Source organism: Podarcis pityusensis, assembly GCF_964106645.2.
Source record: "Podarcis pityusensis genome assembly, chromosome: 9".
Lineage (NCBI taxonomy): Eukaryota > Metazoa > Chordata > Lepidosauria > Squamata > Lacertidae > Podarcis > Podarcis pityusensis.
The window spans coordinates 74804106-74928393 of NC_138034.1; the positions used below are offsets into that span (position 1 = coordinate 74804106).

General features: G+C 42.8%; 2 protein-coding genes across 10 annotated transcripts; both read left to right on the forward strand.

Annotated features, from left to right (window-relative positions):
- The first annotated feature begins 34795 nt into the window (after positions 1-34795).
- On the forward strand, positions 34796-59052 carry LOC308485370 (CD209 antigen-like protein 2). Its single transcript, XM_081021212.1, has 9 exons — positions 34796-34925; positions 35403-35502; positions 36993-37121; positions 43505-43615; positions 44675-44773; positions 45469-45555; positions 51786-51937; positions 52976-53085; positions 58683-59052. Exons 3-9 carry the CDS (start codon positions 37022-37024, stop codon positions 58831-58833), a joined length of 810 nt encoding a protein of 269 aa, XP_080877338.1. The 5' UTR covers positions 34796-34925; positions 35403-35502; positions 36993-37021; the 3' UTR covers positions 58834-59052.
- A 4740-nt stretch (positions 59053-63792) lies between these two features.
- Positions 63793-116355, forward strand: LOC308485377 (uncharacterized protein). Of its 9 annotated transcripts, none has more exons than XM_081021226.1 (9): positions 63821-63896; positions 64561-64812; positions 65284-65383; positions 67491-67589; positions 68640-68717; positions 76656-76675; positions 77575-77662; positions 114006-114372; positions 116001-116355. In XM_081021226.1, the coding sequence occupies exons 4-9, from the start codon at positions 67526-67528 to the stop codon at positions 116149-116151; spliced, it is 768 nt and encodes a 255-aa protein (XP_080877352.1). In that variant the 5' UTR covers positions 63821-63896; positions 64561-64812; positions 65284-65383; positions 67491-67525; the 3' UTR covers positions 116152-116355. The 9 variants fall into 9 exon arrangements, with proteins under 9 accessions (XP_080877351.1, XP_080877359.1, XP_080877352.1 ...); XM_081021227.1 differs by having other exon boundaries at positions 64561-64718; XM_081021229.1 differs by having other exon boundaries at positions 64561-64706.
- Positions 116356-124288: the final 7933 nt, after the last annotated feature.

Genomic DNA, 124288 nt, shown 5'->3' on the forward strand with positions numbered 1-124288 from the left:
ACTTTCCACCGTCCTGATCCTGGAGCGGGGTGTCAGGATAGACGTTTGAAGCTCATTGACCAGAGACAAACGTTTTTGACAGATAGTTAAAAGAAGAGAAACATAGTGATTCCACTGTTTCCTTTCGCACTTTAAAGGAACAAATATTGACCAAATATCTCAAAAAGGATACTTTGTTGCAAGAACAAATAGAAGTTCTCCCCCTAGAGGGAGACTGTGAAATTGTAACTAATTATAGGGAGCTTGCAGCTGTCACAGATTACAATCGTGGGAATGGACTTGTGACCTTGTAGGACAATGTATTCAGAGGCTCTGTTGTGTGCTCTCTGTAAAATAAGTGCCCTACTGGAACAGTTAAGTGAGAAGACGGATTTGATGACTAATGCGGTCAGAATTTTTGAACAGGCAGTGGGAAACTATGTGGAGCCCACCCAGGAATCAGATCAGGAGTGCGTCCTGACAGAGCAAATGAGAGAAGAGGATGTTGCTGAATCTTGGGCGCCAGAGATGGAGGGAGCTGCGGCCTTGCAGGAACATGAGCTTTTGGATTTGACAAATGAACTTGGAAAAAGCCAGATTTGGAAAGATAAAGTTCGGATTGGTTTGGAAATGGGGGGTTGGATAGACCCCCCTATGCAGGGATGTTTGGACTTTCCGAGTCTGGCAATGGGCCATGAGATGTTTGGAGCTGTGGGGGCTCTCAATTTTGGAGGGATTCTGAAACATGTTTTTAAATACCACATGGAATTGAGTCTGGACTATGGAAAAGGGGCTGATTTGTTGAAAAGGGTCAAAAACATCACCAAGCTGGAGTTCCCACGAGTGAAAGGAGAATATGAAGAAGAGCTGCGGAAGGGACATGGAAGTGACTTAAGGGCCTCGGATATAAGGTTACCAGGTTAATGCGCTAGATCGATGGGAAAAAAGGACTGACAAAACCCGGGACCAGGAGGAAGGGACGCTGGATGAAGATTGGATTGTTTTTATTTATTTTTTCTTATTACCAGGATTGTTTTATAAAATGGATGAATGTTAGAAAAATGTTGGAATGAAATTACTTGGCTCTAGTAAAAATGTTTAAAGAATTAGGTAAGAATATTATGGTTGTGAGAAGTCGGTAAAAATAAGATTTAAGTTTTAAGGTTTTTTATAAGATAAGATGAAAATAGATTAAGGTAATGTAAAGACAGAATATTATGAAATATGGAAAGGATTTGCTGTGATAATTATTAACTAGGATACAAAAAAAAGGGAGGAGGAGGAGGTCAAAGAAAGAAGGTAATGAGAGTTGAGGATTTGGAGAATGATGGATTTAGTTTTGTCTGTTTGCGGTGTATTTTTGTTTTTTGAATTTGTATTGTTGGATGTGGTTTGTTTTTTCTTTGTTTTTTCTTTTTTCTTTTTCTGCTTTGTTTTTTCTCTGTAGTTCAAAATTTTTTCAATAAATATCATTAAAAAAAAAAAAAGACCTGCAGAAGGGACTTGGAAAAGAATTAAGAGCCTCGGACGACATAAGATCACCAGGTTGATGGACTTTATGGAACTGATGGAAAGGACTGACAGAATCCGAAACGTGGGAGAGGAGATGGTGGAAGAAGATTGGAAAATTTAAAGTTTTTATATAGACTTATGGTAAAACTAATGAGTGATAGAAAAATGGTGGAATGATTTTTTATTTTTTATTTTTTATGGGCTTAACAGAAATGTTATAAGGAGTTAAGCACATATAAGTAATTTTGTTTTAATGGAAAATAAGGTTAAAATAATACGTTATTTACAATATCACAGAAAATGAAGAAAGATGGAAAGGATTTGCTGAAACAATTAATATAAGTGGAATACAAAAAGGGAGGTGTGAGGAGGTCGAGGAAATAAGGGAACGAAAGATAGAGTATGGAAAAGAGAGGATGTATGTTTTTAAATTGTTTTTGTTTTGGGGAGTGGGGTTTGTTTAGTTTAGTTTAATGTGTTTAGTTTTGAGTTTAGGTTGTGTTTTGTATTGTTTATATATTGTATTGTATTGTGTGTGTTTTTTTCTTTGTTTGTTTTTTTTCTTTGCTTTTTCTTTTGTTTTTTCTCTTTTGCTTTTTCTCTCTCTCTTTTTGTAATCTATAGAAGTAATAAATATATATATTTTTTTTAAAAAAGAGACCGCCTCTCCCGGTATGCCCCAAGGAGAGCCTCAAGGTCCATAAATAGCAACACCCTAGTGGTCCCGGGCCCTAAGGAAGTTAGATTGGCTTCAACCAGAGCCAGGGCCTGGTCAACTCTGGCATCCTCTCCCAGCCTTGGCCACCAAAATTCCCGTATGACCAGTAGCATGGTCTTATGCTGTCCAAAATGCCCTGCCGTGCAGCTGTCATGGAGTTGCTTGAGAATTCTGCCCCGAAGGTTTTCTCCTGGAACATACAAGGCCACTTTATGGTACAGTAGCCCCCCCTTTCACTTCAAAACCCCCCTCGGCACCCCCTTTTTCTCTTAACTCCCCCATTTTTTGTCTGGCAAAGACATCGTCTCTGAGCAGTTGCATCAGTTCGTCGTCCTTGACTAACGTCCCCCCGCACATCCATTTGCTCTCAGGGAACATCAGTCTTGCCACTGGAGGACCTTCCACCATCATATACTCGGGTTTCCGGGAGAGCGCATCAGCCCTTGCATTCTGCTCTCCCGGCACATATTGGATCTTGAAGTTGAAGTTGGCAAAGAACTCTGCCCATCTTATCTGTCTCTGGCACAACACCTGTGCCGTATGCCAGTTCTCCAATTTTTTTGTGGTCAGTGCACACCAAAATTTGGTGCTTTGCCCCAACCAGGAAGTGCCTCCATTGTTTGGAAGCAGCCACGATCAAAAGCAATTCCTTATCATAGATAGTGTAGTTCTGCTCTGATTTGTTCAGTTTCCGCGAAAAAAAGGCACACGGTCGCCACTCCCCCTTTCGATCTGGCTGCAGCCGCACCGCCCCTATCGCCCGATCCGGCGCATCTGTCTCCACCAGTAGTGGTTGAGCAGGGTCGACGTGGATCAGTTGCTCCTCCGAAGCGAAAGCCCTCTTAAGCTTCTCAAACCCCTCTTGGGCCGTCTGCGTCCACTGAAACCTCTCCTTGACACTGAGACAGTCCGTTATGGGCGCCGTCAATTTTGCGAAATTTTTAATGAATTTCCTGTAGAAACTGCTGAAACCCAGGAAATGCTGAACATCTTTCCTCGTTTTGGGACTCTCCCATTCCACCACCGCTTTCACTTTCTCCAGATCCATGGCCAACCCCTGGTCTGACAGTCGGTACCCCAGGAATTCGACTTCCTTTGTGTGGAACTGACATTTCTCCAGCTTGACCCACAAGCGGTGCTCCTTGAGTTTGCTCAGTACCTGACATATGTCCTTCACGTGCTGTTGTTTGTCTTCTGAGTACACAAGCAAGTCGTCCAAAAAGCAAACACAGTTCTTGTAGAGCAAAGGTCCTAGTACGTGGTGCATGAAGGCTTGGAAACAGTGACTTCTGCACTGTAAACTGAAGGGCATGACTAAATACTCAAACGCCCCCATCGGGGTGAACATGGTGGTCTTCCACTCATCCCCCTCTCGTACTCGGATGAGGTTTTAAGCCCCCCGGAGGTCCAGTTTGGTGAAAATCTTCCCCTTCCGCACCCGTGCCAAAACGTCATCGATCCTCGGGATTGGGAAAGCCACCGGTTCCGTCAGGCTGTTCAGGGATCTAAAGTCCACCACAAGTCTCCGTTCTTTAGTCGACTTCTTGTCCACGACGAACACTGGGCTCCCCCCTGCCGCCTTGGACTCCCGGATGAACCCCCTTCTTAGGTTTTTCTCAATAAACTCCTTTAGGTCCTTGAGCTCTCCCTCTGACATGGAACGTGGACCCCGGGACCAGGTTGATCTGACAGTCATATGGTTGATGTGGTGGCAACGCATCCGACTCTTTCTCACTGAACACCTCCTGTAGATCCCTGTAACACGACGGGATCTCGGTCGTCCCTGCTCTGCATGCTGCTGCCCTCCTGCCCTCACTTTGCCGAGGTTGCCCTTGAGTCAGGCAGTTCTCCATGTAGTGCGTCGAACCGAACGTCAGGGACCGTTGGTGCCAGGAAACCACTGGATCATGCAATGCCAACCAGCTCGTGCCCAATATGATAGGCGGACCTGCCAGTGTGGCCACGTGAAAGGCGATGACCTCTGAGTGGGTAGCCACACGCATTCGCATTGGAGGTGTTCGATGCGTCACTTCACCTCCCAGCAGTTCTCTTCCATCAATTGTGGTCACTTGCAGCGGAAAATCCAAAGGCCTCAGGTTCAGTTGGTGCTGCGCAGCAAACTCCTTGCTAAAAAAGGACACTGAAGCACCAGAATCAACTAGCGCCAACTCTTCCACCGCCTGTCCATTTTGGAGTTCTAGGACCACCTTCAACACTATGCTTGCTTTGGGGTGCCCAAGCGGAGGACTTTCTGTGTTGCTCCCACCTGGCTGTTGCCCCAGTTCACCACCAGCCAGGCTTCTTCGTTTCCCGAAGGCTGGGGCTCCTCTGCCTCTGCCTGCTGGGTGGCCCCCACCATTCCCTGCCAGTTACGACGCTCTGGACACACTCTGGCAAAGTGCCCAGTCTTCTGACACACAAAACATCTTTTTGCCGCTTGCCAGTCTTTTTTCTCCTTCCCACCCGAACGTTGGCCTTTCAAACTCTCCTGCACACGGGCTGTGCCTCTCTCCATGGGCTCCTGCTCTTGTTGACGTTCTGAGGCAGCTGCAGGCATCTCAAGAATGCGGTCACCATGGAAACTCTGCTCTCTGCCTTGCTTCCTTTACCGCCATCTGGCTTCCTGTCTCAAACCCACCCCAAGAGCAGCCTTTGTTAATTCATCCATATTTTTAGGTCGTGGCCCCCTTGCAAGCTCGTCCTTAATTTCTGGGTTAATTCCATTTTTAAACAACGCTTGTACAGGTTCAGTCTCTAAATCCCAACCCAGTTTCTGCACGAGCATAGCAAATTCAGACCAGTAACTGTGTTGCGTGGATTTGCCTTGTTTCAAAGCAAGCAGCTCCTCCGGCATTTTGTCAATTAAACTTTGATCTGCATAGATAAAGTCCATAGCTTGCCAAAATTTGGCCTCATTTCTGAGGGCTTCATTCCCCGAGGCTATTAACGGTCTGATCCAGCTTCTAGCCCCTCCTGCCAGGTGTCTAATGATGTGAGCAACTCTCTGGGCATCGTTCCCAAACTTGGCTGATTCAAGCTCTTAAAAATATCGCATCTCGGTCTTGAAATCCAAGTAACTTTCCGGATCCCCATGGAACCGTTCCACCCACACTGGCTTACCTCCATCTGCCGATAGCCCACCTGGGGTTCCTCTCTGAGCAGCCCTGGCTTCCTCCAGACGGCTCTGCAGGTCGGCCGATCTTTGTTCCAGAGCGACATTTCGCTTTTTTAGCTCCAACACCTCCTTTTACATTCTGAGGCTTATACCTTATTCCACCAGCTTTCCAGCAGCAATTTGAGACGTGTGAAGCTGTCAGAGGCTTTATGCTGTCAAGCCGGCATAGATAAAACTCTGGGCTCATGGCCAGTTCCAATCTATTTGATTTATTGACAAAGTTCAAAAGTACATCTCCAGTGTTTCAAATCACGTCCGACCCTTCCGGCACAGTTGCCACGTCTGCGTCCGCTTTCTTTTTCCTTTTTTTTACCCAACATGCAAGTCTGCGGAAACCACGCCCCTGACTTTCTCTGTTTACAGAATGACTGGTTCCAGGCTCATCCTCCTCCCTCCCTGCCTCTGGCTCGCTGTCAGACGACAGACTGCTAATGATATCTTTCGGCTCTCTATAAGTGCTAGTTTCTCTCCTTAAATCTTTCCCCGTTTGCCTCTCCCTGACAATTTCTTCAGAACTTGGCAGGGGGCAAGACTGGGGCCGAAACCAGTCATGTGCTGCTGCTTTCATGGCACTCATGGCGGCAGGGGTGCCAAATTGAATAAAGTTTTGGGGGTGGAGCAGGTAAGCTCCCCCCTGCATAACTGATCACAAGACAGTGTACACACATCATTTGAATGGCAATGCCCATAAACTTGGGGGAGGCGGCCCCCTAAAATATTTTATTGGGGCCTCTACCTCTAGGGGTTGGCTCTGGCTATTCCTGGCCTCTCTCCATCTGTTTCTGAGCTAAGATTGGTATTTTGTGTATCTCTGCTCTGGCTCCCCCTTCCTTGGTCACTATGCTCAGGGATCAGATTACCATTGCTATCTGCTGCCTGCTCTCTATTCTCTGAAGCCATGCGCTAGGCTGCCCCTCCTCCCTCTCGCATTCCAGCTCACATTCCAGTGTCCTTATCTCTCTTTGTCTGTTCTCATTCTCAGCCTCTGTCAGCTCCAGAACGAAGCTGACATCACCCCCTCCTCTAAGCCCCCCTTCCTCCTCCTTGGCTTCGTTGCCTGTCTCAGAGGGCTCTTTCTGCTCTGGTGCCCACCATGTGCCACTCTCCTCAGCTTCTTCTTCACTAAGGTCATCCTCTTCCTCCTTGTGGAACCTTGTGGGCTTGTGGGGGAACCTAAAGTGGAACTGCCATTGCAGGTCTGGGGCGTGTAAATTCTGGCTTCCTACCCAGGAGTTTTCTTCAGGTCCATAACCTTTCCATGACACGAAATACTGTAACTGTCTTCTACACAGTCTCGAATCTAAAATCTGTTGGATCTCAAACTCCTCCTGATCCTCCACCATGACTGGGGGAGGAGCTGTCTGTTAAGGTTCCTGGTAGGGATGTGCAGGAATGGATGGTGACAGGAGAGCCCTGTGAAATACAGGGTGTATCTTCATTGAGGCATGCAATCTCAGTTTGAACGCTACAGGGTTTACCTGTTCTACCACTTCAAATGGTCCCAACTGCCTTGCCTCTAACTTCTTGCACCTCCCCTTTGTTGGTAAGTCCTTGGCCAACAACCACACCTTGTCCCCCACCTTGATCTCTTTTCTGTCTTGGTTGACCACAAACTTGACATGAGCCAACAGTGTGACGCGGCAGCTAAAAAAGCCAATGCAATTCTGGGCTGCATCAATAGGAGTATAGCATCTAGATCAAGGGAAGTAATAGTGCCACTGTATTCTGCTCTGGTCAGACCTCACCTGGAGTACTGTGTCCAGTTCTGGGCACCACAGTTCAAGAAGGACACTGACAAACTGGAACGTGTCCAGAGGAGGGCAACCAAAATGGTCAAAGGCCTGGAAACGATGCCTTATGAGGAACGGCTAAGGGAGCTGGGCATGTTTAGCCTGGAGAAGAGGAGGTTAAGGGGTGATATGATAGCCATGTTCAAATAGATAAAAGGATGTCACATAGAGGAGGGAGAAAGGTTGTTTTCTGCTGCTCCAGAGAAGCAGACACGGAGCAATGGATCCAAACTACAAGAAAGAAGATTCCACCTAAACATTAGGAAGAACTTCCTGACAGTAAGAGCTGTTCGACATTGGAATTTGCTGCCCAGGAGTGTGGTGGAGACTCCTTCTTTGGAGGTCTTTAAGCAGAGGCTTGACAACCATATGTCAGGAGTGCTCTGATGGTGTTTCCTGCTTGGCAGGGGGTTGGACTCTATGGCCCTTGTGGTCTCTTCCAACTCTATGATTCTATGATTCCCTGCTGTCTACGTTCATCAGCATTCCTCTTATATGCGTTTTTAGCTGCGTCCAGCTTTTCTCTCAGTAGTTCATGAAATGCCTGCATCTCCCCTATGAACTGTTCTGCTGCCAGCACCAACAAGGTGTCCTCTGGTTCTGGTAACGCCCTCGAATGTCATCCATAGTTGTCCAGAAACAGTGTTTGTTGGGTAGACACGTGTACCGCTTTGTTATACGCGAATTCTGCTAGTCCCAATTTGTCCACCAGTCCTCTTGCTGGTAGTTCATGTAGCTACGAAGGTATTGCTGGAATATAGCACTGGTCCTCTCTGACTCTCCGTTGGTTTGAGGGTGTCTCACTGATGTCAGACATACTTTGACTTCCAAAAGCTGCATCAGCTTCCTCCAAAACTGTGAGGTAAACTGTGTTCCTCTGACTGAAATCACTCGCGATGGCAGCCCATGCAGTTTGAACACGTGGTCTACAAACATCTGGGCCGTTTCCTGTGCCAACGGCAGCTTTGGGCATGGCAAGAAGTGTGCCATTTTCGTGAACAAGTCCACCATGACCCAGTTCATTGTCTGCTTTAGAGAAGATGGCAAGTCTGTGATAAAATCCATCGTGATCGCCTCCCAAGGTCCTTGTGGAGTCAGAAGCGGTTGCAGAAGACCCGCTGGTGCTGCTATAGGCGTTTTTGCTCATTGGCAAGTGTCACATGCTCTGACATACTCCTGGGGCTAGTTCAGGTGCCCCGGTACATATTGTAAGCGGAAAATGAAGCGAGCAAAGAACTGTGACCACCTGATCTGTCTCTTTTTCAGTTGTCTTGCAGTCTACGTGGTGCAGGTACTCCTCCACGGCAAACATATCCTTGAGCCTCTCAAACACGCACTGAGCCTCCTCCATCCAGACGAACAGCTTCTTGCCCCTCAAGCAGTCAGTGAGAGGTGGGGTGAGTTGTGAGTAGTTAGGCATGAACTTCCTGTAGTAGTTAGCGAAGCCCAAGAACCTCTACAAGTCTTTTTTTGTCTTAGGCTTCTGCCACTCCAACACCGCCTCACCTTCACTGGATCCATATGCACCCCACCAGGAGACACGTGATACCTCCAAAATTCCACCTCTGTCACGTGGAACTGGCACTTCTCCAACTTGGCGTAGAGTCTATGCACCCTCAGCCGTTGCAACACCTCCTTTACACATCACAAATGCTCTTCAGGACTTTCTGAGTATATCAAAAGATCATCGAGGTAAGATAGTACGTTCCTGTCTAGCAAGTCTGCCAAAACATGATTGATGAAGGCCTGGAAGATGGCTGTGCCCGATTGCAACCCAAACAGCATCAGTAGGTACTCAAAGGTCCCATATCTTGTATTAAAGGCCGTCTTCCACTCGTCACCTTCCCTCACATGTATCAGGTTGTAGCCCACCCTCAGGTCCAACTTGGTGAACATTTTCGCTGATCTCAACCTCTCTAGCAGAGCCCCAATACATGGCGAGGGGTATCGGCTGGGAATCATGAGCTTGTTGGTCTTCCTATAATCCACAACGAGCCTTTTTTTCTGGGGTGTCCCTCTTGCTTACAAAGAAAACTGGGGCTCCCCCTGGTGCCTTCGTTGGTCAGATAATAATAATAATAATAATAATAATAATAATAATAATAATAATTTTTATTTATACCCCGTCCTCCCCAGCCAAGGCCAGGCTCAGAGCAGCTTACAAGCAATAATAAAAACAAGTTGAATGATTACAACTTAAAAACAAAATTAAAATACAACATTAAAATACTGAAACATTAAAATATTAAAATGTAGCCTCATCGCAGGAGGAGAAGGAAAGGAAAAAAGAAAGAGAGGGAGGGAATCAAATTGGCTCCAAGCCAAAGGCCAGGCGGAACAACTCTGTCTTATAGGCCCTGCGGAAAGAAATCAGATCCTGCAGGGCCCTGGTCTCATGAGGCAGAGTGTTTCACCAGGCCGGAGCCAGAGTTGAAAAGGCCCTGGCTCTGGTTGAAGCCAATCTAACTTCCTTAGGGCCCGGGACCACTAGGGTGTTGCTATTTATGGACCTTGAGGCTCTCCGTGGGGCATACCGGGAGAGGCGGTCTCATAGGTACGAGGGTCCTAGGCCGTGAAGGGCTTTAAAGGTCAAAAGCAGCACCTTAAATCTGACCCTGTACTCTACCGGGAGCCAGTGCAGTTTGAAAAGCACTGGGTGAACATGCTCCCATGGCAGAGACCCCGTGAGGAGCCTCGCTGCAGCATTCTGCACCCTCTGGAGTTTCTGGGATAGCTTCAAGGGCAGCCCCGCGTAGAGCGAATTACAGTAGTCAAGCCTGGAGATGACCGTCACATGGATCACTGTGGCCAAATAAAACCCCTTGCCAAATTCCTCTGCAAGAACTCCCTCATCTCGGCTAGTTCTGTCTCTGACATGAAATAGAGGTGACTGGTGGGTATCTGGGCCCCTGGCACCAACTCTATCTTGCAGTCATAAGGGCAGTGGGGGGGGGAGAACTGCGCATGCATCAGCGTGGGTAGACGCACACCCATCTCGCTCTTGGAACTTTACTAATTAAAAGCCTGAAAAACCAATAACTCTCTGCAAACTGATAGCTGAGATAACTCACCGAAAACTGGGCTTAGGTCCAAGTCCTGGATTGGGGTGAGTTAGTGGTTAAAACGGTGGTTTATCTATTTATTTGGGAAAGACTTGAGAAGGACTTTACTTTTAAATCCTTTATTAGGCATAGCACACCACACAATAACAAACAAACATCATATACAGACTGTGTAAAATACGGGCTCAGCGAACACAATTTATCCCAGTCCTATTCTTAACTCCAAGAAATAAATCGATGTACATAGATAATATAATACAACAACACAGCAACATCACCTACCATTAAAAACCACTAAGTCTCTTTATCATGGCCCATTCTTTCTTCATGGACAGCACTTAAAAATTCAGCCACTATTATAGTGGTTTGATCATCCCTGTCCGCCAGCAGGTCCTGAACAGTTGGTGGAGTAAAAATCTGTCTATTAACTTTTAGGGCCTCAAATAATTGTTTTCTGGCATAACTACCAAAATCACAGGAAAAGAATATATGCTCTAGAGTGTCGGGTTCCTATTTTCTGCATTTGCAGAGACGCTCTGATTCTGGGATAGCTAAGTATCTTCCTCTCACTACCATCGAGGGAAACATGTTGAATCTGGCCAACATAAACAGCCTACACAATTCATGTTTCTTCAGATTTGTCATGTATCCCTTTTGGAAATCTCTACACAAAGGTAGATTTAAGTGGATAGGAGAGCAAGTGCTGTGCTTTGCAGCCTCAAGCATGGTGAGAACACTTTTTTCTGTAAGAGTCTTCCTGATAATTTCCCATATGTCTTTGGGATCAGAGGTTTCAAAATCAATTAGAGTGAGCCCTATCGAATCCAGTTTTCTCCTACAAATCAATGATAGATTGTAGATTGCACTATCATTTAAAAGATTGTAAAGTAGAGAATTAGGGGATAGGGCTCTATAATGGAGGAAGATCCAATATTTCAAGGTCCTCAACCATGCTCTTACTGATAAAGGCAATATTCCCAGCTCACAACATATTGTTTCATATTTTACAGAGTTTGCAAGTCCTAATAATGACCTCAGAAGGGATGCGTGGAATTTATCCAACCTCTTGAGGTCACCTGAAATCCACACTGGTGTGCCGTATAGAAGTTGGGCACAAAGTTTCATGTCAATCACTTGCAATACAGCTGGAATAAATCTGTTTCCTACTGGAGAAAAAAAGTAGGATTTAATATGGTGGGCTGTCACTTTGGCCTTTACTATTGCAGCACATATATGTGTATTCCAATTCATATTATTTTTAAATGTGATTCCCAGATAATTGAAGTGCTGAACTTCCTGTATTGAATGTCCATTGATTATACAGCCTTTTGGGTTCCCTCTCTTTCCAAATTGCATAATCTTTGTCTTATCGTAATTAATTTTGAGATTATTGAGAGAGCAGTAGTTTGAGAAACTCTTAAATAATTTTTTTAAACCCAAAACAGAGAGTGAAATAATTACAGCATCATCTGCATAAAGTAATAAAAAAAGTGGGCTATTGTTTAAATAAGGAGTATGAGTGGTTGCGTTTTGAAGAAATAATGGTAGGTCAGATAAAAATAAATTAAATAAGGTAGGGGCCAAGATACAGCCTTGCCTAACTCCTCGATTATTCAGAATAGGACCTGCAAGTCTACCATCTTTTGATACTTTAACATATATTTGGTTATTAGAATGTAAACTTTGGATCAGTGTAAGTAGATATGGGTCGATACCAAGGTGTCCTAGTTTAGTCCATAGTTTGTTACGGTCGACCGAATCGAAGGCACTTTTTAAATCCACAAATGCCACAAAGAGTTTTCGTTTATTTCTCATGACATATTTATCCACAAGATGACTTAACACTAGACACTGGTCAAGAGTTGACGCGCCTGCCTTAAAACCAGCCTGCTCTTTACCAGGAAGACCTTTTGTCAGCATCCATTCTTCTAATTTAATAAGCAGAGATTTGGCATAGATTTTACTTATGCATGGTAACAGACTTATAGGCCTGTAATTCTCTTGACAATTCCTATCACCTTTTTTAAAGATCGGTACCACTATTGAGTTGTTCCACGACTTAGGTACAAGGGCTGAGTGATAGATAGAATTAAAAAGCGGCACAAGTTTAATGGCCCACCATTCTACATCTAATCTCAACAGGTCTATTGGAATGCCATCCATACCAGGTGATTTCCCTTGCTTAAACGAAAAAATTATCCTTTTCATCTCCTCAACAGTAATTTGAAATTGTGTGGTTCTTGCCAAAGAAAGTTTAAAATTTTCCTTTTTACAAACTTGATGATCATAAAAAACATCAGTAAAATGTGAAATCCAAGCCTCATCGCTTATATTAGGGAAATCAGTGATATCTTTTATTGAGAGAAGTGACCAAAAGGTTTTGGTATCTTTGATTTCTAATGCAGTAACAATTTTAGACCATTTGGCTAGTGCAAACTCAGATTTTTTTTCCAGGAGCATGTTCGTAAAAGCATTTTTCATTTCAAAATAAGTCTTCCAAAGACCTTGAGAGTTGGTAGTATAGGCTTCTTTTAGACAAATTCTAAGTTCTTTCTTATAGTTAATACAATCTTTATCAAACCAGTTATACTTATTTAAAGGTTTGTTGCTGAACTGAAGGTCTAAAAAAGAAGAAAATAATTCCTGGATAGTCTTATAATAACAATCGTTGTCCTCCAGGGGCATCAAATTTTGGTTAGCCACAGGTTCGAGAATAACTGGGTTATTTTCAAATACAGCCAATAAATCCTCCCTATTTTTATCACTAATATAAATTCTTTTGGCATAAATAGTCTTATCAATACTAATAGGAGGACTAATATCATTATTTCTAGGATTCCTGTACATCTCTAAAACTATTGGGAAATGGTCACTCTCTGAGCGAGGTACAACTGTAAAAGAGGCAACTTCATTTAACACTTCAATGGAAACTAGAGAATAGTCAATTACGCTCCTACCCCTTTTGGAGCTGAAGGTAAAATTTCCTGGAATATCCGGCCGCATTGAGCCATTCAAAAATGAGAGGTTAAATTCTAAAACCAATTGTAAAAGTTTTCCTCCCGCTTTATTAATAATGATGTCCTTTGAATTCCTCCCTATTCTCAATGGAAGTGGGGCATCTTCAGCTAGATTTGAGACATAGCGTTTATAGAGAGCTATATTATCTGATCCAATTTGAGCATTGGTGTCTCCCATTACAATCAGGGGAATATTTGGAGATTTACTACGTATTAAATACAGCTCTTCAGAGACTATATTCCAACCATAATCTGGTCTAGTTTCCAACTCTATGGGAGGAAAATATATATTTAAAAGAAGGATTTCCCTGTAAACAATGGTAAATGATAACAATTGTGCATACTGTCCAATATTTCTGATATAATTAATTTTAAGGTTAGAAGACTGTTTAATACCACAGATCAGACCGGCTTTAGGGTGACCTTTTGTTGACATTTTAGTAGCGGGTAAATTGTAAGTAATAAAATTAGGAATATTTAAAGGTTTAAGAGACCAGGTTTCCTGCAAAAGTATTATATCATAAGATTCAAGAAAATTTATAAAATCAGAATCAGCTAATTTACATGAGAGTCCAGCTACGTTCCAGGACATAATAGAAAGAGTTTGGAGAGATCTTTGATTTAAGGGTGCTAGTGAGGTATGCGTGGAGCATTCCGTATGTCACACCAAGATTCTCTGGTTCTTACTATTAGCCCTTTCAGCGGGTTCAGATAGTTCAGATGCTAATTCAATGATGTTTAAAGATGTATTCAATATGCTCACATTTGAGGAGGGTGGAATGCTAGGGTTGCATCCTGGCGCACCCATGCTGGGCACTTTATTTGGGGAGCCCAATTCAGTCTCATCTAATTCTCTCATTTTATCCCATGCTAATGTAGTGACCAGGTTTGCCTCTGGGATGGATTGCATGCGAGCTGGATTATAGGAGGGGCGTTTTGGCTCCAAGATCTGAGAGGATGGATTCATCTCCGCAGTAACCAGTTGGCCTGGGGTAACGGAGGGTTTCCCGACCCATAAATCCAGCTCGTGACGATAGAAGCATGAAGCCTGATCTGGGACATAATCGGATATATTTTGGTTGTGTGGTCCCGGTTGGTCCTTCGTCAGGTTTGTCAGACAAGAGCGAAGGTTATTCAGTCTATAGAGTATTTTGTTCTGAGTTTCTTGAGGGAGAGTGCAATAGGAGTAAATTAAGTTATTTTCAAAACTTTCGAACCCGTTACCTTGACTCGTCTCATATAAAGTCCCGGGAGAGTCTGGTCTTTGAGAATCATTTGTAAGTAACTCTGGGTGGTGATTAGGTGAGTCCTCAGTGGCTTTTATATCAATTAAAGTGTGGTATTCAGCCTTTTGATGAGGTGCTGCAGTCGAAGTTGCAGAACTGGGGACTAGTGGGATAGGAGAGGCCTCATTTTTAAAGAACCTTGATATTTTTACACCACTTGTCTTTAGGTGCTCTCTGTGTTTATATATCAGTTTTGCCAGTCTCCGATCATGGAATGTAGCCACCGCTCTGGCAAGCAAGCCATCAAAATATAGATATTCCACTTGGTCCAACTCCGAGGGATTACTCAAAGTACCTGGCATGTATGCCTTAAGGAAGTTCAGTAGATGGACTTTGCGATCCTCTTGAGATAAAAATCCTGGAGGCTTAGGATAGCTTGAAAAAACAAGTTTGTTTTGAAGCAACACCAGCTTCCAGTTCTTATTTGTTGGAATGCTCTCCTTATTGGATTTGGAGTTATCTATGGTTAAAACGTAGGACCATGGATCTTGGGGCAGTAAATCTTGCTTAGAGCTTGGTGGTGGAGCAAGCGCTGAAGGTTTTAGACAATCAGGAGCTTTATCAGCACAGACGTTTGGGGGTGAATCCTGTTTAACTGACTTCTTGGCTAAAGACTTCACCGGGTTCCCTCTAGTGCCAGAGGCTGCTGTGCTCTCGAGTAGGTTAAAAAGCTTTTTAAAAGCCATTTTTTTATAATACACTGTCTTAAAAAAATTTATGTTTTTACTTTTTTAAACATTTTTTACAACTATGAATCTCCTTTTACAAGCATTCGCTCTACAGGCTTTCTTACCCTTCCTTGACGAGCCACTCCTACAAAGGGTGGAGGCGAAGCCATGATTACTTTCCAGTTCTGCAGGCATTCCGGGTTTTCTCCAGAGAGTTTTACAGGAGTCAGCCATGATGGTAAGAGTTTTTGTGTAAATGTCCAAGTAGGACTTTATGGATTCAATGTCCTCAGTAAGGAGCACTAGCCATTTGATGATTGAGAGACCCTCTTATTTTGTCTCGTGGGAATGAGAATAAGAGTCTTTCGAAGGTTTAATATTTCCCGAGGCCAATTCCGAAATTTGTTTTAACATTAGTTCCTCCATTTTTTGCTCTAGCGATGGCTCGAGAGGAACTTGGGATTTGGCTTTCAATTTCGGGGATGCTTCATCGGCTGTATCGAGGATATTTTGTGTTGCTTCCAATATATTCAGGCTTTTATCACTGCTTTTAGTACACTCCTTTCTTTGCATAGCCGGTCCTTCACTATAGCTGTAAGAGAGATTGGTAGGAGAGAGTAGAATTTCCCTTCCCTTCTTGTTCTTGTTCTCATTCATTTCAGTCGTTTCCTCATTTGCTCCACATTTTGCTCTGTTCATGTAGAAGCGAGTGATTTTTGTTTGCGCTTTCTTTAGAGTGGCTCTTTTAAAGGTGGGTCTTACAGCTTTCAGAGAAAAGCCTGAGGTTTTGCAGCCACTCCTGGTCGTCACCATTGTTTCTTTAAAGTTGTAAATTATTTCTTTATTGTTGTAATAAACACGCTACAATGCGTTGACTGAGATAAACAGATAAGAGGTAGTTGTAAAAGAGAAGAAAGACAACGTTGTGGAGAAGCAGGGGTGAGTTTACTTCTTCAATTGCTGCAAAGTGATTACCGCAGAGGCTCTGGTGCTCCCCCGGTAATAATCAAGATGCTTAAAAAGGATATATATATATATATATATATATATATATATATATATATGTCTTCTTTCAGGGCCTCAGTACCTTAAAACTTTGAATTAAAAACTTAATTAAACTAAACTAGAAGCATTAGCTCCGTCGCAGGGCTCTCCGCAAGTCAGTTTTGGGTAAAAGGGAGAGGTTCCAAGGCCTCCCCCGGCCCTTATCAGGTAAGCAATTTTTCTTTCCTCCCAAGGATTTCTCTCTAGTCACATTCTTTTCCTTTAGGGAGTTATACTCACTCGACTGCATTAAAAGTTCACAGCAGGTTTCCTTCAGTTTTTTAATGACCTCTCCCGCCTTTGGTTGCTGAAAAGGTCCGTCTTTTAAAATATTTTCTCCGGGAGCTCTCAGTTTCTGCTGCTTACTCCATCTGCAACCGGAACAGGAACTGTTGAGAAGGACTTAACAAGATGGCCAAGTCTTTGAAGGAGCTGGGTGAAATGATTCAGCGTTCGGAATCAAATGTCCGCGCTGATATGCAAGACTTGAAAGGAGAGATGAGAAGAATGACTGCTACAGTAGAAAAAGTTACAAAAATATCAGAACATGCAAAAGAGGTAGCTGATGCAAACATAAACAAAATAGAATCTCTGACAAAAAGAATTTCACAAATGAACGAACGACAGCACAAAGGAATTTAAAATTCTCTGGTATTTCTGAAGACATTGGGAATAAGGACCTGGAAAAGGAGACGTTAGAATGGCTCAAAGAACAAGGAATTGAAATTGAGCAGAATGAAATTGAGAGAGTGCACCGGGTGTTCACATCACAAGGAGGCTCTGGATTTCCCAGGGATGTAATTATGGCATTCACAAGAGAGAAGTTAAGAGATCAAATTTATAAATCACTCCAGCAGAAAGCAGACCTGCAGTTTAAACAGCAAAAGGTCATAGTGAGACTTTTCTCAGGAAACACTTCAAGACAGGAAACGTATGCAGCAGTTTGCAGAAGCTCTCTACAATCATAAAATCCTCTTTACCTAGGCCTACCCTGCTACACTGCTGGTTTTTAAAGACGACAGGAAATATTCAGCTAAGAACCCTGGTGAAGCATTTAGGAGTTGGACTACAAGGACAGACTGAGCAAGAACTCTCAAGTTCGGAAGAATTACAGGTAGACCAACAGGGAGAGTCGAGCGAAGAATCTCAAAAAGCTCCAGTGCAGAGACAAGAGAATAAAAGAAGACGGAAGTCGAGAGAGGAAGGAAACAGCAAGAAATAATATATACTAGAGACATCTAAAATAGGCTTTTGTAAATATATATATGTTGCTTTATTCTGATATAAACTTTCCAAGAGCGAAGGGAGAGGAGTGTGGTTCTCCAAGATACCATGAGACAGGGATCTTGGAGATCCCTAACTGAGTCTCAGGGAGGAAGGTGGAGGGGGGTTCAATGGGCCAGAATAAAAAATATAATATATGTACACAGAGGGATTCATTAAAATAAACAGTAGTCGGGATAATGGATAGATCTTTAAAGGTTTTATCTTTAAATGTTAACGGGCTGGCCTCAAACACCAAACACTACAGAGTACTGACACTGGCAAAGAAAATGAAAGTGGATATACTATGCCTTCAGGAGACACATAGAGCCAAAGCAAACAATAGACCTTTGTTATGCTCTCAGCAATGGGGCCTAATAACAGAATCAAAAGTGACGAGCAAGGCTAGAGGGGACGCTATACTATGTAATGCAAATCTTAATGTCAGGGAACTGCCATCAGTACTGGAGGGAGAGTGCAAAAGCCAGAGGGATTCCAGAGAGCGTCCAGGGATCGGGAGAAGCAGCCCATCTTCTGGGGAAGAGAATCAGCGTAGCACCAGTGGAGAAGGGGGGCAGGTGGGGGAAGTGGCGAGGCGGTCCCATGACTCCTTGCCTGGGATCAGCGGGGAGAGTAGGGGTCCTCCGTTGCCCACGCCCTCCCTGCGCAGAAGGCTTTCGCGCTGAGAGGGTAGGCGGAGACTAGGCGTCAAAGAGCTTCTTTGCTGGAAGAAGTTTAAGTAACGTCCACTCACGGATTCTGCCAGCGACTGAGTCAGCCACGGGTGAGTGGCGGTCTGGACAGATAAGGTTCACTTTGGCAGCCCAGCCAGGGGTTTGCACCCAGCCCGGGAGATAGGTGCCTGCTTATGCACGAGCAACCCCTTAGAAACCATTACAGCAATCCGTGAGTCCCTGACGTTGCTTGTGCACAGCCCGGGGGAGGCAGCACGATGAGCCGGACAGGACCAGCCGGAGAGACAGAGCAAGGAGCCATGGTGCGAGGTCTGGTCGAGAGGAATCGAGACCTGGAGGCACATGTCGCTAGCCTGTCGGCGCAGCTGGAGGAGAGGCGGGCTCAGGATGCACAGGTCAGAGCCACCCCGATAGGGAGGAAGGTCCCCGGGCTGGTAAATAAGTTTGGAGGAAAGCCCCAAGACTACAATGCTTTCCGAACGGAAATTCAATACGCTTTGGAATTGCAGAAAAATGACATTGCTGATGACAGGGAGAGGGTGACGTACATTACTGGACATCTGCAGGATGGGGTGCGGGAATGGATCAGGCCCTTGATGGTGACTGGGAATGATGCATTAAAAGATCTTAAATTTTTTTACCAGGCAATGGACGCAATGTTCTCCAGCGAGGTGGAGCAAAATGTGACACAGAGGGAGCTGCTGGGGTGCAAGCAGGGGAGCCTGTCCGTCAGAAGCTACTGGTCGTGTTTTGCAATGTTAGTGCACAAGCTCGGGTGGGACCTGGACTCTGAACCCGTGCAAATGCTGTTTGCGGCAGGTTTCAATCCTGAAGTGAAAGACGAGTTGTCCAGAGCGCCCCGCCCGCGGTCGATGGATGAGCTCACTAAGACTATGCTTGCGATTGGTGTACGCCAGGAAGTGCGGGCTCAGGAGAAGCGGGAGATAAGGGGGGAGCGTTTCCATGGCAACCAGATTCCTGAGATGCTGAGGGAGCCTTCCCAGGCGGCAGAGCCAATGGAAATTGATGGAGCGCGCGCGCGCGAAGTTTCAAATGCTAGTGAAGTCAAGAAAAAGGAGGGGAAGGAGTGGAAAACTACCAAGAAGTGTTTCCTCTGTCAGCGGCCATGACATTTTGCGAAGGTCCGTCCCCAACGAAAGGCCTGGCAAGGCATGATGGGGACAGCAGTTCACGAGGGGGAGGGGGAGGAGGGGCCGGTGCAGGGAAATGAGAAAGCCTGGTTGCTGACCAGCAGGGGCAGCAGCCAGGCCAGCCACCAATAGAAGTGCCCCGGCCTGACCCTCCCAAGGCAGCTATAGCCATTGAAGTGGTGCTAGAACTCCCAAATGGGCACCCAGTCAAGGTGAATGGTCTGCTGGATTCTGGCTCCTAATGTAATTTCTTCAGTAGAGATTTCGCCCTGGAGCACCAGCTCCACCTGTTGCCACTAGATTTCCCCTTGCAGGTGACCACCATTGATGGCAGGGAACTACTGGGAGGGGAAGTGACACACCAGACACCGCCAATGCGGATGAGTGTTTCCAGGCACACAGAAACCATGGCCTTTCACGTGGCCACACTGGCGGGACCCCCAATAATACTAGGAATGAGCTGGCTGGCACTACATGACCCAGTGGTGTCATGGCATCAGCAGTTGCTCACCTTTGGGTCAGCTTACTGCTTAGAACACTGCCTGGGAGGAAAGGAACCAAGAATGACTGTGGCCAGGGTGGCTGGGGTGGCCCTGGAGGAAAAGGGACGGGTGCCACCGCAATATGCAGATTTGAAGGAGGTCTTCAGCGAGAGAGAGGCGGATAGACTGCCCCCCCACAGACCATATGACTGCCAAATCAACTTGCTTCTGGGGGCCCAGTTACTGGTGGGTAAGCTGTACGCCATGTCCGACCGGGAGATTGAGGAGTTGAGGCAGTTTATTGACAAGAACTTGAAGAGGGGCTTCATAAGGGAATGGAAGGCGGTGGGTGGGAGTCCAGTGTTCTTTGTGGACAAAAAAATCAACCAATCAGCCCAGATTGGTGGTGGATTACTGCCGTTTGAATTTGGTGTCAGAATCGGTGACTTTCCCAATGCCCCGAAGCGACGATATTCTGACACGTGTGAGGCAGGGAAAGATTTTTACCAAGCTGGACCTAAGGGGGGCATACAATCTGATTAGAATACGGGAGGGGGACGAATGGAAAATGACCATGTTCACCCACCTGGGGGCTTTTGAGTATTTAGTTATGCCATTTGGATTACAATCGGGATCCGCCTGCTTTCAATCCTTCATGCACCATGTGTTGGGGCCCCTGCTGTACAAGAATTGCGTGGCCTTTTTGGATGACGTCTTAATCTATTCGAACAATGAAGCACAACAAGTCAAAGATGTCAGGGAGGTGCTACAGAGACTGAAGAAGCATCAGTTGTGGGTCAAGCTGGAAAAATGCCAATTCCACGCCCTGGAGGTCGAGTTCCTGGGATACAGGTTGTCAGATAAGGAACTGGCCATGGACCCAGGCAAGGTGGAGGCAGTGCTGGAATGGAAGGCCCCCAGAAACCGAAAGGATGTGCAGAGGTTCCTAGGCTTCAGCAACTTCTACAGGAAGTTCATAAAGAACTTCGCCCACTTGACAGCACCCATAACAGATTGTCTTAGAAGTTCGCATGGACAGAGGATGCGCAGCAATCCTTTGAGAAATTGAAGAAGGCGTTCGCCTCGGAAGAGCAGCTCCTGCACGTGGATCCAGAGAAGCAGTATTGGAGTAGTATTGTTGCAACCCGGGTCCAAGGAGACCTGGAGACCGTGTGCCTTTTTCTCTAGGAAGCTGAGCAAGTCAGAGCAAAACTACACGGTGTATGACTGAGAACTGCTTGCAATTTGCGCAGCATTTTGACAATGGAGACACCTTTTGATAGGGGCACGGCACAAGATCCAGGTCTGAACTGACCACAAGAACCTGGAATACTGGCGGACCGCGCGAGTGCTTAACCAGAGACAGATCAGATGGTCCCAGGAGTTCACCAAGTTTTTCTTCGAGATACAATACGTGCCGGGAGCGGAAAATGTTAGGGCCGATGCACTCTCCAGGAAACCGGAATACATGGAGGGGGAAGGGCCTCCGGAGGCCAGGCGCGTGTTCCCCGAGGACCGGTGTGTGTGTGGGGGGGAGCGTTGGTAGGTAAACAAGAGCTAGCAGGGCTCACCAGAGACGATGAGTTTGCTCAGACTAAAATCAGGGAGCTCAGAGGTGGAAATGAAGACAATGGGGGGTTTGAGGAAAAGGAAGGGCTACTGTACTACAAGGGGGCGCTGTATGTACCAGGAGAGACATTGAGGGGCAAGATACTTAGGCAGCTCCATGACAACAGCTGGGCACTTTGGACAGCACAAGACCATGCTACTAGTCGGGACTTCCGGGGGCGGCGCGAACGGCAATGGCGGTCCTCTTCTAACCGGGAGAGGAGGCTCCGCAGACACCGGGTCGTCCGCTACGGCGAAGCGGAGACCCACTCCGGAAAACCACAGGCGGCAAGAGCCTGTGGTCTCGAGGCTCGGTGGGCGCCTAAAGCGACCCTCCAAACGTCAAAGGAACCCCGTAAGGGGCTCCGGAGCGTGGAGGGGGGTTGCGGCGCTGTGAGCCGTTTCGCAATCTGCGGAGCGAAGCCGCGCTGCTGCTGCCGGTGAGCGCTGATCCCTTTTCCTGTGAAACTCGGATTCGGAACTAAAATCAACTTACTCGTGAGTAAAGACTGAATCACTTGAAATTAGAGACTTTAAACTAAAAGATTTGAACTTGGCTGATAGCGGAGAGACGTGGAAACAGGAAGTCCGTCTTCCGCTGCCATTGAACTTGAAAAAGCAAAGAGCTGGAGGAGTGGAGGCTGAAAAAAGAACTTTTAAACTTTACGGATCTGAGCATCCACTGAACCTGCAATCTAAAGTAAAGACTTTAAGTTAATGATTTGGAAATTATCATTTGTATTTGACTTTCCTCCTTTTATTGGATTACAATTAAAAGGTGAAACCCAGGGTCCGGAGCTGCCTGAGCTTTGAGAGACTGAGCTGTCAGTACTGCAGATTTGGATACTGTATATTGGAACTTGCAACAATCTGAGGGTACTTAGACCTTCTAATTTGAAACATTTTTTTTGGAGACAAGTAAGCACTGCTTGTAACAAAGTGATTATTAATATCAACTCTGCTAAATATTTGTACTTGAAGGTTCTTGGATATTAAATTAGACTCTGAAAGACATTTTAAGCTCCCTCTAGAGGATTGGATTAAAACAGTGACTTTACATTTACTTTCGATTCCCTGGCCGTTTGCTTTCTCTGGGCCTTTCTATTCCCATGGGAATAACTCAGTGTGACCTTGACTGATAGATAACGTTGGAATGAGTGGCACAAGAAGAAGAGGAAGAGTTAGACAAACAACTTTGACAACTCTAACCTCAGCCTCACAGACACGCAGATCATCTGTACCTACTTTGCCTTCAGAAGTAGAAGTAGAAGAAGTTGCCTCGTCACAGGCAAAAGAGGGAGAGGGAGAAATAGAGCAGTTACAATTGGAAGATATGGCCTCAGGAGCATCTGCTTCTATTTTAGACAAAATTTTTGAAAAATTGGAAGCTTTGGACAAGAAAGCAGATGAGCAAACAGCAAAGATTGATCAAAATACAGAATGCCTAAATAAATTAACTGTACAAGTGGCACAGAACACACAGGCAATTGGACAGTTAACGGAGGCCACAGCAGAAAATCGGAAATTGGCTGAGGACACTAGACAAAAATTAGAAAATTTAGAACAAGAGGTAAGACCACTCACCAAACAAGTTGGGGAACATCAGATTTATCTTTCTATGATAGAACTGAGAAATCGTGAGAATAATTTGAGGATTAGGTCGCTACAAGAGGCAGAAGAAGGAAATCTAGCTGAGTTTTTAACCAAAGAATTCTCCAAGTTCTGGAATTTGGAGGAAAAGGACTTTAAAATTGTGTCAGCTTTCAGACTTGGAAGATTTATAAAGAAGGAGAGGCCCAGAGATTGTTTGATAACATTGAGATCAAAGGAGGAAAGGGACAAGATTTTGGGCCTACACTACGGAAAGTCACTGGATGTTCTGGACAGAAGAATTGAAATTTACAAAGATATTCCAAGACAACTGTTGGACCTTAGAGCCGCCTATTCTGAACTTGCCAAACTACTAAGGAGCAACGCAATTCCATTTAGGTGGGAATTCCCCCAAGGAATATCCTTTACCTTTAGAGGGAGAAAGGTCAAAATCAGAACATCGGAAGAGAGAGACAAATTTCTGTCTACATACGGAGAGGACCTTCAAAAAGGAATTGAACTACCTTCTGGGCCTGGGGCAACGCCAGTACCAACACCAGCACCTGGGGAACCTGAAGATTCTGTGAATAAGATACCACCCCTGGAAAAATAACCAGATTAATTCAGGATGTCTCTGCAACTGTTGAGCTGGAATATTAATGGCTGTAACATTCCGGAAAAAAGGAAGAAAATATTTCATATATTAAAAAAAGAACAATTGGACATTATTTGCCTACAGGAAACACATGTGACAAGGCTCCACAGAAAAGTGTTAATAAATAAAAGATTGGGCCAGGAATTTATATCGTCGGACAAAGTCAAGAAGAGAGGTGTGGTGATATATGCGAAAGAGAGCCTGTCACCTAAATTCTTATTTAAAGATGAACATGGAAGAATTTTGGCAATTGAGATACAACATCAAGGAGAGAAACTGTTGATATTAGGAATCTATGCACCTAATGAAGGGAAATCGGAATTTTACAAGAAGCTGCAGGAGACAATGCTGGATTATCTGGACTACAACAACATCATAATGATGGGAGATATGAATGGGGTCGTATCAACTAACAAGGACAAGTCACAAAGTCAAAATGTTACAAAAGACGGCAGACTACCTAAAACCTTTTTTGAAATGACAGACAATATGGATTTGATTGACATCTGGAGGACAAAGAACCCACTAGGAAGAGAGGGAACATTCTTCTCTGAAGCCCAACTGACCTGGACAAGAATCGACCAAATATGGATATCTAGAGGCCTGGCACCTAAGGTCAGAAAAGTGGAAATCTGCCCAAAGACCTGCTCCGACCATAATGCAGTAAAGATGGATATGACACTACTACCAACCGGATCCTTTAGATGGAAGATGAATGACAATTTGTTCAGAGATCAGGAAATTACCAAGAAGGCCCAAAAAGTTTTGAAGGATTACTTTGAGATAAATATGAATACTACGGTGGAAAAAAGAATCGTCTGGGACGCAAGTAAAGCCGTAATGAGGGGATTCTTGATACAACAGAATGCCGTAAAGAAAAGGACACAAAATGAGAAAAAAGATAAGATTTTGGATAAAATAAAAGAATTAGAGAAGAAGTTAAGAGTGAATCCGAAGTCACAGCCAACTCTGAGAGAAATTAAACTTTATCAAACACAATATTCTAAATTGATAAATCAGGAAATTGAATGGAAGGTTAAACTAATGAAACAAAAAACGTTTGAGTCGGCGAATAAATGTGGAAAACTGCTAGCTTGGCAGTTGAAGAGAAGACAAAGATTAAATACGGTTACAAACTTAGAGGTTGAAGGAAAAAACATTCAGAATCCTGTGGACATTAGAAAGTGTTTCCAGAGATACTTCAAAAAACTATACACCCAAGGGCCGCAAGACGAAGTTGAGATTAAACAATTTTTGGCAAAAAATGGATTATCCAAATTGTCACAAGAAAATAGGACAATCCTGAATTCCAAAATAACACGACAGGAGATTGAACAAGCCATTCAGAACATGCAACTGGGCAAATCTCCAGGGCCAGATGGGCTGACCTCCAAGTACTATAAGACATTAAAAGACTATTTGATACAACCTTTGATGGAGGTCAGCAATGAAATTATGGAGGGGAAGAGGGCACCGGAGTCGTGGAAGGAAGCGTTTATCACATTAATACCAAAGTCGGAAGCTGAAAAGACACAACTTAAGAACTACCGTCCCATCTCCCTTTTAAATGTGGATTACAAAATATTTGCAGACATTTTGGCAAGTAGATTTAAAAAAGTTTTAAATGAAGTAATCCATAAGGACCAGGCAGGCTTTCTCCCAGGGAGACATTTGTTTGCTAATACAAGGAACATTATTGACATCTTGGAACTTTTGCAAACAGATATAAACACAAAAGCAGTTTTAATCTTTATAGATGCGGAGAAGGCCTTTGACAACATCTCCTGGAAATTTATGATGGGAAATTTAAAAGAGATGGGAGTGGGACGGGGTTTTGAGAATGGGATTGAGGCGATATATTCAGAACAGAAAGCTAAACTGATAGTTAATAATGTGGTTACAGAAGAGTTTAAAATTGAAAAAGGAACACGACAAGGTTGCCCTATCTCCCCTTTGTTATTCATTTCGGTTCTGGAAGTGCTATTGAATATGATTAGAGGGGATCGGTTGGTGGAAGGAATTCAGGTCGGACAGAAACAATATAAATTAAAAGCTTTTGCAGATGACCTGGTTTTGACCCTGCAGAAGCCAGAGTCTAGTACGAAAAGAGTATTACAACTGATTAATGACTTTGGTCGGGTGGCTGGATTTAAATTAAATAAACAGAAAACTAAGGTTTTGGGAAAAAATTTGACAGATACAGAGTCAGAACGGTTTCAGAAAGAGACAGAACTTAATGTGGTTAAAAAAGTAAAATACCTAGGGGTAAACATAACAGCAAAAAATCTAAGTCTATTTAAGGATAACTATGAAAAATGCTGGGTAGAAATTAAGAGAGACTTAGATAGTTGGTCAAAATTGAAACGTTCTTTGTTAGGCCGAATTGCTGCTATCAAGATGAATGTATTGCCAAGGATGTTGTTTTTATTTCAAACACTTCAGGTTTTGGACAAGACGGAGTGCTTTCAGAAGTGGCAGAGAGATATTTCTAAGTTTGTCTGGCAGGGCAAAAAGCCCAGAATTAAGTTTAAGATATTAACTGATGCGAAACAAAGAGGGGGCTTTGCCCTGCCAGATTTAAAGTTGTATTATGAAGCCGCAGCGTTCTGCTGGCTAAAAGACTGGCTACTTCTTGAAGACACTGATGTGTTGGATTTGGAAGGGTTTAACAATGCTTTTGGATGGCATGCATATTTATGGTATGACAAGGTTAAAGCAAATAAGGCCTTTAAGAACCATATTGTCAGAAAATCACTGTTTAATGTCTGGACAAAATATAAAGACTTGCTGGAAAATAAAACCCCAAGGTGGCTTTCACCTTTGGAAGCTAAGGCCCGAAAAAGACCCAATATGGAGGCTAAATGGCCAAAATATTGGGAAATTCTAGAAAAAGATGGAGACAATTGGAAACTGCAGAGTTTGGAGAAAATGAAGGATAAAGTGCGAGACTGGTTACATTACGCTCAGATTAAAGAAGTTTTTAAAAATGACAAGAAATTAGGGTTCCAGGTGGAGAAATCGAAAATAGAAACAGAATTGTTAGAACCTAAGAGTAAGGTACTTTCAAGGATGTATAACTTGCTGTTAAAATGGAACACACAAGATGAAATGGTTAAATCGGCTATGATAAGGTGGGCGCAGGACACTGGGCATAATATTATGTTTGAGGACTGGGAAAGGTTGTGGAGTACTGGATTGAAATTTACTGCATGTAACGCTTTGAAAGAAAATGTAATGAAAATGATATATAGATGGTATATGACCCCAGTCAAACTTGCAAAAATTTACCACCTGACTGACAATAAGTGTTGGAAATGTAAAGAGTGTGAAGGAACATTCTTCCACCTCTGGTGGACTTGCCCTAAAGTGAAGGCGTTCTGGGAAATGATTTATAATGAACTGAAAAAGGTATTTAAATATACCTTCACTAAGAAACCAGAGGCCTTTCTTTTGGGTATTGTCGGCCAAGGGGTGGTAAAGAAGGACCAGACATTTTTTATGTATGCAACAACAGCAGCAAGGATACTACTTGCAAAGCATTGGAAAGCTCAAGATCTACCCACACTGGAAGAATGGCAGATGCAACTGATAGACTACATGGAACTGGCTGAGATGACCGGCAGAATTCGCGACCTGGGAGAAGAGAGGACTGAGGAGAATTGGAAGAAATTTAAGAATTATTTACAAAAACATTGCAACTTGAGTGAATGTTAAACAGGATGCTAGATCAAAATAACTGAGCACCACTAATTAAGATGATTCTAAGAAAATAAGTGAGATTGAGAAAATATAACTCTTTTTGAGAACTAGAAGACTATGAAATATAGAAGGGATATAAGAATGCAAATAAGATAATAAATTGCTGACAAAATGTTATAACGATGAAAGTGGGAGCAGGAGATGTGAGGAAGTCCAAAGAAAATGTGAAATTATGTTAAGATATATGTCATATTGTTTATTATGTTTATTTCAACTGTAAAACCCAATAAATATTTATAAAAAAAAAAAAAAGACCATGCTACTAGTCACCAGGCAGTTCTGGTGGCCAAAGGTGAGGGAGGACATACGAGAATATGTACGAGGGTGTGACCAGTGCCAGAGGGCAAAGGGGGAAAGGACTGCCCCCGCAGGGTTACTGGAACCCTTACCAATACCAGAAAGGCCCTAGGAGGTGGTGTCCATTGATTTTATGACAGATCTGCCCAAGTCAAGGGGAAAGACAGCGGTCATGGTAGTGGTCGATCTGCTGACTAAAATGTACCATTTCGTAGCGTGTTCGCATGCAGTGTCATAGAATCATAGAGTTGGAAGAGACCACAAGGGCCATCGAGTCCAACCCCCTGCCAAGCAGGAAACACCATCAGAGCACTCCTGACATATGGTTGTCAAGCCTCTGCTTAAAGACCTCCAAAGAAGGAGACTCCACCACACTCCTTGGCAGCAAATTCCACTGTCGAACAGCTCTTACTGTCAGGAAGTTCTTCCTAATGTTTAGGTGGAATCTTCTTTCTTGTAGTTTGGATCCATTGCTCCGTGTCCTCAGAGGAGACAGCCAGGCTGTTTATGGACCACATTTTTAGGCTGCATGGCACCCCTTTGAGGGTAATCTCAGATCGCGGAAAACAATTTACTTCCCGGTTCTGGCGGAGGCTCATGAGCTTGCTGCAGGTTGAGGTGAGCTTCTCGACGGCGAGGCACCCAGAAACCAACGGACAGGCCGAAAGAGCGAACGGTATACTCCAGCAGTACCTACGCTGCTATGTCAGCGAGAGGCAGAATGATTGGGTAGAGAAATTATCACTGGCTGAATTTGCGTACAATAACGCTGAACATGTGTCCATGGGAATGAGCCCTTTCATGGCCAATTACGGGTGTCACCCCAGGGCCTTCCCAGGGAGGGGGGAGGAAGGATGGAGTGTACCTGTGGCTGAGCAATTTGCCAAAGAAATGGAGGCCTTATACCAGCAACTCAGGCTGAACTTGGAGAGGGCCAAGGAAGTTTACAAGAGGCAGGCAGACAGGCACCGTCAGGAGGGGAGGCCATACGGGTGGGAGACCGGGTGTGGTTGTCGTCCCAAGGGTTACCCCTAAAGGGAGGGTGCAAGAAGTTGCAGCCTAGGTGACTGGGGCCCTTTGAGGTAATACAGCAGGTCAACCCAGTGGCATTTAAACTCAAGTTGCCCGACAGCATGAAGATACATCCGGTGTTCCATAGGTCCCTACTTTCACATTACAGGGAGGGTCGGGAATTCCCGGGAAGGGAGGGAGGGGTTACCACCCACCCGCGGGTAGAGGAGAGGGAACTCTGTAACGAAGCTACGGCAATACTCGATTCGAGGTGGTGGAGTCACCAGGTAGAGTACTTGGTAGCCTGGGAGGGAGAACCCAGGTCAGAAAACACTTGGGTCCCTGCTGAATCAATCACTGACGGGTATCTGGTGGAAGAGTTTCATGGTTTGTTCCCGGATACGCCTAAACCATTAGCTAGATTCTGGGAGGAAGAATTTGGACCCACAGATGACGAAGGGGACTTTGTGGGGTTTCCTGCCTCCGAAGAGGAGGAAGGGGAGGTGTCCGAGGGAGAAGAATCAGACAGGGAGGTTCAACCAGCTGGAAGAGATCCGAGGGGATGGGAGGCCGGTTTTGAATCCTCAGAAGATGATGACAGTTCTTTCAGGGGGTTTCCCGCATCGTCGGTCGAAGAGAGAGAGGAGGAGGTATCGGAAGATCGCGCCGGGGGTGAGGGGGTTCCTGAGGAGGGGGTGGATGTCAGGGAACTGCCATCAGTACTGGAGGTAGAGCGCAAAAGCCAGAGGGATTCCAGAGAGCGTCCAGGGATTGGGAGAAGCAGCCCATCTTCTGGGGAAGAGAATCAGCATAGCACCAGTGGAGAAGGGGGGCAGGTGGGGGAGTGGCGAGGCGGTCCCATGACTCCTTGCCTGGGATCAGCGGGGAGAGTAGGGGTCCTCCGTTGCCCACACCCTCCCTGCGCAGAAGGCTTTCGCCCTGAGAGGGTAGGCGGAGAATAGGCGTCAAATAGCTTCTTTGCTGGAAGAAGTTTAAGAAACGTCCACTCACGGATTCTGCCAGCGACTGAGTCAGCCACTGGTGAGTGGCGGTCCGGACAGATAAGGTTCACTTTGGCAGCCCAGCCAGGTGTTTGCACCCAGCCAGGGAGATAGGTGCCTGCTTACGCACGAGCAACCCCTTAGAAACCATTACACTTAGGCTGGAGGTTCTGAGCCAGAAAAAAGATAATGAGGGTAGATTTATATTCTTAAAAATTAAAGTGTCACAAAAAATCTTTACAATAGCTAATATATACAGCCCTAACAAAAGACAGAAATTTTTTTATAAAGAAAACCTTGAATAGACTGCAGCTTTACGCTGAAGGGGAAGCTATCGTTACAGCAGACTTTAATTGGAATATAAAGAACGACAGTACTTTCAGATTATCTAAATGGGGATTAAAGGATGTTTTTGGAAGGGGAAACCCCAACACCAAACCTACCTTCTTCTCCAACAGACATAAGACTTTCTCTTATATTGACTGTGTGCTAATTAAATAAGGGAATGAAATCAGTGTTAGAACAGCAAAGACTATGGGAATATGGATTTCAGACCATGCTCCACTATTTGTGGAGCTGGGACTGGAAGAGGATGGAAAAAGCAGGAGATGGCAGTACAATAACCTAATAATGGGTTAATGGCAATAATAATGGCAAAAGAGATTGACAGGGAATCTATCAGAAAACTAATTGGTTGGTATTTTAAAGAGAACAATGGTTTGGCTGAGATCCTGGTAGTATGGGACACATTCAAAGCTGTTATAAGAGGACATTGTATACTGAAAGAGATTGTGATTAAGAAGGATTGATACTCGGGGAGACAGGAAAAGATTGAAGAGATTGAAATTTTGCAACAGCAAGAGGTTCAATTTCTTAGGAGCAGACAGGAGCAGTTAAGAAAGTTAAAACAGGAATTGGATGAGCTGGATATAGTTGCAGTGTGGAAGAGAGATAATATGATCAAAAATGATTTTCAGAGAACCTCAATAGGATCATATAAGAGACTGGCAAACTATTTAAAGAAAAGAAGGGATAAACAGAGGGTGAAGGCCATTAAGACCAGAAGGAAAATACTTACACAAAGCTCTAGAGAATTAAGGAGAAAATTTGCAGAATTCTATCAATCTTTATATAAAGAAGAAAATAAAAATATTAGCAGGGAAAGTTTAGGGTTTAAAATTGAAGAAAGTGATAGATTAAGACTGAAGGAGAAAATTTCTTTGGAAGAAATAGAGAAAGTAGTTAAATCATTTAAAAGTAAGAAATCCCCAGGATTAGATGGAATTATGGCAGACTTTTATAAAAAACAATTGATATCCTGGGCTCAGAACCCATGTTTAATTTAAACAGACTTCAATTTCTGTAGTTTACTTTGGGATTCATATTGTGTACGCAATAAATATAAATATATTCAATGAAACTCATCACCTGTCAGGCTGCAGAGATTCAGCTTCCTCCTCCTCTTAGCCATAGATTTGCAGGGCAAAAGCAAAAAGAGTCGCTTAGCATTTAAAGAGTCTTTAATGATCACAGCAAAAGAACAAAGCAGCCATTCTTGGAATGAAGGTGTTCCCAATTTAGGTTTCCACCCACTTCCCCCCTAGTCAATTCCATGTCTAGCAACCTGACCTGGCAACCTGCTTTTTGTGTTGCCACCTTATCGGCTCTACGTGACCTTGGACTGATAGGCTCAACCCTTTTGAGAGAGAGAGAGAGAGAGAGAGAGAGAGAGAGAGAGTTTGTTAGCTCTCTCTCTCTTCCAGTTCTTCTTCACCTTGTTGTTCACCCCAGTTATTCTCAACTTTTGTCTTCAGAACTATGCCCTTATGCAAACCACTGCTCCAAATCTATACTGCTCCACTGCTCCTGGGTAGGTTCAGATCCTGTTCAGGAGCATTGGAAGGTGGAGGCAGAGGCTCCCACCGTTACTCATCAGAGAAATTCCACAGCCTGGTCTCTGACATCACCCAACAGAGTGGCAGAATGAAGGGAGCGAGAAGAAAAGCAGATAGTTGTGATTTTCACATCTCCCCACTAGAAATGCTGTCTTCCCCAATCACACTGTAACTCACAATGTTTGTGCTACTACAAGATTTTAGCTGGCACAAGGGAACCTTGCCCCACCGCAATGCCATCACCAAAACTGCTCTCCAGGTTGTGGGAAAACTTCAGAACAGATTGCAGGGAAAGGGGCTGAAAATTGCATCGAACAAGGAGAAATTCCTGCACTGACATTATGTCCTACTTAGCTCTATGTGAAATGCAACCCAGAATTCATACAAAAAAGAGTTTGGGCGCCTCTATTTTATTAGCTCTCACTAAGCATAATTGAAAGCTGCAAAGTATTCTTTGTATATTTGGCTTTACTGTGTGACTCAGGGGGGAATTGGTTTTTGACCCTGGGATTCCCAGCAGAAAAGGAGAACATAGGAGGGGAACATAAGAGATACTTCATGAGCCAGTTTTAATATGAGAATAGGATAGAAGAAGAGTTTGGATTTGATATCCCGCTTTATCACTACCCGAAAGAGTCTCAAAGGGGCTAACATTCTCCTTTCCCTTCCTCCCCCACAACAAACACCCTGTGAGGTGAATGAGGCTGAGAGACTTCAGAGAAGTGTGACTAGCCCAAGGTCACCCAGCAGCTGCATGTGGAGGAGCGGAGACGCGAACCCAGTTCCCCAGATTACAAGTCTACCGCTCTTAACCACTACACCACACTGGCTGCATGTATTACATGGGTCTTTGGTCTGATCCAGCTGCAGGATTCTTCTGAGGCTTTTCATTGGTGAGCCAGGCTGATCGTTCACCTTGTCCCTGTGCTCTGGTGTGGTAGCAGTGGCTGGAGCTGGGGCATCAGCCAGGTGGCAGCGCATTTGGACCACATGCCGGTGGTGGACCTGAACTTCCAGTATGTTAGCCTTGTAGGAGACTGGCCCAGTCACCCTGGTAAGAGTGGCGGGAATCCAGGCAGGGCCATCCCCATAGTTCCAGATGTCCTGACCAATCCAAGCACCTTGTCCACATTCTTGAACCTTACCAACTGAAACACACCCAACACAATGGAAACAGACTCTGCTCTGGACACCCTTTGAGATTATCCCATTAAATTGCCTATCTTGTTTTCTTTTTCTATTCTTCCTCCATATCTGGCTTGACTCAAAGACCACCTTATTGGAAACTTGAATGATGGTTGGGTTATATATGAAAGGACATTCTATTTCTTTTCTCATGAGCAAAACTCATGGTGGATTAAAAAAAAAAGTGTGAGAGCCTTTAAAGAGCACGCCGCTCTTGGGAGCTTTTCCCCAAGGAGGGAGAAGGGACTGACTGGCCGAGTCAGTCCCTTCTCCCTCCTGTGGGCTTTTGCTGGAGATGGGGGAATTCCCCCACCTCCCGCAATAGCATAGAGAAGGTCTGGGAGAAGTGCTGGGGGGGGTGTCATATTTTTTTCCTTGATTCCCCCTCTGAAAACTAGGTGCGCCCCATGGTCAGGTGCACCCTATAGAGCGAAAAATACAGTAGTTTTGTTTTGTAGAGACAGAATGCTGCAAACATGCAGCTAGATTCTGTAGGTTTTCTTTTGTTTTTGTAAGCTTCTAAAAAAACAGTTGATAGAATAGACACACTGGTGTTGAGTTATTGAAGACACCATGTTGACACAGACAAAGCCATTTTATGCTGCGTATAAACTCTGCTAAAGTCTGACAACTGAGAAGAGAGTGCAGCGTGCAGTGGAAGCTTGTGGGCGCCATAAAAGTGTCAGAGTGCTCGTAAATGAGACTAATTACTGTGCCGAGGCAGCAGATTCCGTGGGTCAAAGGATTTACGACCCACAAACTTCAACAGCCAACCACTATGGAAGGAAGAAGCCTTGGCCAAAGAAGATAAAGAAGATTGGCAAAATAAATTACTGAACTATGCAGGACAAATTATTACAAAAAAAGGGCAACCGTTCAATGAATATTTTTAAAGCTTTGTGTATAGATTCTTACATGAGACAGAATAATTGCCACACACAGAAAGAACAAATATATAATTTGAGTTGCTCACTTGTCCTTTTATAAATCATTTACTGTGTCAACACAACTAGAAGTTATTAATATTGCAGTTGTTGTATAAGGGTCTATTATTATGACCAGAATGTAATGGATATTTAAAAGGTTTTGAAATGCAGAAATAAAACAAATAATCAATCCATCAATTCTGTCAAGATCTGGCAGACTGCCGGCTTAGAAGAGAAAAGTTTGGATTTGTTATCACTCAAATCAACAAACACTCTGTGAGGTGAGTGGGGCTGAGAGACTTCAGAGAAGTGTGACTAGCCCAAGGTCACCCAGCAGCTGCATGTGGAGGAGCAGAGACACGAACCTGGTTAACCAAATTAGGAGTCTACCGCTCTTAACCACTACACCACACTGGCTTAGGTAATCAGCATGTAGTGGTTGTAATTACAAGATTTATTGCATACAGTCATTAACCTTGGAGCCGCACACACTAGCGGCTGCTCCTCAGAGAGTTGACCTTCATCCAGCCCCCCCCCCCCGACTGCTCATCTTGACTGTGGGAAGTCCTGTCCATGACAAATTCTAGGACACGGGGGCCATTTTATCTAAATTATATAATTAGGTATTTGAGTGATTGGTATTAATAATTGCATTATAAATTGGTATTGTTAGAATGAGGCTATTATTGGATTGTAATCGCAAAGTAATAAAAATTATTATTAAAAGAAAAGAAATATCCCTGAACATATGAGAAAATAAAAACTGGGATACAGCAATGCTTGAGTTTCTCACCAAACACAGTAGGTCAATTAGAGGCATTAGAAAAAGACACACCTTCCAAAAATGGAATAAAACAAAGACCATTAGATGTACTTCTAGATAAGTTTTTAAAGGTTCAAAAATAAAACAGTAATAACTTTTGGAAAAAAATAAGTAGTATAACATATCTGAAATAAACATTTTTCTGGGTTTATGCTTTATGTGGCATGCTGATTGGCTATGATGAGCAGCCAATCAGGAAATGGTATAGCCTAAAGGGGAGGAGTTCTGGAATGCCTGACATCACAAGGGAGGTGGTTCTGAGCCAGTGGGAGGATGAAACAACCTTAAGAAGAAATTAAAGGAGAGAAAAGATTGTTCCATGACAACACCAAGGTATCCAAACAGAAATAAGTCTGATGGGTGGAATACTTTCCTTACAAGCTATGATATTTGCAGGGTCTCATTCCAGGGCCAAAAGGTCACTAAGAGGGAAAATGATAAGCAGGTTTATAAAACTTCAGATAGTATTTCTCTTTCGAATACTAGAATCCAGTGTCATCCAATGAAACTGAGTGGTGGTATATTCTAGGGCTGCGTCCAGGTGCCCTGCTCTGACTCATGGTCCCAGGTTGTAAATCCAGATCCAGATTATCATCCAGATCATGATCCAAAAAATACAATTCTTGAAAAAACTCATTTACTAGCATATCAAGGGCTGCTAGATCAGATGGCTTTGAAACGGGATTAGACAACAGCACTCTTTTTTCTTGAAGTCACAGCATCAGATGTCAGGCTGCGTCTTGGCAAGAAACACACAAAATGGCACACCTGGAGAACCTGGATAACAGCTTCCCCCTGCTTCTTTTTCAGGACCAACAGATGATCTCCAAAGTCTTGTTAGATTCAAGTGGATTTATATGCGTCCAACTGAGACCGGATCTAGTACTCCATCTTTTCTGATGACCAGGAGGTAGTTGTATAATTAAATGAATATATCTTCCATCAAGGGTGGGGAAGATGTGGCCCTGTGATGGAGGAAGTTGACACCCAGGAACATCTGAAGACCTCATAGGTCCCACACTATCTATTAAATGGTGAACATCTTACTGGAGTCCTGTAAACTAGATGTCCAGGAGTTAAGGGAGAGGAATAGGATGCAAAATGAGAATGTACTATATTACCTAAAACAATTTTTAAAAATGCCTTGGAATCCATATGGAACATCTCTTTTGGTTTAAAACTGAGATTGATCCAGCAAAAGAAAATGGAAGACATTTCAGTTATATTGGACTCAACAACATCTTTATGTTGGATTGTCTAATACTACTACTACTACTACTATTACTACTACTACTACTAATTTTTTATTTATACCCTGCCCTCCCCGGCCAGATCTGGGCTCAGGGCAGCTAACACCAGTAAAATTACAATAAAAACATAATGGGGGGGGGACACAAATTTAAAATCCAGGTTAAAATACCATCTAAAATGCAGCCTCATTTTAATAGTAGCCCATAGATCAAAACCATAAGGTGAGGGAAACATAAGGGTCAGACTGAGTCCAAACCATAGGCCACGTGGAACAGCTCTGTCTTGCAGGCCCTGTGGAAAGATCTCAAATCCCGCAGGGCCCTAGTCTCTTGTGACAGAGCATTCCAACAAGTCGGGGCCAGTACTGCAGCCCCGTGTAGAGTGAGTTACAATAATCAAGCCTGGAGGTTATTGTCGCATGGATCACTGTGGCCAGATCAGGGCGAGAAAGGTAAGGGACCAACTGCTTAATACGGCAGAGATAGAAAAATGCCACCTTTGCTGTGGCTGCAACCTGCGCCTCCATGGAAAGGGAGGCATCAAAGGTTACACCCAAGCTCTTGACAGAAGGCACTAGCACTAACTGAGCCCCTGCAAAAGATGGGAGTTGGCTCCCCAACCCCATGTCATCCCAACCCAGCCAGAGGACCTCTGTCTTGAAAGGATTTAACTTCAACCGGCTCCCACGCAGCCATTCAGCCGCAGCTTCCAAGCATCTGGTCAGTGTGTCCGGCGCCGAGTCAGGGCAGCTGTCCATCAAAAGATAAAGCTGGGTGTTATCAGCATATTGATGACAACCGAACCCAATGCTCCGGACAATCTAGGCAAGGGGGCACATAAAGATATTGAAAAGCATTGGGGAAAGGATTGTGCCCTGTGGGACTCCACACACCAAAGAGTGCCACGGCAACAACACCCTCCCTAGCGCCACCCTCTGTACCCGACCTGAGATAAAGTAACGTAGCCATTGTTGGACTGTGCCCTGAATCCCCACGTCAGCAAGGCGGTGGTTCAAAAGTTCATGATCAACCATGTTGAAGGCTGCTGACAGATCTAAGAGAATCAGCAGTCCCGACCCGACTGACCATCGCCGCTCTATACCTAACGTGCTCATAGTCTTAATCTCCATTTGTTGTTGTCTCATTCTAGCTTGTTGTTTCACAGACAAGACTGAGAGGATGGGGAAGCCAGCGCCCGCAAAGGCTGCAAAGCCCACAAAGGCTGCAGCGCCTGCAAAGGCTGCAGCTCCAGGAGGAGCAGAACAACCAGGAACTGGTGGTCTGTATACAGCACAGTCATATGGGATGAGGTGTCTCTTAAAGCAGAGGAATGCACGGGAAAGGGAAGTTGATGGGGAGACAGGTTGAAAGTGGAACCAGACATGTTGTGCCAGGGAAGAATCCAGGGAAAAGCCCACGCAGCTCTTTGGGTGCCAGAGATCCACTAAGCCCCATAGAAACCCCAGGATTCAGCCCACTCTTTGCTGCTGGCTGTTGTGTTCCTTTACTGTGTGCAGTCCAGAATGGCTCTACCATTAGGCAGAATGAGGCAGTTGCCTCAGGTAGCAGGTGCTGGGGTGGGTAGAGATGGGTAGACCACACAAGCTGCACTGCACCTCCTCAGTTAGCCTGCTGCCGCAGCAGCAGCATTGAGATAAGAGCCAATGGCCAGCCCAGCTCAGCTTGTGTATGTGGAATTATGTGTACGGAGGGAGTATCTTGTACAGGGGTGCTGGGTATAGGAAGTGCAAGGGGCTTCAGCCATGTAAATGTGTTGAGGCAAGGGTCTCAAGCCCTGCAATATTGAGGGGCTAACATCCCCAACCATCACTGGGCACCCTATGTGTGCCCCCACCCCTGCCTGGGAGAAGAGGAGCCAGGAGGGGGCTGGGACAAGCGAGGGGATCTTCACCTTCTCTCCCCCAAAACTCCCCCCGGCAGTCCAGGAGTCAAGAGGGGCCTGGGACAAGTGAGGATGATCTTTGCCTTCATTCCTCTCAGCCTCTGCCTGGTATCCTGGCAGCCGGAGGGGGCTGGGACGAGCGAGGGCGAAGATCGCCTTCTTTGCTCTGCCTCCTCCTCCCTGCCCTATGCCACACTTATACAATTTTCCACATTTACAAAAAGAAAACAGCCAAATACATTTATTCTTCAACTTCCTTTTCCCCCTTCCAGGGTTCCTTCTAATTATTATCCTCCTGCTACTGCATATTCTAATTACTCCATATAAATTATACGATATACAATAGACAATATCTTTATTCTCATTGTCCCATGCAGAACAATGAAATTGAAATACTACATAAAGCTACTACAAAACTACATAGAACTACATAACAACTACATAAAACTACATAAAAACTACATAAAACATTCAAAAACCTCTAAAAACTCTGAAACCCCATTTTAAAATACACTATACTATAGAGACCCCTTATGTTACTCCATTTAAGTATAACTTACTCCATATAAATTATTTCTCACTTTCTCCCAACTTAATTATATGCTGCTGAATTTACTTTAATTCTGCTAGCATTTTTATTTCTTAGTTATCAGAAAAGTTTCCTCCAGCACTTCCTGCTGGGTATGGATAATGGAGGATCACAGAGACTGCTTGCTCTGAGCAGCCTGATTGCTGTGAGGATCGAAGAATGGGGCTCAGGCAAAGCACCTTCTCAAAAAGAGCCTGAAGGAAAAGTTCAGGTTCTGAAGGGTCCAGTGGTGTCAAAATATGCTCTCTAGATTCTCCCAAAGCTCCATAGGGAGCTGAAAAGATCCCAGATTGAGCACAGACACATGGCACAATTGAAGACCCACAGAAAGCTGCCTCTTGTGCCTCCATTGAAGCAGTGACATCTCCAAACAAAGGAATTTGGACCAATTTGACAAGGCAAGAAAAAGAATTTAAGGTAGTGTCAATAAAACCATCGGATCCAGACTAAGGTGGCAAAGAGGAGCCCCCCCCCCCCGGATGCCGGTGTTGATCTGCATGGAAAAAATATGCAGGGACTGAATTAAGAATGAGAATGAGAAGAAGTACAGTCTAGTGATTATTTTTACAAGCATTCCAGGCGAAGAATTTTGATTAACTTGTGATTTCTCTAAAGCTCTGGATGCAGAATTTTGGTGACTTTATAAATATCTTCCAGCAAGCGGGTCAAATCACAAAGATCTTTAAATGTTGTGGAATGGAAGAGAGGAAAGTGGGACTTTGTGTTTTCCTTTCTTTTTCTTTTTTCCCTTTTAAAAATACATATTTTGTATATATATATTTTTCTTTGCCTCCTTTTGATAACCCAAAGGAGATGGACATTGTGAGACTGAATTTCATCTGAATTACTTTGTGGATTGCTGATTTTTTAATTATTATTTTTTGGGTAATACATAAACTAAGGGTTAATTTTTATTTTTATTCACTCTGCATTTTTACAATTTTTTATTGGGATCTGATGGGGTTAGATACTAACTGGTGACAAAGGGTGGAAATATAGTGATATAGTGACACAGTGCAGCCCAAAAACTAATTGCAGCGTCTTTTTTTTATTTCCTTTTTAAGTATTTCCCTATAATAAAGGAAAGATCACCATCTAGTGACATTATGATATGGCTATGGCTAAAGTCAGCAAGAAACCACCTCCAGGCCCATCACAACACCAAGTCAGAGAAAAGGTTTAATTGTAGAAGGAGACACAAATTTGACATTAGAATTTCAATAGAAATGAGAAAAGAGATGGGGGAGGGTATACAGAGACTAGGACAGAAGGCTGATTTTAATGCGCAGGCAGTCCAAAACTTATCAGCAGAAATTGCAGAACTGTCACATAAAACTTCAGAAATAGAGAAAACCGTACAGGATTTAAAGGTGAAAACATCCAGCTTGGAGGAATCATTTAAGAAAGTAGAAGGGGAGGTAAGAGAAACAAAGAGGAGCAAGAAAGAATGAGGGGGGATGCTGAAGCAATCAAATTGCTTTATGAACAGACTCTGGATGAGTTCACAGTTTTGGAAGTACATCTAAAAGTTTTGATTCTTAGTTTGAGATTTGCCAGAAGATACGGCAGTGGAATTAAGTGAAAAAATAATGAAAGAACTTGAGAATTTGATTGAAATGGGTGAAGAAACTGTTAAAGTGGCAGTGGATAGATCTTTTCATGTAAAATCAAGATATGCTAAAGCAAAAAGTCTGTCGGGTGATTGGTTTTTTAAAAATTCAAAGAGATTTAAAGACAGAATAATACAGAAGCACTATCAGAAAAATCTCAGGATGATGACCAGAGAATAATAATTTTGAAAGAAATCCTGATGGGACTACTTCAGAAAGGAGCAAATTACAAATATCTGATGGACACACCGTGATAAAACAAAATCGCTTTTCATTGGGAATACCCTGATGGAGTCTCCTTTATATTTAAAGGGTGAAAGTAGATATGTAGAGATCCCACAGAAGCAGATAAATTCTGGAGAAAATATGGAAAAGAATTAGCAGGAGAAAGAGCATTTGGTTTGGAGCCACAACATGAAGAAGAATCAACAGAGGGGGAGAAGAGAGATAAATGAATAAAGGACAAAATGGTATTGATAATCCTAATGTGGAATGTGAATGGACTCAATAATAAAACAAAAAGGGCAGGGATTGAACATGTGGTAAAAATAAATAATTTTGAACGTGATTTGCTCTCAGGAAATGCATATTGCGATGAAACACAGAAGAATTCTGATCAATAAAAGATTATTGAAAGATCTTTGTGACCTCTGACTATACAAACAAAAGAGGCATAGTAATGTATACAAAAACCAGAATTAGATCCAAAACAATTATTTAAAGATGAGTAAGGAAGAATACTGATAATACAGATAACATCACATGGAGAGAGAAAAAAAGAATATTAATAGATGTAGATGCACCAAATGACAAAAAATCTGACTTTTAAAAGAGACGAGGAAATCTTATTCGAATATACAAATGAAAAGATAATTTTGATGATAGACATGAATGGTGTAGCTTCGCTGGAATGGGACAGCACTATAAGAGGAAGCGATACAAAAGAAGGGAAGCTACCTAAGGGCTTTTTCAGATGACAGAAAATTGAAGTCTAATTGATATGCGGAGAGAGAAACACCCACTGGACAGACAATTTACATTTTACTTGTCTGAAAATAATTCAGCGAGTTGAACAAACTCTGTATGGACTTCTAGAAATTTGTACACTAAGGTAAAGAAGGTAGAAATTTTACCCAGGACATTATCAGATCACAACTCTATTATTATGGAATTAAGAACAGAGCAAAATTGCTGATTCAGACTAAATGAGAATTTATTAATCAAGAGATATTAGAAAAGGGGGGAATATTAAGAGATTGTTTTGAAATCAATCTGAATCAGGAGACAATTTGAAAGTGGTATGGGATGCAAGTAGAGGAGTCTAAAGACTTTTTTTTAAAGAAGTGGTTTAATAACTGCCTCTTTCAGTGGGTCTGAGAAGGCTCCCTCACAGAGAGAAGCATTCACCACCCCACGGAGCCCATTGCCCAGCCCTTCCCGGCTCACTTTTATGAGCCAGGATGGGCAAGGATCAAGGAGACAGGTGGTTGGTTTCACTCATCCAAGCAGCCTGTCCACATCCTCGGAGGTAACAGATTGGATGAGCAAGTAAACAGGATGAGCAAGTAAAATCCTCAGTGATACACTGGGCAACTGATATCAGTCATAATATAGACATGGAAGCATGGGAATGATTGTGGAGTATGGATATAAAATTCACAGCATGCTATGGTTTAAGAGAAAATTATATGAAAATGATATCTTGTTGGTATCTAACAGTGAGTAAACTGGTAAAAATATATAAATCTAAATCAAACAAGTGTTGGCAATGTAACGAGAAAGAAGGTTCTTATTATCATAAGTGGTGGTCTTGTAGTAAGGTTAAAGCTTACTGGGAAATGATCTACAATTAATTGAAAAGGATGTTCAAAATAACTTTTGTAAAAAAACAAACCCAGAAACTTTTCTTTCTTTCTTTCTTTCTTTCTTTCTTTCTTTCTTTCTTTCTTTCTTTCTTTCTTTCTTTCTTTCTTTCTAAATATATATTTTTAGTAAAGATTTCTTGGTTAACAAAAGTATGTGCAATGTCTCTTATTTTTCAAGTTACACTTTCTACAGATCCGTTTCATTTGTTGAGACATTAGTGTTGCATTAGGAAGAAAAGGGGGTAAGAGGTGGAGGGGGAAATGGTGAGTCGGGTGGGGTCAGGTGCCAATGTTTCACCTCAGATCATATAAATCTTTCACCTTTTGAAGCTTTTCTTTTGGGAATTATAAGGACAGAACTACCCAAATTGTATAGAAATTCATTTATGTATTGAAATATACTCAGAGTCGCAAAGTGATTTCATGCTCTTTATTCAGCTCATAGTGGTGAGGAGTAATGAGTGAAAGTCCCCTCAAAGTATCTGCTTTATATACATTATTTACACAATGGGCTGCACATGATTGGCTAATTCTGGAATTCTACTGTAAGCCAATCAGGTTGTGGATTCACTTATATCTGGAGCATGATTGGGTGGTTCCTGCCAACCAATCATACTGCTGCATTGTTCTAGGACCAATCAGACTGCTGCATTCTGAATCCTATTGTTCTAGGACCAATCAGACTGCTGCATTTTTGATCCTATTGTTCTAGGACCAATCAGACTGCTGCAGTTTGGATCCTATTCAACTCAGTACATAACATGTATGCTACTACAGCAGGAAGAATGCTACTTGCCCCAAAGTGGAAAGAAGCAGAAGTCTCAACAAAGGAGAAACGGCTACAAAAACTTATGGAATATGTGTGAGCATTAAATGCCCATTTGCAGATAGTAAATTCAGTCCTTTACAGCTGAATGCAGAAGAAGCAACTGTGGTTGGAATAGTAACACCAAAGGTTTTATTTGTACAGCAAATAACAAAACAACAAGAGGACACTCACATCCATCTTCTTCAGCAGAGGAGCAGAGAGAGAGAGCAGAGAGAGGGAGGAGACATTTAAATATTTCCCATACTCATACATCAATTAAGTAAATAAAGGCAACCTGCAACATTGTGCAATGTGAGAATGAGACATTACAATACTAACAATATGCATAAATGGCAAAAGTTATGGGAAGAATAAGAAATTGAGATAACAAACTTTTTATAAAGGAATGGAAATGGTTTATTGAATATTTACAGATAAGTTGAAAACAGCTGAAAACATTAGGATTATGATAATAACGTGCAGTTTCATAAGAATATATACAGGTATTTAAAGTAGATAATTAAATGAGCAAGTTAAATAAATTGGGATATGCAGAAGATATTAAAAAATAAATTTAAGGAACCACAGATAGAGGAGAAAGGAAGTCAAACTTTGAAATGTTAAAATGATTGTAAAACTAATGAAATCTATAAACTTGAAAAGTATAGATTAAAACTTTTAAAAAAAGAAAAAAGATGGAAAAGTTTCGTCACGCAGCAAGGCATCTTGCCTTGCTTCCTCCATCTCCTTAGCTTCCCAAGGACCCACCCCCTGAACCACTGAGTGTCTCTGGCTAATGGCTACCACAGTGTATGAAAATCCTTTTTTCTGGGGTGGCAATGATATGTTGGCTACTGATGGCTAAAGCAGAATTGTCTTTCTTCAAGCATCTGGTTTTCAGAAGTTTGTAACCTTCATGAAATCTCCCACGGGTGAATGCATTGTCGTATTTCTGATCATCCTCTTTACTTTGTTGACACTGCTGCTTTTCCTGCTATGTAAGTACATAATTGGCGTACTTTGCTACTACTGTGTTGGGCTTTGCTTGAATGCCAATAGCATTTCCAAAAAGAGATGGTAGGATCCAGTTTACATTTACCGTATTTACCCGCTCTCTTTGATATCAGGGAGGGAGTTACAGCTGTCACCCACTGAAAGCAATGACACTGTCTTGTTCTCCCTGAATAAGTGAGTTCCAGCATTTGGAACAGAAGCACAGGCTAACACAAGTCCCTGGGACACCCTGGGCAATTCCCTTTCCCAGTTGCCATTCTCTGCTCCTTTCCCAACTAATCCTCATTTGCTTTGGAAGAGCCCCCATTCCTGATCCTCGCCACCCTGCCCTCTGCTAGGGCTCCAGTCCCCTGAAGGAAAGTGCTTGGGGAAAACAGGCTGCAGAGGATAAGGCCATGGCCAAAGTGGGTGGGTCCAGAGCCTACCTAAATATTGAAATATATGCAGGGCTTTTTTTCAGCTGGAATTCATCAGGACTCAGTTCTGGCCCCTCTCAGGTGGGCGCCATTGCCATTTTAAGAGAAGAAGGGAGGCATTCATGCTGAGTTCCAGCACCTCTTTTTGTAGAAAAATAGCACTGGATAGATGAGCCCCTGACCTATTTGCACACCTAATTCATTTTCAAAGGGCACTCAAAAGTAAGCAAATCTCGAGTGGAAGGAATCAAATGATCCAAGAATTTGCATATTTAAAGCATGTGGCAGAGCATGAGGCAGCCTGGCAAATGCAAGACTGTAGGACAAAGAGGACATATGTATCTAGACAACCAAAAAGCTAAAGCTCTCAAAGGAAGGCCAAACCATCTGATGACAGAAGTAACAGGCCAAATTGAAACAGCGGCTGCCCTGCTGGTCTGAAGTCCTACCAAGAGCAGGAAATATTAATAGAAGTCATATTCATGGTTTTGTTGATTTGATTTCTTATCTGCGTTACAAGTCATCAATTTAAATTCAATATTAAAAGCAGTTTGAAACCAAGTATCCCCTCCCCCAGGTAGTCAGACATTTTAATCATTTCTTTTCTACCTACCTCCTCCTCCTTAGATCAAAAGGAAGTAAAAAAAAGAGATGAGTTTCAAATGGCAATGGATATGATTCGGACCTTTGTTGTTGGGCTTGATACAATCCATGAAGACAAGGATGGTAAGCATTTTTTTATCACAGTTTCATTGCTCAGCAGGAAGAAAAGCAGATGGTTGTAATTCTCACATCTCCCCACTAGAAATGCTGTCCTTCCCCATCAAATTGTAATTCACAATGTTTGTGCTACTGCAAGATTTTAGCACTAGCACAAAGGAACTTTGCCCCCACTTCTCCCTGCATGCCATCACCAAAGCTGCTCTCTAGGGTGGGGGAAATGTCCTCCTTAGAATTATGTGGAATGCAACCCAGTATTCATCAGAAAAAGAGATTTGGCGCCTTTATTTTCTTAGATCTCACAAAGCATAACAGAAAACTGCAAAGTATTCTTTGTATATTCGGCTTTACTGTGGGACTCGAGGTGGGAATTGTTTTGTGACCCAGTGATTCCCAGCAGAAAAGGAGGACATAGGAGAGGAAGATTAGAGATACTTCATGAGCCACTTTCAATATGAGAATAGGATAGTGGATTGCATGGGTCTTTGGTCTGATCCAGTTGCAGGATTCTTCTGAGGCTTTTCATTGGTGATTTCAGCCACAGAGAATCAAGTCTGTCCTCATATTCATAAGAACCTGATCCTTGAGCTCTACTTCTTGTTTCAGGCTAGAGTGTTTGAAAAGTTTGAAAATGGTTTCTTAATATTTGCAGATTGTTATTTCAGATACTCTTTTGCCTTGAACTATTTCAAATCTTTTAGACTTCGGAATACTTGCTGTAGCACAAAACAAATCAGAGGAAATGCGGTATCTTGCCAACAAAAATGATGAACTACAAAAAGTAATTGGTAAGCTACCCTATGATGCTGAAGAATTGTAGCGCATTGGGAACCTGCCCTGATTCTGCCCCAGCTGAAAGCCCCTCCTCTAGCTGAATACTCTTAGAGCCAGAGCAGAGTGCTGCCCTCCTTTGAATCCAGCCACCCTAGGGAAACATCAGAGATATTCCGTTCAGCTCTCCTGAACTTTTGAATTGACTTAGCCTCTATGGTTAGGAAAGAAAAGATTTTGCCATTCTTTGCTATAACAGAGACAATCAAAACAGGTCAGCTGAAAGACCTGTCCTTTATTATTTTCACTCATGAGAGCCCCGCCTCTGCAGAGACAATTAAAAGAGGTCAACTGAAAGAGAGAGATTCATGAGCAGCACTTAGAAGGCAACTTCCGCCAACTTGGTCAGAGAGACTGCTGGGCAGTGGGGTGGTTGGTGCAACAGTAAAATCTCTCTCCTGTTTCACAAGCCCATCATCACAAAGTGTAAAGTGATTATAAAATTGTCTATAAAGCTTTAGATGTGAAAGCAAAGAATGGGAATGAATGCATATTACATCACTTGTACATAAAAAGCAAGCTAAAGATGTTCAGCACCAAAACACACATTTTGTGAGAGTCGTATAATGCCATTTCCCCTCTTTCTCTTTGACCTTTGGAAATATGATTGCTTTTAAAGACATTGTTCCAAAACCAGGTCTAAATCCTGATTGACATGGATCTAGAAAAGTAGTTTTCTCCAAGAGCATCTGGATCTGGTCCACAACCACCCTCTCAAGAACCTTGCCCAGGAAGGGAGATTAGCAACCGGCAGGCAGTTACTTAGATTTTCTGAGCACAGGGAAGATTTCTTAAGGCCTGCCTTCAAGGAGGCTGGGACCAGCCCCTCTTGTAAAGAGGCATTAATCACCTTTCTAGTCCAGCCAGCTGTCCCTTCCCTACTAGTTTGTATCAGCCACAAAGGGCAGGGTCCAGTGTGCAAGTGGTTGTCCTGACCAATCCAAGGACCTTGTCTACATTCTTGAACCTTGTTGGATAACTGCCCGGGTCCGGCATGTTTCCCTGCGCCAGAAATCCCGGCCGGCAGCAGAGCAGCAGCGTGTGCTTGATGTGTGAGTGAAGAGAGAGTCATAGAATCATAGAATCATAGAGTTGGAAGAGACCACAAGGGCCATCGAGTCCAACCCCCTGCCAAGCAGGAAACACCATCAGAGCACTCCTGACATATGGTTGTCAAGCCTCTGCTTAAAGACCTCCAAAGAAGGAGACTCCACCACACTCCTTGGCAGCAAATTCCAATGTCGAACAGCTCTTACTGTCAGGAAGTTCTTCCTAATGTTTAGGTGGAATCTTCTTTCTTGTAGTTTGGATCCATAACTCTGTGTCCGCTTCTCTGGAGCAGCAGAAAACAACCTTTCTCCCTCCTCTATATGACATCCTTTTATCTATTTGAACATGGCTATCATATCACCCCTTAACCTCCTCTTCTCCAGGCTAAACATGCCCAGCTCCCTTAGCCGTTCCTCATAAGGCATCGTTTCCAGGCCTTTGACCATTTTGGTTGCTCTCCTCTGGACCCGTTCCAGTTTGTCAGTGTCCTTCTTGAACTGTGGTGCCCAGAACTGGACACAGTACTCCAGGTGAGGTCTGACCAGAGCAGAATACAGTGGCACTATTACTTCCCTTGATCTAGATGCTATACTCCTATTGATGCAGCCCAGAATTGCATTGGCTTTTTTAGCTGCCGCGTCACACTGTTGGCTCATGTCAAGTTTGTGGTCAACCAAGACTCCTAGATCCTTTTCACATGTACTGCTCTCAAGCCAGGTGTCACCCATCTTGTATTTGTGCCTCTCATTTTTTTTGCCCAAGTGAAATACTTTACATTTCTCCCTGTTAAAATTCATCTTGTTTGTTTTGGCCCAGTTCTCTAATCTGTCAAGGTCGTTTTGAAGTGTGATCCTGTTTGTGCCTAATCTAAACAGCTTCATTTACACAGACAGATAAAACAAACAATCCCGTCAGAGACTGGAGCCATAGCATTTATCTCTGACTCTTCTCTGGTGAGAAGTGAAAGTAACTTCACAGGCAAAGAGCTCCTGGATGTAGGAAGCTCCTCCCCAGATGCAGGACACATAGAGGTTAACCCTATAACTGTTGGGATTCAAGCCTTTATCAGGAGAAACTGGCCACTCTCCAGGCACCCGGCTTGATCTCCTGTTGACCTCCCTGTCTGCATTCCCCAGCAGGATCCAGGCAGAGGTCGCAATAGGTGATCCTTCTCAGCGTGAGAAGAACACGCCCCCTCTTTCCTGCCCCCCCTGGCAGGGGAAAGAGATAGACAGAAACGTATTTACATGCCTTTATTTCTGCCTTTGCAGGGTTACAAAAATCATGACTGCTCTCTTCAAACTCCTGCAGTCGAGAGACAAACTCCTCCTGTACTTCCTGTACAGCTCATATTACACTCTGAGCTAATTCCGGTGCCCTCTGCACTGTGAATTGACTGTCCCTCTGTTTCCCACGGAAGAGTCCCAACATTCCCATTATGCTTTGCTTTCAAGCTACCAGCTCGCAGCCGCATTGCTTCTATATCGTAACATACTCCCCCATATGAATCAATGTGCGCTGCGAGCAAAGCGTGATCCAGAGAAGAAAACAAACAGTTGTTATACATATAACACTCACCTGTTGTTTCAGTTCCACCCTTGGAACTACCCGCCACTGATTTCCCCAGTGTACCTCTCTGGTTGTCTGTCTTCCAAGGAATGAGTGCATCTGCATTACCTTGGCTAGGGAATGTAGTGTTACGCTTAGCAACTCTCTGTTGTGTCTTTGTCTCTGACTTAGACACAGCTTCAACCTGTCTTGAGTTGTCATCAATAGTAACACATGCTACAGCTGAGTTAGCAAACTCTTTTGAATACCTCTTGGGTGGTACACCCTTTGTAACTCTCTCGGACCTGCGTATGAGGTGCTGATCCTCTCTGCTCACTGGTTCAGTCTCAGGACTCTTTGGAGAACCAGTTCCAATAGTAAACAGTGGTTCATCCTTCACCTGTGAAGGTCTATCCATTGTGTGAGATTTCCTCTCAATGACTGTGTCAACTGAGCTCTTTGAGTTATCACTGTCATTCTCAGTACCACTGTAATCAGTAAAATCATCATCATCATCTGAATCATCCTCAGTGGGAAATGTGTGAACAATTACTCTCTCCTGTTCAGGAGCACTCTCTAGAAATTTTGTGAGAACCACCTGACCAGATTCAGACAAAATTACTCTGTAGAGACCCTTTTCATAACCCACAAAAATGCCTCTAGCATTCTTTACTCCACCTGGAGCTTCAGTCTTCACATGAGACCCAAAAACCTTAAAATGGTCAACAGAAGGTTTTCTGTGGAATAGCTTTTCAAAAGGAGAACTTCCTAAACCTTTTGAAACCTTTCTCATCCAACTGTAACAAAAACACAATATCGATTCCGCCCAGTACTCATGTGGCAAATGTGAACTCAGCAATTGTGCCTTCATGCCATTTTGCAATGCTTTGTTCACTTGCACACAGATACTTCTGTTCCATGCTTCTGCAGAAACAGCAGTCTTGTGCCTTATCCCATTCTTATCCAGGAAATCCTGAAAATCCTGCAAAAGAAAAACTGGCTGTTCACCTGTGAAAAGACAATCAATGTTAGCATCATGAACATTCTTAACCTTGTCACAAAACTCTTTAAACCTTTCTAAGGCTTCTTGTGGTTTCTGCAATATATATACCCACACATAATGAGAGAAATAATCCACACACACAAGATAATATCTTGCATTGCCTCTAGATAGTGCTAGAGGACCAATCACATCAGCATACACTCGCTGAAAAGCTTTGGTTACTTGCGTCGTCTTCTGGACGTTTTTCGACACACCTGCGAGAGAAATCATGTTAGACTCAGATGCATTACAACTTATGCAATCACTTTGATCAAAAGTCAACAAATACAGTCCATCTTTCTCTCTGGCAGAAAGATACAGCTCTCCATCTTTCAAGATTTTGCAGCTTTCTCTATCATAGGACAAAGTCAGTCCTTTCTTTGTGATCTGCGAAACACTCAGCAGATTGAACTTTAAATCAGGAACCAAATACACATTGTTTATAGTCAAGTTCAGACTCTCAAGATACACAGTTCCAAACCCGGTCGCTTCCAGCTCCTGACCGTTGGCTTGTTTCACAGTGAAGCTTTGCTTCTTAAACGTTGAAAACAGATCTCGCCACGACGTCATGTGTTGCGTCGCTCCAGTGTCCAAAATAAAAGCGTTCTCCGTTGAAAATGCGGCTTTTGTTGACAGCAATGCCTTTGCAGGTTTCACCTGGGACTTGGTACGACTTTTGCCTGATGCCTCAGGCTTTGCAGAGCTCCCCTTAGCTCCTTTCTGTTGATGTGGCTTCTTACAATTCCGCTGAAGATGCCCAGTCTGTCCACAATTGAAACAACGGACAATGTTCAAAGCAACAGTCTGTTCTTCACTAGAAATAGCAGCGGGGGTGTGAGAACTCCGAGCTTCTCTCCCCCTGTCTTTGACATCTATTGCAGCAAGTCTGTCTTTCTCATTGAGAATCACGGCACAAATTCTCTCCGTCGAAAGATCTGCGGCAGGTAGAGAACCCAGCTGACTTGCAACTGTTTTATAAGTCCGATTAAGGCTGTTAATAATCATGAAGCAGAATATCTCTTCCTGTAGAGGGAAATTGCGTTGCGCCATCTGCTGGCGTAAGAATTTCATCTCTGTCAGATGCGCTTGTACATCTCCATCAGGCGCTTGCCTTAGATTGGTTAGCTTTTCAAAATGCAGCAACGCTGAAGAACCAGCATCTCTTTGATGTATTCTACGCAGCGTTTGCCAAATCTCACGCGCGTATTCCAAATCCTGAATATGCACCAAACCTCACAAACCTTACCGACTGAAACATGCCCAACACAATGGAAACAGACTCTGCTCTGGACATTCTTTGAGATTTGTCTACTGTAATAGCAGGGTGGGTCAAGATGCCAGGGGATGCAAGCAAATGCTTTGCAAGCAAGTCACAGAAAGCTGCTTTCAGTTCTATCATCTCCTTTGGGCCAGACTGTAGCAGGCCCCACACTACCTGGGAAGGAAAGCTCTGCTGGATAGCACAATGGAGGAAGCAAAGCAAGGCTTCTTTGTATCCTTCACTGCCACTTGGAAGGTTCGAGGATGAACCCTCACCAGTAGTTGAATCCATTCAATCAGATTTTTCCTCCACTTGCGTTCAAGCCATCTCCCAACTTCTTTTTTCGCCCTCTCCTCTGCAGTATACTAGGGGGCAAAACAGGCTGTATGAAGTGGGAGAGGGTACTCAGGGCCAATTGTGTCCATGGCCCAAGCCAAGGCAGGGGGTCTTCTGGGTAGTTGTGCCCACCTTGTGGCACTCCCTCCCCCTTTGTCAAGGGGAAAAAAACTACTATCTGACTCTCAGAAGACATCTGAAGGCAGCCCTGTTCAAGGACGTTTTAAATAGTTGATTGTGTTTTAATTTTTTGGAAGTAGCCCAGAGTGGTTGGGGGGAAACCCAGTCAGATGGGCAGCATATACTTTGTTGTTGTTGTTGTTGTTGTTGTTATTTGGTAGTTCCAGAGATCAGCCAAAACTCAGCAGAAGCACCTGTCAGATCAGCTGGAAAATCCCCCAGAGCCATTGGGAAGCCCACTGGATTTGGAAGCCCACTAGATTCATCCTGTCAGCTCCAGCAGGGAGAATGCTTGGCAGCAAACTGGGTGGTAAACCAGCAGAATCCCTCATCTGTCCCAGTTGCCCAATGCCAGGAACCTACATTCTAGATTCCCCTCCCCCCTCCACAACTTAACAGAGGGCCTGGAAAGAGAAAGAGAATTTTGATAAACCACAACTACTCCCCCTTCCCAACCTTCAAGTCTGCCCTGATGCTGCCCTGAGTATCCAGGTGGAAACAAGTAGGTAGGTGAGGTTCTTGACTGTGCTCCCTCTTCCAGCTATGCCCACCCAGATATTTACTGCACCATCTACATGGGTTGAAGAGTTAGTGTTTTTCTTGTTTTAAGATTTCTGAGCTTCCCAGATGAATATATGTTATCACGTGGAGACGGAAATGAACTTAATAAAAATAATTGAAATCTGCACAGACATACAAGGTGGTTCCCATTAAATTCCCTATTTTGTTTTCTTTTTCTGATCTTCCTGCTTATCTGGCTTGACCCAAAGAACACCTTACTGAAAACTTGAAAGAGGGTTGGTTTATATATCAAAGGACAATGTATTTCCTTTCTCGTGACCAAGACTCATGGGCAGATTCCAAAAAAAAATGTGAGAGGGAAGGTGCCCAGCTCCTTTCTTTCGAAACATATCAAGAACAGGTGAGCATCAAAGCTAAGTATAGGAAAGGTAGGGGATCTTCCTGAGCCAAAGGGCTCCTATCACCACTATCCATTTAGGAAGGTTACATGTACCTTTATGCAGCCAAGACAGCAATTCCATTAGTCAAGCCAAGGGGTGGGAGGGGCAGGGAGAGCTGCTACCATCTGGGACTCAATAAGGTTTCTTGGAGCTGCTGAGCTCTAATAGAATGAAGCTGGCAGTCAGGAAGGAGATCTTCAAGGAGGAGGAGGAGTAGATACTTCAGAGGCATCTATCTCTTGGATTCTCTGTAAATTCTTCCTCTGCTCTTTGAGATGTATTGAGTGCTTAGAAACAAACACCACGCTAACCTTCTGGCAGTAGAGTATCATGGAGATGACTCTAGAGGAGCTTGCAAGGTATATCCTTTTCCCAGCGCTTTAGCTCTGGCACAGGGGCTACTGGGCTGCTGCAGGGCACAGACATGGGTGAGATCCCATCATCATGCCATCAAGCATACCACAACCGGACTGATTCCAGTGTCTCTGGAACCAACCATCAAACATGGATGCAGAAATTGGAGTATTTGACACACAGGTCACTGTCCTGCTAGGTGGTTCCATGACCAACTGTTCTCTGGCACAGTCATTTACAGTATCTGGAAATTATAACTCTGTGTCATGACTGGACATATGTAGCCAGTCTCGGTGAGGGCAGGTGAAGTTCCCCTTCACTACAATATTTCCTCTTTGGGATCCTTCCTTGATTCCATCTTCATCATTCATCATCATCATCATCACCATCAGCATCATAATTTTGATCAGGGGGACAATACCACATCCAGTATATGAAATTATTATTGGAGATGGGAATACACAGTATAGTTTTGATCACTTCCCCCCCAAAATTTGGATTGGGTCTTCAAATGTGATATCTTCTCCTTTTAAAATGTGTTTGTTTTATGCCTGTTGAATTTCTGTAAAGGGCTATAGTCTCCCAGAGAAAGGGACATTGTCTTAAAAGATTTTATTTGTTCTTTCTCAACACCCCCACCCTAGAATTTTATAAACGAGCAAGTACAAAAGCGTAAGAAGTTTTTTTGGTTTGGAGTCTTTAAAGACAAGGCAAAGAAATGGAGATGGCTGTCAGGAATAGAGGCTATATTCACGTAAGTTTCTGCAGAAACATTTGTTAATGGCATGCATTCCAAAAAGTTGCAGATTCTGTTTACATAATTGATCTTTTCCCTTTCCAAATATATTTTGCCATGCAATTTTCTCTACTACCAAAGACCTACATATGTACTTCTCCACATCATTGCCCAGATGAGCGGCTGCTGCTTCTCACTAGGTTGCAGAGGCAGGAAGGCTACTCTTCCTGCTTCTCTAACCTAATGAATGTGGTGATTCGGGAGAGGCTGAAGGCAGGCTTTTAAATGGTTTGTGCTCCTTAGTTCAGCTTCAAAAGGACTTGCAGGAACCTAAAGCTGAGCAACACTGTCAGCTGGCAGTTTAAGACACTTCATGGTTCCCTTTAAGTATCTAACAACTCTTTTCAGCTTGTGTGGATGGATGTACAAGGTCAGAGTAAGATCTCACTCATCCACAGCTTGGTAGTAGAACAGAGAACTGGACTGGCATTTATTACCAAGACTGCATTAACAGAGGGCTGCTTTCATTTTTGCAAGGTCTCCTGGAACAAAATCCAATGACATTCATCTCTATTGATGCACCCAATACCAACCACGAATCCTTTTTGACAAAGGTATTGAGTAAACTTTACAAACAGGCAGTGGGGTTGTATAATACTAGCTGGGAAATTAAACCCTGTATGCCAGTGGTTCCCAGTTAGCTAAGTACTGCAGACCCCTTCGTTTTCAAAAGCCACGCCATGGGCCACCGTACCTTTGAACATTTTGATATCTCTGTGGCAGTTTTAGTTATGTGAATGACACCATGGAACCCCTGGGTGGGTGGTCCTTCGGCCACCAACTGGGAGCCACTACTGTATGTGATCTTAAACTTGATCACCCAAACATCTCGTGGGAGTAAAAAACACCTACTATTACTAGTAATATAAATTTAATAGATTTACAGAGAGCTAAAAATGAGGAAGTTATCACAGAATGAGTTTATCACAAAATTTTAGTGCTGTGTAGTGGGACTTGATTCAGGATACAATGGACACTGGAGAATGCAAGTGACAATAAGAGTGAGTCTAGGGTGATACTTTGCTGATTAATCCTGCCGTCCAGTCATTGCTTCCCTGCATAGCTCTGCTAACCTGGGCAGAAAATACAGAGTCGCAGCGGTCCTGCCGTCCATGTGAGATAGAGGGATAAATCAAGTCCAGAGACAGTTCTTTGCTATCTCTAAAAATTTTTATTTGCAAGGAATAAATCCATCAGAAACCTCTGGCATTTCTCTGGTGCTAAAAAGCACACGCAGCTTCTGTGCAGCGTCTCTCAGTCTAAAGTGAAACCAACTCTCGCAGACAAAGACAGACAAAGCGTCTGACGTATGGCCCTGCGTCAGGCCCCTCCCCAGATACAGGACACCAAGGAGTTTTAACCCTGTAAACTCCAAACTCCACACCCCCTTTTGTCCTGCATCTGGGGGAAATAAGCAACAATGCTGACCCCAAACACAGACCTTCACAGAACTCTTCGTGCTTCTGGAAGGTTAACGGTTTTGTGAAACCATCAGCGAGGTTCTTGGTTGAGGGACAGTATTTCAGAGCAACTAGCCCCTCACGAACACTCTGACACACATTCTGAAAACTTATGTCCAGATGTTTGGTCCTGGCCTTGAATTGCCCCGTCTCGGCCAATTTGAGGCACGGTTGATTGTCTTCATGCACCACGATGGGTAAACAATGCTCTCCACAGAGTTTTTGGACCACACGCATAGAACTCCAGTTCTCTGCAAACCTCAGATAGCGCACTGAACTCAGCTTCAGTAGACAAAAGATCTATGAGACTTTGCTTCCAGGACCTCCACCCAACTACTGAGTTCCCAAACCTCACCACTAGGCCTGACACTGATTTGCGGTCCTCAAGGTTAGCCCAATCTGAATCCACCCAGGCGGTAAGCTTGACACCACCCTCAGCTGACAACTTGAGGCAAAAATCTTTGGTATCTTGCAGTCAATGCAGCACCCGTTTAATACCATTCCAGGCCTGTACACTTGGACTTGAAGCCTCTCTACTGAGCAGATTGATAGCGAACACTATATCTGATCTGCTCCACTATGACAGATACAGTAGACTACCCAGAGCTGATTGAAAGAGTTCAGCATTTTTGAACACCGCGTTCTACTTGCTGACATTCTTTCACGTAACCAGCCTCCATGGGTGTTTTGACACCTGCACACTCAGACATTCTGAACTTCTCAAGCAACTGCTCAATCTTACCTTTCTGGCTGAGCAAAAAGCTTCCATCTCTCATTCTAGTTATCCCTACGCCTAAATACGATTTGACATCTCCAAGCTGCTTGAGCTTGAACCGCTTTCCAAGCTCCCTAGCAAACTTCTCCACTTGTTTACCTGTCTGTGCTATGTACAAAATATCATCGACAAAAATCTGAGCAGCTTGCTGTGTCTCACCTGATCCTTTAAGGTAGAGACAGCTGTCAGCAACACTTCACCTGAAACCTAGCTCTTCTAAGGCTTCATTCAGACACATATTCCAGTTTCTGTCAGATTGGTGTAATCCATAGATGGATTTGTGCAACCGCCACACGATGCCTGGCCCACTGACCTCAAAACCCGGAGGAGGAAGCATGTACAACTCCTCCTGGAGGTCTGAGTTCAGGTAGGCAACGTCCACATCAAAATGGTTCACCTTCCAACCTCTCTGTGCAGCAAAAGCTAAAAGCATCCTCAGAGTCTCAGCCCTTGAGGTTGGCGAATAGACCTTCGTGAAGTGGACCCCCTTCCTCTGAGTGAATCCTCGGGCCACTAATGTAGCTTTATACTGTGGTCCTCCAGCTTCTGTGGGTTTAAGGCGATAAACCCATCTGCAACTCACAGCTTGCTTGCCAGCCGGCAATTGTGTGAGTGAGAACACACCAAGAGACTCCATTGAGTTCATTTCCTTCTGCATCGCCTCATGCCATTTGCTAGCTTCTTCCTGAGGCAACTTCTGAACATCCTCAAAGGATTCAGGTTCCCATCTAGCCACACCTACCCAGACGCTAGTGGCTTCGTACCTTTCTGGTGGCTTTCCCTTGGTTGACCTTGCTGACCTTCTCAGCGTGAACTCTGGAACTGCGCCTGATTCACTTGGACCTGCCACACCATCCCCTGTGTCAGAAACCTCCCCCTCTGACCTGCTGCACCTTTTAGGCCTCACAGCTGGGTCTGCAGGCGAGGATGGCTCACTCCTTGGCTCAGACTTGAAAGAGACCTGTGGAGGGGTCTTGGGACTCCCCTTTGGAGAGGTTTGGAGCCTCTCCCTTGGAGACCCTGGTTCTGCACTCTGTGGCTGTGGACTGTACACCTCAGCAACAGGTTCAGTTTCGTCCTCCTCCTTTTCCTCATCTGAGTCTAAAAGAACATCCGGGTTCCCGTGAAGACGTTTCCACCCACTTTGCTCACAGAACTCAGCGCTGCCGCTAATAAGCAGCTTAGACTGGTTGCCAGTAGGGTGTGCGAAACGCCACGCCTTTGAGCCCGGCTCATAGCCTACAAAGATCATTTTCCTGGACCTTGGTTCACCCTTTCTGTGAGTGGCCTTTGGAATGAGGACTCAAGTCTCACAGCCAAACACACGCAAGAAATCCACTTTGGGCTTCTTACGGTGCAGCAGAAAATAGGGCGTGTCTCCCACACTTGAATTGAACACCCTGTTCTGTAAAAAACATGCAGTCTTATAACTCTCAGCCCAAAAGCGCTGTGGCAGACGGCCTGCACCCCCACTCCTGGGTGCAGAGCTTCCTGAGGAACAGCCTGCCACTGCCTTCCTCTTCCCAGCTCTCAGCCTCTCTCCAGCATACAGTCCATCACACAGATGTGTTGAAGCATAGAAACAGCTTCCCGGAACAGTCCCAGCCCCCACTGGGCTCACAGCTCTCTCTGGGCATCGTCTAGCCCCCTCTCGTCTGGCTCCCACTGCGGCCTCACATGCCGTCTTCAGTGCCTGCCACGCGACCCAGGGCTTCTTCCCTTGAAGGTTTGGCAACAGCCAAGCATCAATGCTGGCCCTTAAAATGGCTAGCACCCTTTGCTCTCTTTCCAGAGCATCAGCCACGTCTGCTTCATAAGCTTCCGCTGCGCCTGCGGCCCTCTCGGCCTCTGAAGCTGCAGCGTCGGGCTGGGCAAGAACTGGATCAGCCTGCGTATATTCCCATAGCTGCCTCCCTTTGAGCCAATAGTACATGCGCTTACTCCAGTCTTCCCAATTTGCCCCATTGAGTCTTTCAAAGGGGATATTGTAGCTCTCATGGCCTTGCTGTGGCTGAGCAGCCATCTTCCTCCCCCCGGGGCTTAAGCGTACTCACGAGTTGCCAGCTAGCCGGTCCTCTGAAGCAGCAGCCTCCTCTTGGCTCCGCTCTTCACCAGCCTCTCCCACTGCCTTTCTGGCAGGAGCTCAAAGCAGCTTAAAGCTGGCAGTCTTCTTCCCTCCTCACACTTGGCAGGAAACACGGAAGATCCATAACCTTTGCTGATTAATCCTGCCATCCAGTCAGCGCTTCCCTGCGTAGCTCTGCTAACCTGGGCAGAAAATACAGAGTCGCAGCGGTCCTGCCGTCCATGTGAGATAGAGGGATAAATCAAGTCCAGAGACAGTTCGTTGCTATCTCTAAAAACGTTTATTTACAAGCAATAAATCCATCAGAAACCTCCGGCATTTCTCTGGTGCTAAAAAGCACACACAGCTTCTGTGCAGCGTCTCTCAGTCTAAAGTGAAACCAACTCTCACAGACAAAGACAGACAAAGCGTCTGACGTATGGCCCTGCGTCAGGCCCCTTCCCAGATACAGGACACCAAGGAGTTTTAACCCTGTAAACTCCAAACTCCTTTGCCGACTATGGATAATTGATTAAACTTAGAACCATCATGCTAGATTTAGATAAGATATATATGTGAGAGATATATCATTTCAATCAACCCTATAATGGCTTTGTGGTTATAGAATTAATTTTGTAATTCATTTGAGGACATAGCTATTTTTGTTTCTGTATAGTGTCAGTGCTATCCTCATGCATGGAGTGGGTGATGGATGTGAGATGAGGTGGATGAAGGCGGATGCAAATCTAACATGGTTTTAAGATGCTCAGAAGAATCACTACTGTGCTAACTCTGCTACTTGAGAGTAAGGATCTCTCATCACTCACAAGGGTCCAGAGCAGATCTGAGGAGGATGTGGGTGCATATGGAAAGTAGAGAGGGCCAGTTCTGTTGCAGAAATGGAAATCCTGGCAATAGCAGAAGTACTGCATTGGATACTGCCCAAACTAAACTGACTGACAGTTCTTGTGTGTACCACTGAGCCTTCCAAAGTGACACCCTCAGTTTTTGTAGTTTCCTATGAGAAATCACTTCATGTGAAAATAAAAGAGACAGTCTTGACCCACAGTTGTTGTTGTTGTTGTTTTCCTTACATGGTTAGAATTCTAAAGCCGGGGAGAAAAATCCATCCCAATTCTGGGTGGATGTTAAGAGAGAAAGAGCTGAACATCTTTTTAATGCTAGAAGGCACAGGGAGTGCGTGAGGAAGTAGACATCCATTCTTGATTGATCAGTGCTGCTCTTTTCTTTTCAGGTACTGGCAACCAGATGAGCCTAAAAACGAAGACAGAAACCATTGTGCTGCAATAGGCCTTGATTGCGGAACGCATTGCTGGATTGCATTACACTGTGAGCAACGCATAGGGTACATTTGTAAGAAGGTGCCTGATGATGCTTGGCTCTAAGAAGACACTTTAAGATGAAAGAAACTGGATCGCATGATCACTACACAAAAACAAAACCAAGAGATCACCCCACCTCACTGTTTTAATGCACAATCCACACTGTCATTTAGATTATGGGGCTGTCTGGCATCAGCCCTCAAAAACACCTTGAAAAGACCTTATTCTGCAAGCTCAAACGTAGATGGCTACGAAAATAAAGAATGGAAGGGTCCAATCATAGCCTGTTTTCTGTTTAATGTATTTATTTGCAATGCATATCAATATTTGTTTCCTTACTCTGTGTGTTTGATGCCCCATTGCCCCTTCAGATCTCCATGGTCGCTAACTTACAAGGCACATAAGGACAACCATGCATGTCAGGCAATGAGAATGAGGGCCACCTAGCGTTTGGTGTCCCCTTCTAGCAGACTAATCACAAATATAATTTTGGCTTTATCACTGGGTAATTCCAGAGCCATGACTCTCATATAGGGCTAATACTGGGCTACAAACACAGTGAACTGCTCTTGATTTCTTCAGAATTTGGCAGGGGGCTGCTTTCATGGTATTCATGGCTGCAGGGGTGCTAACTTAAATAAAATATTGAAGGTGGAGCAGGTAAGCTCCCCCCTGCATAATTGATCACAAGACAGTGTACACACGTCATTTGAATGGCAATGCCCATGAACTTTGGGGAGGCAGCCCCCTAAAATATTTTATTGGGGCCTCTACTTCTTGGAGTTGGCTCCTATGCATGGTGGCCATCAACTGAGTTAAGCAACCAATTAGACTCTGCTGTCCTGAATCAGACCTTTACAAGGTATGAATAGCTTGGCCTGTGTTGAGGACTAGCACCCCAGGAATCTAGCCGGGGACCTCTCCTGCCACATCTTGCATGATTGATGGCTGGAAGTGGTTGTGGTTGCTTCAATCTGTCCTGTATACCCAGCCAAGGAAAACTGATATTTTAATTCTTTATTGTCGGGGAATGAACTGAACAGGAAGACTTGGAAGTGTCCACTCAGTCTGTTTGGCTCCTCTCAGAAGAGGAGGGAGAGTGGGAAGGTTCGCCCCCTTGTCTCCAGCAGTTTCAAGAGGAGAAGAAGACAGAGCTGAATTATAGCTGAAGGTAGTGGTGGAGGAGGGGGGAGTGAGAGAGCAGACTGCAGAGATCTCCCTGGAAAGTTTGGAGATCCTCCTTCTCCAAGGGCTCATCACTCACTCTGTATTCAGGAACAGAGAATGCAGAGGAGTGTGATTCCCGGGATTTTCTGTAGGTACTCAGGATGTTGTTGGGGATGGAAGAGGTGATCTTCAGAGTAGGCAACATCTCCTTCGCGTGGAGACCTGTATTCTTTGTCTTGCAACCAGATGACTGAATAAAAAACATAAATACAAACTTGCTTGTTCTTCTTGTCTTTGATGCTACCAGGAGATGAGAGTGTTTTCCACTCCTAACATTTATTAACAAAAAGATATCATCTTGGTGGTATGTGTGATACTTGTTTCTTATGCCTCTTAGGTGAGGGGAGAGACTTCATCAGACAAGGCCTCTTTCCACCTGCCTTGCCCCACCCTCCAGCCCTGGGTCTCCTCATAAGGAAGCTGTGCCTGGAGGAAGAACTGTGAAGGGAGAGACTTCATCAGGCAAGGCCTCTTTCCACCTGCCTTGCCCCACCCTCCGGCCCTGGGTTTCTTCATAAGGAAGCTGTGCCTGGAGGAAGAACTGTGAAGGGAGAGACTCCATCAGGCAAGGCCTCCTTCCACCTGCCTTGCTCCACCCTCCGGCCCTGGGTCTCCTCATAAGGAAGCTGTGCCTGGAGGAAGAACTGTGAAGGGAGAGACTTCATCAGGCAAGGCCTCTTTCCACCTGCCTTGCCCCACCCTCCGGCCCTGGGTCTCCTCATAAGGAAGCTGTGCCTGGAGGAAGAACTGTGAAGGGAGAGACTTCATCAGGCAAGGCCTCTTTCCACCTGCCTTGCCCCACCCTCCGGCCCTGGGTTTCTTCATAAGGATGCTATGCCTGGAGGAAGAACTGTGAAGGGAGAGACTTCATCAGGCAAGGCCTCTTTCCACCTGCCTTGCCCCACCCTCCGGCCCTAGGTCTCCTCATAAGGAAGCTGTGCCTGGAGGAAGAACTGTGAGGGGAGAGACTTCATCAGGCAAGGCCTCTTTCCACCTGCCTTGCCCCACCCTCCGGCCCTGGGTCTCCTCATAAGGAAGCTGTGCCTGGAGAAAGAACTGTGAGGGGAGAGACTTCATCAGGCAAGGCCTCTTTCCACCTGCCTTGCTCCACCCTCCTGTCTCTGCTTCTCATTTCGTATTGTATTATGTTGTGCACTGTGGTTTGCTGTTGTTTTATTGATTGGAGTTTAGAAATTACTTATTGTAACTGTTGAGTGGATTTCTGTTTAATTTTGAAATGCTGATATTTAATATTATTCTATATTATTTTAATGAATGTTGAATGTTAATTTATTTGCATATTGTATATTGTATTATGCATATTGTCTTATTTATATGATGTTAGCCGCTCTGAGCCTGGCTTTGGCTGGGGAGAGCGGGAAACAAATAAAATTTATTATTATTATTATTATTATTATTATTATTATTATTATTATGCCATGGATCCTTGTTCCTAACTATGAGAGAGGAGGTCGTGGAGGTGTTTCATGAAGGAAGATCTGAAGCCGGCTTTCAGAACTTCTGTTGGGATTCCATCCTGTCATGTGGCTTTACCACTTGCTTGATAGTTAGACTCATAGAATCATAGGATTGTAGAGTTGGAAGGGACTCAGAGGGTCATCTAGTCCAACCCTCTGCAATGCAGGAATCTCAAACTGAAGCCTCCATGACAGATTTCCAGCCCCTTGATCATCTTGGTTGCCCTCTCCTGCACGCCTTCCAGCTTGTCAACATCCTTCTTAAATTGTGGTGCCCAAAACGGCACTCCAGGTATGGTCTGACCTAGGCAAAGTAGAGTGGTACTATTACTGCCCTTGAATGGACACTAGACTTCTGTTGATGCAGCCTAGAAGAGCATTAGTACCCCGTCCCCCTGCTGCATCACACTCTTGACTCATGTTAAGCTTGTGGTCTCCTTAGACCCCTAGATCCTAGTAGCCATTTTATTTGTTTTCTTGTTAAATTTCTATAATGCACTTCACTCAAATATCACTCAAAGCTCACAGTGTGATAGCTTGCATTTTTGAGGTACAGAAAGCCTTAATCTAAGTGTAGAGATCATTTCTTACCTATTGATTCAAGTAGAAGGTTCTGGTATTTTCTCTGTGTGACACAAGCTAGAAGTTGGTGCCTTTTCTAGCTGGTGCAACCTGGAACATTTTAACTGACAAGTAAGTTTCCATTCTGCTGAGAGCAGGTGCTGTTTTGGCTTAAGCTGGTTTAAGCAAGAATGAACTGGTCCTGTAATCTTTCTCCCAAGGTCATGGTGCCTTTTAATAACAGGCCAGAGGGAACCTGGTTTAATTCTCTCTTTTTCTTTCTTGGTTCTCCATCTGCTTTGTTTCTGTGTGTTTTTTCTCATTTGAGTGGTGATTTGTATGTGGTATATTTAACTTGATTCAGCATACAATGGACACTGGAGAATGCAAGTCCTGTTTCAGGGGATGTCAAGTACACTGGCTGGCAAGGGAGTTTCCCTCTCCCTCTGGTAGTTTCCAATAAGAAGTAACAAGCCTTCTGTTGTTCCTGGACCCTTTCAGTCATCCGAGTTCTAGGGGAGGGAGGGACTTCCCCACCACTCTCGACTGAAGAATCTCCTAAAGGCTCCCTCCCTCCTGGTTGCCTAGCTACTATCTCAAAAATGTCCAGCTCTTCCCACAATTGAGCAGCCTCTGAATCTACTGGTCTCTCAGCTTTTGTTGTTAAAAACTTCCTGATACAGGGCTGCCTTCAGATGTCTTCTAAAAGTTGTGTAGTTCTTAATCTCCCTGACATCTGATGGAAGGGTGTTCCACAGAGAAGGCCCTCTGCCTGGTTCGCTGCAACCTCACTTCTCACAGTGAGGGAGCCAGAAGAAGACCCTTGGAGCTGGACCTCCAGGCTGGACTATGGGGGTGGAGATGCTCCTTCAGGTATCCAGGGCTGAGGCCATTTAGAGGATTAAAGGTCAGCACCAACATGTTGAATTGTGCTCAGAAATGTACTGAGAGCCACTGGAGATAGGACCAGTGTTATATGATTCTTGTATCTTTATACAGAAGGGCAGGTTATGAATGACAGAAATCATTTTTGAACAATATTTTTATTGGCAGTGACATATAAACATACAAAAACACAACGAACAACAAGAGAAACAAGGGTACGTAGTTATGAGGGATTTCTAGCATATGAAGCTTATCAGAGTCCAGCTCAGAGTTTGTGCAGATCTGTCCTTCTTTCCAAGTACAGTTCTCGATGAGTTGCCATTGGTTGAAGGTCAGCTGCATGCAGGGCTTTTTTTGCATCTGGAACTCACTGGAACTCAGTTCTGACACCTCTCAGGTGGACACCATCATAAGATAGCAAGGGAAGTGTTCATGGTCAGTTCTGGTACCCTTTTTTCTGGAAAAATAGCACTGGTGGCATGTATGTTTTGATGATGATACATTCAATAAATATAGACCAAACATGTTGAAATTTCACTGCTTCTGTTCCTTGTCTTTGTGCTTTAACTTTGCAAATGAAGATTTACACTAATGTACTTTGCCATATTTCCTGGTATAAGTGTTGAGACAGGAAGCTTTCCAATATTACTAGCAGAGTTTATGAGGAGTAAGGATTCTTCTGGGGGATATGCTTTGAAGGTAAAGTATGTACCCGGCCTAAATAAAAAAAATAAAACTAATAACTTTTGAAAAAATAAGTAGTATAATAAATCTGAAATAAACATTTCCCTGGATTTATGCTTTATGTGGAATGCTGATTGGATATGATCAGCAGCCAATCAGGAAATGGTATAGCCTAAATGGGAGGAGTTCTGGAATGCCTGACATCACAAGGGAGGTGGTTCGTAGCCAGTGGAAGGATGAAAAACCCTTAGGAAGAAATTAGGGAAAAGATTGTTCCATGACAACATCAAGGTATCCAAACGGAAAGAGGTCTGATGGGTGGAACACTTTCCTTACAAGCTTTGATATTTGCAGGGTCTCATTCCAGGGCCAAAAGTCACTAAGAGGCTAAATGATAAGAAGCTTTTATAAGCAACAGGTGGTATTTCTCTTTTAAATACTAGAACTCAGGGTCATCCAATGAAACTGAGTGGTGGTACATTTGAGGGCTGTGTACAGGTGCTGTATATCCGGTTGTATTACTGTATTGGCCAATAGCAACCACCAGGCACGCAAGAGGTTCTTTGGATTCCACTGGACAGAGACTCTTAGGTAGAGACAAACTTTTATTAATTGGTAAACATTAGCAAAGAAATTGAGCAGCAATGTAAAATACAGTCTAACAGAAAACCAACAGCAACTGGAATAAACTGTAAAGCCAATAATATAATCTATAAGCAGGCAGCCCTGTTTAGGGAAATTTATAATGACTGATGTTTTAATGTATTTTTAATCTTTTGTTGAAAGCCGCCCAGAGTGGCTGGGGAAACCCAGCCAGATGGGAGGGGTATAAATAAATTATTTATTATTATTATTATTATTATTATTATTATTATTATTATTATTATGCAAAAGATCTTAGGCCACAATAATCATAATACAGATAGAATAGGTTTAGTTCTTCATGTCTCCCCAGCCAAAGGAGATCTGTAAGGATTATCTGGGACACTTCAGACTGGCAGACGGTCATTCTCTTCACATTCTGGAATGGAGCATAGAACAATGTATCAAGGTCTCCCTGTCTCCAGCTGCTGAAGGTCTCATGCCAAGCTGGCAACAGATGTAATTCATGATGTAATTCCATTCCCATCCTTTGATCTGACCTGGGAGTCGACACATGTGGGCATGAGCCTTCAATTGCATTCTTTATCTGTGCAGTTCAGTCAATGTAAGGTTATTTTGCTCCATCCATCCCTCATGCAGTCAGGTGTTTGATAGCTAGCCAAGTCATGAAGTTGCTTTCACTTCTTCTCAAACAGCCAGGTTCCTTATATTAAAGCTACAGCTACATGGCAGATCACATTCTGTTTTATTCCCTGGCAATACAGGTGCCCTGCTCTGTTTCATGGGCCCAGTTTGTCAATCCAGATCCAGATCATGATTCAGATCATGATCCAGAAAATACAAGTCTTTGGAAAACCCATTTGCTAGCTCAGATGGCATCAAAACAGAATTAGACAACAGCCTTCTTTCTTTCTTTCTTTCTTTCTTCCTTCCTTCCTTCCTTCCTTCCTTCCTTCCTTCCTTCCTTCCTTCCTTCAGCTGCAGCATCAGATGTCAGGCTGGGTCATTGCCAAAAGGAAATGAAGTGGCACATTTGGAGAGCCTGTGTAACAGCTTCCCTCTGTTTCTTTTCCAGGTCCATCTCATGGTCTCCAAAGTCTTGCTAGACTCAATTGGATTTACATGCATCCAACTGAGACCAGATCTAGGACTCCATCTTGTCTGATGATTAGGAGGTAGTTATATAATTAAATGTATATACCTTCCTTAAAGGGTGAGGAACATGTGGCCCTCCAGATGTTACTGGTCTACAACTCCCGTCATCCCCAACCATTGACCATGATGCCTGTGATGGAGGGAGTTGGCACCCAGGAACATCTGAAGACCTCATAGATCCACAAGATCTATGAAATGGTGAACATCTTTTAACGTATTGTGGGAAGCCACTTTCAGCCTGAGGGCTGGTATCTTGATGAAAACAGCTCTAGTTGCTGCTGTAAAAGGGACAAACACAACATTGAAAGGCATTTGGACCTTTAGGCATGGTAATTTGGCACAGTAAGTAATCCTGACATAAGCAGATAGCCTATAAATAAACACCAATAAATGTTGCAAAGCAAGATATTTCTTCCTAGCACACACCAGTAACTGAGATTTCAGCTGCAATAATAGCAGAACCAAAAACACTCCATCTGATCTGATTAGCTGATGTACAGATCAACCCATTTCATTCACAAAGAAGATTGCCCCAAATTTGATTTACCCCGTAAAATAAATATAGAGTGAACATATGGATCAAACCCATAACTGTTGTTTGCAAATGCTTCCTGAAGTCCTAGAAAGTAGATGTCCAGGAGCTTAGAGGAAATAGAATGCAAAATGAGAATGTGCTGTATTACCTAACATTTTTTTATTTTTTTTTATTTTTAAATTCCTTGGAATCCATATGGAACATCTTTTTGGTTTAAAACTGATCCAGCAAAAGAAAAAGAAAGACGTTTCAAAAATGTCTTTATAGGAAAGAATTGTCTGGGGCGCAAGATGTTGGGCATAATATCATGTTTGCTGACTGGGAATGGTTATGGACCACAGGTATAAAATTTACGGCATGTAATGCCTTAAGAGAAAATATAATGAAAATGATTTACAGGTGGTACTTAACCCCAGTCAAGCTAGCAAAAATTTATCATTCGCCTGATAATAAATGTTGGAAATGTAAAGAAAATGAAGGCACTTTTTTCCACCTTTGGTGGACGTGCCCAAAGATCAAGGCCTTCTGGGAAATGATAGATAATGAACTAAAAAAGGTATTGAAATATACTTTCTTGAAGAAACCAGAGGCCTTCCTCTTGGGCATGGTCGGCCAATTGGTGCGAAGGGAAGACAGGAATTTCTTTATGTATGCGACAGCAGCAGCAAGAATACTTATTGGGAAATACTGGAAGACACAAGAATTGCCTACCCGAGAAGAATGGCAGAGAAAAGTGATAGACTATATGGAACTGGCTGAGATGACCGGCAGAATTCGAGATCAGGAAGAAGGGTCGATGGAAGAAGATTGGAAAAAATTTAAAATATATCTTCAGAAATACTGTAATATAAAAGAATGTTAGAAAAGGTTGGAGAAGAATACTAGACCGTATTGGCAGACAGAGTATAATGGAATAAGTAAATATGAAGTGTAAAATAAAGATAGAGGAGAATTAAATACTTTCGAATGTTAAAATAAGTAAATGAAAAGAAGGTTAGAAGGATTTGCTGGAGATACGATTCAAACTAGAATACAAAGCAGAGAGGTGAGAGGAAGTCACGGAAATAAGTAAATGGGAAAACGGTTTTAAAGGTTTAATTTGATTCTTTGTTACCTTTTTATGGTGATTTTTTGTCTTTTGTATTTTTCTTTTGTATTGTTTGTTTTTTGTATAAGATGTATGTGATTTGTTTTTCTTTTTCTACTTTTTTCTTTTTCTGTAATTTTTAAAATTGGAATAAATATTTTTTAAAAAAAAGGAAAGAATTGTCTGATACTTATAGACACCAAAGTGTAATATTAGAAATGCCTCATTGAGACCTAATTTTGACTTGAAGTTGTTGTGCATATCAACTTTGCAACTTTGCAACAGGCTAAATGGAAACAGGACTTCAGACCAGCAGGACAGCCGCTATCAAGGGCTGAGAAAATATTAATAAAAGTCATAGTCATGGTTTTGTTGATTTGATTTCTTATCTGCCTTACAAGTCAGCAATTTAAATTCAATATTAAAAGCAGTTTGAAACCAAGTATCCCATCCCCCAGACAGTCAGACATTTTAATCATTTCTTTTCTACCTACCTCCTCCTTAGATCAAAAGGAAGCAAAAAGTAGAGCGGAGGTTCAAATGGCAATGGATATGATTCGGACCTTTGTTGTTGGGCTTAATACAATCCATGAAGACAAGGATGGTAAGCATTTTGTTATGCACATCCTCACTTTTGCTAGACCCTGATTAATTTAAACAGGCGTCAATTCCTGTAGTTCACTTTGGGATTCATATTGTGTAAGCAATACATATATTCAGTGAAACTCATCACCCAATAGAGTTTATCACTGTTTCATTGCTCAGCAGGAAGAAAAGCAGATGGTTGTGATTCTCACATCCCCCCACTAGAAATGCTGTTCTTCCCCATCAAACTGTAATTCACAATGTTTGTGCTACTGCAAGATTTTAGCACTGGCACAAGGGAACTTTGCCCCCCCTTCTCCCTTCATGCCATCACCAAAGCTGCTCTGCAGGGTGGGGAACAGATTGGAGGGAAAGGGGCGGAAGATTGCATTGCGCAAGGAGAAATTCCTGCACTGACATAATGTTCTCCTTAGAATTATGTGGAATGCAACTCAGAAAAAGAGTAGTGGATAGCAGTGGATAGATGAACAAATGGCCTATTTTCATAGCTAATTCATTTTTAAAGGGCACTCAAAGTAAGCAAAGCTCAGGGCGAGGAAACCAAATGATCCAAGAATTTGCATTACAGCAGGGCATTTGGCAGCCTGGCAAATGCAAGTCCACAGGACAAAGAGGACAGGGGTATCTGAACCCCCAAAAATCTAAAGCTCTCAAAGGAAGGCCAAACCATCTGATGACAGAAGCAACAGGCTAAATGAAAACAGGACTTGAAATGAAAACAGACTAAATGAAATACATTTAGCTAAATGAAAATGAAATGAAAAACAGGCTAAATGAAAACAGACCAGCAGGGCAGCCGCAATCAAGGCATAGGAAACATCAATTTAAGGGTGGGGAGAAGAAAATATTAATAGAAATCATATTTATGTTTTTGTTGATTTGATTTTTTATTCACCCTTCTCTCTAAGGTCCTGGGGCACATGAAAAGTCAGCAATTTAAATTCAATATTAAAAGCAGTTTGAAACCAAGTATCCCCTCCCCCAGGTCATCAGACCAGGGTGCTAGAAAACAATTTCTTCATTTCTTTTCTACCTACCTCCTCCTTAGATCAGAAGGAAGTGAAAAACAGAGAGGAGTTTCAAGTGGCAATGACCATGATTCGAACCTTTGTTGTTGGGATTGATTCATTGCGTGGCTATTCCCTCCCCCTCCACAGATGGCATAAATGAAGACACAGGACACCAGCATTTTAGGTTAATGGGCGAAAATGGCCACAACTTTATTGATTACAGGCAAGAGTGGTATTGGCTTTAGGCATTGGCCCTACCGGTCTAACCGGTGAGGGTTAAGCACCAACAGGGGGAGCCACCCGAGATGCATATCCCTAGGCGCTCCCCGAGGGGTTACCGCTCGGGGGCGCGCTTTAGGCCCTAGCCTCCGTAGGTTTCGGACGAGGCGACGCCCCCCGGAGTCCTTTAACGAACTACCCTCCAAGCCTTGGGGGAGGTGATAGTGATTCCTCCCCCCCAATCTCATTTGCATGACAATACCCCGGCCAATGCCTACCGCCAAAACCCAGGAGTTGTGACGTTTTGCTACGAGGTAGGCGAAAAAAAACCAAGTGGCTTCAAATTCCAGCCAATTAGCCAAATGGAAAAACTCCTACCAGGCCCCTTGCGGCGACCAGCCGAAACCCATAGCAAAATCAAGGCCAAACCTAAAGGGCGGGTGGGTGGGAAACCTCGACGGGTAGGGAGAGAAAAGGAGCGAGCCCAGGGCTGCCCCGACCTTAAGTGGCCTCTTGAAGGCCCGCCCCCGCCGCCAGCCGATTGGCTGGCGGTGGGTGGGGATGCAAATTGAGGGAATCCCTGGCTCCCGCGAGGCTGGGGACAGCCCCGCGGGAGTGTGGGCGGAGTCGTGAGCCCGCAACCCCCCCCTCCTGAAGCTCGGTAGGGGCATTGCGTGGCTATTCCCTCCCCCTCCACAGATGGCATAAATGAAGACACAGGACACCAGCATTTTAGGTTAATGGGCGAAAATGGCCACAACTTTATTGATTACAGGCAAGAGTGGTATTGGCTTTAGGCATTGGCCCTACCAGACTAACCGGTCTAACCGGTGAGGGTTAAGCACCAACAGGGGGAGCCACCCGAGATGCATATCCCTAGGCGCTCCCCGAGGGGTTACCGCTCGGGGGCGCGCTTTAGGCCCTAGCCTCCGTAGGTTTCGGACGAGGCGACGCCCCCCGGAGTCCTTTAACGAACTACCCTCCAAGCCTTGGGGGAGGTGATGGCGATTCCTCCCCCCCAATCTCATTTGCATGACAATACCCCGGCCAATGCCTACCGCCACACGAGCCGCATCACACCGGCTCGCCGCCAATACCCTCAGCCTGTAACCAATCCCTAATTCCCTGAAAAATGTCTGCTAACCAGATATCATTGCCAGCATCAGATAGATGCACGCCATCCCCGCGGTAGAGTGGTAAGTTGTCATACTGGATGCCGGGGTGCCCAATGACCCGTCCACCCAACGCAGCCACTCTACGCGCCACTGAGCGCTCCACGATCCTCCTGGCTTTATTCACGGCCACGGGATTCACCGCGTCCCGCCAGCATCTCCTCTGCAGCAACGATGACCAAATTATTGTAATGTTATCATGGGTGGCCCTCAACCCCTCAAGGTCATTGATAATGTTCCACATTAGGTCCACCCCTTTCCTGTATGCCAGGTCGTTCTCGCCCAGTTGAATGACCAAGGCGTTGGGAGCGCCCTCTGCTGCGATTTTTTCAGCTACCGCCGGGAAGAACTCTTCCCAGCGCATGCCACGCTTGGTGATCCACGACACTTTGACGTTGCTAGGTAACCGCAGCTCCGCATCCCAACGCCTGTTCTCTGCACGCCGCTTGGCCCAGTATACTATGCTGTGGCCGATAAACCACAATCGCACCACACCGATACCTGGAATGAGAGGATAAGAGAGCCAGATCAGAAGGAGTGGAAAATATTAGTGGCACGTCAGGGGAAGTTCACCGTGGGGTCTGGGGGGAAGACAGGGGAGAATTGGGGGTGCTACCGGATGTACCCCTTGTATGCGTTAGACTTCCAGCGTTAGACTTCTAGTGACAAGTCAGGGGGGGAGTGCGGCATAGGGCTAGGGAAGAAGGCCGGGGGGGTTTAGAGAAGCTACCGGATGTAACCCTTGTACGCGTTAGATTTCCAACGCCCCATATCCATAATCCTTTCGGCCGGCAAACCCATGTGGACAGCGGTGGTCGCTGCCCCAATGCGAAAGGAATGTGCAGCGTATTCCTCGTGAGGAAGACCAATGGCTGCGATCGCTTTGCGCAAGACCCTCGTGAACTGGTGTTTAGATAGGAGGGAACCGTCCGCATGTAAGAAAAAGGGGCCATCGGAATTAGGCCTGACACGCAGATATTTTGCGCCATCTTTTACCGGGCAAGGACCAGGCTTCTGAGTTGCCTGGAGGCGAATCATAGCCCCCTTGCCGAGCTGGTCGGTCTTAGAGCTACGGATTTTCAAAATCACGTGGGAGCTGGCTATCGATACGTCCCCCAACAATAGCCCTCTATTTGAACCGGTTGGGCGGTCTTCGCAGACCACCTCTCCGATGCGCAAGGCGCCATAAAACGCAAAGGAAAATGCCGCAGAGAATAACCTGGCTTTGTATTTTGACCAACAGATGGTCCTAAGCTTCATGCGGATTTGTGCGAGAATGCCGAGTGTTATGGGCCTTCTCGCATCAGGGCCTGGCGGCCGTGACCTGCGCCAGCCCTCCAACATTTTCCGCACCACGAAGTGTGCACAGGGATCAATGGAGAATAGGGCTTTTGAGAAGAAGGAAATCGCTGCCGAATGGATATTAAGAGTTTTAGGGGCCCGGCCAAGGTCGCGAAGGTGGACCATATACTCTATGACCTCAGACTTAGAGGGGGCTCTGCCAGGCTTGAATCGTTCCTTTTTCCTGCGAAAAGCTGTGAAATCTAACCAAGCCTTATTGTAAGATCTTAGGGTTGAGGGTGCCAAGGCCGACAATACTCCCTTTATTGCTTCTCGCTGCCAATACTCCAAAGGTGTTCCGGAAACGGTTGCGGCCGCAGCTGAGCATCCGGCGCCAATGAGCGAAAGCGCTCCATCTGGAAATGAGATAGAGCGTCCGCTATGTTGTTATCGATGCCAGGGACAAACTTGGCAGAGGCGTGAAGATTTAGCTGGAGACAGGAAAGGACAAAATAGCGCAAGAGGGACGCTACTCTGGGAGAATGCGCTGACTGCTTGTTGAGAACTGACACCACTGCTTGGTTGTCCGTCCAGAAGCACACCCTACGATTCTTAAACTGGTCGGCCCAAATATGGATTGCTACTACAATGAGGAAGAATTCCAGGAATGTCAAATCGCGCAGGATCGGCTTTCCTTGCCAGGAGGGGGGCCATTGCTGGGCGCACCACTGCCCTCTGAAATAAACACCAAACCCTAGAGAGCCCGCCGCATCCGAATGCACCTGAAAATCCGACCGCAAGGCCATGCAGTCCTGCCATAATGAAATGCCATTGTAACCGTCAAGGAATTGCAACCAGACCTGCAGGTCTGACTTCACCGCCTGAGAGAGGCGTACCCTGTGGTGTGGGGACCGTAGCCCCGCGGACAGCTTTGCTAGCCGGCCGCAAAAGGGGCGACCGGGGGAGACCACGCGGCAGGCAAAGTTAAGGTGCCCCAGGAGTGATTGGATTTGCCTCAGGGTTCCCTTTTTTAACGGCAACATCTGCTCAATAAGCTCTCTAAGGGCGGACAACTTCTCGGCCGGTAGGCGTGAGGTTTGGGCACGGGTGTCCAGTTCGATACCCAGGTAGGTCATGGTGGTGACAGGGCCCTCTGTCTTCTCGTTTGCTAAAGGGACCCCCAGTTCGTTTGCTAGGGACTCAAAGGCCTGGAGCAATGTGCCACAATCGCTCTCGCTACTTGCCACCAAAATAAAATCATCCAAATAATGCCCCACCCCCTGCATGCCTGTCCTAAATTTTAAGGCCCATTCCAGGAAGGTGCTAAAGGTTTCAAAAGCGGCACAGGCGACCGAGCACCCCATAGGCATCGCCTTGTCGACGAAATAGGCGCCCTGGAATTTAAAACCGAGCCAGCGGTAGTCCTTTGGGTGAACTGGAAGAAGGCGGAATGCAGATTCGATGTCGCACTTTGCCATAAAGGCGCCCTTACCAAATCCCCTAACCAGCTTTACTGCTTGATCGAATGATGCATATTTCACCGTGCACATTTCTTGGGGAATGGCGTCATTGACAGAGGCTCCCTTGGGGTAAGAAAGGTTATGTATCATACGAAACTCCCCTGGGGCCTTTTTTGGGACAATGCCCAACGGTGAAATATGCAGCTCCTCGAAGGGGGGTGATTCAAAGGGGCCGGCTACCCTACCCGCGGTAATCTTCTTGATTTTCTTAAGGGCGATGTCAGGTCTCTCTAGGACGGATTTCTGGTTTGGAGGGCATCCGGAATTGGGGGTACAAACAACTGGGATCCTAAAGCCCTGGGAAAACCCTTCATCTAGCATGCGAGCAGCTTGTCTATTTGGGTAGAGATCCAGCAGCACTCTCAACGGCTGTAACTTTATCGGAGAGTGTGCCAGTCCTAAGGACCGATTAGTATCGAGACCCAGCGGGCCCTTGGGCGGGTCCTGAAGGTCCGGCGGGGGGACCCCGACTCCCCTGGCCGAGGTTCCCCCTGCCTCCACGAAAGGGCTGCTGTTTCCCTTTATAACAGTGAATGGCGGGGTGGCTGCCCAAGCACTTATCGCATTCATGCAAATACTTACACGTGGTGCGCTGACAGGCCCCCTTATTGAAGTCCCAGCAATGTCTCCGGCGTTTTGCCTCCACCTTACCGGATTTAGACTGATCCTGGGGTTTCTTCTCGATATTGGGGCCCACATGCTCCATCCAGCAATTATTGTCCCTTTGGTCCCAGCGTGTAGACGACAGTAGCGAGGCATTCCTCCGGAAGTCCTCATCATACGATATGGCGGCTTCATCTCCCGCCAGCTCCCGTGCCCTCCTGACATGCGCAAGGTACGACGCAAGATGCATGCCCCGTTTTGGGTAACAACCTGTCACTACTGCCATAAAAACCTGATAGCCGTTAAGCCAATTTTCAAATGTACGTTCGACTCTGGGTGACCTATATCTTTTCCTACCATAGAATCTCCTTTTCTCCCCTTTTCCCTTAACCTGTACTGGGGGTAGCAGGGAAAACATATCAATGAAATCACCATTCAGGATCTTGTCCCTCTTTCTCTTAGAAAGGTGGTTCCCCGGGACAAAGTCGGTGGCCAAGTGAGTAGAGACCTTAACGTCTTCCACTAAAGCCCCGTCTTTCCAATCAAGGGTGCCGTTGAAGGCCTTCCGATGTGAGTTGGCCCTCCTTTCGTGCATCCACAGGGGGACTCCCGTGTCTTCTCCCTCCCCCCAGTACGTCCCCAAAGGCGCGTCACTATCCTCCTCGGAAGAAGAGGAAGTACCTGTCTCCTCGTCGGAATCCGATGTGTCCTGTCTCCTGCTCTTCTTGGACCTGTGCTTCTTCTTCGACTTCCGCTTCCCACTACGTGAACCGGCGTTCCGCGGCGCTGGGTCACCGACAGCCGGGACCGCCTGTTGAGGAGGCAGCTCCTCATCAGATGTTGACCCTTCCGAAGAACTTTGTTGAGCTGGGTTATCCTGAAAAACACTAGGAACATCTATTACCTCCTGCCGGGGCGCTGCACGGGCAGCCACTGAAGGCCCAGCCTTTTTGGTACTAGACTTAGGTTTTTGCGCGGGCGCTTTACCCCTCTGAGGACCTGCCTTAGATTTTTGCGCGTGCGCAGTTTGCAGGCGCGTCTGGGGCCTGTTGGTGGCCTGCTGTTCCGTGCTAGCTGCGCTTGTGGAAGGACCTGCCTGACCCTGCTGGCTGGGAGGGGTATCAGGTATGCAATCCTGGGACACTTCTACTATGTTTGGTGAAGGGGTAATAGGAGCCCTGCATTGCGCGTAAAAAGATTGCAGCGCGGAAAAGAGCTGTGCCAATGCCTGGGGGTTACAAGGCGCCATGGGCACTAAGGCGTTGCCATGCTGTGGTGCTTGTGGATTGCTGTTGTCTTCCATGTTACGGCAGGACCGGCGTAAGCGTATGTATGTGTATGAGCGAGCGCGTGTGAGCACGTGAGGGGATTTGAACCACCAACCCTCTGATCAGCAAGTCCTGCAGGCTCTGTGGACCTCTCAAATCTTATTTAATTTGTTTTGTTTTGTCTTTATATATTTTATTTTATTTTATTTTATTTAGTTATTTAATTATATATATGTGTGTGTATATATATATATATATATATATATATATATATATATATTATACAGTGTTATTTATTATGTTGTGTATAATATATTTTTTATGTATTATTGTTTTATTATATATATATATATATATATATATATATATTTGAATGAGTTGCAATAATCTAAGGCTTTTATCTTCCGCTGAACCTTATCCTATCTTATGCTGAACTTTATGAATTAAAATCGCTAGCAATTTAATCACTTATGGAATTTTAAACTTGATTACTGCTGGAATTAATCTTTAATTCACCAATGAATCACCTCTGAGCTAAATTAGACTTATTTTAGAATATTAATTAGAAAATACAGTACAAGGAGGAGAGCTGGCTTTTCACTTTAATTAAATTGCATCCCCCCAGTCAAGCACTCTAAATAGCTGTGCCTGTTAATTAGCTTTTCAGGTTAAATGTTATCCTAACAAGAGAGGACACTGTAATGAGAAGGACAGATGCAGCTGAGTACAGGGGAGGTTTTATTCCTGCATTTATGCCCCAGCAAAAGGCAGGATCGGAGCTGCAATGGAATGGAAAAGTCACACGGAGTTTTCCTCTAGTAAGATGGCGGCCGCTAAGCAAGCCACGTGGCTTTAAAATGGCGCCGGTCGCCTAGCAACGTGGCAACACAGGCTCCCACGTGCACTGCCTGTATTAAAATGGCGGCCGTCGCCTGGTCAGGTGAGGGTAAACACAGAGGAAAAATGCCCAGCAAAACCCCCCACAGCAGCAGAAAGTACACAAGTAACCTGTTTAAATTAAATTGCAAAATACCCAACAAAGCCCCCGCATCAGCAGATAACACACAAGAAACCCGTTTATATTAAATTGCAAAACACTCAGCAAAGCCCCCGCAGCAGCAGACAATATATATATATATATATATATATTTTAAACAAGATATATTCCGCCTTTTTCTAATAATTTGATGTTGAACTTTTTAACACCCGGTCTCCCATCCAATTTGAAACCACATCAGACCCTGCTTAGCTTTGAAAATGTGCTAGCAGTTTTATTGCTGCACCACCAGGGGGACTACAGGAAAACCGGCTAAATTAACAAGCAATAAAGTAAGATACGACCTGCTGGAAGATACGAAGACTCCGATTCAAGGAAACACAGTAAAGCCACGTGGGGAGGGTTGTAGAACTGAAAGAAAGGAGGAAGGCACAGGAGGGAGGCTGCAGGGCTCGATCAGCTGGCTGGTGGGGGCGTCGCTGGTAGCTCCCGCTGCTGTATGGGGTTTTGCCCAGCGATGGAAGAGCCGGTGGTGAGTCACGCTGCTGAAGCGACCTAAGAGAATAAGCCCCCCGAGGAACCTGAGCGATTTCTGCCCAATACCCTTGCTAAGCGCAGGAGGGAAATTTCTCCTGTAGTGATTTCAGCTCAAGTAAATAAAAGGCAAGCGGCAAAAGAACGTTCCGAAAGGCTAAGCTTGCTGGTGCTCCACTAAGGCTTGGTAGAAAGCCCAGGTTCCACGAGGCTCCAAGGATTCCAGCGAGCGGAAGGATGCAAACCTCGACGGGTAGGGAGAGAAAAGGAGCGAGCCCAGGGCTGCCCCGACCTTAAGTGGCCTCTTGAAGGCCCGCCCCCGCCACCAGCCGATTGGCTGGCGGTGGGTGGGGATGCAAATTGAGGGAATCCCTGGCTCCCGCGAGGCTGGGGACAGCCCCGCGGGAGTGTGGGCGGAGTCGTGAGCCCGCAACCCCCCCCTCCTGAAGCTCGGTAGGGGCATTCTATGAGGACAAGGATGTTAAGCATTTCATATGCACGTCCTCATGTTTGCTAGAACATTTTTAATGTAAACATATTTCAATTCCTTTTATTCACTTTCATATTGTGTGAGCGATACATATAGGAAATGAAACTCACCACCCAACAGAGTTTATCACTATTTCATTCCTCAGCAGGAAGAAAAGCAGACAGTTGTTTGTTTTGTTTTGTTTTGTTTTTTTAACATCTTTATTCAAAGTTCAAAAAGTACATAACGATATTAGCAGCAAACATGGTGAGACACAAGATTTAGCACTAGCACAAGGGAACTTTGCCCCCACTTCTCCCTGCATGCCATCACCAAAGCTGTTCTCCAGGGTGGGGAAAAACGTCAGAACAGATTGGAGGGAAAGGGCCTGAAGATTGTATTGCACAAGGAGAAATTCCTGCACTGACATTATGTCCTACTTAGCTCTATGTGAAATGCAACCCAGAATTCATCCAAAAAAAGAGTTTGGGCGCCTCTATTTTCTTAGATCTCACAAAGCATAATAGAAAACTTAAAAGTATTTTTGTATTTTTGGTTTTACTGTGTGACTCAGTGCAATATTGTTTTGTGACCCTGTGATTCCCAGCAGACAAGGAGGACATAGGAGAGGAACATTAGAGATACTTCATGAGCCACTTTCAATATGAGAATAGGATAGTGGATTGCATGAGTCTTTGGTCCGATCCAGTTGCAGGATTCTTCTGAGGCTTTTCATTGGTGATCTCAGCCACAGAGAATCAAGTCTGTCCTCATATTCATAAGAACCCGATCCTTGAGCTCTGCTTCTTGTTTCAGGCTAGAGTGTTTAAAAATGTTTGAAAATGGTTTCTTATATTTGCAGATTGTTATTTCAGATACTCTTTTGACTTGAACTATTTCAAATCTTTTAGACTTTGGAATACTCGCTGTAGCGCTAAACAAATCAGAGGAAATGCGGTATCTTGCCAACAAAAATGATGAACTGCAAAAAGAAATTGGTAAGATGAAGAATTGTAGTGCAGTGAGAACCTGCCCTGATTCTGCCCCAGCTGAAAGCCCCTCCTCTAGCTGAATACTCTTACAGCCAGAACAGAGTGCAGCAGTCCTTTGCATGGGGTCACCCTAGAGAAACACCAGAGATATTTATTATTATTTTTTAATCATTTTTATTAATTTTCAACACAAATATACAATTTTATCCAAATTTTCACAAATTATCTCTTTTAAGACTTCCATCAGCTTCTCTGCCAATCATCCATATTTACCTCTCAATTACACATTTCTTCTGTTTAGTATTGCCATTAGTTTCCCCTCCCGCTTCTATTTCTTTTAACAATACATCTCAAATTTCACAGTGCTTCTTGGAACCCCAATAGTGTTGTTTGCACATCACATATATTTTTCAGATATTCTACAAATTTTCCCCAGTCTTCCATGAACTTTTGGTCTCAACAATATCTAATTTTCCCAGTTAATATATCCAACTCTGCATAGTCTGTCAGTTTCATTCTCCATTCTTCTATCGTCGGTATTTCCTCTTGTTTCCATTTCTGGGCCAGTAAAATTCTTGCTGCTGTAACTGCATATTGGAAAAGTTTACAGTCCTTTCTTCTTATTTCCTTTCCTGTAATCCCTAAAAGAAAAGCTTCTGGTTTCTTTACAAATGTATATTTAAACATCTTTTTCAATTCATTATATATCATCTCCCAGAAACCTTTCACTTTCTTACAATCCCACCACATATAATAAAACGTTCCTTCTTTTTCTTTACATTTCCAACACTTATTAAACGTCTTAAACATTTTTGCTAATTTTACCAGTGTGATATACCATCTATAAAACATTTTCATAACATTTTCCTTTAACGCCGTACATGCGGTAAATTTTAAATTTTCCTTCCATAATTTTTCCCAGTCATCAAATTGTATATTATAACCAAAGTCCTTGGCGCATTGTATCATTACCAATTTAACTTCTTCATCTTTCGTGTGCCATTCCAACAATATCTTATACATTTTTGACAGAATTTTACAGTCATTGTTTATTATCTCTGTTTGAAACTTCGAGTCTTTTTCTACATAACCACTTTCTTTAAAAAATTTTTTAAACATTTCATTAACCTGAAAGTAATGCAACCAATCATAAACATGTTCTCTAACTTGTTCATATGGTTTTAATTTCCATTTTCCTCCTTATTTAATTATCAATTCACCATATGTAATCCATTTACCTCTCATATTAATTTTCTTTACAGTCATAACTTCTAACGGAGATAACCAGTGTGAAACTCTTGGTTCTAATAGGTTTTTATACCTATCCCATATTTCTATTAACGAACTTCTGAAGATGTGGTTCCCAAAGCCTTTATGTACCGTATTTTTCGCTCTATAACACGCACCCGACCATAACACACACGTAGTTTTTAGAGGAGGAAAATCCGTAGGCATGCCACCCGTAGGCATTCTCTCCATAACACGCACAGACATTTCCCCTTACTTTCTAGGAGGAAAAAAGTGAGTGTTATGGTGCAAAAAATACGGTATTTTCTTCTCACACCATAAGTATGCATGCCATCCAAATCTGTTATCAAAACCTTCTAAATCTAGTAACTCCTTATTTTCTAATTTTATCCGTTCTTTCACCCAGCAAAGACATGCTGCTTCATAATATAATTTCAAATCTGGCAGGGCAAAACCACCTCTTTCTTTCGCATCCGTTAGTAACTTAAATTTAATTCTTGGTTTTTTGCCCTGCCAGATATACCTTGAAATCACTCTTTGCCATTCTTTAAAAATCGTTACCCCCTTTAGTATGGGGATAGTCTGAAATAAAAATAACATCTTTGGAAGAATGCTCATCTTTGTCGTAGAAATTCTACCCCAGAAGGATAGTTTTATTCTACCCCACACCTCCAGATCTTTCCTTATTCCATTCCAGACCGGTATATAATTATTCTGAAACAAATCAATATTTTTAGGAGTTAACCAAATTCCTAAATATTTTACCTTTTTCACCACCTCTATCTCTGTTCGTTGTTGCATTATTTCTATCATACTTTGCTCCATATTTTTTGCAATTATTTTAGTTTTCTTCTTATTTAATCTGAACCCTGCCACATTTCCAAATTGTTCAATTTCCTCCAATACTTCTTTTACACTTTGTGTTGGTTCTTCAATCATTATTACCAGATCATCAGCAAAGGCTTTAACTTTATATTCATTCTGGCCAACTGTTACCCCTTTTATTAATTCATTTTGTCTAATCGCATTTAGAAAGACCTCCAGGACCATTATAAATAACAATGGTGAGAGCTGACATCCCTGTCTAGTTCCTTTAGATATTTTTATGTCTTCTGTAGTCACATTATTTACAATCAATTTAGCTCTCTGCTCTGTATATATTGCCTTTATTCCAATATAAAACTCTTTCCCTACCTCCATATGCTCCAGATTCTTCAACATAAAGTCCCATGTTATATTATCAAAGGCCTTTTCTGCATCCACAAACATTAATATAGCTTGTTTCTCATTCCTGGTCTTTATGAATAATTTCTAATAATATCCTTTTCAATCTTCTTGCTAAAATCCCAGCAAATATTTTATAATCTGTATTCAGCAATGAAATAGGCCTATAGTTTTGGACCTGTGTTAAATCCGAGTCCTGTTTGGGGATAAATGTGATCTATGCTTCTTTCCACGTTTCTGGAACATCTCTTTCTTTCAGAATATTATTCATAACTTCTTTCAATGGGATCGTCAAAACATCTCTCAGTTCTTTATAGTAACTTGATGTAAATCCGTCTGGTCCCGGGGCCTTTCCCCTCTTCAATTCCTTTATAGTCTCTTTTATCTCCTCGCATTCTATAGGGGCATTCAGTTGGTCTTTTTTCTCTGCCGGGATCTTCTGCACCTTTTTTTCTTTTAAAAATCTCTCTATTTTCCTCATGTTCTTCCTTTCTCTGTTATTATATAGTTGTCTGTAAAAGTCCAAGAATCCTTTTCTAATTCCTTTTGGATTATCTATCTCTTCGCCATTCACGGTAATTTTACTAATCGTATTCTGTTCCTTTCTCTTTTTGATTTGCCAGGCAAGCCATTTACCTGATTTGTTAGCGAATTCAAAGTTTTTCTCTTAACTTTTTGATATTCCATTCCACTTCTCTGTTTATTATCATTGCAAATTGAGTTTGCAAAGTTTTAATTTCTTGTTTTATTTTCGAATTATTTGGTTTTTAAATTAATTTTTGTTCGTTGTCCATTATCTGCTTTAAAATTTCTTTTTTCCCTTTTTCTCTATTTTTATTCCTCAATGAATTCTGCTGAATAAAGAAACCTCTCATCACTGCCTTGCTTGCGTCCCATACCACACTCATCTTTGTACCTTTATTGATGTTATCAACAAAATATTCAGTTAATTTCTTTTGTGCTTTTTCCGCAATTCTTTGGTCGTCTAGAAGATAATCGTTAATTTTCCATCTAAAAGTTCTTTCCTCAAAGCCTTTTAGTTCCAATTTTATTGGATTATGATCGGAAATTACTTTAGGTTGAATTTCAATTTGTAGAATTCTTGGCGTCAATTCATTTGAAACCCATATTTGATCTATTCTTGACATTGACTGATTTGGTTCGGAAAATAAAGTGAATTGTTTCTCCAATGGGTGTCTAAGTCTCCAAATATCAATCAAATTACAGTTCTTAATCATTGTAAAGAAAGTCTTAGGTAATTTTCCTTCTTTACTCGTTCCATCTCTTAGTCTGTCCATTTCCAATGAAACCACTCCATTCATATCTCCCATTATTATGATTTTCTGATCCATATACTCAAATAGTTTTTCTTCCAAAGTTTTGTAAAAATCAGGCTTGTTTCCATTAGGTGCATAGATCCTGACAATTATCAAAGTTTCCCCTTGCCATCTGATCCGGACTGCTATGATCCTCCCTTCTTCATCTTTGAAGATTTGTTGAGATTCGGTTTTGCTTTTAATATTAAACTACCCCTCTTTTTTTCCTCTTTATCCGAAGAGACAAATTCATTTCCTAATCTTTTGTTAGTCAAGATTTTTCTGTTTTCTTGCCACATGTGTCTCTTGTAAACATATAATGTCCAAATTTTTCTTTTTTAGAAATTGTTCAATTTTATTCCGTTTTTTCTTCTCATTCATTCCATTTATATTCCAATTCCATAATTTTAACGCCATGGTAATTCCACTTAAATAAGTTTGGTTTAGGACTTCCAGAGGTGACGCCATCGGTAATGGCGGATTCCCTCTGATTCGGAGGGAACTGGCTCCACAGAAATCGGGTCTAACACCGCTACGGCGCAGCGGGGACCCTTTAAATCACAGGCAGGTGAAGCCTGTGACCCTGGGACTCGGCGGGCACTGTCTGCGCCCCCCCAATCAGCAAAGGAACCCGGCAACGGGCTCCGGAGCAGAGCGGGGAAGTGGTGCTGTGCTGTGAGTCGTCTGCTTCTTCTGTGGAGTGAAGCCGTGCAGCTGTTGCCGGAGAACGCTGCCTTTTTCCTGAGACAATTTGGCTTTGAAAACAACGATCCGTGAGTAGGATAATTTCGCAGTTAAAGGAACTGTACAAAATTTGGAACAATTTGGTACCGAAGTGGTGAGGTATAAACAGGAAGTCTGCCTCCCGCTCTTGTAAACAGAATTAAGCATTGAACTTGAAAGCGGAAGCTTTAAAAGACGCGGAAAAGGATTACAATCCGACTATAAAAACTGTGATTCCCCCCCCCCCTCGATGTGGGGGAGGAGGGGAGAGAAGGTTTGAACGTTATTTCCCTAAAAAAGAGAGGAAGAGGAGACAAAAACCACCGCTCAAAACCCCGGAACGGGTTCCCAGTGTCAGTAAGAAGCCTTATTAGAGACTGTGCTGTCTCTGAACGTATTTTTTGACAGCTAGCTCTGCATCTGAGATACAACTTGGTTACAATATTGCTGACAGGTATCTCCTGGTTTTAAAGTAACAGGCTGAGACAGAAACTGTTGTCTTTCTGGTGAATTGGGGGACTAAAGGGAGAAGTAAATTACTTTAAGATCTTTATGACTGTTACAGTGTCCCCCTAGTGGAATTTGGAACTTGTTACAACTGCAGCTGGCCTGAGGGAATCTTCCACAACAATTTCCTGGGAACTTTCCATTTCAAAACAACTTTGACTCTGACTGTGTGACTGACCTTGGGTTTTATCTTGAGGGTTATGGCAGAGGGGAAGGAGAAGATAGATTTGCTACAAGCAACGAGGTCTGGCAGAGTATTTCGCACAGATGGTGGACTGCAAAGAAGGGCTTCGACATCTGGCCCTCCTGGAGTTCCAACAGCAACCTCATCGGCACAACCTAAAACTAAAGGTATGGCAGCTGATGATGCCCTGGCTCAGGCACTAGCTAAAATTAATGAATCTTTGGATAGAATAAGTAAACAAGTAGCCGAGGCATTGGATAAGATTGATCAAAATACGACAAGTATTAATCAAAATACGGCAAGTATCAATAATTTGGGACAGAAAGTAAATACTAATACAGAAACTATTCAGAAATTATTACAGGAATCTGCTTCGACACGTAAGACTGCCGAAGAGGCTAAAGAAATTGCTACTGCTACTGCTACAGTGGTTCAAGAGAAGATACCACCGCTACATAAACAACTTGAAGACCATAAGTCAATTCTGTCTATGATCGAGTTGAAGGAGAAACAAGTGAACTTAAGGGTCAGGGCTGTACCTGAAGTGGAGAAAGACAATTTGATTGAATTTCTTACGCAGGAATTCCTAGACTTTTGGAACCCAGATTTGGGGAAAGACAGTTTCAAGATAGTGAGTGCTTTTAGACTTGGAAAAGGAGGGAGAAAGAACAGGGTGAGAGACTGTTTGATCACCCTCCGAACAAAAGAAGAGAGAGACAAGATTTTGAGTCTGCATTTCCAGAAGACTTTGGAAATACAACAGTCAAAAGTGGAGATATTCAAGGATATTCCAAAACATCTTCTGGACCTCAGGTTCAACTACAAAGACTTGGTCACCCTGCTGAGAAGCAATGGAATTATTTTTAGGTGGGAATTTCCCCAAGGCCTATCCTTTAGCTATAAAGGAAAGAAGATAAAAATAAGATCAGAAGATGACAAAGATAAATTTTTGAGAGACCACGGAGAAGACCTACAGAAGAAAGCTACAGGAGAGTTAAGAGCAGTTGTAAGTGAAACTTTAGATACACCAGAACTATCTCTGGAACTAAAAGACCGCCTGAGAAAGGTGATACCACCGACGGAACAGGAACAGGCACTGGGTGCTGTTGGAGGAGAAGCAAAATAATTACATCATGGCTCTGCAACTATTAAGCTGGAATTGTAATGGTTTGAACTCTCCCCAGAAAAGGAAATCTGTGTTTCATTTATTAAAAAAGGAACAATTGGACTTGATTTGTCTACAAGACAACACCTATAACAAGGTTACACAGGAAATTATTGATAAATAAAAGACTTGGTCAGGAGTCTTTATCTCATCGGATAAAGTTAAAAAAAGAGGAGTTGTGATTTACGCAAAGGACAGATTATTACCGAAATTTATTTTTAAAGATGACCAAGGAAGATTTGTGGCAATTGAAATTCAAACACAAGGAGAAAATTTTTTGATAGTAGGGATCTACGCACCAAATGAGGGGAAATCTGATTTTTTTAAGAAGTTGCATGAGACTTTGATGGACTATCTGGATTATAACATGATTTTGATGGGAGACATGAATGGAGTGGTATCTACACATATGGACAAGGCACAAAGACAGGTAGTCACTAAGGATGGTAGACTACCGAAAACCTTTTTTGAGATGACAGACAACTTGGACTTAGTTGATATTTAGAGAACAAGGAACCCCATGGCTAAAGAGGGAACCTTCTTTTCTGAAGCCAAAATGACATGGACAAGAATTGACCAAATATGGGTAACTAGAGGAATGGCACCAAAGACAAGAAAAGTGGAAATCTGCCCGAAAACTTGCTCCGACCATAATGCTGTCAAGATGGAAATGAAACTAACACCAACTGGCTCCTTCAGATGGAGGATGAATGACACCTTATTTAGAGATGAAGAAGTGCTTAAGAAGGCCCAAAAAACCTTGAGAGACTATTTTGAGATAAATATGAGCACCAATGTGGAAAAAAGAGTAATCTGGGACGCAAGTAAAGCGGTTATGAGAGGGTTCTTGATACAACAGAATGCATTAAAGAAGAGAATTCAAAATGAGAAGAAGGACAAAATATTGGAGAAAATAAAGGAAAGTGAAAAAAGATTGAGAACAAAACCAAAGTCCCAAGAGATTCTGAGAGAATTAAAGCTATACCAAGTGCAATACATGAAAATGACGAATCAGGAGATAGAATGGAAAATTAAACAAATGAGACAAAAGACATTCGAGTCGGCTAATAAATGCGGGAAACTGTTGGCTTGGCAAATGAAAAAAAGACAAAAATTAAATACAGTTACAAATTTAGAAGTGGAAGGAAGGAATATACAGAACCCAGCTGAGATTAGAAATTGTTTCCAGAGGTACTTTAAACAACTATATACACAAGGGCCATTGAAAGAAATTGATGTAGATAGATTTTTGCAAACAAATGGATTACAAAAAATCTCTCAAGAAAATAAATTAATGTTGAACTACAAAATAACTGAACAGGAGATAGAAGGTGCCATTCAAAATATGCAATTGGGTAAATCTCCAGGACCGGATGGACTGACTTCTAGATATTACAGATCCTTGAAAGAATGGCTAGTACAACCTTTGAAAGAGGTCTGTGATGAAATAATGGAGGGGAAAAGGGCACCAGAGTCGTGGAAAGAAGCTTATATTACACTTGTACCAAAAACAGAGACTGAAAAGACGCAGCTTAAGAACTACCGTCCCATATCATTACTTAATGTGGATTACAAAATTTTTGCAGACATTTTGGCTAAGAGACTGAAAAAAGTGTTGTTGGAAGAGATTCAAAAAGACCAAGCGGGCTTTCTCCCGGGTAGACATTTGTCTGATAACATGAGGAACATAATTGACATTTTGGAGAAACTAGAAGTGAATATAAACACTAAAGCAGTTTTGATATTTGTGGACGCGGAGAAAGCCTTTGACAATATTTCTTGGAGTTTTATGAAGAAGAACCTACAGGGTATGGGGGTAGGCCAAGGTTTTGAAAACGGTATAAGCGCAATTTATTCAGAACAAAAAGCTAAATTAATTGTAAATAATGTGGTGACGGAAGAATTTAAGATTGAAAAAGGGACACGACAAGGTTGCCCAATCTCCCCATTACTTTTTATTTCGGTCCTGGAGGTTTTGCTGAACATGATTAGAAGGGATCAGTTGGTTAAAGGTATACAGGTTGGAGCCAAACAGTACAAATTGAGAGCATTTGCAGATGACTTAGTATTGACGTTACAGGAGCCAGAATCTAGTACCAAAAGGGTTTTAGAATTGATTCAAGAATTTGGTCAAGTTGCAGGATTTAAATTGAATAAGGTAAAAACTAAGGTTTTAGAGAAAAATCTAACACCAATAGAGAGAGAGAGGTTTCAGAATGAGACAGGTCTAACAGTGGCTAAGAAAGTTAAATATTTGGGGATTAACTTGACAGCAAAAAATGGGAACTTATTTAAAGACAACTATGAAAGATGTTGGGCTGAAGGAGGCCCCCCGGAAAACTTCTGAAGGGTGTCCAGAAGGTCTGGTTCCCGTTTCGACCAGAAGCGACCAACCCGGCCGTCAGGTAGCTTCAAAAGAAGTGAAGAGAGCGGCGGTGTTGTTCAGCGGGTCGAGGGAAGCCATTGCCGACCTCCAAATAGCGAAGCCCCGAGCTTGTCGAGAAAGCGCTACGTTCTCAAAAACTAAGGACTCCGGCTTCAAACTAATTCAACTTTGTCAATAACAATAACAAGGAAGCCTGGAAGTAACAGAAGGATATAAACGGAGTTCAGCTGGGAGCCGAAATCAGCTTTGACGCAACGCGACTCCAGTGCTGGGAAAGTGAAAGTGAGTTGCCTTAGCGGATACTTTGTTTTCTCCGCATTTATTTTCTCCCTAAAAGTATCTTATACGTAGTAACTTTGAATTAAGAGAAGTGGGAGGAAAAGGAGACCAGGGACAACTGGTGGGATTAAAAGTCCTTGAAGAAACGGAGGATTTGAATAGCGGAAGGGGCGCTTCTCTCTACTTTTTGGTATTGAAACAGAAGGGGAGTGAAACCGGAAGAGAAGGCTCCGTCGCCATTAAAAATTTCTGAGCGTAGTGGACTGAGAAAAGCTGGATAAATGAAAAAGAGAACAACTTCAACTACTTCTGTAGTGGGAAAAATATATATACACTGGGTCCCTGATAAATACTAAGTACTATCTTCCACTTGCCTGTCCTACGGGGGTTTCTCTGTGTGAGTGACTGAACCGTGGGAGATATAGGATATCGCAATACTTCTGGAAATAGTGCTACAGTGTTATTTTGAAGAGACTTGGAGACCTCCAGTGGCGGGACTAAGAACATCTGATTTTCAACTGCTTCTGCTCACCCCCCCCCCCGTTTTTTCGTCTTAATCTTTTTTCTAACAACCTTCCTGTGTGTTCAACTGGACACTTGGAATAGCCTGAATAGAGGCAAGAAGGCTTCACAACAAGAACTATATATTGAATGAATGGTATATATTTATATGGGGAAGAAGTAGCTTTGCCTAGTGTCAATAATAAAAAGAAAAAAAGGAACTTTGGCGGGGAGGGAGAGGCGAAGGGTGTGGAGGGTGTGAGGGGTGCTACATGGGAACGGGGAAATTTAAGGAAATATAAGAATATATGATGTCTCATACAGCGAAGAAAGGAATGAATGGGGGGACCCCTGGTGAAAGGAGGGGGTCCAAACAAGAGACAGACTCCAAGACAGATATCGTGAGGATGCTAGTGGAAATTAAACAGAGTCAAAATAATTTAGAACATAAATTAGAACAAGTGGATAATAAAATTGGGAAAATGGACAAAAAAATGGATGAAACAGTTAGTGAACTCAAAGGTCAAATAAAAGAAGTATTTAGGAGAACGCAGAATGTAGAGGAAGGAATAAAAAAGACAAGATTGGAATTAAAGGATATTAAGCGGGATAAAGATAAGATTAAAGTAGAAATGATGGATCTAAATAAAGCACAGGAGGAGATGAAGGACATTATATATTTTTTTTTTAATAAATTTTTATTAATTTTCCAAACACAAAATAAAAAAAAAAAAACAATACACAATACACAGACATACAAACATATAAACATGTATAATTTCATAACCATTTTTTCATAAACCTTACTTTCCAGACTTCCCCATACCTCCCCTTTTCTGCATCCTTGTTTTATATTTCTTCAGCAACTCCTCAGTCAACTAATTATTCAATTCAATTTCTTTTAAGTTCTTCTAATATTGTTAATTACAGCTGCAATTCTCTGTTTCCCAACCCCTTGACATTTTAACATTCCTGAATTTTACAACAAGTTCTAAGATATACTTTGAATTTCTTCCAATCTTCTTCCACTGTCTCTTTCCCCTGGTCACGGATTCTGCCAGTCAACTCCGCCAGTCCCATGTAGTCGATCACCTTCGTCTGCCATTCTTCCAGTGTGGGTAGTTGTTGTGTCTTCCAATACTTTGCTAGAAGAATCCTTGCTGCTGTGGTCGCATACATAAAAAACGTCCTGTCCTTCCTTCTCACCAATTGGCCGACGATGCCCAGGAGAAAAGCCTCAGGTTTTTTAGGGAAGGTCCATTTAAGAACCTTCTTAATTTCATTATAGATCATTTCCCAAAAAGCTTTTATCCTCGGGCAGGTCCACCAAAGGTGATAAAAAGTACCTTCAGTCTCATTACATTTCCAACATTTGTTATTGGGCAGATGATAAATTTTTGCAAGCTTGACTGGGGTCATGTACCACCTATATATCATTTTCATAATGTTTTCTCTTAAGGCATTACATGCCGTAAATTTAGTACCGGTGGTCCACAGCTGTTCCCAGTCAGCAAACATAATGTTATGACCAATATCTTGTGCCCATTTTATCATAGCTGATTTCACCGTTTCATCCTGTGTGTTCCATTTCAACAGCAGATTATACATTCTCGACAGATTCTTAGTATTGGGTTCTAACAGTTCTGTTTCTAATTTTGACCTCTCCATCTGGAAACCTATTTTCCTGTCCTGTTTAAATGTCTCGTTTATCTGAAGGTAGTGCAACCAATCTCGCACTTTGGACTTTAATTTCTCATAACTCTGTAGTTTAACTTTTTCCCCATCTTGTTCTAAAATTTCACAATATTTTGGCCATTTAGACTCCATATTAAGTTTTTTCACCTCTTTAGCTTCCATTGGTGACAACCACCTGGGAGTTTTACTTTCCAATAAATCTTTATACCGCATCCAAACATTATATAATGCTTTCCTAACAATATGGTTTTTGAAACCTTTATGCAGTTTTACCTTATCATACCATATATATGCATGCCAGCCAAATCTATTGTCAAACCCTTCTAGATCCAAAATGTCTGTATTCTCAAGAAGTAGCCAATGTTTCAACCAGCAGAAAGCCGCCGATTCATAGTAGAGTCTTAAGTCCGGCAGGGCAAACCCCCCTCTATCTTTTGCATCAGTTAGAATCTTAAATTTTATTCTGGGCTTTTTGCCCTGCCAGACAAATTTAGATATATCTTTCTGCCACTTCTTGAAACAGTCCATCTTGTCCAAAATCTGCAATGTCTGGAATAAAAACAACATTCTAGGCAATACATTCATCTTGATAACAGCAATTCGACCTAACAAAGAGAGTTTCAACCTTGACCATATTTCTAGATCTTTCTTTACCTCTGTCCAACATTTGTCATAATTGTCCTTAAATAAATTCACATTCTTAGATGTTAAGTTTACCCCCAGGTACTTTACTTTTTTTGTTATCACTAAACCTGTTTCATTCTGAAACTTCTCTTTTTCAGCCAATGTTAAATTTTTGTCTTTTTTTTTGTCTTCTCTTTTTCAGCCAATGTTAAACTTTCGTTTTCTGTTTGTTCAGTTTAAATCCTGCTACTTGACCAAATATCTCAATTAGTTCTAATACTCTTTTAGTACTAGTATCTGGCTGTTGCAAGGTCAATACTAGGTCATCTGCAAATGCCCTTAGCTTGTAATGTCTAGCTCCGACTTGTACTCCTTTAACCAACTGGTCTCCTCTAATCATGTTTAACAAAACCTCCAGGACTAATATAAAAAGTAAAGGGGATATTGGGCACCCCTGTCGTGTACCTTTTTCTATAGATATTTCTTCCGTAACCACATTGTTTACAATTAACTTTGCTTTTTGTTTAGAATATATTGCACCTATACCGTTTTCAAACCCTTGACCTACCCCCATCCCTTGGAGATTCTTCTTCATAAAGCTCCAACCAATATTATCAAAGGCTTTCTCCGCGTCCACAAAAATTAAAACAGCCTTCCTATTGATGTCCACTTCTAACAGTTCCAAAATGTCTATAATGTTCCTCACATTATCCGACATATGTCTCCCTGGAAGAAAGCCAGTTTGGTCCTTATGAATCTCCCCTACCAACACTCTCTTCAGTCTTTTTGCCATAATGTCTGCAAAAATTTTGTAATCCACATTGAGTAATGATATAGGGCGGTAGTTTTTAACCTGGTTCTTTTCAGTCTCAGTTTTCGGTATAAGTGAAATAAAGGCTTCTTTCCACGACTCCGGTGCCTTTTTCCCCTCCAAAATTTCATTACATACTTCCTTCAGTGGTTGTACTAACCATTCCTTCAACGCTTTATAATATCTGGCGGTCAAACCATCTGGTCCTGGAGATTTTCCCAATTGCATCTTCTGAATGGCACCCTCTATTTCTTGTCCTGTTATTTTCTCATTCAAAATCCTTCTGCTTTGCTCTGAAATTTTTGGTAATCCATGTTTCTTAACAAATTCTTCTATTTCCTGTTCGTTAACTGGCCCTTGTGCATATAATTTCCTGAAGTAACTTTGAAAACAATTACTTATCTCGTTTGGTTTGTGGATAATCTTTCCGTCCACTTCTAAACTTGTCACAGTGTTCAGTTTTTGCCTCTTTTTCAATTGCCATGACAGAAGTTTCCCACATTTATCTGCTGATTCAAATGTCTTTTGTCTCATTTGCTTTATTTTCCATTCTATCTCTTGATTCATCAATTCCATATATTGCACCTGATAGTGCTTTATTTCTCTCAGAATCTCATGGGACTTTGGTTTAGACCTCAATTTCTTTTCACCTTCTTTTATTTTTTCCAGAATTTTTTCTTTCCTTTCATTTTGCTTTTTCCTCTTTATGGAGTTCTGTTGTATTAGGAAACCTCGCATCACGGCCTTGCTTGCGTCCCAGATTATTCTTTTTTCCACTTCTGTTCTCAAATTTATCTCAAAGTAATCTTTCAGTGTTTTTTGGGCCTTCTTGTAAATCTCTTCATCTCTAAATAGGGTGTCATTCATTCTCCATCTAAAGGATCCAGTTGATGTTAGTTTCATCTCCATCTTTACAGCATTATGGTCGGAGCAAGTCTTTGAGCAGATTTCTACCTTTTTGATCCTTGGCGCCATACTGCTAGTTACCCAAATTTGGTCAATTCTTGTCCATGTCATTTTTGCTTCAGAGAAAAAAGTTCCCTCTCTCTCAAGAGGGTTCCTTGTTCTCCAAATGTCAATCAAATCCATAGTTTCAGTCATTTCAAAAAAGGTCTTTGGTAGTCTCCCTTCCTTGGAAATTACTTGTCTCTGTGCTTTGTCCATATTTGTGGAAACTACGCCATTCATGTCTCCCATCATTACTACTCTATAGTCTAGATAGTCCATTAAAGTCTCGTGCAACTTCTTAAAGAATTCCGCCTTCCCGTCATTTGGTGCATAAATTCCGACTATCAAGATTTTTTCTCCTTGAACTTGTATTTCAATTGCCAGGTATCTTCCTTGTTCATCTTTAAATATCATCTTTGGAGCCAATTTTTCTTTTGCATAAATCACCACGCCTCTTTTCTTAACTTTGTCTGATGAAATAAATTCCTGTCCAAGTCTCTTGTTTACCAATAATTTCCTATGTATCCTGGTCACATGGGTCTCTTGTAGACATATTAGGTCTAATTGTTCTCTTTTCAAAATATGGAAAACTTGGCGTCTTTTTCGGGGAAGGTTCAAACCATTACAATTCCAGCTAAGAAGTTGCAGAGACATTTTGTTATTAAGTACCTGTTCCTCCGACTGCTCCTAGCTTTTGTTCGTCTTCAGATGGTGGTATGAGTCCAAATGACAAGTTTGCAATGTCTGTCACTCCTTTTTCTTGTATTGTTGTTTCTACTGTTCCTTTCATACCCTCTAGAGGGAGCATTTAATTGTATCCAAGTGAAAAGAGAAAGAACAAGGAAACATAGAGCAATCAACAAAAAATCCAAGAGTCCACAGTAAAAGTTTCTGTCGCACTTTTTCAGTATAGTCACAAGTTCAACAAAGTAATTCCATTAAAGTCCCGTAACTTTGTCTCAGACAAAACCCCAACTTTTTATCCAGTCTAAACTGACAGTTCACTTTCCCGGTGCCTTACTCAGGCAGTCCGTCCTGGGGATTTGGCAGTGGAAGATGTTTTTTTCCTCAGTTAATTTCAGGCAGATTAACAGTGTCCAGTTTTCTTCCCCCCTTCTCCTGCTTACTGGGGGGAAGTTTAAGTCAAATGTCAGGTTTGACAGCTCAGAGATAATTTTCTTTCAAATGCAGCTTTACTCTTTCGTTGCTTTAATTGCCATGCAGATCGGGGAGGCAGACTTCCTTAATTTATGCCTTCCCCGTTTTCAGCCAAATTTCAGGATTTAAATTTAAATGTCCCGTTCAGTCCCTCCGTCTTACTCACGGGGTTTACAGTCGAATTTCTGGTTCAGGAAGGAATCGGCGCTCTCCGTTCATGGCGACGCGGCTTCACTCCACGGGCTGGGTTGCGACTCTCAGCACCGCGCTCACCCCCGATGCCGCTCCGTAGCCTTTAAAAAGGCTCTTTCACAGTACCGGGGGGCGCAAAAGGTGCCCACCGAGTCTCCTTGTTCACAGGCTTCAGCGCCTGTGATTTTAGGGGTCCCCCGCTCGCCGTAGCGGGTCAGACCCAAACTCGCGGAGCAGTCCTCCTCCGGAGCTCGAAGCAAGGACCGCCATTAAACGCTGGCGCCGACCGGAAGCCAGATGAAGGACATTATAGCAATGAATGAACTGCGACAGAGGGAAGTGAACCTTAGATTGAGAGCCGTTCCAGAGATACAAGGGGAAAATATTAAGGAAAGATTAATAACAGAGCTGGCGGAATGGCTAGACATACCAGTAGAGGAAATGGCAAAAAATGTGCAGAATGCATTCAGAATGCGTGTAAAAACAACAAAAGCAAAGAAATTCACAGGCGATTGCCTGATTACATTTAGAGATAAAGAAATGAGAAACAAGATCCTACAAAAGAATAGGGAAAAGAGGTTGAATATAGAGGGAAATTACATAATCATTTTCAAAGATATTCCAATTAGACTACTTAAACGAAGAGACTGTTATAAATCACTAGCACAGACACTAAAAAAGAATAAAATCGAATTCAGATGGGAGTTCCCTGAAGGAATTTCATTCGCTTATAGAGGCAAGAGACATAGATTATCCAACTTAGAAGAAACTGGTAAATTTTTAAGGAAATATAAAGAGTTGAGATCAGAGGAGAATGGAGTAAAGGGAGCAGAGGGAGGATCACCAAGAGATTCAAAATTAGAGGAAGGAGAGGAGTCGAGTGGAAGTAGATTAGAAGAAGAGGAAGAAAGGGAAGAAGAAGAACCAGCGAATTTATAAGGATAAAGAAATCTTAGGTGGATGTTAGGCACTATGGGGTTAAAAATTTGGACTTGGAATATTAATGGAATGAATGAGGAAAAAAAGAGGAATAAAATTGAACAATTTCTGAAAAAGAAAAATCTGGATATCATCTGTCTTCAAGAAACGCATGTGGCCAAAAGACATAAAAAAGTGTTAATTAATAAAAGATTAGGAAATGAATTTGAATCCTCAGATAAGGAAAAGAAAAGGGGAGTGGTGGTGTATGTTAAAAAAAAGATTGAAGCAAAACAAATCTTCAAAGATGAAGAGGGGAGGATGGTGGCGATTCAGATTAATTGGCAAGGTGAAAACATAGTCGTGATTGGGGTTTATGCACCAAATGGTAACAAGACTGACTTTTTTAAAAATCTAGAAGAGAAACTGTTAGATTACATGGATCAAAAAATTATTTTAATGGGTGACATGAACGGCGTGGTCTCTTTAGAGGCGGATAGATTGAGGGAAGGAATAAGTAAAGAAGGGAAATTACCAAAATCCTTCTTCTCAATGATAAAAAGCTGCAACTTGATAGATATCTGGCACCTCAGACACCCTTTGGATAAACAGTTCACCTTCCACTCTGGGCCACACCAATCGCTGTCACGGATAGACCAGGTTTGGATCTCGAGCGAATTGTGCCCAAGAGTTAAACAAATAGAAATAAGACCGAAAGTAATATCTGACCATAGTCCGATAGAATTGGAACTGGAGAGTTTTGAAAGAAGAACTTTTAGATGGAGACTAAAGGATTACCTCTTAGATGACCAGAAGATTGTAGAAAACGCAAAAAAAAAAGTTAACAGATTATTTTACGGACAACTGTGACAAGGGCACAAAGACTAACGTGGTATGGGACGCAAGCAAGGCAGTGATAAGAGGATTCTTCATTCAACAAAATGCGATCAAAAATAAGAACAGAGAGAGGGGTAAAGAAGAAATCCTAAAGCAGATAATGGACAATGAACAAAAATTAATTCAGAAACCTAACTGTCAGAAAATAATAGAAAACATCAAAATCTTACAAGCCCAATTTGCCACAATAATAAATAGAGAGGTAGAGTGGAATATAAAAAAATTAAGACAAAAGAATTTTGAATTTTCAAATAAACAAGGCAAATGGCTTGCATGGCAAATTAAAAAGAGGAAAGAACAAGGCGTAATAAACAGAATTATAGCAGAGGAAGAAGAAATAACTGATCCAAAAGGAATCCAGAAAGAGTTTCTGGATTATTATAGAGGCCTTTACAAAAATAAAGAGAGAAATAATTTAAGGAGAATAGATAGATTTCTGAAAGACAAAAGGGTGCAAAAAATTCCAGCAGATAAGAAACAACGATTGAATATGCCAATTGAAATAGAGGAGATAGAGGAAACAATTAAAGACTTAAAGAGGGGCCTGACGGATTCACGGCGGGTTATTATAAAGAGATGAAATCAATTTTGGTGAACCCCCTGAAAGAGACTATGAATAATATCTTAAGAAAAGGAGAAATTCCGGAGACCTGGAAAGAGGCATTTATCACGTTCATCCCTAAACAAGATGCAGATTTAACTCAGGTGAAAAATTACAGGCCAATCTCGCTGCTAAATACGGACTATAAAATCTTTGCAGGAATTCTTGCGAGAAGACTGAAGTGTCTATTATCAGAGATTATCCACAAAGATCAGGCCGGCTTCCTTCCAGGCAGGCACATGAAGGACAACATAAGAAATATAGTCAACATGCTAGAATATCTATCTGTCAGGATTGACAAACAAGTTATAATGATGTTTGTGGATGCAGAGAAAGCATTCGACAACGTGATATGGGACTTCATGTTGAAAAACTTGGAACATATGGAAGTAGGCAAAGATTTTTATAATGGAGTTAAAGCAATATATACAGAGCAGAAGGCCAAATTGATTATAAATAACATCGTGACAGAAGAAATAAAGGTACAGAAAGGAACAAGACAGGGATGCCCACTCTCCCCGCTACTATTTATAATGGTATTAGAAATCCTTCTAAATTCAATCAGGCAAAATGAAAAAATAAAAGGAGTGGAAGTTGGACAAAACGTGTATAAGACCAAGGCCTTTGCGGATGACCTAGTAATAATGACGGAAGACCCAACAATTACAATGGAAGAAATTTTAAAAGAAATAGACCAGTTTGGGGAAGTGGCAGGTTTCAGATTAAATAAGAGGAAAACGAAAATGATAGTTAAAAATATGGACCAAAGCATAATAGAAATAATTCAACACCAGTCGCAGATAGAGGTGGTTAAAAAAGTGAAATATCTTGGAATTTGGCTAACACCTAAAAACATAGACTTATTTAAAAACAACTATGAGCCGATGTGGAGGGAAATAAGAAAGGACCTGGAAATGTGGGGAAGACTGAAATTGTCGTTCTGGGGAAGGATCAATACTATCAAGATGAATGTATTACCAAGGTTATTGTTCTTATTTCAGACCATCCCTATAATTAAGGGGAGCCGAACCTTCAAACAATGGCAAAGGGTTTTATCAAGATTCATCTGGCAGGGCAAAAAACCTAGGATTCAGTTTAAACTGTTAACAGATATAAAGGAAAGGGGAGGCTTTGCCCTGCCAGATCTTAAGTTATATTATGAGGCATCATGCCTTTGCTGGACAAAAGAGTGGGCAAACTTAGTGAATACGGAGCTGCTCGACTTAGAGGGCTTCGATAATAGGTTCGGCTGGCACGCCTACCTATGGTATGAGAAAAAGAAAGTACATAAGGGGTTTGGAAATCATATCTTTAGAGGTCCACTTATCGAAATATGGGAAAGATATAAAAATCTATTAGAACCCAAGGTCCCACATTGGCTCTCACCTCTTGAAGCGATAAGTGTGAAGAAAATTAACATGAGAAGTAATTGGGCAACATATGGTCAACTATCAATTAAAGAAGATGGGAAATGGAAGCTAAAGCCATACGAGCAGGTTAAGGGTGATGTGTATGACTGGTTACATTACTTCCAAGTTAATGAAAGGTTCAGAAAAGATATTAAAGAAAGAGGGTATGCAGACAAAGATTCAAAATTTCAGATGGAGATTCTAAACAATGACGTGAAAATAATATCCAAAATGTACAGGATATTGTTAGATTGGAATTTAGGGGATGAGGAGGTCAAAGTAGTAATGACTCGCTGGGCTAAAGATGTGGGCCATAACATACAATTTGAAGACTGGGAAAAATTATGGAAGGATGGTCTAAACTTTACTGCGTGTGTAACGGTAAAGGAAAATGTCATGAAGATGTTCTACAGGTGGTACATAACACCTGTGAAATTATCGAAAATGTATAAGGTATGCAGTAGATGTTGGAAGTGTAAAGAAAAGGAGGGCTCCTTTTACCATATATGGTGGGAGTGCGGGAAAGTGAGAGAATTTTGGGAAAAAATATACGTCGAACTAAAGAAGGTCTTGAAGTATACGTTCACAAAAAAACCTGAAATCTTTCTATTAGGGATATTAGGGAATGAAATAAAAAAGAAAGATTGTAAATTTGTATACTATGCAGTTACCGCAGCAAGGGTTATATTTGCTCAGAAGTGGAAAAAGCAGGAAATCCCAACGATAGAGGAGTGGAGATTAAAGTTATTAGACTACGCGGAACTGGATAGATTAACAGGGAAGATCAGACATTTAAGAGACCAAAAGTTCATCAAGGATTGGGGAAAATATGTGGATTATCTGGAACACATTAGTGAGGGACAAACAACGCTAATGGGATTCAGAGAAGCACTGTGAATGTTTAAGAGTTATTGTTTAAAGTAAATAGAAGGAAAAAAATGTCCAATGACAATACAAGCAAAGAAATGCGTAACTTTAATTATTACTATGAAAGATTAACGGACAAGCTGAAGGAAGTCTAGAAAGAGATGATAATGTATAGTTTTCGGTGAAAATTTTAGTAATGTATATATTCTTTTTTTTTTTTTGTTTTTGTGTTTTGTGTTGATGCTGTTTTTCCTTTTTCTTTTTTCTCTTTTTTTTTTTACTTTTTCCTTTTTCTCAAAAATCAATAAATATTTACATAAAAAAAAAGAAAGATGTTGGGCTGAAGTGAAAAAAGACTTAGAAATCTGGTCAAATTTGAAGCTTTCACTGCTGGGTCGTATTGCTGCCGTAAAAATGAATGTATTGCCTAGAATGTTGTTTTTGTTTCAAACATTGCAAATTGTGGACAAAATGGACTGTTTCAAGAGGTGGCAGAGAGATATTTCTAGATTTGTCTGGCAGGGCAAGAAGCCCAGAATAAAATTTAAAATACTAACAGATGCAAAGGATAGAGGTGGATTTGCCCTGCCAGACCTTAAACTTTACTATGAATCAGCAGCTTTCTGCTGGTTGAAAGAATGGCTGCTTCTTGAAAACACTGACATTTTGGATTTAGAAGGTTTTAACAACGTATTTGGGTGGCATGCATATCTGTGGTATGACAAGGTCAAAGCACATAAAGCATTTAAAAACCATATTGTCAGGAAAGCACTGTTTAATGTTTGGATAAGATACAAGGATTTATTGGAAAACAAAACTCCAAGGTGGCTGTCACCAATGGAAGCGAAAGCCTTGAAAAAGCTCAATATGGAGGTCAAATGGCCAAAATATTGGGAAATTTTGGAACAAGATGGAGACAGATTGAAATTGCAGAGTTTTGAAAAACTAAAAAACAAAGTGCGAGACTGGCTTCATTATTATCAGATAATGGAGGCATACAATTTGGATAAGAAAATTGGCTTTCAGGTGGAAAAATCAAAATTAGAAACAGAACTGTTAGAACCCAAAACTAAGAATTTGTCAAGAATGTATAACTTGCTGCTGAAATGGAACACTCAGGATGAAACGGTGAAATCTGCTATGATTAAATGGGCACAAGATGTTGGACATAACATCATGTTCGCTGACTGGGAACAGTTATGGACCACAGGTATGAAGTTTACGGCATGTAATGCCCTAAGAGAGAATATTAAGAAAATGATATACAGGTGGTACATAACCCCAGTTAAGCTTGCAAAAATCTACCATTTGCCTGATAATAAATGTTGGAAATGTAAAGAAACTGAAGGTACATTTTTTCACCTTTGGTGTACGTTCCCAAAGATTAAGGCTTTCTGGGAGATGATATATAATGAATTTAAAAAGGTATTTAAATATACCTTCTTGAAGAAACCAGAGGCCTTTCTCTTGGGCATAGTCAGCCAGTCGGTGTTAAAAAAGGATAGAACTTTCTTCATGTATGCTACAACAGCAGCAAGAATACTCATTGCAAAGTATTGGAAGACACAAGAGCTACCCACACTGGAGGAATGGCAGATGAAGGTGATGGACTACATGGAATTGGCGGAAATGACTGGCAGAATCCGTGACCAGGGAGAAGAGTCGGTGGAAGAAGATTGGAAGAAATTCAAAGATTATTTACAGAAATATTGCAAAATTAATGAATGTTAGAGTGATGTTGGATTGAAATTAAGTGGCTTCTAGCTGTACAGGCTTTAAAGTTATAACTATATCAAGATTAAGGATTAGGATTAAAAAGGTTAAAAGAATGGAAAAATTGGTTTTTAATAGGTAAAAATTTAATGTTATACTATATTAAGATTAAGGATTGGGATTAAAAAGGAGGGAAAGGAATTGCTGGACTAACAAACTGAACTGGAATACAAAAGAGGGAGGTAGGAGAAGGTCCGGGAAACAAGTAAATGTAAAAGTAGTGATGAAAAGAGGGAATTGTTTTTAACTGTTTTTTCTTTTTTCTTTTTGTATTTTGCATTGTGTATTTTTCTTTTTATTCTTGAATTTTTCTTTTTTTTGTTGATGTGATTCTTTCTTTGTGAAACTTTAATAAATATCATTTAAAAAAAATAATAAGTTTGGTTTACTTTTCTATAAACTTTCTATTTCTTTTTTTAAAATGATATTTATTAAAAGTTTAAAAATTACAGAAAAAAGAAAAAAAAGAACAATAAAAAAGAAAAAGAACAATAACAAAACATATAAAACATATAAAAGCCATACAACAATACAGCAAAAAAGACAGACAAAAAAGAAACTAAAACACACATCCAGTATTCCATATCTTTACCTTTCCTTTACTTGTTTCATCGACCTCCTCACACCTCCCTTTTTTTGTATTCTAGTTCAATTCACTATTTCAGCAGGTTCTTCCCATCTTTCTCAATTTTTATTCTATAGTTTATCTTAATGGTCTAACCTTAACTTTTTTCAATTTAACCCATTGTCAATCAACTTTTACTTAATTCTTTGTTGCATTTCTACTAAAACCATGTAACTTCATTCCCGCATCCTTCTAACACTCATTAATTTTACAATGTTTCTGTAAATATACTTTAAATTTTTTCCAATCTTCTTCCACCGACTCTTCTCCCTGATCTCGAATTCTGCCAGTCATTTCCACCAGTTCCATGTAGTCCATCAGCTTCATCTGCCATTCTTCCCTGGTGGGTAGATCTTGTGTCTTCCAATACTTTGCTGCTGTTGTAGCGTACATAAAGAAAGTTCTATCTTTCTTTGGCACCAATTGGCCGACCATGCCCAGGAGAAAGGCCTCTGGTTTCTTCAGGAAGGTATATTTATATACCTTTTTCATTTCATTATAGATCATCTCCCAGAATGCCTTAATCTTTGGGCATGTCCACCAAAGGTGAAAGAATGTACCTTCAGTTTCATTACATTTCCAACATTTATTATTGGGCAAATGATAGATTTTTGCAAGCTTGACTGGTGTTATGTACCACCTATAAATCATTTTCATTAAATTCTCTTTTAAGGCATTGCATGCTGTAAACTTCATACCAGTGGTCCATAACTGTTCCCAGTCAGCCATCATAATATTATGTCCAACATCTTGTGCCCATTTAATCATAGCAGATTTTACCATTTCATCTTGAGTATTCCATTTCAACAGCAAGTTATACATTCTTGACAAATTCTTAACTTTAGGATCTAACAATTCTGTTTCCAACTTTGATTTTTCCATCTGGAAGCCTCTATAAACTTTCTATTTCTTCTTCTCCTTCTTCTTCTTCTTCTTCTTCTTCTTCTTCATCTGTTTTCCTTCTATTCTCTTCCTCTTCTTCCCCCGATTCCAACTCTCCTCTGGCTCCTGCTCCTCCTTCTGCTCCTTTAACTTCTTCCTCCTCTACTTTCAGTTCCTTGTACCTTCTCAGAAATTTTCCTGTTTCTTCTGGGCTCGTCTGTGCTTTTTACTTTTGTAAAAAAACAAAATTCCCTCTGGAAATTCCCATTTAAAATCAATGTTATTTTTCTTTAGAATCTGCACCAGTGGCTTGTATGGGTCCCTTCGTTTCAGCAATCTTATTGGTATATCTTTAAAGATAATTATGTAGTTTCCATCTATATTCAATCTTTTCTCTCTGTTCTGCAATATCAGATTTCTCATTTCTCTGTCCTTGAAAGTTATTAAGCCGTCACCTGGAAATTTTCTTGCTTTGGTTGTCCTAATTCTCATTCTGAATGCACTTTGTACTGTTTTTGACACCTCTTCTATTGGTAACTCCAGCCACTGTGCTAATTCTGTTATCAATCTTTCTTTGATATTTTCCGTCTGAATCTCCGCCACGGCTCTCAGCCTCAGATTAACTTCCCTCTGTCTCAGTTTGTTCATGGCGATCGCATATTTAATTTCTTCCTGTGATTTATTTAGTTCCGACATCTCCACCCTGATCCTCTCTTCCTCTCGCTTCACTTCCTTCATTTCCAATTTTGTCTTCTTGATCCCCTCCTCTAAAGATAGTGTTCTCTTAGATACCTCTTTTATTTGCCCTTTAAGTTCATTAACTGTCTCATCAATTTTTTTGTCCATTTTCCCAATCTTATCAACTTGTTCTAATTTAGTTTCTAAATTCTTCTCACTTTGCTTAATTTCAGCAAACATTTTCAAAATTTCTGATTTGAAATCTGCTTCTTGTTTAGAAGCCCTCCTATCTGTTGTGGACCCCCCTTCCATCCCTTTCTTCTGCTGGTGTGTCATCTTATAAAAATTATCAGACAAATTCTCCACAACACCGTTTTATAACACCACCAGCCACCCTAAAAACAAATCCAACAAATGTCCCAAATTACAGAAATCCAGTTTCTAAATATTGGTCAAGTCCAATTTTATCTTTTGTTCAGCTTTCTGATTTGTAGTTTATAGTTTGTAAATTGTCTATTTTCTATTTTCGGCCCAACCGTAAATTTAACTATTGAAAAGCAGTAAAAAAGCAAAACTATTTAAAAGGAGTAGAGGACCAAAACAGGGGCCGGAATATGATCAATCTTCTTGCCACCAATTAGGCTAAATCCTTATTCAGGTAATCTTCTGAAATTCCTTTGTACCGTTTGTTATCCAATTATATTTTAGTTATACGTTTGGCAAGCACAAAAATTCCCTCAAAAAAAGAAGAAAAAAGAGAGCAAACCACTCCCTCCAAATTAATCCAGAAAGTCCCAAAACCCAACAGTTAGTCTTCAGTAATAGTGAAATAATAAATAATAATAATAATAATAATAATAATAATAATAATAAAAACTGGTAATAAACAAATGATCCGAAAGCCAATTCAGAAGTTTAAGTCTGCATTAGATCCATATTCCAAAATCAATCCAAGTATTGAACCAAAATTCCCAGAGCGAAACTCCAAAATCGCCAATGTAGGAAGAAAACAGGAAATTCCAAATGTAAACAGGAGCCAGTCTCTTTCCAATTATAATCAGTCTTTCAATGAGAAGATCTTAGAAAATAAATAAATTGTAGTGATGTATTCCATCCACTAGGGGTCATAAATCCAAATCTGAGACACGTTAAAAATACTCCAACTAAAGAGAAGTTTTCCCAAGTCCAAATAACAGTAATTTTGTTTGGCTAGGGTCCCTAATATCTATTTTGTCAATAAAACTCAAAGTGAAAGAAAGAAAGAAAGAAAGAAAGAAAGAAAGAAAGAAAGAAAGAAAGAAAAGCCGGATAAACAACTTTTATCCACTACTGTCACTGTTCTGTCTTTTGTCTTTGTCACTACTATTAAAAATGCCAATGGTGTCGGAAGCTCCTTTTCCGCTACGCAATTCTTTGTCTTTTAAAACCAAAAGTAAGCAGGAGCTTTGATCTTTCTTTTACCCTCCGTTACATCAAAAGACTGCCAATTTTCAAAATAGTATCTCTCTGTTCCCCCTTTAACTTAGTAGTCTTTTATTTCTTTGTAGCTCCTTAAGGAGATACTTTTAAAAAGAAACAAGTTAAAGGATAGAAAGCAACAGTAACTGCTAGTGGCAACTCACTTTCCTTTTCCCAGCTCTGTGTAAAGCGCTGCATCTGAGCTGATTCCAGATGACAGCTGAACGCCGTAATCTTCTCTCTTTCCCCCCGAATCCTTCCTTTATTAACCACCATCCAATCTGTAATTTTTAGGTCCGAATTTCTTATATTTGAGAGCGGAGCGCTTTCCCTGCAAGCTCGGGGCTTCGCTATTCGGCTGTAGACAATGGCTTCCCTTAGCCTGCTATCCCCACTCCGCCGTACTCTTCGCTCCTTTTTGGAGTTACCTGATGGCCGGGCGGGTAGCTTTTGGCGTCACCGGGAACCTGACTCTCTGGACACCCTCCAGAGATTAAATTTAGGGGCTACTGCGCCCTGTAGCACCCTTTCCTTGTCCGAAATAGCACGGGATTTGCCTCCCGGCAAAATCCCCTTTTGCGGGAGGATCGCGCTCCACCGGAAGTTCCGAAACATCAGAGATATTTAGTTCAGTTCTCCTGAACTTTTGAATTTATTTAGCCTCTATGGTTATGAAAGAAAAGACTGTCATTCTTTGCTATAATAGAGACAATCAAACAGGTCAGCTAAAAGACCTGTCCTTTATTATTTTCACCCATGAGAGCCCCGCCTCTTCAGAGACAATCAAAAGAGGTCAACTGAAAGGGCATGCAGGGCCAATTGTGTCAATGGCCCAAGCCAAGGCAGGGGGCCTTCTGAGTAGTTACACCCACCCTGTGGCACTCCCTCCCACCAGATGTCAAGGGGGGGAAAGAACTATCTTACTCTCAGAAGACATCTGAAGGCAGCCCTGTTCAGGGAAGTTTTATATGGTTAGTGTTCAATTGTGTTTTAATTTTTTGGAATTCACCCAGAGTGGTTGGGGGGAACCCAGTCAGATGGGCAGCATATGAACAACAACAACAACAACAACAACAACAACAACAACAACAACAGGCAGCATATTATTATTATTATTATTATTATTATTATTATTATTATTATTCGGATGTTCCAGAGATCAGCCAAAGGTCAGCAGGAGCACCAGTCAGATCAGCTGGAAAATCCCCCAGAGCCATTTGGAAGCCCACTAGATCCATCCTGTCAGCTCAGGCAGGGAGACTGCTTTGCAGCAAACCAGGTGGTAAACCAGCAGAATCCCTCATCTGTCCCAGTTGCCCAATGCCAGCAACACACACACTAGATTCCTGCCCCCTCTGCAACTGGACAGAGAGCTTGTAGAGAGAAAGAGAATTTTGATAAACCACAACTACTCCCCCTTCCCAACCTTCAAGTCTGCCCTGATGCTGCCCTAAGTATCCAGGTGGAAACAAGTAGGTGAGGTTCTTGACTGCACTCCCTGTTCCACCTATGCCCACCCAGGTATTTACTGCAGCATCAACATGGGTTGAAGAGTTAATGTTTTTCTTGTTTTAAGATTTCTGAGCTTCCCAGATGAATATATGTTACCATGCGGCGACAGAAATGAACTTAACAAAAATAATTGAAATCTGCACAGACATACAAAGTGGTTCCCATTAAATTCCCTATCTTGAATTTGAATTTTAAGCTGAAATTGAATTCCCTATTTTGTTTTCTTTTTTTCTTCTTCCTCTATATCTCGCTTAACTTAAAGACCTCCTTATTGGTAACTTGAATGGTGGTTGGTTTATATATCAAAGGACAATGTATTTCCTTTCTCCTGACCAATCTTCATGGGCTGATTCACAAAAAAGACGTGAGAGGGAAGGCGCCAAGCTCATTTCTATGGAAACAGTGGAAGAACAGGTGAGTATCAAGGCCAAGTATTGAAAAAGGTAGGGGATCTCCTTGAGTCAAAGGGTTCTTATCATCACTATCCATTTAAGAAGGTTACATCTACCTGTATGAAGCCAAGACAACAACTCCATCAGTCAAGCCAAGGTGTGGGTGGTGCAGGGAGCAGCTGCTACCATCAGGGGCTAACTAAAGTTTCTTGGAGCTGCTGAGCTCTAATAGAATGAAGCTGGCAGTCAGGATGGAGATCTTCAAGGAGGAGGAGGAGGAGGAGGAGGAGGAGGAGGAGATACTTCAGAGGCATCTATCTCTTGGATTCTCTGTAAATTCTTCCTCTGCTCTTTGAGATGTATTGAGTGCTTAGAAACAAACACCACGCTAACCTTCTGGCAGGAGAGTATCATGGAGATGACTCTAGAGGAGCTTGCAAGGTATATCCCTCTCCCAGCCCCTTAGCGCTGGCACAGGGGCTACTGGGGTGCTGCAGGGCACAGACATGGGTGAGACCCCATCATCATGCCATCAAGCATACCACAACTGGACTGATTCCAGCATCTCTGGAACCAACCATCAAACATGGATGCAGAAATTGGAGTATTTGACACACAGGTCACTGTCCTGCTAGGTGGTTCCAAGACCAACTGTTCTATGGCACAGTCATTTACAGTATCTGGAAATTATAACTCTGTGTCATGACTGGAACACATATGTAGCAAGTCTCGGTGAGGGCATGTGAAAGTACCCTTCACTACAATATTTCCTCTTTGGGATGCTTCCTTGATTCCATCATCATAATCACCATCATAATTTTGTTCAGGAGAACAATACCACAGCCAATGTAAAAATTATTTATTGGTGATGGGCATACAATGTATAATTTTGATCACTGCTTCCCCCCAAAATTTGTATTGGGTCTTCAACTGTGACACCTGCTTCTTTTAAAATGTGTTTGTTTTATGCCTGTTGAATTTCTGTAAAGGGCTATAGTCTCCCAGAGAAAGGGACATTGTCTTAAAAGATTTTATTTGTTCTTTCTCAAGACCCCTACTCTAGTATTTTATAAACAGGCAAGTACAAAAGTGTCAGAAGTTTTTTTGGTTTGGAGTCTTTCATTTTTTTTTAAATACAGTGGTGCCCCGCAAGACGAATGCCTCGCAAGACGGAAAACCCGCTAGACGAAAGGGTTTTCCGTTTTTGAGTTGCTTCGCAGGACGAATTTCCCTATGGGCTTGCTTCGCAAGACGAAAATGTCTTGCGAGTCTAGAGATTTTTTTTTTGCTTTTCCCCCCTTTATCTAATCTGCTAAGCCTTTAATCGCCTTTAATAGCCTTTTAGCAGCTAATCCCCTAAGCCTTTAAGCCTTTAATAGCCGCTAAACCGCTAATAGCGCTAATCCGTTAAGCCGCTAATAGGGTTGCTTCGCAAGACGAAAAAACCGCTAGACGAAGACTCTCGCGGAACGGATTAATTTCGTCTTGCGAGGCACCACTGTAATATTTATTAATAGTTTCAGAATTATAGAAAAGAAGAAAAAATAAAAAACAACACTACAATACATAAAAAAGAAGAAAAACGCAAAAACCAATACAACAATACAGCAAAAAGATTAAAAAAAGGGGGGGAAAGACACAAATCCCAAATTACATATCTATAATTTCCATTTGCTTGTTTCATTGACCTCCTCACACCTCCCTTTTTGTATTCTAATTTAATTAGTTATTTCAGCAAATTCTTCCCATCTTTCTCAATTTTTGTTAAATAATTTATCTTAACAATTTAACCTAATAATTAGCTCAACAAATCCTTTCCATCTTTCCCCATATTCTGTTATTCAAATTACCTTAATTTATTTAGCCTTATCTTACCATAAAGTACCTTGAAGCTTGAATCTTGATACTCAAATATACATAACTCTTGATATCATTTCTGCTAGAGTCATATAGTTTCATTCCAACATTTTCCCTAATAATCATTGATTTTAGGCTAATTCCCTAAATAAAAAATTTTCTTTATAAATTTTCTTCCAATCTTCATCCAACGTCTCTTCTTCCTGGTCTTGGGTCGTGTCAGTCCTTACTGTCCATTCCATCTAGTCCATCAACCTGGAAGTCTTATGTCCGAGGCTCTTAAGTCTCTTCCATGTCCCTTCTGCAGATCTTCTTCTTCTTGTTTATACTTGCCCTTTTCCTTGTCTTTTGTTGGTCTCTTTCTTAATTTCTTTCCTTTCTCATTGAGGAGTAGGTCTCTGGGGGATTCCAACCCAAAATTGTCTCCTTCTCCCTTCATCAAACCCGCCCATTCCCCACAGTCCCACTCCCCACAGTCATCAATGTAATCCAAAAAGTATTTAAAAGCATATTTCAAGGTCTCTCCAAAGTTGGGAACCTCCTCAACTCCAGACTCCCCCTGGCCCGCTCCAATTTCAATCTTCAATGACATCGGCTTATGCTCCTGTAGGGCCTCGGGTCTCTCCATTTGTATTATTTGAGGTGCAACCGCATCCTCCTCCATTATCTTCTGCACTTGCCCAGTCAGTACAGGTTCATGAGTTGGTCCATGAATAATTTCTATATCAATGTTCCCTGTTTGTCCACAGTTATTAACCACAACAGTCATCAAGTCCATTTTCTCTCTTTTTTTAAAATGATATTTATTCCAAATTTAACCATAACAGAACATAGCATAAAAAGATAAAAAAGAAAAAAGAAAAAAAAGAACAATAAAATACAATGAAAAAGACAGAACAAAAAATATAGAAAAGCATTGCATTAAAATAGAACAAAAACAAATTAAACCTTTACATAACTTTTTCCCCTTACTTATTTCCTTGACCTCCTCTCACCTCCCAATTTTGTATTCTAGTTCAGATTGTTTTTTTTCCAGCAAATCCTTCCAATCTTATTTTCATTTGCGTAATTTAATTTTAAAGTATTATAATTAAATATCCTCTATTTCATCAATTTCATCAACTCATTTTTACTTAGTCCTTTATCTCATATCTACCAAAACTGCCTAATTTTCTTTTTCCAACATCTTTCTAACATTCTTTAATATTATAATGCTTTTGAAGATATATTTTAAATTTTTTCCAATCTTCTTCCACCGACCCTTCTCCCTGGTCTCGAATTCTGCCAGTCATCTCAGCCAATTCCATATAGTCCATCATTTTCGTCTGCCATTCTTCTCGGGTGGGTAATTCTTGTGTCTTCCAATACTTTGCAATGAGTATTCTTGCTGCTGTTGTAGCATACATGAAGAAGGTTCTATCCTCCCTTCGCACCGATTGTCCGACCATGCCCAGAAGGAAGGCCTCTGGTTTCTTCTGGAAGGTATACTTAAATACCTTTTTCATTTCATTATAAATCATCTCCCAGAAGGCCTTGATCCTTGGGCATGTCCACCAAAGGTGAAAGAATGTACCCTCATTCTCTTTACATTTCCAACATTTATTATCGGGCAAATGATAAATTTTTGCCAGCTTGACTGGGGTTAAGTACCACCTGTAAATCATTTTCATTATGTTTTCTCTTAAGGCATTACATGCCGTAAACTTAATACCTGTGGTCCATAACTGTTCCCAGTCAGCAAACATAATATTATGTCCAACGTCTTGTGCCCATTTAATCATAACAGATTTAACCGTTTCATCCTGAGTATTCCATTTCAACAGCAAGTTATACATTCTTGACAAATTCTTGGTTTTAGGATCTAACAATTCTGTTTCCAATTTTGATTTTTCCACCTGAAAACCAATTTTCTTATCTAAATTATAAGCCTCCCTTATTTGATAGTAATGAAGCCAGTCTCGTACTTTAGTTTTTAAATTGTCAAAGCTCTGTAGCTTTAATCTATCTCCATCTTGTTCTAAAATTTCACAATATTTTGGCCAATTTGTTTCCATATTCATTTTTTTCAGAGCCTTAGCCTCCATTGGTGACAGCCACCTTGGTGTTTTACTTTCCAGCAAATCCTTATATCTCACCCAGACATTAAACAATGCTTTCCTAACAATATGGTTCTTAAAGGCTTTATGTGCTTTAACCTTATCATACCACAAGTATGCATGCCATCCAAAGACATTGTTAAAACCTTCTAGATCCAAAATGTCCGTGTTTTCAAGAAGCAGCCAATCTTTCAGCCAGCAAAATGCTGCTGATTCATAGTAAAGTTTAAGGTCCGGCAGGGCAAATCCACCTCTTTCTTTAGCATCAGTTAAGATCTTAAATTTTATTCTAGGTTTTTTGCCCTGCCAGACAACTCTCGAAATATCTCTCTGCCATTTCTTGAAACAGTCCATCTTGTCCAAAATTTGCAATGTTTGAAACAAAAACAACATCCTAGGCAATACATTCATCTTTATCACAGCAATTCGGCCCAACAGTGATAACTTCAATTTTGACCATATTTCCAAATCCCTTTTCACTTCCGTCCAACATTTTTCATAGTTATCTTTAAATAAGTTCACATTTTTAGCGGTCATATGAACCCCTAGATATTTCACTTTCTTAACCAATATTAATCCTGTCTCCTTCTGAAACCTCTCTTTCTCAATCTCTGTGAGATTTTTCTCTAACACCTTAGTTTTCAACTTATTCAACTTAAATCCTGCTACTTGACCAAATTCTTGAATTAATTGCAATACTCTTTTAGTACTTGATTCTGGCTCCTGTAATGTCAAAACCAAATCATCAGCAAAAGCTTTCAATTTATACTGTTTAGCTCCGAGCTGTATACCTTTAACCAATTGGTCTTTCCTAATCATGTTAAGCAAAACCTCCAGGACCGATATAAAAAGCAATGGGGAGATTGGGCAGCCCTGTCTTGTTCCTTTCTCAATCTTAAACTCTTCTGTAATTACACTATTCACAATTAACTTAGTTTTTTGCTCTGAGTAAATTGCACCTGTACCGTTTTCAAAACCTTGGCCTACCCCCATTCCCTGTAGATTTTTCTTCATAAAACTCCAAGAAATGTTGTCAAAGGCTTTCTCCGCATCCACAAATATTAAAACTGCTTTAGTGTTAATATTAATTTGTAGTTTTTCTAAAATATTAATTATGTTCCTCGTATTATCTGACAGATGCCTCCCCGGGAGAAAGCCCGCTTGGTCCTTATGAATTTCTTCCACCAATACCTTTTTAAATCTTTTAGCCATGATTTCTGCAAAAATTTTGTAATCCACATTAAGTAAAGATATGGGACGGTAGTTCTTAAGCTGTGTCTTTTCCGCTTCTGTTTTCGGTATAAGTGTAATATAAGCTTCTTTCCACGACTCGGGTGCCTTCCCCCCCCCCTAATATTTCATTGCAAACTTCTTTCAAAGGCTGTATTAACCATTCTTTCAGAGATTTATAGTACTTTGCAGTCAAACCATCTGGCCCTGGAGATTTGCCCAATTTCATGTTCTGAATGGCTCCTTCCACCTCTTGGTCAGTTATTATACAATTTAGCATTGATTTACTCTCTTGAGGGATTTTTTGTAATCCATTTGTTCTCAGAAACCGATCAATGTCTATTTCTTTCTGAGTCTCCTGCATGTATAACTGTTTAAAATACTTCTGAAAACACTTTCTAATCTCCGCAGGGTTCTGTATGTTCTTTCCCTCCACTACCAAATTCGTAATAGTGTTAAGTTTTTGTCTTTTTTTCATTTGCCATGCCAGCAGTTTCCCACACTTATTCGCTGATTCAAATGTCTTTTGTCTCATCTGTTTAATCTTCCATTCTATTTCCTGATTTGTCAATTTCATATATTGTACTTGATATAGCTTTATCTCTTTTAAAATCTCCTGTGATTTCGGTTTCGTCCTCAGTCTCTTTTCTCCATCCTTTATTTTCTCCAATTTTTTTTCCCTTTTCTCATTTTGAACTCTTTTCCTAATTGCATTTTGTTGTATCAGAAACCCTCTCATAACTGCTTTACTTGCATCCCAAATCACTCTTTTTTCGGTCGTGGTGTTCATGTTTATCTCAAAATAGTCTCTCAAGTTTTTCTGGGCCTTTTTAATAATTTCCTCATTCCTAAACAGGGAGTCATTCATCCTCCATCTGAAAGAACCAATTGGCGTTAATCTCATTTCCATCTTCACTGCATTATGATCAGAGCAAATTTTAGGGCAAATTTCCACTTTTTTAATCTTCGGGGCCAGTCCCCTAGTTATCCAAATTTGGTCTATTCTTGTCCATGTCATTTTAGCTTCAGAGAAGAAGGTTCCTTCTCTTTCCAAGGGATTCTTTATTCTCCAAATATCAACAAGATCCATATTGTCAGTCATTTCAAAAAACGTCTTTGGTAGTCTGCCGTCTTTCGTCACCGTTTGTCTTTGGGCTTTATCCATATTCGTAGACACGACTCCATTCATATCTCCCATCTCCCATGACCTTGTAATTGTATTTCAATTGCAATAAATCTTCCTTGGTCATCTTTGAATAAAAATTTCGGTGACAGGCTTTCCTTTGCATAAAGTACTACTCCTCTTTTTTTAACTTTGTCTGATGAGATAAATTCTTCTCCCAATCTTTTATTCGTCAGAATTTTCCGATGTAGCCTTGTCACGTGCGTTTCTTGTAGACAAATCAAGTCCAAATGTTCTTTTTTTAATATATGAAATACTCTCCCCCTTTTTTCCCGGGAGTTCAGTCCATTAACATTCCAGCTTAATACTTGCAGTGTCATAATGTACTTACTCTCCTTCTCCCCCAACTGCCCCCAATAGTTTGTCTATATCTGTCGGTGGCGTTGATTTCCCTTTTTTTGGTAAACTCTTGTCCAGTGCGGCAGGCTCTTTTCCAAGTCCTTTCTGTAGGTCTTCTTCGTATGTGCTCAGAAACTTATTTTTTTCCTCCACTGATCTTATTTTTATCTTTCTTCCTTTGAAACTAAAAGATAGGCCTTGAGGGAATTCCCACCTGAAGAGGATCTTATTTTTTCTCAACAGGGCCACCAAATCTCCAAAGTCTTGTCTTAAATCCAAAAGATGTTTTGGTATGTCTTTGAAGATTTCCACTTTTGATTGCAGAATTGTCAAGGGTTTCTGGTAGTGCAAACCCAAAATTTTGTCCCTTTCTTCTTTAGATCGGAGGGTGATCAGGCAATCCCTTATTTTAATCTTTTTTCCTCCTTTTCCTAGCCTGAAGGCCCTCACGATCTTAAAATCTTCTTGTTTCAATTCCGATTTCCAAAATTCTGCAAATTCTTGTGTCAAAAAATCTGTCAGGGTGCCCGTCTCCAACTCAGGGATAGCTCTAATCCTTAAATTCGTCTGTTTTTCTTTCAGTTCAATCATAGACAGCGTCAACTTATGATCTGCAATTTCCTTCTGTAGGCCTGGGACCTTCTCAGTTTCCAGCTGCTCTACTTTAAATTCCACGGCAGCAGTTTTTTCCTGTGTCGATTTCGATTCCTGCAGTAATTTCTGGATAGATTCTGTGTTGCTATTCACCTTTCCCCCCAAATTATCTCATGTTTCTGTGTTTAAATCAATTTTTTTATTTGCTGTATCAACTTTCTTATTCGTCTCTTCAACCTTCTTATTCGTCTCATCGACCTTCGTGCTGAGCTGTAATAAAGTTTCATTAATCTTGGCCAATGCATTCGCTAAAACTTCTTCTGCCATTCCACTAGACTTAGATTGTGTTGATGTCGTAGGAAGGCCAGCAGATGATTGCCTTCGGTGCCCCCAAGCTTTCCCAGACCTCAAAACTGACGCGTCTGGTTTTTCTTTCCCATCTGCCATAACAATGAAGAAGCCAAGGTCACTCTCAGATAGGCTATTCCTGTTTGCCAGTGGAAAATTCCCCTTGTTGCAATTTCTAAAATTCCCCCTAGGTGGACACTGTTACAATAGTCCAAAGAAGTAACTTTCCTTCTTAAAGTAACAAAGGGAACTCCAGCCAGAGAAAGAAAACAGTTCCAATTAAATTACCTTCCAGTTATTTTTTCACCAAAACTGGCCACAATGTATCCACCTTGCTGTCAGCAAATCCTTCTTTTGACAGCTTTTGACAGCTGAGACGTAAGTTTAAAAGCAATAGTCTTAGCGGTAGACTTAGCTCACTGGCAGACTGTTCCCAGGTCTTAGAGGGGTGGATTCAGAAAAGTTCTCAAGTCGGAAAACAGCTCTTTTTGAAACTTATTTCCAGTGCTTTAGCTCTAAAGTCTCTATGCTTTACTCTATTTACAGAACGGGAGGCAGACTTCCTGGTTATACCTCCCGCCGCGGTAGCCAATTAAGTCCTTTCCCCCCCCCTTCCAATGAGCCCAATTCAGTCAGTCTTTTTGAGATAAACCCAATTCAGTCAGTCTTTTAGCGATCCAATTCCATCTACTCACGGGTAATCCTTTAAGATCCAATTGTTCCAGGATAGAAATCAGTGCTCGCCAGCAACGGCAATGCGGCTTCGCTCCGTGAAAGCAGCAATCGACTCACAGCACCGCGCCTCTCCCTCGAAAAAGGCTTCCTCGCGAGTTGGGGGGGCGCTGAAGGGTGCCCGCCGAGTCCCCACGTTCGCAGGCTTCACTGCCTGCGATTTCTAAAGGTCCCCGCTCCGCCGCAGCGCACAGGACCTGATTTCCACGGAGCCGATCCCCTCTGAGATCAAAGGGAATCCGCCATTAGCTGATGGCGCTGACCGGAAGTCCCATCAAGTCCATTTTCTCATTCATCAGATCCATCATCTCATGCATCTGTTCCAGCAGGGCACTTGTCTTGCATAAAGCAAGCACCCAATCTTCCTCCCAGCTCATCTTTAGTCAAGGTCAAAAAAGACTGGTCCCACGATCTTAATCTCACAGCTGTTGAATCCTTAAGTATACTGCAGCAACAATTTAACAAGCTCCCTCTAGAGGAGACAATTTCTATTTGTATCCATTTTTTTTTTTTAGGCAAGTCCAACAAAGGAAAATTACTTTCATTTTTCAGATCTTTTCCAGATATTTTGTTTCTTTAGAATGCAAAAGGCAACATTGGAATCAGTTTATTTCTCATCTTTGGCTAACTGTCAAAGTATTCCATTCACAGTCAATGAACCTCTCAAACTATTTCTGTCTCTGACACCCCGTTCCCAGGTTAGAGACGGTGGAAACTTATCCTTCTTCACTCCCTCTCCTGCAGGGGTTAAACAAAGTTCCCCCCTTTTCTCCTGCTTCCAAGGGGGTTTCAGTAATTCTACATGAAGGAAATTTAGACTTTTTTGACGGCTTTCCAGGCTTTAGCTTACAAAATTTTTGCTTTAGTCTATATACAAAAAGCGGAAGGCGGACTTCCTGTTTTGAACCTTCCCACTTCGATGCCAAATTAAGATATTTCTTGATCCAATTTTCCGTTCTTACTCACGGGTACTTGCTTTAAATCCAATTGTCCACAGGAAAAAGTCGGCGCTCTCCGGCGATGGCTGTGCGGCTTCACTCCGTGAAAGTAGCAATCAGTTCGCAGCACCGCGCCGCTCACCCCACTTCACTCCGGCGCCCCAAACTGGGGTTCCCGGTGAGTAGGGGGTGCGCTCCTCGCGCCCTGCCGAACCCCACGTTCCCAGGCTTCCTCTGCCTGGGATTTCTTGCGGGTCCCCACCTTCGCCGCGGTGGGAAGACCCAGTTTCCACGGAGCCCGTTCCTCCAGTCGGAGGAACTCCGCCATTCACCGATGGCGCTGACCCGGAAGTCCTGGTTTGGAGTCTTTCAAGACCCGGCAACAAAGAAATGGAGATGGCTGGCAGGAATAGAGGCTTTAGTCACGTAAGTTTCTGCAGAAACATTTGTTAATGGCATGCATTCCAAAAAGTTGCAGATTCTGTTTACATAATTGATTCTTTCCATTTCCAAATATATTTTGCCATGCAATTTTCTCTACTACCAAAGATCTACATATGTACTCCTCCACATCATTATCCAGGTGAATGACTGGTGCTTTTCACTACGTTGGAGAGGCAGGATGCTTCTCTAACCTAGTGAATGCAGTGATTTGGAAGAGGCTGAAGGCATCCTTTTAAATGGTTTGTGCTGCTTAGTTCAGCTTCAAAAGGACTTGCAGGAACGTAAAGCTGAGCAACACTGTCAGCGGGCAGTTTAAGACATTCATGGTTCCCTTTAAGTATCTAAAAACTCTTTTCAGCTAGTGTAGAAAGATGTACAGGTCAGAGTAAGATCTCACTCATCCACAGCTTGGTAGTAGAACAGAAAACTGGACTGGCATTTATTACCAAGACTAGATTAACAGAGGGCTGCTTTCAATTTTGCAAGGTCTCCTGGAACAAAATCCAATGACATACATCTCTATTGAGATGCACCCAATACCAACCACGGATCCTTTTTTGGCAAAGGCACTGAGTAAACTTTACAAACCCTGTATGCCAGTGGTTCCCAGTTAGCTAAGTACTGCAGACCCTCACCCAAACATCTCATGGGAGTAAAAAAACCACCTACTACACCATTACTAGTAATATCAATTTAATAGATTCACAGAGAGCTAAAAACGAGGGAGTTATAGAATACATTTATCACAGAATTTTAGTGCTGTGTAGTGGGACTTGATTCAGTATACAATGGACACTGGAGAATGCAAGTGACAATAAGAGTGAGGCTAGGGTGACATGTTTGTCAACTATTGATAACTGATTAAAGTAAACTTAGAATCATCAGGTTAGATTTAGATAAGATATATATGTGAGAGATATCATATCATTTCAATCAACCCTATAGTGACTTTGTGGTTATAGATTATATTTTGTAATTCATTTGAGGACATAGCTATTTTTGTTTCTGTATAGCGTCATTGCTCTCCTCATGCATGGGGTGGGTGATGGATGTGAGATGAGGTGGATGAAGGTGGATGCAAATCTAACAAGGTTTTAATATGCCCAGAACAATCATTACAGTGCTAACTCTGCTACTTGAGAGAGTAAGGATCTCTCTTCCAAAACTCTTTCTCCAACACCCACAAAAGTCCAAAGCAGATCTGAGGAGGATGTGGGTGCATATGGAAAGGAGAGAGGGCCAGTTCCGTTTTAGAAATGGAAATTCTGGCAATAGCAGAAGTACTGCATTGGATACTTCCCAAACGAAATTGACTGAAAGTTCTTGTGTGTACCAAAGAGCCTCCAAAGATGACACCTTCACTTTTTTGTAGTTTCCTATGAGAAATCAGTTCATGTTTAAAAGAAAAGAGACAGTCTTGACCCACAGTTGTTGTTGTTGCTTTCCTTACATGGTTAGAATTCTAAAGCCGGGGAGAAAAATCCATCCCAATTGTGGGTGGACGTTAAGAGAGAAAGAGCTGAACATCTTTTTAATGGTAGAAGGCACAGGGAGCACGTGAGGAAGTAGACATCCATTCTTGATTGATCAGTGCTGCTCTTTCTTTTCAGGTACTGGATAAAAGGTGAGCCTAAACATCCACACCAAAACCACTGTGCTGCAATAGGCCTTGATTGCGGCTTGAATTGCTGGATGGCATTACACTGTGAGCAACGCATAGGGTACATATGTAAAAAGGTGCCTGATGATGCTTGGCTCTAAGAAGATGAATGAAACTGCATCTCATGATCACTACACAAAAACAAAACCAAGAAATCACCCCACCTCACTGTTTAATGCACAATCCACACTCTGCCATCTAGATTATAGGACTCTTTGGCATCAACCCTCAAAAACACCTTGAAAAGACCTTATTCTACAAACTCAAATGTAGATGGCTACATAAATAAAGAATGGAAGCATCCAGTCATAGCCTGTTTGCTGTTTAATGTATTTATTTGCAATGCATACCAATATTTGTTTCCTTACTTTGTGTGTTTGATGCCCCATTGCCTCTTCTGATCTCCATGGTCGCTACCTTACAAGTCATATAAGGACAACCATGTATGCCAGGCAATGAGAATGAGGGCCACCTAGCGTTTGGTGTCCCCTTCTAGCAGACTAATCACAAATATAATTTTGGCTTTATCACTGGGAAATTCCATAGCCATGACTCTCATATAGAGATAACATTGGGCAACAAACACAATGAACTGCTCTTGATTTCTGTCAGAGGCTTTATGCTGTCAAGCCAGCATAGATAAAACTCCGGGCTCACGGCCAGTTCCAATCTATTTGATTTATTGACAAAGTTCAAAAGTACATCTCCAGTGTTTCAAATCACGTCCGACCCTTCCGGCACAGTTGCCGCGTCTGCTTTCTTTTTCCTTTTTTTAACCCAACATGCAAGTCTGTGGAAACCACGCCCCTGACTTCCTCTGTTTACATAATGACTGGTTCCAGGCTCATCCTCCTCCCTCCCTGCCTCTGGCTCGCTGTCAGATGACAGACTGCTAATGATCTCTTTTGGCTCTCTATAAGTGCTGGTTTCTCCCCTTAAATCTTTCCTCGTTTGCCTCTCCCTGACATCCACCCCCTCCTCAAAGGCCCCCTCCCGCTCAGGAGACCCGACTGTACCCATATCTCTTTCCTCTGGGGTGGTAGGGGAGAAGCCAGCAAAACTACCCTCTTCCTCATCCGTCTCTTCAAACACCCCCCTCCAACCCCCAATTCCTGGTGTTCCCCAGTCTACGCCTTCATCTTCTTCCTCCTCCTCGTCTGATGCTGGGAAACCTTCGAATTCCTCTTTGTCGTCTGTTGTTTAGAACACCTGTTGAAAGGACCTACCCTTGCTTTTGGGTTTGTCAGGGAAAAAACTGTGGAACTCCTCCACCAGTTCCTTGTCGGAAATACTGTCTTCCGGGACCCAGGTATTCTCTGATGTCGGGGCCCTTTCCCAAGCCACCAAATATTCCAAATTCCCCCTTCTCCAACGAGAGTCCAGTATTTCCATAACCTCGTTGCACTGCTCCCTTTCCTCCATTTCGGGTGGTTGGCCTTCCCCTTCCCCACTACCCTGCCTCCTTCCCCCCCTCCCTGTAGGGGAACAGCAGTGACCTGTGGAACACTGGGTGGATTCTCATGCTCTCTGGCAACCTGAGCTTAAACGCCACCGGATTTATTTGTTGGATAACCTCAAAGGGCCCCACCTTCCTGGGCTTGAGTTTCTTGCAGCCCCCTTTCCAAGGCAATCCTTGCGTGGACAACCACACCTTGTCCCCAACCCTGATAACCTCCCCCGGTCGCCAATGTTTGTCGGCTTCCTTCTTGTATAACTCCTTAGCCCTTTCCAAATTCAACTGCAGCTATCTGTGGATCGCTTCCATCTCCTCCACAAACTGTTCGGCAGCGGGAACACTCCACGACTCCTCCCCCCTCCCGGGGAAAGCCCTTGGATGATGCCCATGATTGGCAAAGAACGGAGTCGTCCCAGTGGATACATTCTCCGCGTTATTGTAAGCAAACTCTGCCAGGGCTAGTTTGTCCACCCAATCGTTCTGTTTCTGACTTAAATAACACCGCAAATACAGTTGTAAAACAGCATTCGCCCTCTCCGCTTGCCCATTGGTCTCGGGGTGCCTAGCCGTCGTAAAGTTCACTTCCACCTGGAGCAGCCCCATGAGTTTGGGCCAAAATCGTGAGGTAAATTGAGCCCCCCGGTCCGAAACCACCTGTGCAGGTATCCCATGCAACCTAAACACATGCTCTACGAACAGCTTGGCTGTTTCTTCCTCCGTCACTGCGTGCGAACAGGGCACGAAATGGCACATTTTGGTCAGGAGATCCACCACCACCATGACCGCGGTCTTACCCTTACATCTGGGCAGATCAGTGATAAAATCCACCCCTACCACCTCCCATGGCTTCCCTGGTGTGGGCAACGGTTCCAGCAACCCCGCTGGTGCCGCCCTTTCCCCTTTGGCCCTCTGGCATGTGTCGCACCCTCGCACATATTCCTTTACTTTTTTTTTTTAATGAGGAATTTGGCACCTCCGACATTTCTATGGCAACAACACCTAAAGAACTCTATGTTGCTGACAATCTGGAGATATCCAGCATCAAATTTACATCTGGACCTTTGCCTAATGTTCCAAAAACCTATCAGAATGATCAACCTTCTCTACTGTACTCCTGGCGAGACAGGATGGACAGATCTTCCGAAGCTGCCTCTTTGTTGGCCAGTGATCCACACTTAATAGCGCATACCTCATTAATACTCCCACAGCCACAGATAGAACCAACAATCCTCCAACAAACCCAGGAGGGAGAGGGGGATTGACAGTTAATGAAACACCATGGGACTGTCCTCCCACTTGGATTGTGGTTGGTTGGGTTTTATCTTCTAGGGATACCTACCCCATCAAACCTCCACCTCTTCCCCATACCATTTTGACCCAGGAGCCCTGGCCCAAGGATGACTTGTTATTGAGGGGATGTTACCCCTCTATTGGGGAGGCTAGAATGGGGTCTGGGATTTCCACTATTGAAGGGCTAGGGAGGAATGGCGGTGGGGCTAAATATCTCTATCGGCGAAGGGTTTCGAGATGCAGTGATCCTCGAACCCCTTCCAATCTACGCCCCATCCCAAGGGATGAGGGTAGGGAGAGCAAGGATTACCCACCTCCATCATTGGTCCTGTGCAATGCCAGGTCCTTAGGCAACAAAACCGCCACCATGCGTGACTTTTTTGTCTCGCAGGGGATTGACCTGGCTTGCGTGACGGAGACCTGGGTACGGGAAGGCAAAGTAGTCTCCCTACATGAGATAACACCCCCAGGTTTCTCTGTCCTCCATCAATCGCGGACTGTGAGTCAGGGGGGAGGAGTAGCATTGTTAATCTGGGAGGATTGCTCTTTCAGAGCTCTGCCATCACCGGCAATCTCTGGCATTGAATGTGTTGGTCTCGTGTGGGGCACCAAGGAGAGCTTGGCTGTCTGGCTGGTGTACCGACCACCCAGCACACTGGCAGCCACCCTGTCAGACCTGCTGGAGGTGGTGGCGGGCTGGACCTTGGAGTTCCCAAACCTACTGGTTTTGGGAGACTTCAACATCCATGCCGATGCCGCTCCCTCCTCACAGGCTCTGGACCTACTGACTTCCATGACAACACTAGGGCTCTCCCAGTTTGTTTTGGGCCCCACTCATCAAGCAGGCCACACGCTGGATCTGATCTTTGGGGCTGGCATAGATGTGATCATGCTTCCCCCTGTGGAAGTGCCATGGTCTGATCACTATGCTCTGAAAGCCAAGATTGACTTCCCGCTCCTCCCCTGCTCGGGTGGCGAACCTATTTGGGCTCGTCCGTGAAAACAGATGGATCCTGATATATTCCGACAAGCCTTGCGGGACCCTGCTCCTCCTGGTGACTCATTAGATGACCTTGTTGAGGACTGGAATAACCGGCTCTTGGCAGCCATTGATAAGATCGTGCCTAAGCGCCCTCTGCGACCCCGTCGAAACCAGGCCCTTTGGTTTACTGAGGAGCTCCGGAAAATGAAGTGGGATCTTAGACAGCTAGAGCGAGTATGGCGACGGACTCATGACGGAGCCTCAAGAACATCTTATAGGACGCTTATGAAAGCCTATGAGATGGCTTTGAAAGCTGCTAAGAAATCTTACTTTGCAGCTTCCATTGCATCCGCTAGCTCTCGCCCGGCACAACTTTTTAGAATAATTAGGTCAATAACGTCCTTAGGAGGACAACCAAATTTAAGCACAAATTCGACCCACAGCTGTGAGGCATTCGCGAGCTTTTTTGCGGAGAAAGTCCTGTTGCTCCACCGTGACCTCCCTGCCAATTTAGATACAGTTACTGAACTGGAGGCCCCTTGACTGACTTCAGGTCCAGTGTTGGACCATTTTGATCGGATACTCCCTGCTGATGTGGATAGATTCCTCCAAGTTGGTAGGCCCACCACCTGCCTCCTTGATCCGTGCCCATCTTGGCTGATTAGGGAGTGTCCAGATATTGCGCCGACCCCCCTGGTTGAAATTATCAATTTTTCCCTTGACACGGGGACATTCTCAAGGGAACTGAAGGAAGCAGTAGTGTGTCCACTCTTAAAGAAAACTTCATTAGATCCCTTAGACCTATCCAATTACCACCCGGTTTCAAATCTTCCATATCTGGGTAAGGTAATTGAGAGAGCGGTTGCTGAACAGCTTGGTAGGTTTCTGGAGGAAACACCGGCTTTAGATCCATTTCAGTCCGTTTTCCATCCTGGTTTTGGGACCGAGACGGCTCTGGTTGCCCTAACAGATGATCTCCGTAGACAACTGGATCGAGGCGGGTCAGGACTGCTGAGCCTTTTTGATTTGTCAGCGGCCTTTGACATGGTTAATCACGATCTTCTGGACCACCGCCTCACAGACGTGGGGATACAGGGCATAGCCCGTAACTGGCTGTGCTCTTTTATCTCTGGTCGGGGACAGAGGGTGGCACTAGGGAGGGAAATGTCGTCGCACCATTCCTTGGTGTGTGGAGTGCCGCAGGGCACAATTCTCTCTCCGATGCTTTTTAACATCTTTATGCGCCCCCTTGCCCAGATTGTCCGGAGCTTTGGGCTGGGCTGTCACCAGTATGCTGATGACACTCAGCTCTATCTGCTGATGGATGGCCACACCGACTCGGCCCCAAACACACTGACCTGATGCTTGGAAGCTGTAGCTGGATGGTTTCGTGGGAGCCGATTGAAACTAAATCCTTCAAAGACAGAGGTCCTATGGCTGGGTCGGGATTGCATGGGGATGAGGGACCAACTCCCTTCTCTTGCGGGGGCCCAATTAGTGCCATTGCCTTCCGTTAAGAGTTTGGGTGTAATCCTTGACGCGTCCCTTTCCATGGAGGCGCAAGTTACAGCAACAGCTACATGAACTACCAGCAAGAGGACTGGTGGACAAATTGGGACTAGCAGAATTCGCGTATAACAAAGCGGTACACGTGTCTACCCAACAAACACTGTTTCTGGACAACTATGGATGACATTCAAGGGCGTTACCAGAACCAGAGGACACCTTGTGGTGCTGGCAGCAGAACAGTTCATAGGGGAGATGCAGGCGTTACATGAACTACTGAGAGAAAAGCTGGACGCAGCTAAAAACGCATATAAGAGGAATGCTGATGAACGTAGACAGCAGGGAATCATAGAATCATAGAATCATAGAATCATATAGTTGGAAGAGACCACAAGGGCCATCGAGTCCAACCCCCTGCCAAGCAGGAAACACCATCAGAGCACTCCTGACATATGGTTGTCAAGCCTCTGCTTAAAGACCTCCAAAGAAGGAGACTCCACCACACTCCTTGGCAGCAAATTCCACTGTCAAACAGCTCTTACTGTCAGGAAGTTCTTCCTAATGTTTAGGTGGAATCTTCTTTCTTGTAGTTTGGATCCATTGCTCCGTGTCCTCAGAGGAGACAGCCAGGCTGTTTATGGACCACATTTTTAGGCTGCATGGCACCCTCAGATCGCGGAAAACAATTTACTTCCCGGTTCTGGCGTAGGCTCATGAGCTTGCTGCAGGTTGAGGTGAGCTTCTCGACGGCGAGGCACCCAGAAACCAACGGACAGGCCGAAAGAGCGAACGGTTCGATTCGAGGTGGTGGTGTCACCAGGTAGAGTACTTGGTAGCCTGGGAGGGGGAACCTAGGTCTGAAAACACTTGGGTCCCTGCTGAATCAATCACTGACGGGTATCTGGTGGAAGAGTTTCATGGTTTGTTCCCGGATAGGCCTAAACCATTAGCTAGATTCTGGGAGGAAGAATTTGAACCCACAGATGACGAAGGGGACTTTGTGGGGTTTCCTGCCTCCGAAGAGGAGGAAGGGGAGGTGTCCGAGGGAGAATAATCAGACTGGGAGGTTCAACCAGCTGGAAGAGATCCGAGGGGATGGGAGGCCGGTTTTGAATCCTCAGAAGATGATGACAGTTCTTTCAGGGGGTTCCCCGCATCGTCGGTTGAAGAGAGAGAGGAGGAGGTATCGGAAGATCACGCCGGGGGTGAGGGGGGTCCTGAGGAGGGGGTGGATGTCAGGGAACTGCCATCAGTACTGGAAGGAGAGCGCAAAAGCAAGAGGGATTCCAGAGAGCGTCCAGGCATCGGGAGAAGCAGCCCATCTTCTGGGGAAGGGAATCAGCGTAGCACCAGTGGAGAAGGTGGGCAGGTGGGGGGAGTGGCAAGGCGGTCCTATGACTCCTTGCCTGGGATCAGCGGGGGGAGTAAGGGTCCTCCGTTGCCCACGCCCTCCCTGCGCAGAAGGCTTTCGCTCACCTCATAGAAAAGCCCACAGGAGCCGCGCAGCCTTTAAAGAGCTCGCCGCTCTTGGGCTCTTTTCCCCATGGAGAGAGTATGGACTGACTGGCTGAGTCAGTCCCTTCTCCCTCCTGTGGGCTTTTGCTGGAGATGGGGGAATTCCCCCACCTCCCGCAATAGCATGGAGAAGGTCTGGGAGAAGTGCATAGGCGGCATGCAGCCTGTCCGCTGCTCCCAGAGCTGGGGGGGGGGTTCATATTTTTTTCCTTGATTCCCCCCTCTGAAAACTAGGTGCGCCCCATGGTCAGGTGCACCCTATAGAGCGAAAAATACGGTAGTTTTGTTTTGTAGAGACAGAACGCTGCAAACATGCAGCTAGATTCTGAAGGTTTTCTTTTGTTTTTGTAAGCTTCTAAATAAACAGTTGATAGAATAGACGCACTGGTGTTGAGTTATTGAAGACACCATGTTGACACAGACAAAGCCATTTTATGCTGTGTATAAACTCTGCTAAAGTCTGACAACTGAGAAGAGAGTGCAGCGTGCAGTGGAAGCTTGTGGGCGCCATAAAAGTGTCAGAGTGCTTGTAAATGAGACTAATTACAGTGCCGAGGCAGCAGACTCCGTGGGTCAAAGGATTTATGACCCACAAACTTCAACAGCCAACCACTATGGAAGGAAGAAGCCTTGGCCAAAGAAGATAAAGAAGATTGGCAAAATAAATTACTGAACTATGCAGGACAAATTATTACAAAAAAGGGCAACCCTTCAATGAATATTTTTAAAGCTTTGTGTATAGATTCTTACATGAGACAGAATAATTGCCACACACAGAAAGAACAAATATATAATTTGAGTTGCTCACTTGTCCTTTTATAAATCATTTACTGTGTCAACACAACTAGAAGTTATTAATATTGCAGTTGTTGTACAAGGGTCTATTATTATGACCAGAATGTAATGGATATTTAAAAGGTTTTGAAACGCAGAAATAAAACAAATAATCAATCCATCAATTCTGTCAAGATCTGGCAGACTGCTGGCTTAGAAGAGAAGAGTTTGGATTTGATATCACACTTTATCACTACCCGAAGGAGTCTCAAAGCAGCTAACATTCTCCTTTCCCTTCCTCCCCCACAACAAACACTCTGTGAGGTGAGTGGGGCTGAGAGACTTCAGAGAAGTGTGACTGGCCCAAGGTCACCCAGCAGCTGCATGTGGAGGAGCGGAGACGCGAACCTGGTTAACCAAATTAGGAGTCTACCGCTCTTAACCACTACACCACACTGGCTTAGGTAATCAGCATGTAGTGGTTGTAATTACAAGATTTATTGCATACAGTCATTAACCTTGGAGCCGCACACACTAGCGGCTGCTCCTCAGAGAGTTGACCTTCATCCAGCCCCCCCCCCCCGACTGCTCATCTTGACTGTGGGAAGTCCTGTCCATGACAAATTCTAGGACACGGGGGCCATTTTATCTAAATTATATAATTAGGTATTTGAGTGATTGGTATTAATAATTGCATTATAAATTGGTATTGTTA

Excerpts from the sequence above, each read along its gene's own strand:
- LOC308485370 (XM_081021212.1), top strand. The coding sequence starts at position 37,022 with ATGGGGAAGCCAGCGCCCGCAAAGGCTGCAAAGCCCACAAAGGCTGCA. Across the intron at positions 37,122-43,504 it reads AGAACAACCAGGAACTGGTG|CATCTGGTTTTCAGAAGTTT; the intron begins GTCTGTATACAG and ends TCTTTCTTCAAG. Across the intron at positions 44,774-45,468 it reads AATCCATGAAGACAAGGATG|ACTTCGGAATACTTGCTGTA; the intron begins GTAAGCATTTTT and ends CAAATCTTTTAG.
- LOC308485377 (XM_081021225.1), top strand. The coding sequence starts at position 67,526 with ATGGCAATGGATATGATTCGGACCTTTGTTGTTGGGCTTAATACAATC. Across the intron at positions 67,590-68,639 it reads AATCCATGAAGACAAGGATG|ATCAGAAGGAAGTGAAAAAC; the intron begins GTAAGCATTTTG and ends CCTCCTCCTTAG. Across the intron at positions 114,373-116,000 it reads GGAATAGAGGCTTTAGTCAC|GTACTGGATAAAAGGTGAGC; the intron begins GTAAGTTTCTGC and ends CTTTCTTTTCAG.